This window comes from Manis pentadactyla, chromosome 2 (assembly GCF_030020395.1).
Source record: "Manis pentadactyla isolate mManPen7 chromosome 2, mManPen7.hap1, whole genome shotgun sequence".
In the NCBI taxonomy this organism is placed as follows: Eukaryota; Metazoa; Chordata; class Mammalia; order Pholidota; family Manidae; genus Manis; species Manis pentadactyla.
Window position 1 is genome coordinate 136,663,962 of NC_080020.1, and position 144,179 is coordinate 136,808,140.

The window sequence follows — 144,179 nt, forward strand, 5'->3', positions numbered from 1 at the left end:
AAAAAGTTGTATGTATATGCAAGTAAGTACTTCCTCTTTTTGGGGGGAGAAGAGATTGTGTAAAATTAGTGCTGTTTCTTCCTTAAACATTGGGTAGAATTTACTGGTAATGCCATCTGGGCTTAGAATTGTCTTTGTTAGCTTTGGTAATCTGTATCTTCTATGAATGTGTCTATTATGACCAAATTTTACATTTATTAGAGCTCTTCATCATATCCTCCTGTGATCTTTTAAGTATGTGTAAATCTGTTGTGAAATGCCTTTTTTCATTTCTGATGCTGGTCTAGAGTAGCCTCTGCCTTCTCTCTTTTCTCATTTTTTTCCTTGTTTTGCCATGAATTTACCAATTTTAGCAGTCTTTTCAAAGAAGCCATTTTGTCTTCACCAACCATGTCGTTAGACATGTCTTCTAGCTCATTAACCTCTGCTTTTCTCTCTACTAGTTCTTAACTTCTAATATATTCTGGTTAATTTTGCAGTTCTTTCTGCAACACTTTGAGGAAAATAATATAGATACAGAAAATGTGTTAAGTAATAATGAACACAATGTGGTGCACATATGCAATGGAATATTATTCAGCCAAAAAGAAGAATGAAGTCTTGCCATTTGCAACAATGTTGATGCACCTGGAGGGTACTGTGCTCAGTGAGACATGTCAGACAGAGCAAGACAAATACTACATGATTTCACTTATATGTGGAATCTAAAAAGAACAAAAATTAACAAATAAATAGACTCAGAAGTACAAAGAACAGACTGGTGGTTGCCGCAGGGGATGCCATGGGGTGGGAGAATGGTCAAAATAGATGAAAGAGATAAAGAGGTAATTTGCAATTATAAATTAAATAAGTCACAGGAATGAAAAGTACAGCATAAGGAATATAGTCAACAATATTGTAATATTCGTAGGGTGACAGATGGTAACTGCACTTACCGAAGTGAACATTTGGTGGTGTATAAAATTGTTGAATCACTATGTTGTACACTTGAAACCAATATAATACTGTATATCAAGTATACTTCAATTAAAAAATGGGTGTTAAGATAATGATGTTCAGTCTTTCTTCATCTATAAATACACTGAGAAGCCACTCAAGCCACTGAGAAGCTAAACAGGAGTGATATGACCTCAATGACATTTTTGAAAGTACTGTTCTGGATAAGTTCAAAAAACATACTACATAATTAACATCATATTTCACAGGCATTTTAAATTTATTTCCAAAAGTTTAAGTAAATACTCAGAAATACATATAGTGGAACCTTGCCATAATAAAGTTGTTTTGATGATAAATACAAAAAGAAAATAATTGTAAAGGAAAGAATTTTATAGGCAGTCAGGCCTGAATAGCAAAATACAAGAGGAAACATTGCACAGCACAATGTGTTAAACAAGATAGAAAAATGAGACTTCAACAAGTCAAACAAGCAAGCCTTGGGTTTTAAGGAAAAAGACGTGTACATACATGTCTCTGGACATAGGATATTGGTTTCACCATTCAGGTTCACTTCTGTAAGTCCTCCTAATGAACATCAAGTCACCTTGCTGATGGAATTACAGGTCTGTCTCTTAAATGAGCAGTACCTGGCTGATTACTTTGTTCTCTGGCACCTGGTATAAAGCAAAGAATACTGTAATGTTTTTCACAGGTACAGATGGATCTTTTTGTATTGATTTGATCTTATCTGAAGACAAAAAAACAAAAGAGCCTAACAAGTTGATCTTGTTTACAGAAAAGATCATCTCTTTGAACATGTTTAAATGGTAACTCTAAGAAGACTTCAGACTGTGCAAATCAAGTGCCAACGTAGGGAAAAGGCAAGTAATCTATATTAAATCCATCAAAGCTTTTTGCTCTACAAAGTGTAACTGTGGCAAGTATATGGCAAGTGGTTTCTTTAGCAATAAGAGATATTTTTAATTGCTAACCCTCAAAATAGAACTGCCATAATGAAGTTGAGAACACGCATGACAAAATTCTTAACCAAAAGTTCTGATGCAATGGCCAAAGGAAATAAGGGATTAAAGAGGTTAACCCTGAGAAATATCTGGAAGTAGTGAATACAGAAGCACCCCAAGAAGAGGATGATATTCCTTGAACTGACTGCAATCCAAGCCTTCTAGTAAAGGGTTTAGAAAGCAATGGTTTACAATGTGATGTAAATTACTTCAAGCTAAGGATACAGGCAGCATGAGGAAGACTGACACCATCTCCTGTGCTGCTGACCTGCTGTTTCAGGAGCTTACGAGGAGCCTGCACAGCACACTGTCATGACATGACGTACACTGCCACCTCAGAGGGTAAAATGTTGAATCTCCATACATTTCATGTATCTGCATTGTCTATGTGTGCTGGATAAACCAGCTAACGAAAGAGTCAGATATTCAGAGGTGCTCCCATGTTGAAGGAAAATACATCCTCCCCATCACACAGGTCACAATATCAAAACAATAAAAACGAAAGGGGGTGACTCATCCCAGGCAGGAGCAACACCATGTGTGGAGAGACTTGTGAAGAGGAACATGATGTTACAGGAATGACAATGATTCTGATGAGAACAGGGGTGACGTTGAGGAAGGGAAAGAATGCACACAAATATATGAGCTCAGGTTGAGGAGAATGGAGAAAAAAATGAGCATGACCATGAGGATTAAGATGGAGAAAATAGCCAGGACAGCTTGGGTGTGTGAAAGAGAATTAACAGACACACTGCTTCAGATTCCTAAGTAAAAGTGGAGAATGGAGACTGAAAAACTGTCCAGTTGAAATAAGAAATTCTGGCTCTCTGAGCTCAGAGTTGCTTAGTTTTCTTGAAGAACATTTCCCTGTAAAAGCTTCTCAAGAGGCAACCCACTTTCCAAAAATCATAATGGTAGCCACACCCCAGCTGAGACTTAACTGTGTAAATAAAAGTTTTATTCAACTGTTAGTAAACTTTATGCTATAAATAGAAAACATATATGTGAAAGAGACTAACCCCAAATAATAAAATTTCAAATTAAATCAGAAAGTATATCTTATCAACCAGCTCATTTATAGTAAAGTACGCCACATTGGCAAAAGTATGATGAAATGGGCAATACACCAGGAATGAGGGGAGAACAATTAAACATCATTTACCACAATTCTTCATTTTTTTTGTTCCCTCATCAGTGCCAATGGTCTGATGGAGCTGTGCAGAAATACTCTGTTCAAAGATGTCCATTAAGTTATTTCAGACATTAAGAGAAGAGTAGAAACAACTGAAATGTTCAAAATAGTTGACTAGTAAGTCAGTTTTCTATGAGCTATATCAGTTTTTCTGCATGACAAACCATTCCAGCACTTAGAAACTTAAAGCAAAAATCGTTTGTTCTGCAGGTGGACCATCTGGTCTGGCGGCTGCTTGGCAGCTCTAGGTGCTTCTGGAGTTGGCTCTCACAGCTGTTTTTGATGTCGTCTCTGGTGCCTGAGTTGGGAAGACTAGGGTAGCTGAGGCTTCTCTCCCCGTGGCCTTCGTCCTCCAGCAGGTTAGTGTAGGAACAGAAAGCACGTGGGGAGACGTGCAATGGTTCCTGAAGCCCAGCCTCAGAAATCACCACATGTCATTTCAACCTCCTTCGACTGGCCAGAGCAAGTTGCGTGCCAGCCCAGATCCAGGGGCCAAGGAACAGGCCACAGCTCCTCAGAGGCCTGCCCGTTGGGGGCTTCCCTTTTGGGCTTCATGGGCTCTGCCTTCATTTTGGGAGGTTCTCCTGGATGGTTTCTGGATCCCAGTTGCTAGAATTCTCTGCAGGCATGAAAACAGCACCTTTGCAGTCACACTGTGGGAAAACATGCAATACTCAGTGAAAAAAGCAGGAAGCGGATCTGAATACACAGCATGATAGAATACACAGGAGATAATACAACTGAAAGTTAACAGTGATTGCATTTGAGTGACAAAACCAGATCATGTTCCTGTTCCTCCTGACATTTTTGTGTTTTGAACGTCCTAGTATGATGTGAGCATGTGTATGTGCACACAGAAACTGAGAGAGGCAGAATATTTCAGCACGCACTCTCTCTAAATGGATACACATTTTATGGTAGAGTTAGAAGTGGGCTGAGAACATTCTTAAAACACATTTTGGCTGCCGCACTATTTACAAAGCAGTCATTTGCTCCTGACTGGGAAGGAAAAACACTACATCTACATAACTGCTTTCATATAACGTGTCACGAAACCTTTTTAAAAGTTACGAGCGTCAGTAAAAGAGCACATCTAATTAAAACATGAGGAGGAAACCAGAGACCAGAGATTCCATGCAAATAGTGTCAATGCTTCTCCAATGAATTTACTGTTCAAAACGTGTGGTTGGATTCTTCCTCAGGGAGCACAAAGCAAAGGCTGAGGGCCCACCCCACCCGGGAATGCTGGAGTGAGCAAAGTGCGTGGCTTACTGTCTGGGGAGGCTGAAGACCGCAAAGAACACAGGGAAGCAGGCTTATTCAAGTTATAAAAGCCCACATCACAGGGAGAGTCCAGGGTTCAGAAAATGTATTGTTTGTGGAAGAAGAGGGCCCCAATCAACCTTGAATTTATGATGAAATGTTCAAAATAAAATGTATTATAGACAGAAAAAAAGTGCCAGAAGCCTGGCAATAAGTACTTACAAATTAATCAATTAATTGAAAATTGTAGCAGGCAAACAAGCATGAACTTCATGTTGGATGAAGTATTTGTGTCAAAAGAGCAAATGGGTCCACATGCACTTGGGTCAGAAAGCACCCACTCTTCAGTGCAATGAGAATTTCTCCTCATTGTTTCCTTTTCAATTCTTGGGTAAATTTTTCCTTTAACTGAAAACTATCATATTTTATTCTAATAAAATATCATTAGCAACTAGCATTTACATGACAGACACTACAAGTGTTTGTGGGAGAACATTCTTTAGTTCATTCCGCTCTTGTCCCATGCTCTGGGCTCCACAGCCCATGCTGGGCTGGCTAAAGAACAGCCATGGCTTTGGTGTGTTGGGAGAGCGAGGTGAAGGCCAGTATCTTTGAGTCAGTGAGGAACACAGACCCCAAACAGGAGCCTGAGATCATGGAGAAGGGCACAGATCTTGAGGGATCCTTAAGTCCAAAGAAGGGACTTTAGGTTTTATTTCCAATGTGATGGAAATTCTCCTTGGAAGATTGATTTTCCATGGAATGACATTATCTGACTTAAAAGGATCATTCTGAATTTTGAGTGGGACAAGAGTAGAGAAATGGGTTCAAGTAGCAGAAAAGAAGGTGGTAAAACATGGTCTTACTTGGAATATATCATGGACAAACTTGGCCGACAGATTGAAGGTTGGTTGTGAAAATATGAGCCTAAGCAACTGGGTGGAGCTAACATTCATTAAGATAAGCTTCTTGAGAGGAAATCAAAAGATTTTTACAAGTCCTCGTTACATATGAAGTGCCTATAAGATATCCAAGCCGAGATTATAAATCACCTATCGGATTGAGAAGTCCAAAAATGAGATGAGATGGGGGCTGGTGATAAAAACTGGGGAAGCGTCCGTATACAAATGGGACTGAATGAGGTCACCCAAACAACAGGTTTACTTACATAGAAAGTAAATAATGTACACATGGAGATAAAACTTGTTCAAGGATGGAAAACATTTTCTGTATTGATAGGAACTATTAAAACATATTATTGATAACATGTAACTTCTCTCCAAGCTTATCTATAAATTTGATGTCATTTTAGCCAAAATCCCAAAGGGAATCTCCATAGAATCTAAGTCTCTAACTCTGAAATGTCCATGTATTTATATTAAGATGTTTTTGCATCTGAGTAACAGACAATCCAAGGTCATTTTAGGGAAAAGGACTGTTTCTGAAATCCAGTGATAAAGCTGCTTGAGATTGGTGTATTTCAGGGGCTCAGGGGTTTTCTGGGCCTGACTTTCTGGGCTGCGTTGTTGTCTAGACAGTATCTTCATCTTCATGTTACCTCCTCAGTGCAAACCTGATGGTGCTGTCCTGACTTGAGAGCAGAATGCAAACACGGTCTAGCTGAGGACTGCACAGCACAACCATCTGGGAGTAGCTTTCTTTCCCCTAAAGACAAGAAAAAGGCAAGCCCTTTCCCCAGAGCTCCCAGGAAACCTCCTCTCACCCGGCCTCCACCTGAGCAGGGTGATGTGACCGTGCCAATGTCCAGCACCTGAAAAGCATCATCAGTTAATTCCTTGGTCTTAGGGGCTCTGTCCTGAGGAGCTCAGGCTCCATGATGGAGGGGAGGGGACAGAATGAAAATCGACGTGTATTAGAGAGAATAAAGAGGGCAATGGACACTAAGAAAAAAACAGTCATTTATATTCCTATACCAGATAAATAATGCACAAAAAAAACACAAAGACATGTTTAAAAAGAATAGTGAGGAAGCATTTCCCATCCTAAATAACAAAGCCATCTGTGAAACTAGAGCGATAACGATGTGTGTCCCCGGCACCCGAATGGACAAAGGGACCAGTGAGAGAGAATAGAGAGGTAGGTCCATATACACTTACATAGACGTACTGTAGTACTGTACTGTGGTGGCGGCTCATGAAACGAGTGGGCAACCATGTGGATCAGTCAATACATGATATTCAATTAGCCATGCATTGGGGGAAAACAAAATTAGATCCCAACTTCATAAAAGACACAAAAATAAACTCCAGCTATGAATAAAGAACTTAAGATAAAATCATGCACAATTTATAAAAAACAAACAGGAAGTATTTCCAGAATCTTTCAGTGAGAGAAAGCATGTCTAAGCAAGTCACCAAGTCTAATAACCACCAGGGAAAACGCTACAGATGGTACAAGATGAAAACTAAACACATTTGGAGGGCAAAAGATGACAATCTGAAGCTAAACGATGGCCTGGGAGAAAATAACTGCATACAAAAGACAGATAATTTGTAATTTGTTATTTAACTAATGCCCATAAGAAGAGTGCCTACGTACTTCTAAGTTAAAGCCCTCCATGTGAAGGGCTGCCCCTCTTTCTGGAGGGCCTTTGAGATGCCCACAGTTGATAGGAGTCCCCCCAACTTTAGGACAGGCTAGGGTTCCTATTTCACATGTCAGGAAGCTGATGCTTCAATAAATATTTTGTGGCTGGTTGGTCAATATTTTTTCCCCTTGTGTCAATAATAAGGACAACAATAATTACAATTTGAGTGAAAGCCAACTACCAGTTATTAGGCTTGTTGCCAGCTACCTAGCATGTTTTATTCCACCCACTCCAAATTCTGAAGGTCATCATTACTGGTGCCATTTTCCAGATGTGAAAATTAGGCTCAGGGAAGATGTGTAAGTTGCCCAATGTGAGGAGCTCTCAAGCACTTTTCACACAGTGTGTAGTGAACACACACCTGCTAACAAGGACCATGGTGACTGCACCTACATGACTGGGGTTTCCATCCACCAGAGTCGCCACAGTGACTGGGTAGAGAATCTTATGCACTGACAGGCTTATCAGGAGGCTCCCTCCAAGCAGTGGACTGACGGTGCCCAGTGGATGGCCCAAGTGCCTTTGCCTGTGTGCCTGCCTCCTCAGTGCAAACCTGATGGTGCTGTCCTGGCTTGAGAACAGAATGCAAACTATACTGTGATAGTGGCTCATAAAACCAGTGGACAACCATGTGGATCAGTCAATACATGGTATTTGTTTAGCCATGCATTGGGAGAAAATAAAATTAGATCCCAATTTCATAAAAGACACAAAAACAAACTCCAGCTATGAATAAAGAACTTAAGATAAAATTTGCCATTTTTTGCTTCATCACATCCAGTTCGCTATTCCAGACACAAGACAAGGGTTGTGCGTTGGTGGAACAGACTCCTCCTCCCATCTTTATCATCGCAGGCAGTAGTATATGCTCCTGGCGCTGATCGATTCTGGGACCATGGGGTTGAAATTATCCTACAAAACCAGTGTTTTCCTGACTGGGTGTGTTAGTTTCCTAGAGACACTGTAGCAAATGACCTTAGCCCAGGTGTGGGGACATTTCTTCCCTCACAATGCTGGAGGCTGTGAGTCTGACACCAACGTGTTGGCAGGGTCATGCTCCTCCTGGAGGCTTTAGGGGGCAATCCTTCCTTGCCCCTTCCAGCTTCTGGGGGCATGCTGGCCTCTGTGGTTTCATTGCTCCAGTCCCTGCCTCTGTCTTGATGTGACTTTCTCCTCTTCCCTCCTAGATGGAGATACTAGCTTTGGGTGTAGGCCCCACCCAGGTGATCCAGGGTAATCTCATTTCCCAATCCTTAACTGACTATGTTGGCAAGGATACTTTTTCTAAATAAAGTCACACTCACAGGATCGGGATTAGGACATGGACGTATGCTTTTGGGGAAGGGCACCAGCCAGCCCATCTCCATATGGGCTCCCCACAGGCAGAACCTAAGTCAGGACCATGTAGCCCAGTAGCTTCTTCAGAGGTCTCCTTTGGGAACAGGTGTGTGCATACATGTGTGTGTTAGGGCATGCAGTAGACGAAGGATAGACAGACGGTACAAAGGATAACCTACAGGGTGCGTCATGGAGGCCACCACTGAGAGCACGCAGTACTCTCCAAACCTGCAGGTTTGGAGAGACCCAGGCAGAAAGCAAACAGCATCCCAGGCAAGACACTTGGGCACAGGGCGAGTAGCCCAGCAAAATCGCCCTCCACCCCTGTGGCTCCAATCCAGGCAGGGCTGGGAGGTCAGGAGTCAAGGCTCACAAGGCATATGGTGGACAAATGAGGTCCTTTAAACTATCTTTGCAATTCAGACTCTCCAAAACAATTTGATTCAGAAATAATTCACTGACTTAAAATATGCTTAATTGTTGCTGATTTATTTCAGTTAAAATGTTGCTTCGCTTAGACAGACCAATATTTTAGGAGGCCTTGGCTTAATTGTTAAGTGTGCTTCAGTGAAAAAAGAAATGCACGTTAAGGCCTACAAGAAAAACTCAGAAATTATCTTTTTGAACCCTTATTTCATAGATAAAAGGTGAAGCCTGGTAGAGTTTTCAAATTAAATTTAAATTTCACTTAGTCCTGGAACTCAAGCCTACTGTCGCCAGGATAGAAAGCCTGGACTTGTGAGCCTGGACCCTGGGATCTGCCAAGAGGTGGCTGAGGCTAGGTTAACCCCTCTACTGAAGCATTGAGAAAAGGGCATCCGTTCAGAAGTCTGTCCTTACCGGCAATAATTGAGCCCTTGTAAGTCAATGACTTACATAGACCTCAAAAGTCCTTTTAAAATAAACTTCAGCTTTACTTTAAGGATATGTATTGTATGCATATTATAATATAATGTATGTATTATTGGTGTATTCATATGCATATATTTACATATATAATATAATGTATGTGATATATGTGCATATTAAAGTATATTATCATATATTATATAATTATATGTGTATGTGTTGTATATGCATATACAACACATACATTATATATTTATATATGTTATATATGCTATATGTAATACACGTATTATGTCTTTCACACATGGTAGATAGATCTATTACATTGAACAAATTTTAAATTTCCCTCCTGTCCTCCCTGCTTTCTTTCTATCTCGCTTTCTGTCTTTCAACAAACATACATTAAGCATCTACTGTACTGCTCTCTGCCCTGTTCTCTGCACAAGGAATGCAGCAGCCATCAAAGCACACAACGATCTCTGCTCACGAGTCTCACCGGCAAACAGTGGGTGCCAAAGCTGTGGACAGAATGGGGCGGAGCGTTAGCATGATCAGGTGGTCATGGAAGGGTTACAAGTGGAGGGTTCAACGTGCAAGTGAAACCCAAATATTTAACTTGAAATACCGTCAGAATTGAGACGGTATATCTTGTCATCTTAATTCACCTCTGAAGGGGAAGAAAATGAAGCCACTGGTGATAGATCCCTTAGTAATGCTTCCTCTTGGTAATATCTCACTCGAAATGATACAAGGCTAAGAAATATGCTCATAGAGTTGGGAGAAAACAGCAGAAAGACTGAGAAGGATTGCCACCCAGAAAAGCAAAAAAACCCCTTGTTCATCACTTAAGAGTGCACCAAACTGAAACTCAGCCTAAGGGTGAAGAAACTGTTAGAATGATAAATCAAATTAAAAAATAAAATAAAAAGGCAAATGGAGAAATGAAAGAAACTGGGATGGTTTGGAGAGGAGGAGTGAAACATTTTCAGAACACTGAAGTGACTTGGCGATTTGGAGAAAAGGCAGAGGAACAGAGAAGAAATACCAACAGTCCTATCGATCTAGCAGCAAAGAGCTATTCATCACCCACTGTGGGAAGTCACTCCCTCACTCTTCTGGAAGTTTCTCTGGGCACATGACTGGCCCAATAGGTCTTAGTGACAGAAAAACGCAATTGGAATGAGCAAGAAGAACCCAAATTTAGGGGCAGCTGATGACTACAATGGACCAGATCATCTCCCCTCCCCTAAAGAAATGTCTTGAAATACGAAGGCTGGGATTTTATTTGTTCATTAACTTTTTTACTGCAGTTGGTAAATTCGCCCTCTCCACATTTTAATTAACCTTGCTTGTCTTACACAGATGGAAGGATGCTGCCATTGACTTGAATCACTCAATTATCACAAACATGAGAGCGATTTTTAAAACATACTGTTTGAATCAAAGAAAATTCTCTTGAACTTAATGTCTCTTAAAATATTTGTGACATTTCTCACAAAGTGTATCTCCAAATCTCCAAAACAGAAGGAAACTAGCAGATGAAAAACCACAGGCAGAAGGGAGATGAACTGTTCAACAAATGTTTTAAAAACATATTGTAAGCATATTGCTGTGGAATTGTAAAATCCTTTTTAGATTACCAAAGACAAACAGAGACCCATTTTACATATTACCTTGCTGTCCATTGTAAAGTGTGTGGCTATTCAAACAAAACTGCAACAATGATTAAGATGCATTTTAGAGACAAACATTTCCGTGTAGTTCCCAATATTCCTTAGATAATTTCTTATAGACTTTAGAGCAGTTTTAGGCTCACAGCAAAATTGAACTGAAGGTACAGAGGTTTCCCATATACCCCTTTCACCCCCACATGCACAGCCTTCCCAGTTATCAAGAACCCCATTAGAGTCATATGTTCGTTGCAATAATGAACCTGCCTTCACACCTTGTCATCACCCAGAATCCATGGTTCATATTAAGGTTCACTCTTGTACTTCTGTGGGTTTGGACAAATGTTCAATGACAGGCACCCACCATTAAGTATTGTACAGAGTCGTTCCACTGCCCTAAAAATCCTCTGTTCTCTGCTGTCCATCCCTCCCACTTCCCAACCCCTGACAACCACTGATCTTTTTCCTGTCTCCATAGTTTTTCTTTTCCAGAATATCATAATATGGAATCATACAGTATGTAACCTTTTCTGATCAGCTTCATTCACTTACTGACATGCATTTAAGTTTCCTCCATGTCTTTTCACGGCTTAGTAGCTCACTTCTTTTTTTAGTGTTGAAAAATATTCCATTGTCTGGATGCACCAGTCTATTTACTCACTCATCTGCTGAAGGACACCTTGCTTGTTTCTAAGTTTTGGCAATTATGAATGAAGTTGCTATAAACATCCATGCACAGGTTTTTAGGCAGACATACGTTTACTACTTTTTTGGGTAAGACAATGTTTTAATAATGAAAGTAATAGGGACTAACCTTCTTCACCAGGCTGTTGAGAATATTACACGGATTGTGCAAGTTTATGTGCTAAGCTCAGAGCCTGGTTTCTAGCAGGTGGTGGGGAAATGTCAGTTTAAGATGAATGTTCATTATTCCTCCTCTTGATAAGAAATGCCCAGAGGTTTCAGCATCTCTTAGGTCAGTATTTCTGTGAAGCAGAATTTCTCTTCTCTGGAGGTCATCAGCAATGGGGTTTCAGAGATGCAAAGGGACAGAAACACATCCGTGAGGTGTGGTAGGTGGGATGGGGGTTGGGCCTGCATTTGCAGAGGGTACACCGTCTTGCAGAGAGGCTTTGCTTGGTCTTGGTAAAGGAGAGATCAGAGGGGACCTGGTGTTGGAAAGAAAGCTAGCACCGTCTCCTCAGGTGTTGGAAAGTAGAATTTTATAGTGCAGGCATGTTTTGCTCAAATTGCAGACCAAGAGTAAAGATTAAAGAACCATATTAGCTACTTTTACCATTAAAAGATATCTTCTCTCCATTTCTCCTCTGTAATTAACATTTAAAGACCCTCAGATTAAACAGTTCTCCCTGTTGCTGCACAGAGGGACTGAGCAGCAATGCCTGGAGTCGGTGGAAACCAGACCTACTTGCAGGCTTCTCAAGTCAGAGTGTCAGGCGGCGGCTGCCAACGGTCAGGAACACAGATGCCCCCCAAGGGGCCTGGTACCAGGAAATAGAGGGCACAAGGGATCTGACTGTGCATTGATCTAGGCATGAAATTTTTTAGTCTGATTTTCAAGAACATTTATAATCTAGCTCAGACCTTCCCTCACCTTCATTTAACATTTTGTTACAATGTCCACTCTGCTGATCTCGGACTGCTCCTTCGATGGCCTGCAGACTTTCTGTAATCTCACTTACTCTGGTGCCTTCCCTGGTAATGGTCCCTCTCCTGGAATGCCAGACCTCTGATTATTCCAAGCCTACCCATGGTGTGAAGCCACCTTATCTAGACAGCATCTGGTGTCTGCAGCACATTCTCATTCTCCCCAGTCTCTGAGGTGCCACCCTTCTAGTGTGTGATAACACGGCTGGTGGTCAACAGATAAGTCAGATTTTCTAAGATTCTCTACCTGACTCTCGCTGACAAAGACAGAGTGATGCACATAGATTTGTGCTCAAGGAACAATATAAAGGAGAAAGATTAAATCAGCCATGAAAATAACAAAAGTGATTTTTATCATAGAAATAACGGGCATGCAGAACATTCACAATGGGCATTTTAGAGTCTAAACCTGTATACACATTTTAAAACAAGGCTAGATAATGTTTAAGCTGCCCACAGTCTTCAGCTTGGATTTTTGCCTGTATCTGTCATGAGGGAAGATGTTTGCTTCTGTTGATAAGGGTTTCTCAACTTCAGTCCTATTGACATTTGGGGCCAGATAAATCCTCATAGTGTAGGATGTTCAGCAGAACCCACAGCTTCAGTGTACTAGATGCTAGCAGCATTCCCTCTCACCAGTCATGATGACCAAAAACGTCTCCAAACATTAACAAACGTTGCCTGGTGGAGCAGAATTGACCCAGGTAGAGAATCACTGCTGTAAAATGCTGCCAATTTATTTTATATTGCATGCCATGTAGTGCAAAGGAGTGGTTATCATCACAAGTTTTGAGTCAGGCATACCTGGATTCAAACACACCACACATTTATATATGTAGCTTATCATTTACTTAACAAGCCCCTTAACATCACTTAGCCTGTTTGCACATACAGAAAATGAACAGAGGATACCTATCTAATAGGGTCACTTTGAGGAATGATTTGAACTATCCATATGAAGTGCTTAGCATAATTCTTGGGTCATAATAAGCAGGCACTAGACAGTAACTATCACTGTTCTTAACAGCAAGCAGCAGACTATTGCACCCAAAGAAATTATTCAGTACCACTATGCATGCTATGTCTACAATTCTGCATGACGAGGAATCCTATCTTACACAGATTTAGGTGAGCTTTAGTCTTCCTGCCTAAAATAATGAGCTATGAGACAAGCCACTAAAACATGGTGCAGGGAGGGGGGCTGCTATCCTCAGGGCAGAGGACAGAGCGGAGGGAAGGCAAGCATGCCATTTATTTACGCATTCACTCAGTCATTCAACGAGCTTACAGTGTCATACCCCACTCCAGAGTGTGCAGAGGGCTAAGATATAGTCCCTGGCCCTGATGTGCTCAAAGTTCAGAAAAGCCTCAGAGATTAAGAAAACATCAAGACTGCCGAGACAAGTCACCTGGTTGCAGGAATGTTGGTGGGCACTTTGGAAGAAAGCAAAGCCTCCCTAGACTGGATGCAGTAAAGACTGGTTCCAAATCTGAATCGTGAGTAGGTACAGCTGGGACCAGACTTGCAGGTCCTGAGCAGCAGCCAACTGCAGTGAACACAGTCCGCACGCTCCTCGTCAGGTGCCCACAGTTGCCCGTGCTTCCTCTCATGCCCTTCGGCCTTGGATAAGGTAACACACCATGGACCGTGGTGTCTGGCTGGGAGTGTCCACTAAGAGCCAGGATGACTCAATCCAGAAATGCAAGCAACTGGTCTCCCCATGGGGTGAACTTTAACTGATGGGAAACAGGAGACATGGAGCTGGACACTCAAACCCCCTCCTTCTGTGGCCCTTGCTGTCGGAGCAGTCAGGTGCCGGGTGGGAGTCGTGTCCTTCTGGAGCTCGCTGTGGCTGTGTCCGATCCAGAGTGCAGCCAGCACAGGCTCCACATCGTCCCTGCTCTCCCACCTCCCCAGTGGAATGTTAGCACTTTGTTCTTTGTTTCAGGTTCTGTCCTTGTAAAAGAGCGTGGCTAAAACAGCATGTGTCCCAAAGTAACATAGGGCAAGAGTAGCTGAGGTCCCAGAGAAGAGGTCTAGTGGAATCTGACTGTTGAAAGACAAAGTCAGTAAGTTTACCGTAGCCATTTCTGGCTTAGATTTTTTTTTAAACTAACTCATGGGCAAGAGGAAACTGCATGTTAACATCAAGGCATTATTATATATTATTTATGGGTTATTTACAATATCACAATTATATAGCTATTGATATAAACAGAGAAGTGGAGCAACTGTTAAAGATCCTGGTGCCCAGGTTGGGCACATAGTCTCAGGATGACTGCCCAATCAGGAACTGTCCTTCCCTGGGCAAGCTACGAGTCACAGTAGAAAGCTCTAGGAAATGCAGAATCTGGCAAGACAAATCATTCCCCCTCCTAAATTCAATTTACTGAGCCTGACGGCACTAGATTGACATAGTAAATCAACTGGATTTGTGATACAAAACTGCTAGACGTTTAGTAGTTAGTTGGAAAATGGCTATATGGAGTTTCCATCTTCTCTACTGAAAGAGAAATATGATTCTATTGCCTTGAGTATAATAGCCTGATGTTATACTTCCACAGTGAAAACTCTTTTAGAGAAGAGAAAAGCTGTCACGTAGGCCAAAGCTGTTCTCAGGAGATTATGCGCTGGAGTGGGACATGTTCTTGGAGGGAACTCATCCAGGCCTTTCAGGGGAAATAGAAGTGATATTAGATTTGTAGAGGCTGCATTCATAATATACTGATTTTTAATTTAGATACGGCCTGGATCAGTGGAGTTCATTATTATTAATGGGAGGTAGGGAGTGTTGCCCCTGATCTAATTCCTCAAATACTTGGAAAAGAAGAGGAAGATTTTCAAGAGAAACTGCAAAACACTAATATATCTTAAAGACTTAAAAACTTCCCTTGGATCATCAAAAAACTTCAACAAAGATCCTGGCACTGTTGCAGTTGTAGCTGCATTCATCCCACCAGTTCCTGGACTTGCCATTGGAATGAAGAAGGAGATATCTAAGCTGGCCTGTGCATACAGTAAAACAACAAATTTGACTGGATCTATACTGTTGGAACTCAACCAAGAATTAGGAGAAGTGCAAGTTGCAGTGCTCCAAAATCGTGCCACTATAGACTATCTACTGTTAAAAGAACATATGGGATGTGAACAGTTCCCAGGAATGTGTTGTTTTAAATTGTCTGATTTTTCTCAAACTATTCAAATTCAGTTAGACAATATCCATCATATCATTGATAAGTTTTCACAAATGCCTAGGGTGCCTAACTGGTTTTTTTGGATTCACTGGATAAGGCTGGTAATTGTAGGTCTGCTTTGGTTATGTAGCTGTATTCCTATTATGTTAATGTGTGCATGCAATTTAATTAGTAGTTTAAAACCTATACATGCTGAAGTTACTCTACAAGAAGATATGTCAAAGAAATAATCAATCTTTCCATGTTTTCTTCCGCCTGCTACTTCTATAGCTTTTCTTCTTCCTTCCTAATTACAACCCTTAAGTAGAATTCGTGCTTCATATTGAAGTTACCGAGTATCATAATTCTTCCAAGTGGTAAAGATACCTCAAGACAAATGCTGGGCATAGAAGCCACAGGGCATAAATATGCAAAGAAATAAAAAGCTAACCTTTTCAAAAAATAAGGCTTCTCTCTCACTTACCAACTTTACATTTCCCTGTATGGCCCCGGAAGATGACTGGTTAGCCAGAGACGGGTAAGATTCCTCAAGGGAGGAACAACCTAAGACAGGCACAGTCGCAGAGGGGCCATCAGGTGAGAAATTGGGGATCAACAGAGGTGAGGCTTAGAACCTAACCCCCCCCTGTTTTGAGAGTAATCTTCTGCATCCGTGGATGTTTTGTTGCCCTTGTCTAGCTCGGATTAATACTTAGTCTATAGGCACAGACCTGATCATCTACATTTGCCCTCTTACAGCACTAAACTATGTTTTCTACCTTTATCTTGCATCTATCTACCACTTTAGCATTTTATTAAAAATAATAATAATAATAATAACAATAAGGGAGAAATGTGGGATTCACATATAAATCAAGTATAAAAATCAAATGAATAATCATATTTGACCTGATTGTTTATAGTTCATGATGCATGATCAAAACTGAAAGTTTCTGTGATGACTGCCCTTGCACTGTTCACCATGTAAGAACTTGTTTGTTATGCTTTAGAAGATTGGAGACTGTTGAGAATTAGGCTGGGGGTTGATTAATGATTGTGCATTGAGTCCCCTATACAGAATTTTATTGTTATTAACAACCATCTGATCAATAAATGTGAGAGATGCCCTCTCAAAAAAAAATAATAAAGACTCAACAGGCATTCAAAAAAAAAAAAGTTTAATTCAATGAACAGTCAAAACAATTGTGGGTTGTGGGTGAGGAAAAGAAAGAATATTTTCCTCAATAAACTTTTCCTTAGGAAAAAACAAAAAACAAAAAACAAACTTCCCTTGTCATAATTATGAAACATGTATTATCAGTTATAATGATTGTGGATCTTAGTTGATATGAAAAATAACTTTTAGAACATGTATTTACAATAGAGATGATATTACCCCAAGGGGAAGAAATTATTTTATTGGCAGGGGAGCAAAAAAACATTTACTCTTATTATATATAAAACAGACATACATAGAATACATACACATATATAAAGTATATTTGTGGTATTAAAATTTCGTAAGAGGGGCAATTAGAGGAAAGTACATCTAAAAAGGGTGCTTAAGAGGGATTACAGTGAAAATGAGAGGTTGAAAAACTTTTAAGGGATGAAATTTGTAATAAAAATTCAATTCAAAATATATTTATTAAAATATGTTAATACCTTACATATTAAATATATATTGTGTATTCAATAATAATTCTATATTATGTGTATAATATATGTTAAAATATATATTAAAAATATACTGCTGGGTGTGACATTGTGCTATGCACAGGGAAAAAGAAAACAGGACCTCTTTTAGGAACTTGGAAACTAAATAGGGAAATAAGACATATGTATGATGGGAGGTATGCGACTGATATTTTTAAGTCACAAAAGAAAAGTCACTTTACTTTTAAGTGGAAATGTCGACATGCATGAGCAGATGTTGGCACAAGCATGAAAGCCCAGGATACAATGAGATCCATGGGAAACGAGAGGGTGCCTGATAGATATGCAGATAGAGGGAGATAAATCATAGATACATATGGAAAGATAGATAGATGATTGATAAGTAGGTAGGTAGGTAGGTAGGTAGATAGATGATAGATAGATAGATAGATATAGATGATAGAGAGATAGATGATAGATAGATAGATAGATGATAGATAGATAGATAAACAGAGATAGATAGATAGGTGAGGGGGAGAGGGAGAGGTGATCGGTAGAGGAAAAGCAGGAAGAAGGAGCCATAGACAGACAAGCAGACAGAATAAACACTGAGTAAGTGCTTGCTCAGGAAAGCTTTCTAGAAGAGGGTAGCCATCCTGAGCCTTGAAAGGGAGACAGGATTCAAAATTCTGTGTAGGCAGGGAATGTCCCATCATGAGGTGAGGGACAAATGTGTGACCTGAGGACTGAGCCTGCGCGAAGGGCATGCCTGGTGTGGTGGGGGCCGTGAGGCCAGCGGGTTTGAGGTGAACCAGGGCGTGAAGGGAGCTGAAGGTGGGGACAAGTTCCGGCGGGTTGTACAGATGGGCCACGGGGGCCTTGGCCAGCTGGGGGCACAGGAGGCTGTGGGAACTGGGATGGGAAGAGGGATCTGGCAGCCAGGGTGCTCAGGATGGGATGCAGGAAGGGTTCTTCCCAGGAAACCACTTCAGAAGTGGCTGAGCAGACGTCTGGAAGGTTGCCTGACATTCTGGCCTGAAATGGGCTGAACTGCTACTTCCAGAACCAAGTCAAGGACACAGGCAGCACGTTTGTGTTGGGTTTATGGAAATGACAGTGAAGTCAAGCCACTCGGGAGGCTGATGGAGTCAGGTCTCCACAAGAGCCAGAAACCAACAGCAAAAATAGATTTTAAATGCTTCTTCATTAAAACTTCAATTTTTGTCTACCATTACCCGCTCCCATTCTGAGAAAAATAGGAGTAAAACTAGACATCACCTCTCCTGACCAAAATAATGGGAACTGCCATGCAGTTTAAACATATGGTCTGCAAAGACACTCATGCATACGTGCACACATCACATGCACACACGCTCACATGTGCACACACACATGCACTTCACACACAATTCCAGTCATATTTCCTGATGAAATGCAGATCAATCCTAATGATCTATTGCCTACATTCGTCTGTTCTAAAAAAGGGACATTCTGTATAACAACTGTCGGAAGAGAACGTTTGCCATCTGGATGTGCTCCCAAAGAAGTGTCAGGAAATTTATGCTAAATTAACTAAACAAGAAAGCAGGAACCCAGAAACCAAAGGACCTTACACTGAGCCTACAATAGCCCCTTGGCTGAGTCACGCTCTGAAACACCTCATGCTATTTCCCAAGTTCTCTCACAGTTGCTGTGTCACCAAAATTGAAGAATGTGGAGGTAAATGTCAAGAGCCTGCTGCTACTGGAAATAAAGAAGCATCCTTAGACTGATAAGAGTCTTTTCTCACTCTGTTTGCTTCCAGAGCTGATAGAATGGAAGGTGGGAATTAGAGTCTTAGATCAACCACAGAGATTTATAAAATAGGCATAGAGCCAGACAAGATGGGAAGCCAGAGACTGCCTATATGTTGAGACTTTAAAATCAAGTTATATAAAGCTGGAAATAGGATAGATTATCCTTCTGTCCTTTTGCATATTGAAGATAGGGTAGGAGAAAAAGTGGTGGGATCACAGGAGGCAGGAGGCTGGGCGAAGGCAAGCACAAAGTCTAAAGACCTCTTGAAGACCCTATCCAAGCTGCTTCCCCCAGAAGGAAGTGACATCATTTAGGGGCTGATGTAGAAAAACATGGGGCTTTTGGAGAGATTCTTCAGATATGGAAATTTTCTGTAACATTATTTCACTTCAATTAAGATCTCTCCAGAGTAAGAAATGTCCAGATGATAGCCAGACATCCCAATTCTTCCTTCTTTGCAACCCAATTCTGCTCTCTCTCTGGAATTGAAAATGTATCAGCTCCTGTTAGGAATCTTCACCCGGCATGCATAAAACAGAATGTATTAAAATCCTTATAAAAAGAAACTCAGATATCTCTGGCAATAAGAATGATGCATTGACATCATAATCTTCTTAAAAGCTAACCTGGAAGGGTCAGAGAAGAGGGGAGATGGAAAAAGCTTTTATTCCTGGAAAAAAATCTAAAATAGACAGGTGAAAAAAATGTGTAATGACAAATTTTGAACAAACTGTTTTCATATTTGCCTTAGAGGAGAAACTTTTTTTAAAGGCACAGCAGTGTTGAAGGAAAAATTGTGTTTACAGGACTCTTCCCTACAAGCAGTCAAGAGAATAAATACTGGTGTATTTGGGAGGCAGGTAAAAATGTTGTGACTCTAATGAGGATATTCAGCAACCTGGAGCGGGGGAGGGGGGTGGGGGGATCATGGACCAGAAGCCTGAAGCTGCATGAGTCCAGTCCAATAGGACACATTTTCTAAGCTTCTGTTGCCTAACCTGTAGTGTTAGTAGTGTTCATTTTAAAATATATCCACAAAACTTTCAATATTTCTGCCTTCCAAAGGTGGAGCCTATTTCCCTGTGCCTGGAGGGAGGGCTGGACTTAGGGACTTGTCTCTAACAAGTCAAATGAGACATGGGTGATGGTGTGTGACTTCTGAGTCATGAGAAACAATGTTTTCTTTGTTCTCTCTCTTGAATGACTTGCTCTGGGGAAAAAAAATGTATAAATGTTGCTTATTTTTATTTACAAATAAACATATATATATGTTTATTTATTTTACATAAATAAAAATAAATAGGTCTTATATTTGAGGCATTCTATTTAGTGCTCTCAACAACCCTACGAGGTTAGTAATATTACTGGCCTGATTTTTAAAATAAGGAATCTCTGGCACAGAGAAGTGACACAACTTTCCTAATGTCACCCAGATGATAAATATGAACCTGGATTTGAACTACAGAGACTGACCATTATAAGCCAAAGATGAGCTTGCTTTAAGACTTTACTTTGTAGTACGGTCAACTGATCTATCTTCGTGCTAGAGTCTACACTTCTCTGGACAAGAGCAATTGTTTATGAATATTCATATCCCAATATTTAACATAGAGCAAATTCTAAAAAAATACTCATTTAATGAATGAATGAATGGACAAACACACATTGTGGTGTGGAAATACCTTTAAACTCACACTAAACATGGTTGTAAAAATTATGGAAAAGTTAAACATTTGGGATTTTCTCAGCTGCTCACATATTGCTGTTAGTTACTAGTCCAACTGAGGGTTACAGAGAAAGCCCACCTCCTAGCTTTCTCCCTAAGGATATCTAAGCATCAGAGTGCTATTATACACTCTATTAAAACTCCACTGTTTCAATGTTTAAGCCTCTGTGAAGCTAAAATTCAGAGAAATGTCATAACTCAATTTCACTATAAGGAGTGGGGTAGGTACTCTTCATTAAATTGCAGGGAATTCCAACTGGTCCCTCTCAGAAGTGAAGGGAGCTCATGGACTTTGCCCTTGATAAGGTTTTGTTAGCTTGGGCATGAATTGGAACAATTAAGAATTGGTGAGAACTTCTATGTAAGAATTTGGAAGTTTTGAACTGGCTGTGACTTGAATACTATAATTCTCTTTGAATCACTGACTCCTCTCTTTATGAGGTAGGCCACTTAAATGCTTAGAAAGGGTAGCTTCCAAATAATAGCCATCCTTTGGTAGTGGAACAAATCCTACAAAGATTTTTTCTTTCAAAAATATGAAGGAAGATACACAGAAGCTTTAGGTGAATAATGTTGGGGTGGGAGAAACATCAGAAATCAGACAAGATTGACAAGCTGGCATCGTGTATCAGCCAAGGCTGTGAGGGCCAGACGCAGAAGCCGGTTCCAGGAAGAGGGCACGGTTCTGAAGTGGAAGAGAGCCCCACCTCGGAACACAGGGAGAGATGCTCGTGAACGTGAAGTCCTGGTCTCCACAGGGTCAGCTGGACTTCCTTGTCTTCTGCGAGACAGATAATTATATATATATATATATATATGTATATAGTTTATATATACACGAAATATAATTTTCGTATTGTAAGTGTTTTATATCATGGAAATGAACACACCTCACCCTAGCCCTGACCCTGTAAGTCATTTTTGCTGTTACATGGATTCCATTTTTTTCTTTTCCTGGGGCCGCTCCTTACCTGAATTACTTACTTTGGCTCTTCATTATTTAGGTAATTTCATCACTTAGTTTTGGCTCAAGAAGGCCTTGTCGGGATTGTATATCCTCAAGCATTTTCATGCTTAAATTGACTTTCATTCTTCAACACTGACTCAGCAGATGCCAAGGTTCTTTGCTTCTCGAGCGCTTTGTAGCCACCAAATCTTGCTCTGCAGCAGGCAGGGTACACTCTGACATCCCCCCTTGAGGCTGACCTGTGCCCTTGAAAGCCTGCACAGCACTGCATCAGTGTTGAAGGTTGCATATCAAATGCCGTGAACCCAGCGTGATCTGGTTCTTTCAGCAACGGAGGCCCTTTTCAGACAGCTTTGCCATCCATTGTGGTTACATCCTCAAGGCCAGCAGTTGTATCGGACCACCCAGTCTGTTTTCCGTACTACTAGCTTCTCTGATTCCAATAAAGTATTTGTTCTAATCACCTGCCCATTGATCATCTCTGATCATCTCAAATCTTCTTGGTGAATGATTTGATATTAGTGTGGGTGTCATTCTCTTCCTTCCTCACTGTTTCTGTTTTGTTTATTAACTCAGTGAGAATATTTTGTTCTTCAAATGTGTTTCCTTGGGCATGTCCTGTCCGTTTCTATCTCATTCTCTGGTTTATTCACATTGTCTTTGGGTCATTATTTCTTTGAATTCATGCCTCATTAACTTGTCATATGGTGTGACACGATGATGACAAATACCCTGGCGTCCTTGAATATTGTTTTCCTTTTGACTTCTCCGTCTGTTGTTTACACACTGTGCTCCTTTCTTGATGTTTTGTGATGTGGTGTGACTCTAGACTCCCACAGAATTCTATCTAACCTGCTGAGGATTGAGCAGCTGTGCCAACACATCTCCTTGCTCTGACGTGATGTGGGTGATTCGACCTACTTTTTACCAGATCCAGGACAGATTTGCTCAAATTTCTATCTGAGCTTCAGCTTGTGGTCTGGATATCAGGGGTGCCATTTGGTCCTCTGTGGCCTAAAGGTATGGCAGGGAGGGAGAGAGGCTCTAGCCGAGGTGGTGTCTCTGCCCTCATGTTGCTCTATGCGTTATGTGCCCTGTACCCAGGTGGGGAGATGCCCCAGAGCCTCAGACCTGGACCCCAAACAGTGAACCAGGGACTGCTTACTCCCCTTGCTTGCTTATGCCTCTTGCCAATTTCTCCCCAGTAGCTCTTTCCAAGTCCTTCAGTTAAGAAAGATAAGGATACTTCTGTCAGTTTGAATCCCCACAGATTTGGGGGAGATAGACAAAAAGAAATCTCATGATATTGCTAAATTATCACTGTGGTTTCTGGGGAATGGAACAGAGTTAGGAGTGAACTCTGCTGTACTTACTCAAAATCACATCTCTCTCTTTGATCTCAAATTGGGGTGATCATGGAGTCAGGTACTGTGGGTCTTTTGGGGCTGAGTTTCTGTTTTCTACTAAGTTTTCCTCTTCCGGTATAAAAGGAGGGATTCTATATTGCAATTTCAATTCTCTACCTTAAGTTGCAAGTCTATCTTTACAGCAAACCTCCAGTATCTTTATTTTAAAAAAAAAAAAAACTTTTTACTTTATCCCAGGCATCTTTTTGAAGGTTTAGATTCTTTTTTAAAATAAAGTGATTTTTTTTGAGACAATGGTTAATAATATAGTTGCCTTAGCTGATTTAAGTAAACAGCTCTTTTTTTATATTTCTTTTGTTACTAGTATAAATAATAAATGCACTTTGTAGAGATGGGAAGGAAATGCAAATTATTTAGATGCAAAAGTTTGTTCTATATATGTCTTTAGAAACATAGTTGAGAGAAAACGTTATCTAAATGCTCCCTCACCACCACTGTCTTTGTTGAAGCTCTGACATGACAGTGTGGGGCTGGATGGGACTAGCCAGGCAGGTGAGAAGGTAATATTCTGCCGTCAGGGCTGTAGGTGCACAAGGCCAGCCCTGCCCAGTTCTCATTGCTCTAGCAAGTCAGAGAACTGCAGGAGCTCAGGGTGAGCCAGTGGTGCTGTCCTAAGGCTTGTGTGTGGTGTTAACTGTGTCACAGCTGACCTCTGACCTCCACGCACAAAGGTGTCCTCTCTGCTCCTCAAAACTGCCACAGCCTTTCCCACCTCCCATCTGTGCCTGGGCCCTTCTCCCTTCCTGCCCGTTCCTCTCCTGCCCCCCCCCCCACAGCAGAGAAAAATGTGCCCCCTGTCCATCCCTCCACAGGAGCCTCCCCACCACTCTGGCTGAAGTCACTCCCCTTGAGGCAATCTGCCCCACTCACATTTGCCTTCTTGGTCACCAGGGAGCACAAGATGGAAGTGGTCAGGCTCTTCCAGGTGCATTTTTACCGCGATGCACCATTTCCTCAACAGATGAATCAAATACATCTCTGCACTGCCACTCAAGTCTGTGGACTGGTCCCCATCCAGCATCCTGGTTGGCTGTCAAGTTCTCTTCCACCCCCCACTCTCTGCCCCTCATCCCACCTCTGGCTTGGGTCCCTTTCAGTTTCCCTGCCACCTAGCCAGCCAGCTGTCCCATTAAGGCAGGGCTGGTCACAGTGGCCCATTGTTCTGACTTTAGCTGCTTCTGAAGCTTTTTATTCCTCTCTGCTCTGGACTTGTGTGAATGGTGTAAGTCTGAATCCTGGGAGGTTCCATGGCCAGAAAATGTCCCCATCTGCAGCTCAACACCATCTATTGCCCCATTTTCCACTTCACTCAGAACCCCACAGGACCTGGGGCAGGCGAGTTAGCCACTCCCATAGAGTATATTTCCATATATATTTAATATAAGAGAGCATTAGGAACAAATACAGATTCTGCTTTTGTGGTAATCTGCAGCATTTCCTTGCACGGGCATCTTGTTGCTATCTGGGAAAGAAACATTGAGACGGCTGCTTTATAGCTGTTTAGTGTATCTTTAATTGTTCCTTTTGAGGCCAAGCCCAGGACAGGCCCTCTTCGGCTCAGAGCCAACCCTTAAACATGGTAAGACAGCTTTAGGCTCTAAGAGTCATTCTTGTTCCAAGGAGGAATCCGTTTGTCAGTCTTGTTAGAGAGAGTGACCTACCGCAGAGACAAGATCTGAGAATCTTGCGGGATGGAAATCCTCGCAGGAAAATCCCTTTTGGTTCTTCTCTTCCAGTGGGCAGGCAATTTCCTCTTGTAGAGTTGAATCTCTGTAACGATTTCCAGACGCGCTCACCTTGACTTCACAGGACTCAAACAGGGAGGGAAGAAGGGCCGCCTTCACTTCTCTGCTGTCACCAAGAGATCAGATGAAATTATCTTAAGTTCACATGTTTAAATGTAAGTCACATGTTTAAAATTTGCCAGCAGGAAATAAGCTTCAGGAGGAAGATTCAGGTGGAAAATATAGGATCAGGCACAGAAATAACAGGCTCTCTGTGCCTGGAAAGCCAGGTCACCTTTGCTGTTCTATTTATAAAACTCACTCCCAGCAGAAGTCACCTCTAGTGCCTGCTATAAACTGGGAGTGGATAATTTTCTAACACTGTTACCTCTCTGAGCAATCAAGAAAGTCTCTTTTCTATAGCTCTAATATGAGAAAGGATGGGCTCCCAGCTCGACAAGAAGTTAAGCCTGCTGTTATCTTGAGGGTTTATAGTCAGCAAACATGACACAGAGAGGCTGCTTTCTGTGCTGATTCTATGCCAGAGGCTGGAAACCAGTGGAAAAATGCAGCTTGCATGTCTTTTCCCCAAGGAGGTGCACCATCTAGCAGGTAAAGGTTGTTCAAGGTAACTGAATGATGAAGGACAATGAGAAGTTTTGTGTGCATTAAAGGAGAACTGGATGCTGAAATCCTAGCCTTCAAATATTTTTTACTGAAAAATCTCTCTATCCCTTACTAATCTGAATATTATCTTACTATTCTAAGCATCCATAATCCATGAAGATTCTACCTGAGCTATTGAAACGGTCACCTCTCTGCTTTAAAATAGAATATTTAGTTACTGGGTCATAAATAAATAACTTTGTAGTTACTAGTAACCAGAGTAATAAACAAAAAACTTAAATAAATAAATAATAATAAATAATAGCTAAAAACCAAAGAAGAAAATAAAAGAGCTTCAGCATTTATTTAAAAACACTTCACCTATTCACTATTTTCACCAGACAGCAGTTCCCATGGTCAGATTTTTTTTAATTGGTTGGAAGGCTGACATTCTCTCATTAAAAGTAATATTTGATAGAGTTCAATTCCATTGCCTTCTTTGAATATTAACTTTTAAATGTTTCTTTCGAAATAAGTATAGACTCACAGGCAATTAAAAAACAGTACATAGAGTCCCATGAACTGTTTATCCACCTGCATCCATCATCTTATATCAATGAAGGCAACATCAAAAGCAGGAAAAAACTGACCTTGGAATAATCCTATTAAATAGACTCCAGAGGGTATTAATTTCCCACCAGTTTCCATATGCACTTGTGTGTGTGTGAGTGTGTGTGTGTGTGCATGTGTTGGTTGTGTGGGTCTGTGCGACCCCTCCGCCCCACCCCGGGCAAGGTGCAGAAGCATTCTGCCATGGTGAAGGTACTCTCTGGTGCTACCCTGCAGAGTTGCAGCCCCCGCCCCCACCCCGTCCCAGTCCCCTGGCAACCACTGAATGTTCTCCTACTCAGATTTAATTTTAACCATCCTGTTTGGCCCACCACACAGGCTTGGATCTTGCTGATGGAGAGTTTCAGCCAGATTGTGCTTGGCATCCAGACGAATTAAACATTAAGGGAATATCAAAGCGGGACACAGTGACCTTCTAGCAAACTGAAGAAAGTAACTCATTTACTTTGTTGCTCTTGTCTGTTTTTCTAATAGAATAATTTTTGGTCACTCCTTTCTGTAAATTCAGAAGGCGGGAACTCCCTCAAAGACGATGTAAAGGGAAAAGGTCCATTTACATATATACCAAATAACAATACAACTTCATTTAAATTAAAAACAAATGTATCCCCAGTAACTTAGGAAAACACCAGTCTCAAGGATGGCAAAGAGAAAAATTTGGTTCCAGTAACTTACCAAGAATTTTATAACCTCTTAACTTTCTAAGTTGTTAACAATAACTTTAAATCCTGGTAGGACCTTCAAGTTTCTTTTTCATCCAGATCCCCTCATATCATTTTCAAATCATTACATGAGATGTTCCAAAGGCAACTTTCAGCACTCATAGACAAAGCAAAAAATGACATGAAACATCTTCAAATTTGTGATTAAATGAATGGTTTTTAAAATGTTTATACTTAACTATTTGGCAAGCTTTCATTTCAAAAATACAGTTATTTTCTAATTTATGATACATACAACAATAATGTCATCATAATATATTACATATTACTAACTATACTGATACAGTTATACTAACATATAATATGGCTATTACATTATTGAATGTTATCATTGTATATGCCTTATTATATATAATTCAAGTATATAATACAAGTTATTATATATGTCATACAAGATTAAATGATATTCATAGTACAGTTATATATTCTTATGTTTGGGATATATTATAAATTATTACTATTATTAATATATAATACAATTTATTCAGCAACACATGAATATGAGCACCTCACCCTATACATTTTGCATTTCACATGTGGAGGCATGTCCAGGCAATTAGCTTTGCAAAGTGTTGTACTTCACAGTAAGACAAAACCTCCCACCTCCCACAGGGTCTTGAGACCCTGAGTATTTGGTTAATATGCATTCATTCTTTTTGATTGTAAGCTCCTTTAAGACAAAGCCTTTTGTTCTTTGTATCCAAATAATGTCCAATTACAGTCCTATTTGATGCATAACAAATGGTCAAGTTCAACAAAGTGCTGTTAGAATATTTCTACTAGAATTGAAAATAAAATCCAATCTAAAGATTTTGTGTTTTCTTCTGTAAAGGCAGCAGTTTCCAGCACTACCCTAACGGCTAAAGGCAAACTCACCTTTGGACTCGGTCACTGTCCTTGGTGCTGAGCGCAGCTTACTCTTCTGGTCCAGAGCCTACTGCCTTGCAAAAATATTTTAGTCACACATTTTCAAATAAAGACTGTTGTTTTTTGCAACTGTCCTGGATTTGAAAGCAGGAGATACCTATCTCACTGGAGTTAAACATTTGATTCAGCACAAGCATAATATAAATTGCCCTTTTAGTATTTTCTCAAAAATATTCAGATATGAAGACATTTCAAAGCTAGAGATTAGTAAATTTTCAGCACTAAACCCTTCAGCATGTATACCCCTAACTAGAGTTAAACATTTCTTATGGCTCATTTTTCTTTTATTTGAATTTGCACACTAGAATGCAAAAATATTAAGTATACTATCTGAATTGATCTAACAAATGTGCACATATTAATTTGGAGTGGGTTATTTTTTAAATTCTTTAAAATACATTTAAATTTAGTAATAGTTACTTTCCATCTGCAAAGTGGGGATAATAATAGTACATGCCTGGCAGGATTGTCTCAAGAGTCAAATGGGATAACAAATATAAAGGTCTAGGAATAGTGCTACAGAAATCTTGGATAGCATCATTATTATAAAACCAATCTGTCTAGTTTTCTAAAATGCCAAATTCTCTTAAACATTTCCTGTATTTTAAATAGCTGATATACATAAATTATTTCTAAATTTATACACAATATTGATATAGGATAATTTTTTTTTCATCATCCTTACATTTAACTGGAAACCCTTCTGAGAAGGGAAATACACTTACCAGTAAGGGAACAGTTTTGCTATTGTAAGAGATCTGAGACCCTAGGAGGAGAATCCTACCTGGAGGGCCAAGGGTGCTCACAGGCCTTGGTTTTGAGGTTGGGCAGTGGAACACTGACCCCACACTTGCTAGGTCATGCTTCCACACCACTGATGTGCACTCTGAGCCCATTTTATATGATCTTCATGACAACAGTAGTTCTTGTACGGGAATCTGATGGGGTTTAATTTGTCTTGAGTTTAAAGTTACTCTCTGATTAGCTCTTCTGTAGCATCTTTTAATTGTGTCATCTAAGTTGGATAGTTGAAATTCAGCAATATCATCACCCTTGATTAAAGATAACTTCCTTCAATGATTCTCTCTACTGTGAAATCCTATACACATCCCCCAATCTTATGGATGGTCTAACAACCTAGTTAGGTTCTGAGTGTTTCTAGGTCCTGAATGTTCTAGACTTCTCCCACTGGCCTGTCCTAACCGTCTTGTGCCAGTGGTTCTCCTCACCTTTTCCAGCTGCAATTCCTGTAACCAGCTTGTTCCTATCACCAGCCCCCACCACTTCATGCCCCTGGTTCTGCCTGGAATGCTCTTCTTCTACAGCTGTATTTCCACGCCTGGTTCCTTCTCAGCATTCAAGTCTTGGCTTTAATGTAATCCTTCTGAAAAGACCAACCTGACCTACAGTAGAAAGTAGCCCCTCAGCCATGCTGCATTGCAACCCATGATCCTTTTTCCTTGTCGATTCTGCGTTTGGTTCCCATTTCCCTCTCTTCTTTGCCCCATGTCTGTGACGGCCAAGTCTCTATCATTCCCTGCCCCACCCCCAGAATCTACAACAAAGCCCGGAACAGAATGTGTGCACAGAACATACTGGATGAATAAATAAATGAATGAGCCATTGATGATTTCCTTCACTTTGCTTTTATCTGATGGAAGAATGGTCCAACATTTACTATAGCTCACATGTCTCAGGAAAGCAAAAGGATAATCCCTCCACACTTCAGATCTCTCTGAACCATGTCTTTTTAATGTCCTTGAGATTTGGGGAAAGGATCCATGTTGGTATGGGATTGTCTTCTTGTCCAAACTGTTCTTGGACTCTAAGATAGCTGGCATAGCCTAGGTGGCCAGAGTGACCTCACCGGGCTCCACTTCCTTGTTGGAATACAGAAGATACCTCTTATCCATGTGGGTGAAAGGCTTTGCAATGCAATGGAAGGAGGACCTGGTAACACTAGCCACAGGACATTTTGTGCAGCCCTGACACTTGAATGATGAGCAATGCCAATTAAAATCCCATCAGGCCCTGCCAAAGAAATATTAATAAGACAACACAGCAGAGATGTGCACATGCCATATGTCCACAGTCTCAGAACCTGTTAGCTTTCCTGGGAAAGACAAGTCAAAATTTTGAAAATGCAAACAGTAGTTTATAAATATAACTGAAAACAAACAGGAAAGAGTAGACAAGCAACAACCAGAAGAGAGGTAGCTGCACGCAGATACTCAGCATCGGTCTGGCAGGCATGTGTTCACAGAGAACTTTGAAGTCCCAGTCCATGAGCACATTTCAGATCTTAGGACGAGTAGCATCTGAAACCCTGGCTGCACTCCTCATTCCTCATTTCCACTCGGTTACAAGACATTATCAAGGAAGTAATGACCAGCTGGGTCTAGCACTCATGTTGGTGAGATAATGCTTCTGTGATTCCAAACAATGTTGATTAAGCATTATTTGAAGGTGGATTGTCACCAGCTGCCTACAAAGAATAATGCACAGTGCAGCTGAACATGTGAGCAAATTTAGTGCCAAGATTCCAAGGGTACCATGTTGGGGAGGGAAGGACAGGCAGCCGCCACTATTTGAATTTAAGACTCATTAGGACCCCACCACCACCACCCCTCACCATTCCAGAAAAATGCTATACCCGAAGTCTTGACACCATCTTCCACTCCACAGAACCACAGGGGCTGAGGAAAGAAATCTAACACGCCAGGAGGAAGGTGGGCATCAAAGGCAGGAAGAACCCTGGCTGTGGTCTCAGTGGGTCATAGAACTAAATCAGGGTGTAGAAGAATTTTGTTTTATAAACTAGAGGAAAATCCATAATAAAATTACCTTAGGCCTTATGCCTATTTCCCATAGGCCTATTACCAAACCAATATTTGGAAAATCTTCTGAGTAAAATGGAAAGTTATAGGCTTGTGTTAAAAATCTCAGTGTCTCACAGAAGAATTTACTGTAATGGTAAACTTTGTAAGTCTATTTTAATTTCTTTTATCTATGTATAAATCATCTCTAAATTTAAGCATGAACCCCAAACATATATGCTTGGGCAGTGGAATGGAAAGCTGGTGATTTGCAGTTGAAAATGAGTACTTGGGATAAGATCAAGGTGCTGAACTTGGTGAACTTGAACTACCTTCAGTATGAAGGGGTAGATCTCTGTGCCCCCACTAATAGGTGTCCCTCTGCTCACCAATATCTTGAGTGTGCAACAGCAAGGAAGGAGAGCAAAGATTTTTTGTGTGTGAAACCACAAGTATTAGAATAGCAGATAGGGGTTTGTGTGGTAATCACATAGCCCCAGCATTAGCACATTAGGCTGAATTGTTCATTCCTCTAAATTCATGACCCCGCAGACCCAGTTGCAATCATGAGATACAAATAGGGGTGATCACAATTTTATTTGAGAATTTAGGGCTTAGAATTCACCGGGCCTGCCTCTTCTGTAGCACCTGGGAAGTTTGCTCACAGCCTTTCCAGAGTAGCTGCCATGCCAGGTGTCGTGAGTGGGGTCTGTGTTGCCCTCCTTCTCTGTTCCCTGGGCTCTGCAGAGACAGGTGGGGGGCTTCCTGCCCCTGCTACCTCCAGCATGGGGCTCAGCACACAAGAGGTTCTTTGTTGAACCGATGCATGTGAACGAGATTCTTACTTTGTTTGCAGTAAAATGCTTGTAAGCTGCACGGATGAAGAATTTTAAAATTTCACTCACAGCCACAGGAGGATCGAAATTTGGAAGATACTGGAACGACATGATTGTCTGGCTACATGTGGAGGTCCCCTAAAGCTGGTATTGCATGCTCTGTGGATGGTGAAGGAATTGCAAGCACAGCATGATTGACAATCATGATTTCTTCAGGGCTTTGAGGCCAGATTCTGGCTGCCCTTGGCACCCACCTTACCTGCCTGGACACGTCTCATAGTGGATCGGGATATAGCAGGAGAAGGTAAGGGAATGGGCTGCCCCAGGTGTTCCTCCTAAGTGTGATTCTGAGTCTCAAGGAAAACAGTGTGTTGCCTGGCCCTAGGATCAGTAATTGTAATACGGCATTGGATTTCCCAAAAAGGCCAGGAGGCAGTGTTTCAGAGGCTGTCTTCCTGGCTGCCATGCCCAAGCGCTTGCCAATGACAAGACAGCAAGGTCAACAATCAATCCTTGGAGAGGACAGGGATTGGGGTTCAGTGGGAGGGAGGGAAAGTGGGGAGACAACAGCTGCTTTCTGCCAGAGCCCAGCAGTTGTAAGAGAATCCATCTAGTACGCTAATGCCCCACTCTGTCGCAATCAAAATACTTAAGACTTGCAGCGTTCATATCCACATAATTCTAAAAGAGCCATTGCTGTCACAGTCATCTGGGAGAGCCTTCATAGCACCTGCCCTGTGCTAGCGAGGGTCCACTGACTCCCTGCACGCGGTTCTTCTTAGGTCACATGTCTGTTTTCATGGAAAACTGCAAACTGCTGCAGTACGGTTGCATGTACTGGTAAATGGGTCAGATGAAATTCAAGTGACAAACCCCCCCTTACATCTCTGCTGAGAGAAAGCAGTTAGAGTTCATACATTAAGGAGGGTGACATTTACAAATGCGATTTGAAATGCTACAAAGTTTAGTGGATCTTACTAGTGAGTGCACATCTGACCAATTGTCCTTGAATCCACGGGTCAGTGTTTATTGTTTCAATCTGGAAATTTATTGATTCTTAGAAAGAATCATTTCCCCTCCTTCAGCTCCATGTAATAAACAGAATTTCTGAGAACTGTAAATCAAGGCCTTTCGCAGCATCCACACACAAATGTCCTGCCCGTTAATGTGTGTTTCCAGCTTCGGAGATGAATTCCCCGATCTCTGTATCATTGCTTTTTCCCAGAATTGAGGGCTCATTGCTGATGTCATCTACTTGGAGATACCCTTCTCTGTCTCTCTGAATAAAACAGCCTCACCCCATCCCACCATCCAATCAGTCTGTTGGATTTTCTTTGGAGCGTATGTTCATTACTGAGAATGTTTGCTCCTCTGTGTTCTACCTTCCCTGACAGAAAGCTGGCCCTGGGGTGCCTGGGGGGCCCAGCTGCTGTCTGCTGAGTCCTTGAAAGGGCACAGAGGGGATGTTCCTGCTGTTTAGGGAGGATGAGGGGAGGGATGCTCCCCCTCCTCATGTCCCTGGAAAGACTTGCAGGAAGAAGCGCAGTGACTGCTGCCCTGTGACCACCCCGTCTGCTCACAGGTATTGCCACCTATGCCCCATGTTTCTGGGAAAAGTCTAGTTTCAGGGGCATTAATGACATAAGGAAGGTTGATTTGATTGCAAAAAAAGCCAACTTTGAGGTCCTCAGAATAGTTTATGATTGAATTTTGAACCCCCCCCCCGCCACACCCACCCCTGGACACGGCAGACCTAACACATATAAAAGGGCCTAGAGTTTAATTGAAATGAGGGCTGGTCAGATTCACCTCTCACTTTGTTGTGCTCTTCTAACATCTCTAAACAAAACCCAAGTTATGCTGACCACAAAATAACTGCTCCTGGAGCAAGGAGGCCACAGGAGAATCTCTACAGGTGGCTCTTTGCTAAGATCGGCTTTAGTTCCCAGGAGCCACCACCAGGAAAGGGAACCAGCAGGACCTGTGAAGATGGAGTCTGCTGTTCTGTTAGTCCTCCAAGAGGCAGACCTCAGCATCATTAGCAGCCTTGAACAGCACGATGTCGCCAAGAGTGTTCTTCAGTTCCATTCCCCAAGAGGTAGTGGGTTTGGTTCCAGCAACTCCAGAATAGGAGGCAGCTTCAACGAGAACCCGCAGACACCCCACTGTCGTGTCAGTAAATGCTTCTAGTCGGCACTTCCACTAGCATTCACTAGTGTTCCACTCTTCGCAATCTTGTGAAGGAGCATATACAGGTGTTAGAAAACCTCCAGCAGCAAGGGAAGATGATTTTACTTCTCTGCTCTGAGTTGACCTGGTGCCCAGCTGGGAAGAGATCAGCCCTCTCTGTGACCAGGGAGGTGGTGGCTTCTCCTCTCAGATGAATAACCCACAGGCCAGGACTTACTTCTGCCACTGACTTGCTTTGTTTTTTTCTAAATTATTTTTTGTTTGAACTTCTTCATATCTGCCCCCAAAGAGCCATAAATTATTCCTTCCCCTTTTCCCCATTCTATTCTCCTTGCTCTATTTTCCCTTACTGGGATTACCTTTAGCTTCAGATGGATATATTGCTTTCCAAAAAGAAAGTTAAAGAAGAAACACTTGGAGAGAAAAGCAACATGAGTTTTTAAGAGAGGACTGCCAAGGAGAAGAGAAAAAATTAAAACAAACTCGTCAGCACAGTTTATACAAGAGATTACATCATATTTTAATGAATATCCTTTTCTATAAATGAAATCACTTGGCAGGACCAGCTTCCCAAATATGCAGAGAATGTATCCAACGGAACTGCCAACATAATATTGTGATGGGTGATTCTGGTACGTAGTCTAGCGTTGTTACAAAAATAGGACCCGGTGTTTAAAACAAGGCTGTTTAATTGGGGGCACAGACTAAAAACATCTCCCAAAACAATATGAAGAGGAAAGAAAGACTGGATTTCCCCACTTCTGGGAAGTGGAAGGATCTGCTGAATTCATCCTGCTAAAATCCCCATGGATTTGCAGACTCTCCAATGTAACAACCAGAGGCCACTTCAGGAACATGCAGGAAAGTGGACGTGTATGGCAGGATGTATATTGCCTAGCATGAGAATGTGTGGACAGGGCAAGAGAGTTTTACTGATTTCAATAATGAGAAATGCAGCAGATGAGAGAGCTAACATTTTGCTGGCAAGCACATTACCTTCATCTTAGGTGGTGAGACCTACCTGCCCTTTGAGGCTAGTCAAGCTGGTACACACAAGATGCAATGGCTATAAGATTTTGGGGGGGGTCTCCTTTAGGGAAGACCGCAGCCTTTAGGCCACACACACACCTTTGGGAACCCAAGCAAAATGTAAATAATGAATACATTGACATGGCAGCATTGATGTAAAATTGTTATAGAGCTATAAGCAATTTGGAAGAACACTCTGTGCGCCGAAAAAGAACCCAAGAGTGACAGCAAGAGTGTAATGAAGGTAGACGCAGGAGAAAGACTGAATGGAAACCCACCAGGCATGAGGGACATTAATCACTGCTACCTCTGGATTACCAATTATAATCAGTGTCTGCTATTTTAGTCTTAATTGTCTACAATGAACATGCATTAATTCATCACAATGAGAAAACAAAAATCAAGCTACAGATGTTAGTTTTCGAACATTATGAGGATTTTTTCCTGTCTTTTCTGGATCAGCCACAGAATCCATTTCAATTTTAAAGAGTTAGGAGGCAGCCAGGTGGGCTGAGTCTCAGGATGGTTAAGGAGGTAGGTGCAAAATCGCCAAGGGCAGAGGTTTATGTGGCTCTGCGGTGCCCTCTGTTAATAACTCTGGTGCTGTTGGGTTAGTCAGCAGATTTTCATTCATTCCCTCCCTCATTCATTGAGTGAACATTCAACAAAGGCTGTTGACTACTGTGTGTAGAACTGAGTCAGGCAGGCAGGCTCCCTCCCCCTCTCCACAGAGCTGATGCAGTGGGAGCCTCAACACCCTCGAATGGGAGTCTCCACTGTGAGCAAATGCATTGGGGGAAATCAGAACATACGTGATGCAACCTGCGGCACCATGGAGCTTTCATCTGGGAGGAAGGATATGCCTAGTCTGAAAGAAACTGCTAGGAAGTATGTATTCAGAGGGTGGGGCACGAGAAATGTATACAGACGAATAAAGAATAAAATAAAATTAAAAGGGAAGACGTGGCCAGTGTAGGCAGAAGTCAGTCAGGAAAACTTGGAGATAGAACACTGCTTCCTCAGAGGGATATGGGAGTTAGGCTAGGATTCAGGAGGGTAATCATGGGAGGGATAAACACTGGCCTGCTCCCTGGAAGCGTGTGCCAGATTACAAGGTGACATTTCGCTCACAACAGTGTGTGTGCAGACACTTGTTGCCCTCATCAGCCTGTCTGGATCTGCCTGCCGCCTCTGCCGGGTGATGACATCACGTTCAAGCACCATCTCCAGGACCAGTGACTTGTAAAGTTCAGAAATATCTCCAGGGAATTCCTAGTTCTATGACTTCTCCTCTTCTGTCCTCTGGTCAGATCTCCTCAGCTCCTACCAGATAGGTTACCCAAAAAGAAAAAAAAAATGGTTTTGATTCTTTTCCCAAACAGTGCAGGGTCCCTGGGGCAAGACCAGTCACCATTGCTACACCTGCACTCTAAGCAGGAAGCCAAAAAACATACCAGGGCTTAACATATTCTGGCAGCAAGTCCACACCCAAGAATCTTGAAAATACTTAGCAAAGCTTGTTAGACTTGCTGAGTGGCCATAAGCTTATCCAAGAGGAAATCAAACTGGAGAAAACTCTAAGGGCGCTGGAAAAGAGGACTGAGCCAGGCTCTAAGGTCAGGCAGGAGGAGGAGCCTGGCTCTCAAGGGGAGGCCCTTCAGCAAAGGGGAGCCTGCAGGTGCCTAGGCTCTGAAGCACACAGCACTGGGGCCACCTCCTTCCCCTGCACAACAATGGGTGCTACCTGAAAGCCACAGGTTTGCCTTGGTAGAAACACTTATGTCTCGGTAACTAATCTGTTAAAAGCACACATTACTGCACTATCATGGCATCTACCCTAATAACTGCTGCTAGATTTGACAGGTGATGTGTTCTCATATTATGAATCAGGAGGAAGAACATTTTCCCAAACCATGTCAAAATTTAATATTTAAATTTGTGTCTCTATGTGTATCAGGTTTATCTCAAAAGACTCTTCACCATAGCCCTGAGCTACACTAGGGGCTAACGATGAACACATCCGCAAGATTGTCCGGGCAACCAGAGGCAACTGAACTGGCCCCTGTGATGCTTTAAATGGGCCCAGTGTCCTAATGGCTAGGGCGCCCTGCAGGTCTCTGAAGCAGGTAAGTCCTGACACAGAAAGAGATCATTAAGTTGAGTTTTATGCCTAAAACCCCTTCTAAGCCAGGGCCACTCTGTTATCTGGAAACTGACTGGCCATCACCAATCTCCAAGGAAGGTGGGAACCAAGACAAACTAATGAGAGGGCAGGTCTGGCTCCTCCTGGCTTCTGCCCCCCTCAGCAACTTTGGTCTTTCTAGAATTCAATTTCCTCCTCCTCCATATAGGACAGAGCTAAGCTAGATAACCCAGCTGTAGCGTTCTTCAGGGGTCAGGGTTCTTATGTGTTGCACCCCTTACAGCATTTCTTACCCAGCAGAATTCACTGTGACACCATCAGCATCCTGGAAACGGACACTGAGAACATGAGCAGGCAAAAAACTTAATTTTCTCGATTTACCTGAATTTTGCTCTGTACATGCGTCTCTTGAAGCTTTTTTTTTTTCTCCTGGATGATGTAATTCTGAACGAATAATATAGATCATGTAGTTTTCTTCTACCTAACAAATTTCTCTGTGATCCTCATAAAGTTTATCTAAAAACTGATCCTGGGCAGTTTGAGCATGGCAAGCTGAAGTGACGCTCCCCTCAGACTGAAAGTCTTAACCAAAACAGAAATCAGACCCCCTGGGAGAAGGACTGAAAATGGGCCACTTGCAGGTGCTTAACAAAAAACACTGAGTTGATTGTTTTTTGTTTGTTTGTTTTTGTTTTTTGTTTTTTTGCTAACCGGTTCCGAAAAATATATTGGCACCTTATCAAAACAAATGGTTTCCAGTTAGTGACAAAGCACAAGGGTAGTAAATATGTGGTATATAAACTGTAATATGTCATATTTTCTGCAATATTCCTCTACAAAACAAAAGGAGAAATGATGTAACATATTTTTTTTTTTTTATAATAATTATTTTTTATTGAAGGGTAGTTGACACACAGTATTACATTACATGAGTTTCAAGTGTACAACACAGTGGTAGAACATTTATATACATAATTCTAGGTTCCAGCTATCACCCTACCAGGCTGTTACAATATCTTGACTATATTCCTTATGCTATACATTACATCCCGGTTACTAATTTATTTTACCATTGGAAGTCTGTCCTTTTTTTTTTTTTTTTTTTTTTTTTTTTTTTGTGAGGGCATCTCTCATATTTATTGATCAAATGGTTGTTAACGACAATAAAATTCTGTATAGGGGAGTCAATGCTCAATGCACAATCATTATTGCACCCCAAGCCTAATTTTTGTCAGTCTCCAATCTTCTGAGGCATAACAAACAAGTTTTTACATGTAGAACAAATTCTTACATAATGAATAAGTTACATAGTGAACAGTACAAGGGCAGTCATCACAGAAACTTTCGGTTTTGCTCATGCATTATGAACTATAAACAGTCAGTTCAAATATGAATACTGATTTGGTTTTTATACTTGATTTATATGTGGATACCACATTTCTCTCTTTATTATTATTATTTTTAATAAAATGCTGAAGTGGTAGGTAGATAAAAGATAAAGGTAGAAAACATAGTTTAGTGTTGTATGAGAGCACACGTAGATGATCAGGTGTGTGCCTGTAGACTATGTGTTAATCCAAGCTAGACCAGGGCAATAAAACATCCACATATGCAGAAGATTTCTCTCAGAACGGGGGGGTGAGGTTCTAAGCCTCACCTCTGTTGATCCCCAATTTCTCACCTGATGGCCCCCCTGCGACTGTGCCTGTCTTAGGTTGTTCCTCCCTTGAGGAATCTTACCCGTCTCTGGCTAACCAGTCATCTTCCGGGGCCATACAGGGAAATGTGAAGTTGGTAAGTGAGAGAGAAGCCTTATTGTTTGAAAAAGTTAGCTTTTTACTTCTTTGCATATTTATGCCCTGTGGCTTCTATGCCCAGCATTTGTCTTGAGGTATCTTTACCACTTGGAAGAATTATGATACTCGGTAAATTTGATATGAGGCACAAATTCTATTTAAGGGTTGTAATTAGGAAGGAAGAAGAAAAGCTATAGAAGTAGCAGGCGGAAGAAAACATGGGAAGATTGATTATTTCTTTGATATATCTTCTTGTAGAGTAACTTCAGCATGTATAGGTTTTAAGCTACTACTTAAATTGCACACACACATTAACATAATAGGAGTATAGTTACATAACCAAAGCATATCTGTAATTACCAGCCCTCTGCAGTGAAACCAAGAAAACCAGTTAGGCACCTTAGGCATTTGTGAAAACTTATCTATGATATGGTGGATATTGTCCAAATGAACTTGAACAGTCTGAGAGAAATCAGACAAATTAAAACAACCCATTCCTGGGGACTGTTCACATGCCATATGTTCTTTTAACAATAAATAGTTTGTAGTTGTAAGACTTTGGAGCGCTACAATTTGCACTTCTCCAAATTCTTGGTTGAAGTATAGATCCAGTCCAATTTTGTTGTTTTACTGTATGCACAGGCCAGCTTAGATATCTCCTTCCTCATTCCCATGGCAGGTCCAGGAACTGGTGGGATGAGTGCATCTACAGCTGTAGCAGTGCGTGGATCTTTGTTGGGGTTTTTTGATGATCATCTTCTGGCATGAGTCTTCCAGAGGGTGCAGATGTTGGAAGTTCTTTTTCATATCGTATCTTAGTTCATTTTCGGGGTAGCCCAATTAGGCTTTGATCCTCTGTATAAACACAAACAGACCCTTTGCCTACACTTTTATATGCCCTTTATACCCTTGTGTAGAACTCGTTGGAGGTTACCACACAGGAACTGCCCTTTTTTTTTTTGTTTTTGGTATCACTAATCTACACTTACATGACGAATATTATGTTTACTAGGCTCTCCCCTATACCAGGTCTCCCCTATAAACCCCTTTACAGTCACTGTCCATCAGCATAGCAAAATGTTGTAGAATCACTACTTGCCTTCTCTGTGTTGTACAGCCCTCCCTTTTCTCCTACCCCCCCATGCATGTTAATCTGAATACCCCCCTACTTCTCCCCCCCTTATCCCTCCCTACCCACCCATCCTCCCCAGTCCCTTTCCCTTTGGTACCTGTTAGTCCATTCTTGAGTTCTGTGATTCTGCTGCTGTTTTGTTCCTTCAGGTTTTCCTTTGTTCTTATATTCCACAGATAAGTGAAATCATTTGGTATTTCTCTTTCTCCGCTTGGCTTGTTTCACTGAGCATAATACCCTCCAGCTCCATCCATGTTGCTGCAAATGATTGGATTTGCCCTTTTCTTATAGCTGAGTAGTATTCCATTGTGTATATGTACCACATCTTCTTTATCCATTCATCTATTGATGGACATTTAGGTTGCTTCCAATTCTTGGCTATTGTAAATAGTGCTGCAATAAACATAGGGGTGCATCTGTCTTTCTCAAACTTGATTGCTGCATTCTTAGGGTAAATTCCTAGGAGTGGAATTCCTGGGTCAAATGGTAAGTCTGTTTTGAGCATTTTGATGTACCTCCATACTGCTTTCCACAATGGTTGAACTAACTTACATTCCCACCAGCAGTGTAGGAGGGTTCCCCTTTCTCCACAGCCTCGCCAACATTTGTTGTTGTTTGTCTTTTGGATGGCAGCCATCCTTACTGGTGTGAGGTGATACCTCATTGTAGTTTTAATTTGCATTTCTCTGATAATGAGCGATGTGGAGCATCTTTTCATGTGTCTGTTGGCCATCTGTATTTCTTTTTTGGAGAACTGTCTGTTCAGTTCCTCTGCCCATTTTTTAATTGGGTTATTTGTTTTTTGTTTGTTGAGGCGTGAGAGCTCCTTATATATTCTGGACGTCAAGCCTTTATCGGATGTGTCATTTTCAAATATATTCTCCCATACTGTAGGGATCCTTCTTGTTCTATTGATGGTGTCTTTTGCTGTACAGAAGCTTTTCAGCTTAATATAGTCCCACTTACTCATTTTTGCTGTTGTTTTCCTTGCCCGGGGAGATATGTTCAAGAAGAGGTCACTCATGTTTATGTCTAAGAGGTTTTCGCCTATGTTTTCTTCCAGGAGTTTAATGGTTTCATGGCTTACATTCAGGTCTTTGATCCATTTTGAGTTTACTTTTGTATATGGGGTTAGACAATGGTCCAGTTTCATTCTCCTACATGTAGCTGTCCAGTTTTGCCAGCACCACCTGTTGAAGAGACTGTCATTTCGCCATTGTATGTCCATGGCTCCTTTATCAAATATTAATTGACCATATATGTCTGGGTTAATGTCTGGATTCTCTAGTCTGTTCCGTTGGTCTGTGGCTCTGCTCTTGTGCCAGTACCAAATTGTCTTGATTACTATGGCTTTATAGTAGAGCTTGAAGTTGGGGAGTGAGATCCCCCCTACTTTATTCTTCTTTCTCAGGATTGCTTTGGCTATTCGGGGTCTTTGGTGTTTCCATATGAATTTTTGAATTATTTGTTCCAGTTCATTGAAGAATGTTGCTGGTAGTTTCATAGGGATTGCATCAAATCTGTATATTGCTTTGGGCAGGATGGCCATTTTAACGATATTAATTCTTCCTAGCCACGAGCATGGGATGAGTTTCCATCTGTTAGTGTCCCCTTTAATTTCTCTTAAGAGTGACTTGTAGTTTTCAGAGTATAAGTCTTTCACTTCTTTGGTTAGGTTTATTCCTAGGTATTTTATTTTTTTTGATGCAATTGTGAATGGAGTTGTTTTCCTGATTTCTCTCTCTGTTGGTTCATTGTTAGTATATAGGAAAGCCACAGATTTCTGTGTGTTGATTTTGTATCCTGCAAATTTGCTGTATTCCGATATCAGTTCTAGTAGTTTTTGGGTGGAGTCTTTAGGGTTTTTTATGTACAGTATCATGTCATCTGCAAATAGTGACAGTTTAACTTCTTCTTTACCAATCTGGATTCCTTGTATTTCTTTATTTTGTCTGATTGCCGTGGCTAGGACCTCCAGTACTATGTTAAATAACAGTGGAGAGAGTGGGCATCCCTGTCTAGTTCCCGATCTCAGAGGAAATGCTTTCAGCTTCTCGCTGTTCAATATAATGTTGGCTGTGGGTTTATCATAGATGGCCTTTATTATGTTGAGGTACTTGCCCTCTATTCCCATTTTGCTGAGAGTTTTTAACATGAATGGATGTTGAACTTTGTCAAATGCTTTTTCAGCATCTATGGAGATGATCATGTGGTTTTTGCCTTTCTTTTTGTTGATGTGGTGGATGATGTTGATGGACTTTCGAATGTTGTACCATCCTTGCATCCCTGGGATGAATCCCACTTGGTCATGGTGTATGATCCTTTTGATGTATTTTTGAATTCGGTTTGCTAATATTTTGTTGAGTATTTTTGCATCTACGTTCATCAGGGATATTGGTCTGTAGTTTTCCTTTTTGGTGGGGTCTTTGCCTGGTTTTGGTATTAGGGTGATGTTAGCTTCATAGAATGAGTTTGGGAGTATCCCCTCCTCCTCTATTTTTTGGAAAACTTTAAGGAGAATGGGTATTATGTCTTCCCTGTATGTCTGATAAAATTCCGAGGTAAATCCATCTGGCCCGGGGGTTTTGTTCTTTGGTAGTTTTTTGATTACCTCTTCAGTTTCGTTGCTGGTAATTGGTCTGTTTAGATTTTCTGTTTCTTCCTGGGTCAATCTTGGAAGGTTATATTTTTCTAGGAAGTTGTCCATTTCTCCTAGGTTTCCCAGCTTGTTAGCATATAGGTTTTCATAGTATTCTCCAATAATTCTTTGCATTTCCGTGGGGTCCGTCGTGATTTTTCCTTTCTCGTTTCTGATACTGTTGATTTGTGTTGACTCTCTTTTCTTCTTAATAAGTCTGGCTAGAGGCTTATCTATTTTGTTTATTTTCTCGAAGAACCAGCTCTTGGTTTCATTGATTTTTGCTATTGTTTTATTCTTCTCAATTTTATTTATTTCTTCTCTGATCTTTATTATGTCCCTCCTTCTGCTGACCTTAGGCCTCATCTGTTCTTCTTTTTCCAATTTCGATAATTGTTACATTAGACCATTCATTTGGGATTGCTCTTCCTTTTTTAAATATGCTTGGATTGCTATATACTTTCCTCTTAAGACTGCTTTTGCTGTGTCCCACAGAAGTTGGGGCTTAGTGTTGTTGTTGTCATTTGTTTCCATATATTGCTGGATCTCCATTTTGATTTGGTCATTGATCCATTGATTATTTAGGAGCATGTTGTTAAGCCTCCATGTGTTCGTGAGCCTCTTTGCTTTCTTTGTACAGTTTATTTCTAGTTTTATGCCTTTGTGGTCTGAAAAGTTGGTTGGTAGGATTTCAATCTTTTGGAATTTTCTGAGGCTCTTTTTGTGGCCTAGTATGTGGTCTATTCTGGAGAATGTTCCATGTGCACTTGAGAAGAATGTATATCCCGCTGCTTTTGGATGTAGAGTTCTATAGATGTCTATTAGGTCCATCTGCTCTACTGTGTTGTTCAGTGCTTCGGTGTCCTTACTTATTTTCTGCCCAGTGGATCTATCCTTTGGGGTGAGTGGTGTGTTGAAGTCTCCTAGAATGAATGCATTGCAGTCTATATCCCCCTTTAGTTCTGTTAGTATTTGTTTCACATATGCTGGTGCTCCTGTGTTGGGTGCATATATATTTAGAATGGTTATATCCTCTTGTTGGACTGAGCCCTTTATCATTATGTAGTGTCCTTCTTTATCTCTTGTTACTTTCTTTGTTTTGAAGTCTATTTTGTCTGATATTAGTACTGCAACCCCTGCTTTCTTCTCACTGTTGTTTGCTTGAAATATGTTTTTCCATCCCTTGACTTTTAGTCTGTGCATGTCTTTGGGTTTGACGTGAGTTTCTTGTAAGCAGCATATAGATGGGTCTTGCTTTTTTATCCATTCTGTTACTCTGTGTCTTTTGATTGGTGCATTCAACCCATTAACATTTAGGGTGACTATTGAAAGATATGTACTTATTGCCATTGCAGGCTTTAAATTCGTGGTTACCAAAGGTTCAATGTTAGCCTCTTTAGTATCTTACTGCCTAACTTAGCTCGCTTATTGAGCTGTTATATACACTGTCTGGAGATTCTTTTCTTCTCTTCCTTCTTGTTCCTCCTCCTCGATTCTTCATATGTTGGATGTTTTGTGCTGTGCTCTTTCTAGGAGTGCTCCCATCTAGAGCAGTCCCTGTAAGATGTTCTGTAGAGGTGGTTTGTGGAAAGCAAATTCCCTCAGCTTTTGTTTGTCTGGAAATTGTTTAATCCCACCGTCATATTTGAATGATAGTCGTGCTGGATACAGTATCCTTGGTTCAAGGCCCTTCTGTTTCATTATATTAAATATATCATGCCATTCTCTTCTGGCCTGTAGGTTTTCTGTTGAGAAATCTGACGTTAGCCTTATGGGTTTCCCTTTATAGGTGACCTTCTTCTCTCTAGCTGCCTTTAACACTCTTTCCTTGTCCTTGATCTTTGCCATTTTAATTATTATGTGTCTTGGTGTTGCCCTTCTTGGATCCTTTCTGTTGGGGGTTCTGTGTATTTCCGTGGTCTGTTTGATTACTTCCTCCCCCAGTGTGGGGAAGTTTTCAGCAATTATTTCTTCTAAGATACTTTCCATCTCTTTGCCTCTCTCTTCTTCTTCTGGGACCCCTATAATACGGATATTGCTCCTTTTAGATTGGTCACACAGTTCTCTTAATATTGTTTCATTCCTGTAGATCCTTTTGTCTCTCTCTATGTCAGCTTCCATGCGTTCCTGTTCTCTGATTTCAATTCCATCAATGGCCTCTTGCATTCTATCCATTCTGCTTATAAACCCTTCCAGAGTTTGTTTCATTTCTGCGATCTCCTTTCTGGCATCTGTGATCTCTTTCCGGACTTCATCCCATTTTTCTTGCGTATTTCTCTGCATCTCTGTCAGCATGTTTATGATTCTTATTTTGAATTCTTTTTCAGGAAGACTGGTTAGGTCTGTCTCCTTCTCTGGTGTTGTCTCTGTGATCTTTGTCTGCCTGTAGCTTTGCCTTTTCATGGTGATAGGAATAGTCTGCAGAACTGGGACGAGTGACGGCTGGAAGGACTTCCTTTCTTGTTGGTTTGTGGCCCTCCTCTCCTGGGAGAACAGCGGCCTCTAGTGGCTTGTGCTGCGCAGCTGCGCGCAGACAGGGTTTCTGCTTCCTGCCCGGCTGCTATGGAGTTAATCTCCGCTGTTGCTGTGGGCGTGGCCTGGCTCGGGCAGCTACTCCAAAATGGTGGAGTCGCGTTGGAGCAGGAGCTGCTGGGAGGCTATTTATCTCCGTAAGGGGCCTCCCTGCTCCCTGCAGCCCAGGGGTTAGGGTGCCCAGAGATCCCGGATTCCCTACCTCTGGATTAAGTGGCCCGCCCTGCCCCTTTAAGACTTCCAAAAAGCACCCGCCAAAACAAAACAAAAAAATTTTTAATTAAAAAAAAAGGTGGTCGTTCGTTTTTCTTTATTCTCCGGTGCCAGCCTCAGGCCTCTGCTCACCGGTCTTTCTGCCCTGTTTCCCTAATATTGGGGTCCCTGTCCCTTTAAGACTTACAAAAAGCGCTCGCCAAAACAAAGCAGCAAAAAAGCAAAAAATAAAAATAAAAAAAATGGTCGTGCGCTTTCCTTATGTCCTCTGTCGCCCAGCCTCCAGTGCCTGCTCACTGTTCTTGCTGCCCTGTTTTCCCAGTATCAAGGGCCCTGCACTCTGGCCCGGATGGCTGGGGCTGGGTGTTCGGCAGCCCTGGGCTCCGTCTCCCTCCCGCTCTGCCTGCTCTTCTCCCGCCGGGAGCTGGGGGGAGGGGCGCTCGGCTCCCGCGGGGCCGGGGCTTGTATCTTACCCCCTTCGCGAGGCGCTGGGTTCTCTCAGGTGCAGATGTGGTCTGGATATTGTCCTGTGTCCTCTGGTCTTTATTCTAGGAAGGGTTGTCTTTGTTATATTTTCATAGATATATGTTGTTTTGGGAGGAGATTTCCGCTGCTCTACTCACGCCGCCATCTTCCGCCCCACCCCGATGTAACATATTTTATAGCCGTCTTAGAAGGTGGGCTCTTGCTGTTGGCATGTAGATAGAGAAATCCTTACTGATGACCCAAGGCCACACTCTGAAAACCTGCACAGCACTTGTGAAATAAACTCCAACTGTCAATCTGTGCTTCCCATTTTTAATTCACAGGATTCAGTGCTGCTCATGGGCACGGTTACTTCACCATCACTGTTTTCTTCTTTTGAAATGACGTGTGCAAATGCCCAACTTCTGCCACGTCCTGATGGGTAAACCTCAGCCATTCAACAAGCTATCCATTGAGCACCTACTCTGGGAGGGGCAGCGTGCTATGTGCAGGATACAAAATAAAGAAGCACCCACTCCTGGCTGTACTGGTGCAAAGTAGTGGGCAGAGGCATTTTAATAAGCAACACGATTTCTACATGGGCAGCCTAAAGAATAGTCTCCTGGTTTCTCATGTGGGGAATCTCAGGGGAGCATCAGTTTGGGTGTGAGGGGCAGAGTTCAGGCTTACAAACACCAGATTTGAGGGGCTTGTAAATCACACAGATGGAAGATGCATGGGCAAAGCAGGTCTGGATTTGGGGAGGAAGTGAAGCACTGGAGAGAGACGGTCCAATGCAGCCAATGTGGAGTCGGACCCTGACACCCCAGAATGAGGACCAGGAGGAGGGGGAACCCACTCCCCTCCTGTCCAGGTAGCTCGGTGGTTCTACACTACCCAACACCTGCCGGGACATCCTGAACCACATCCACAGGTTGCACAATAGTCTTAACTCCCACTGGAAAGTAAACGTGTGTGCCTGCATGTGCACCTGTGTGGGAGTGAGCAGGAGACTGACAGGAGGAAGGCAGAAGCAGTTCACCTCGTTTTAGTTCAAAGTCCAAATGGACAATTATTACAGCTGCCATTCTTCACATAACAGATGAGTGAAGAATTTAAGCAAGTCATCAACTTTCTTTTTTCCACAGTAGCTCAGCCACTGATACACAGCCAGGGATAGGCAACCACTGACTGAAGAGTTTTTCTCAGCTTTAGATATTTGCACTCAAAATCAATTTAGTTATTTGTGAAAATTCTTTGTTTTCTGTTTTTCCCACTATTAACTGCCATGCTTTTATAAGGTTGAAGTAAACTTTGTGAAAACTCAATTAAAATTTCTCCCAAATTGAAATTTTAAAAAATGAGGGAGAGAAAATGTTGTTCTCAAATTAGTACTTTAAAAGATATGTATTTTATATTCAAATCCACTCAGAATAATAAAAATAACAAAATACCATAATGGATAAAATAGAGTAGGGAGGTAAAATGAATTCTTTAACATAACATTTTCCTTGATATTATTAATTATTCAATTCCATAAAGTTTTAGAAGTAAAGTTTGGTATACATATTGTAGTTTAAAAAATCTACCTGATCTCCACCCAAAATCTTATGTTTTAATCCCTTCATTCATTTCTATGTTCATTCCTTTATTCATTTGTTTACTTGAGGAATGATTTGGGGAGCCCTATCAAGACAGCAAAGGGCTAAGAATATGAAGTTGGGGAAAAAGAAGAATAGAAACCAAGGTAAAAAAGACGTGGGGCTGAAATCAAGGTGCAAGTGCCTGCTGGACACCAGAAAAGGCAGACCTCCCATCACAATGGGTAATAGCTCAGGAATTTTAAAGAAAGGCAATAAGTTTATAAATAAACAATACAAACTTCAAAGCCTAAAACTCCTAGACGAAAACATGGATGGCTAACTCCTTGTCAACACTCTTGGAGATTTCCTTTTTTGATCTGGCACCAAAAGCGAAAGCAACAAAAGTAGAAATAAGTAAGTGGGATGACATCAAACATAAAAGCTTCTTCACAGCAAAGGACACCAACAATGAAGCGGAAAAGCAGCCTACTGACTGGGGGAAAATGTTTGCAAATCATATGTGTGATAAGGGGCTAATATCCAGAATATATCCCAAATGAGCAAACTGTCTTAAAAATGGACAGAAGATCTGAATATACGTTTTTCCAAAGAGGACATACAGATGGCCAGCAGGTCCATGGAGAGATGCTCAACATCACTAATCATCAGGGAAATGCAAATCAAAACCACAATGAGATATCACCTCACACCAGTCAGAATGGTTAGTATCAACAGGACAAGAAATAACAAGTGTTGGTGAGGTTGTAGAGAAAAGAGAACTCTGTGCACTGTTGGTGGGAATGTAAATTGTTACAGCCTTGTGGAAAGCAACATGGAGGATCCTCAAAAAATTAAAAATGGAATTACCATATGACCCAGCAATTCCACTTCTGGGTATTTACGCAAAGGAAAAAAACCCACTAATTTGAGAAGATATTTACACCACTATGTTCATTGCAGCATAATTTACAATAGCCAAGAAACAAATAATCTAAGTGTTCATTGATAGGTGAATGTATAAAGAAATTGTGGACTGTGTACATGCAATGGAATATTATTCAGCCATGAAAAGAATGAAATGTTGCCATTTGTGACAACATGGATGGACCCTGAGGGCCTCATGCTAAGTGAAGTCAGTCAGAGGAGGACAAATACCACGCGATCTGTCTTATGTATGGAACCTAAACAACAACCAAACCAAGCTGACAGATACAGAGAGGAGACTGGTGGTTGCCAGAGGGGAGGGGTAGTGGGTGGGAGAAATGGGTGAAGGGGGCCAAAAGTCAAAAAGAAGAAGTAAATATTGCAAACCCAGACCAAGAGCCCTGAGGATTGAGAGCTGTTCTTGGCACGGAGCTCAGAAACTGATTACCTGCGTGGTCTTGGCACATAATCAATGCCCTACTCAGCCGCCCCAGGCTGCCCCTTTATGGGCACAGAGGTGGTCAGGCTGGTTCTCCCTCAAGTTGGGCAGATGGCCCCAGCAAAGTGCCATTTACAGGGAGCAATGCTGAGTGAGTGTGCATGTGAGTGGGTGCACATATGTGTGTATGTGTGTGAGTGCACGCATGAGTGTATACATGTGTGGAGTACATATGGATGGATGTGAGGTTGTGTGGATTGGTGTGTGTATGTATGCTTTGTTGGACGTGTGTGTGAGTGTGCATATGTGTATGAGTACATGTATGCATGTAAATGTGCATATGAATGTGGATGGCATGTGTGTGGGGAGGTGAGTGTGAGCGTGTATGCTTAGAAGGAGTGTGAAGCCTGGCTGAGCTCTGTGCAGGCCTGCCTTGGTCTCAGGATATAGTTTTGAGGTGTGGATCTACATATCATTTAACTCATTTTCTTGGAATGCTGTTTTTCCCAGGTGAGGCTTGGATAAAGACTTAATGGAGAGAACTGAAATATTCTTCCATACATGTGCAGACAGTATGTGTCTGATGATTGCAGCTGAGCCCAGCCCTGAATGGAGTTTCTCCCCACACAAAGCGGACAGGGGGCCATGGCCAGCAAGGCCAGGGTTGTCTGTAGAATTTCATTTTGAGTCCACTCCACTGCACAGGTTGGAGAATGACCGAGCCTCACACTGTAACTGGAGCCCAGCATTGCCAAAACAGTTTGGGTGGGGAAAGGGCAGAATAGGGCAGGTTCCCTAAGAAACATCCCCATGCCAGTGAAAAGACAACCTCAGGACCAGCCTGAGGCACTGCTGATTCCCTAGGAAGCCTGCAAGGTTAACTTCCTGGGGGAATGCACCACAGATAAGCAGGTGAAGTGCTTTGCACCATTACTACGCACATAGGAGTTCAAAGATGGAAGAGGAAACACCAGATCGCAGACATTCACTCTGAAAGGGTTGCTCTGCAGTCCTGCCCGGCAATGGTGAGATACAGGCAGTTTACCAGCAATCGTGCTTTCTAGTAACAATCTACTGAACATTCCAGAAGGACCTTGCTAAACTCCTCTGTTTTTACCTTTATTTGTTGTCAGACGCAGAACAATCTAAGCAGAGTTTATAGTGAGGTGCGGTGATCCAAGAGGGGAAAACACTGGGTGTGAGGACTTTCCGGTTCAGTTTTTTATCATTTATTAATCTTGCCCTCGCCTGAGTAGTCCGTCTGTTCTATGCTTACATTCCTCAAGGGCACAGAAGGCCTGAAACTGTTCCACTTGCTCCATCCACATGCGTGTGGTAGAGATAACATGGGATTTGCATGGAACATTAATAAGAAGCATGATGCAGGTGAAACTATCGGTACTTCAAGGGTCTCTGGATGTTGTGTTTGTCACTTTCCTGTACGGTTTGTAGTGAGGCAGTGATGCGCTTGCAATCCCTTTAGAGACTTGGGAGAAATCTGCACCAAGGGACCCTCTTGCGAAGATGCTAGCACTTTGTTCAGCCTTCATTGCCTGAGGCCCCCACATGTCTCTGCAATGGCCTTTGGTGATTCTAGTGATTTACAGGAAAGGGAAGTTAATGGCGGGCAATTTTCTTTGACCACAGGGTATCATAAATGTAATTTCTGTGAATTCAGACTGACCATGGGAGGTGACATGTATTTGCGCTGACTTGTTTGAAGGCATATTTTGAGGGCCTTGAAATTTCAGCTCTGGGTTGTGCTGTGTAATTGAAGAGTGTGTGTGTTTGCACTTTCGTCTTTAACAGCAGTCCAAAAGGAATTTTCAGAGAACTGAGAGTACGGAACTACTTCCGTCTCACATCATTCGGGGCGTCTGTTCCTCCACAGGAAGCAAGGTCGTCCCCAGTTTCCATTTGCCCTCCATCTCCTCCAAGCAGCAGGACAAAGGGTTCGAGTGTTGACAGGTGGGCTAATGCTTGGTAAGGACTAGTTCCGGGGAAGTGTACCTTTGAGAGCGTCCTGGAGTCGGCCTCCGGCGAGAGGAAGTGCAGTTGTTTGCATTTCTTTGCAGGTGAAGAGTTCCATCAAATCGAACTGATTTTTAAGCAAATCATGTGACCCTTTTGTTAATTGAAATGGTTGTGCGGTAATGTTGAGAGGTCAACACTAGCCCAGAAGGGCAGAAATAGGACGCAGGTGGCAGCAGAGAAAGGAAAACCCGACCTTCATGGCCAGTGCTGTGCCCCCTCGCTCCCCCTCAGTATGTGACACAGACGTGAAAAGGGAACACTTCCCGTCATGGGTGCATGACTGTTTTGTCATTCTCTTTGCTTTTTGTGTTTATTAATTTAAAAAGCGAGAAAGAAGACAGAAATTTAGAAGACCAAGACGAAGAAGACACGAAAGGAGAGAACTGGGACAGCCATGGCCCAAGGGCCCCGGGGCGGTCACAGCGTCAGGCCAGCGCCCGGAGGTTTCCTGCTGCCCGAGAACGGCGCCAGGACGCTCTCAAAGGTGCAGATGCCTGGGTCACCACGCGACCTCTCGAACCAAAGTCTCCTGGGGCGCAGAGTGAAGGAATCTCTATTTTTGAAAAAAGAGATTCTGAGGATAAGCAGAATTTTTCACGTGGCCTTGTGAGCCCCTCCTGGGCGGCCTCAGCCACGCCGGGGCCCCTCTCCCAGGGCACATCTACACCTGCACACTAACCTGGCCCCATCAGCCTGGCGGCCTGGTCTCTCAAGGGCCACCTTCCAATAAAGGGGGTGCCCCAGAGGCCGACCCCACCACCCACCACCAGCAGGCCTGGCCCCACACGCCCCTCGCCCCTCTGCACTCGCTTAGCTGCTGTGTCTATGCAAAGTGGGGCCACGAGACTGGCTCCCAGGGACTCGGGGAGGAGCTGATGAGCGACCCGGACGTGCGATTGTTCCCCATGGCACAGAACACGGAAGAGGAGAGCGGCCACCGGCAGAGGCACCAAGTCATACCATATAGGCGCAGGCTATTTATCTCTGCCGTTTTAGTTCTATGAGCTTTCTATGAAAAAAAACTTTGTTTTCCTTTGTTTCAGCAGAAAGACCATTACCTCTTTCTCCGTCCAGCTTTGCCTTCTGTACCAATAGGCCAAAGGTAACTTTTTGTTTTACAAAACATCTTCCTGTATAAGAAGAATGAAATGGTCCTTCTGGACATTTAAGACCACTGATAAGACAAAACATATTCTGACCTAAGCTAATCAAGTCTCTTTACATTGCTAGCCCCGCTGTCATGTTGCTTCTTCTGTTTGTGGTGCCCCGTTGACTTGCTAATAGCCTGCAGTCAGATGCCTTAAAGTAAGGGCATTTTTAAATGCTGGGTCAGGAAAATCCCCCAGTGAGGCTTGCAGCCCTTGCTACTGCGTTTCAGCTGACATTCCTCTATCCATGCCAGTATGGAAAGTCTCCTGTGTTCTAGGCTTGCTTTCTTCCTATCTCATTAGCATTCCACAATGCTGCCAATAAACCACCGCCAGGATAATCGGAAATGCAGCCAGTGGAAAACTCTAAAACCCCACATTATTCTGATTTATTTGCTTTCTTCCCATCCAGTCACCAAACCAATCACCAAACTATCAAATTTATTGTACATGGCAATAGACATGACAGTTAGATGCCCAAGACGTCTCATAATCCTTCTGGGAGAAAACTTGAAAATCTGTCAGTTTTAGATTTCTGTAAGTATTACTGCAAATTATACTTTTGTTTTTGCCAGATTTTTCAGCTTGATGTGATGGAAGCTTCTAGATTTCTCCAGTTTTCTCTAAAACCAACATGGCCATCCAAGTTTGAAGGTTTCACTGCAGAGCATACCACAATTTATAGTTTTCCTGTGATGGTGTCAACAAATGAAGTTCTAATTTACAGCTAACAAAAAGGTTCCAAAGTGTCTTTGTCTTACTGATTGTAATGTAATTTTGTCCTTTTATAAAACCACCTGACCTCAGATAGTGTTACAGATGAGGCATTGCCACATGACAGGCAAAAGGAAAGGGGTTTGCATATAGGGTCCTGCTTAGAATTTGGCCTCCAAAACATTTCCTGCTGGTATTTTCTGGATCACCAAGACAGCAGGACATCACAGAAAAGCCTCTATCATTTTTGCCACCCTGGGTGTTAATGCCCTCCATGCTCCTGAGAGAGTAGCAGAAAGCCTCAAGTCTGCAGAGTGGGCACAAACATCAACATCTCTGTTGGGTGACTGAGCTGCTGTCCAGGGAAGTGTCCCTAATTCAAAATAAATAAAACAAATAGCCTTTTCTCCTTATCCCCTGTTGTTAACTGAGTTTTTAAAAATTGAAGTATAGTTGATATATAGTATTATATTAGTTTCAGGTATACAATACAGTGATTCAACATTTATATACATTATTAAATGCCCATCACTATAAGTGTAGTTACCATGTGTCACCATACAGTTACTGCAATATTATTGACTATATTCCCTTTGCTTTACATCCTTTTATATTTCTTTTATAGTTAGAAGTTTATAACTCCTAATCCCCTTCCCCAAGATCATCCATGCCTCCACATCAGCCCCTATGGCAACAACAGTTTGTTCTCTATACTTATGAGTCTGTTTCTGTTTTGTTCTGCTTTATTTAGAATCCACATATCTGTGAAATCATATGGTATTTGCTTTCACTATTTCACTTAGAATAATGCCCTCTAGGTCCATCCATGTTGTCACCAAAGGTAAGCTCTCATTCCTTTTTTATGGCTGAGTAGTATTCCATCATATATCCATACCACATCTTCTTCATCCATTCATCCGTCATGGAACACAGCTGTTGTTTGAGTTTGACTCTGTCTCCCTCTTTCCTTCATTATAAATATCAGCAGATGAGGTTCCCTTCCCTCACTCCCATCAATGGCTCAGCACCTGAAAGCCTGACTGTGCCCCGACCAGACCACAGTGGCCACAAGCTTGTAGAGTGCCTGCTATGCATGGGGTACTGCTCAGGGCACTTTGGGTGCATTTAACCTCAGCCACCCACTGAAGCAAGGATCAGAAATGTGAAAATATTCTGCTACAGGAAGCTCAAGGGCCATTCCTTGTCTCATGTCTCATGTTTCATTACAAAACAATGACATTTACAGGGAAGATGAGCACGGCTCTGTTTACTGAATTTCTGAAGACAAGCATTCAGAAACTCCCTGTCAAACTTGGGAGATAAAGAAAATATGTCTTAGCCCCACAGAGATCATAGAGGCAGAAAATGTGATTTTTGCTTTGACATTTCTATTTTTTAAAGACTTCATTTTTTTTTTTCCTTTAGAGCAGTGTTAGCTTCACAGCAAAATTGAGTGGCAGGTGCAGAAAGTTCCCACAGATTCTCTGCTTCCTCACGTGCACTGCCTCCCCGACTACCAGCATCTCCACCACAGTGGGACATTTGTACAACTGATGGACCAGCATCGGTGCATCATAGTCACCCAATGTCCACAATTTACATTATAGTTAATTCTTGATATTGCACATTCCGTGGGTGTAGACAAATGTACAGTGCCACATACCCATCATTATAGTAACATACAGAATGTTTTCACTTCCTTAAAAATCCTCTGTGTTCCACCTACTCAAGCCTCCAGCCTCTCAACACCTGAAAACCACTAATCTTTTTACTGCCTCCATAGTTTTGCCTTTTCCAGAATGTCATATAATTGGAATCATATAGAATGTAGCCTTTTCAGAGTGCTTTCTTTTACTTATAATTTGTATTTAAGGTTCGTTCATGTCTTTCTATAGGTGGGCAGTCCATCTCCTTTTAGCGCTGATCAATAGTCCATTGTTTGGATGCATTGCAGTTTATCCATTCACCTAGTGAAATATATCCTGGTTGTTTCCAAGTGTTCAATTATAAGTAAAGGTGCCATAAACATCTGCTTAGAGGTTTTTGTATTGACAAAAGTTGTCAGTTCACTTGGGTAAATGACAAAGAGCACAACTGCTAGATGTTATGGTAAGAACATGTTTAGTCTTGTAAGAAACTGCTAAATTGTCTTCCAAAGTGGCTGTACCATTTTGCATTGCCACCAGCAATGAATGGGAGTTCGTGGTGCTCCACATCCTCACCAGCATTTGGTGTTGTGTCTGAATTTGGGCATTCTAATTGAATAGTGATATCTCATGGTTGTTTTCATTGGCATTTTCGTGATGACATATGATATGGCGCATCATTTCATATGCTTATTTTCCATCTGTATACCTTCTTGGTGAGGTGTGTCTTGTCTTGGCCCAGTTTTTAATTGGGTTGTTAGTTTTCCTATTGATGAGTTTAAGAGTTCTTTGTATATTTTGGACAACAGTCCTTTATCAGATGTGCCTCTGCAAATATTTTCTCCCAGTCTATGGCTTGTCTTCCTCTCATTCTCTTGAAATTGTCTTTCTCAGAGTCCAGCTCTGATAATAAAGTCCAGCTTATCAATTCTTTCTTTCATGGATCATGTCTTTGGTGTTGTATCTAGAAGTCATTACCACACCCAAGGCCATCTGAGTTATCTTCTAGGCGTTTTATTGTTTTGCATTTTATATTTATGTCTATGACCCATTTTGAGTTAGTTATTGTGAAAGGTGCAGTATCTGTGTCTAGATTCATTTTTTGGCATGTGGACATCCAGTTGTTCTGGCACCATTTCTTGAAAAGACAATTTTTGCTCCATTGTATTGCCTTTGCTCTTTTGTCAAAGATCAGTTGACTGTATTTATGTGGGTCTACTCTGGACTCTCTCTCTCTCTTCTATCCCATTGATCTAGTTGTTTAGTCTTATGCTAGTGTCTTTATTATTGTAACTTTATAGTAAGTCTTAAAGTCAGTGTCAATTCTCCAACTTTGTTTTTCTCCTTCAATATTGTGTTTTGCTTCTCCATATGTTTTGTCTCTCCATATAGAATTTAGGATTTATATGTTGATATCCATGAAATAACTTACTAGTATTTTGGTTGAGATCATTGAATCTATAGATCAAGTTGGGAAAAACTGACATCCTGACAATATTGCATCTTCCTACCCAGGGTCATGGTATATTTCTCTATTTATTTATTTATTTATTCTTTGATTTCTTTCGTAAGAATTTTGTAGTTTTCCTCATAGAGGTCTTGTACATTTTGTTAGATTTGTACCTAAATATTTCATTTTTGGGGTGCTAATGAAAGTAGTATTGTGTTTTAAATTTCAAATTCCACTTGTTTATTGCTAATGTATAAGAAACTGATTGACTTTGAATATTAATCTTGTATTGCCTGTTACCATCCACTGGCTTCTCACTGGGGTGATAAGACATAGATGCATTCCCCAAACTTGTAATATTCTACCAGTGGTCCTCAAACAGATTTTGTCCCACAAAATATCCTACAGTGCACAGGACATCCTTTCTATAATAGCTTATTCGTCTCAGCAGGGCTTTTTTGTTTTGTTTCTGTTTTGTCTTCTTTTTGTTAAAAATATTTCCTTTTAGCTAAAACAAACACATTAAACAAAACAAATGGAGTAGATCCTGGTGTAGCCCAGAGAGAAAATAGTACAGCCATTATAACACTGGTAAAGTATATTGTTGGCTTGGGGAGATATGTGCCTGAGTCAGTTAGGACAGTGTGTGCTGTGAGACAAAGAGCCCCTGCATCTCAGTGGCTCAGATTTCTTTCATCTTCGTACAAAACCAGATACAAATAGACGACTTTCCATTTTGGCTCTCCTACAAGAAATTAGGGACTTTCTAATTTGGAAATGAGCTCAACAAACTCTACAGGTGGAAAAATTGCAGAAAATGCCTATAATGGTAAGACCAAAGTTGGTAGAAGAGCAGAGTTGTATAGAGCAGGACTTTGCACTGTTGGCACTAATGGCATTGAGGGCAGATAATTCTTTGTGGTGGGGGCTGTCCTATTCTTGTGGGATGTTCAGTAACATCCCTGGACTCGGCCCCCTAAATGCCTATTGTACCCCTTCTACCAATTGTGACAACCAAAAATGTTTCCAGATATTTCCCAATGTCCCCTGGAGACCAACATAACCCCCTTTTGGAGAACTGCTGTTGTAAAGCATAACAAGGCTGAGAAATATTGTTGTATTTCATTGTCACCATAGTGGGACCCAGTGGATGGTACTAGTCAGTGTGGTGGTGATCTCCATATGTACTTTATCAATATGCCTTCAAGCAGTAGCAAAGCCACAGGAAGCTGTTTCTGTTGTCAGTCAATAGATGACAGTTACTTTTCCAAAGATGGCAGCAAGGTGGGTAAGTGGTATTACTGGTCAGATTTGAGGTATAAGGTTGGGAGAAGCTTCAGACCTTCCTGGGCTGAATATTGCATGTGAGGGGAAGAGAAATCAACAATAAGGAATCAATAATCATGATATATATACCAGTGGCTAAACACCTATATTTAGAATTGGACTGAGTTGACTTTATAAGAAATGTCTAGGGAGCTTGTCAAAATTATAAATTCTTGAGACTCACACCTGGAAATTCTGATGTATTAAGCCTGGCTAGTGTCCCAGGAATCTATTTTTAACACATTTCTTCAGTGATTCTAACAGAAATTAGTTTTGCAACTCCCAGCATGCATTGTGTGGGTTTATGGGGCACTGCACCATTGACAGGTCAATACTGTTTGTTACTCTGTTTATACAGTAAGACCTCAGAATGGTGACTGGTTATTTCTGAGATGTGGAACTAGGAGTGCTTTTTTTACATTGTTTTTCAAATTGTCTTTATTTCAGGTTAATAATGAGCACTGGCTATTTCATAATCAGAAACAAATATGTTCCACAATAATATGGCTAGGGCCTATGAAGGAACTAATAAGGTCTACAATATAGTAAATAAAATGCTGTTTGGCATACTACCAAATGTATGCTCCATGCAGACTGCCCAGAATGGCTGTTGGGTGTGTGGTGGGGAGGTCATATTTTTAAAAATCATGTTAATCAGCATGTTTACTAGAACTTATATGCTGAGAACATTTTATTTTTAAATGTATGACAGAAAATCTGTAATTGAAGTTTATATATTCTTGTGGAAAAGTATTTGCTACTGAAAAATATCCTCAAAGGGAGATTTGCTTAGCTACTGAAGGCACAGTACGGGAGCACCGGGGCGTGGGGGGGCCACTGCTGCATGTCGTGCAGAGAAGCATTATACATCTCTGAGTAGAAGAGATTTCTAAATCAACTCACATTCCTTCCTTTTCTACTTCTTGGTTCACAGAGGAGTCACCTCCCTACCCTCTGAACTTAATCTTGGCCATGTGAATACTTTTGGCTTGTGAAGAGCAAAGAGAAGGAGCATGTGTCTCCTTCCAGCCTGGGGCTTATAACTGCTGATGCTGTCTCTCCATTTTCCTCTCCTTCTGTGATGGCTGTGGGAAAACATGGCACAGCAGAGATGCCACAGGATCTAAGCAAAGCTCCTGAAAGCCCGAGGCTCATCATGGAGGTAAAGCGCCCTGGATCGACACTGAGACCCCTGGTAATAAAGCAACTCATTATACTGTGCTGAGAGCTGAGAGCTTGCTATCATTTGTCACCTTAGTGTAATCTAATCTGTCCTGAATGACGTGCTCAGTTTTGAAAATTAGGGTCTTTGTGACGAACTGCTGCAGAACTGCCTTAGAGGTTCAGCGATGATTATGAAATTCACTGATGTCTCTTCAAGGTTTTTAGATTGGCGTGAATTGTGGCTCAAGAGAAGCCACTGCCAGAGAAATGGTGAATGCATGCCATAGAAATTAAAGTACAGCCTCTAATGAAATGCCTTTGGTATTACTGAAAGAACATGAAGGAGCTTATAGAACAACTGAACTTAAATCTGAAATATTTGAAAATCACTTATAATTTCCCAAACCCTGTTTGTCTATTGAATTGTGTGCTCCAGGCTCTTGACTCCAAAATTCAAAGTATTTTCAGGAAGAATACTTTGAGAAACCAATTGCTATCGGATTCACCAGGGTGAAGCCCAGAGCCATGACCTTCGTATCACTCTGCAGCCCCACATGATCTTCACTATTCTTGGGAAACTGAAGTGTAGAATTCTATTTCCTTACAAAGATCAAAGGTTGAAGATCCTCAGGATAAAAAGGAATGTCATACTTAAAAAACTAGTAGGAAAAGTTGGAAGTCAACCATGGGAGTGATCTACCCAGAATTTGGTAAAGATGCCTTCCATAATATTTTTCCACAAAGGCTTCTTTCCAACTCTATTGATATGAAAATATACTCGAGAAAATTATGATTGTCATGCAGTTGTTGCGATGGGATGCTGAGTTGTGAAATGCATCTGAAAATGTGCTTGTTAGTGAGAGGCATGCTACTAAATCCCCTTTCAAGGACCTGTTTCACCCTATGGTGGCCAGTCATCCCAGCCAGGTACCCATCCATGGAGACTAGTCCCCAAATTGCTCAAAATTTACAAATGTGTCTTAATATATATATATAACTCCTGTTCATCCAGCCATCTCTACATATGTTATGGATGTTGGCTGTCACAATACCAAAGCCCCTAAAATACTTGATACTTTAGGGGATTATCAATTATCATGGCCTTTATAATATAAGAGTGATATACCCTTATACTATGCCTTTCCTGGGCATTTTTGCTGGGGCAAGAGTCTTTCCAAATCTGGCCCTGACTGCAGTTACAGCTTACCAAAGATGTGCTCTGAAGACACTCAAAATTGGCTCTCAGTATGTCAGAGGACTTTTCTAGGTCTCATGGCAAACGTGTAGAGAGTTTTCATTCTAGAGTTCTGGTGTGGCACAATAATTCCATTTATTCAGTCATGGAATCACTAGGAAATAAAATTCTAGCTTTAAGGAGGGATGGGGTTGTGGTTGGAACGCAGGTGGCCTCTCTATGCTGGAAAAAACAAGCAAATAAAATTCTTCCTCAGAGAAAGTATTCAGAAGGGAACATAGCCCGGCCTGTTGTACCATGATTTTAGTCCAGTGAGGTCCTTATAAGATGTCTAACTTAAAGAATTGAAAGATAATAAGTGTGTATTGTTTAGGGCACTAAGTTTGAGATAACTTGTTACAATAAAATACAAAACTAATAACACTGATTTATAAAAGAAAAAGCAGTAACCAGCTGCTGAGAGCATTTTACTATCAAGGCTTTGTGTCAAGAGTTTCTCAATATTTCTCAATATTTCAAGATATGTCTACTAATGTGTGTTCTTTCTGTTAAAAATTCTTTTAGCTGAATTTTAAAACATGGGATTATCACTCTTAATTCCTTAACATGAAGAGGTTTTGGCCCACTGTGCTCTGAAATTTAGGAATCCAAGATTGTAACCAATTAGAAAAATATTTAGTTGCCCTTTTTCATCTTGGTTGTTAGTTCTAGAAACAGCTGAGGTCTGATTTCCACCATGGCCATCACACCCACCTGGGGGTGAAAACACTCCAGAGACAGTCATGCAGCCAGTGGAGCAAAGGAAATAGGAGGTAGCACACTACATCTTAGGGGCTTCATCTCCACTGTGTAGGTGGGGACCAGAGCAGAAAGAATCCTGGTGGCAGTGGATGCTGGAGATTATAGCAGGCTTCACCTATCTCCAGGACTTATGAAGAAGAAAGACTGCAAAAAAAAGAAATAGGACATATAAAAATAAGCAATGCAAGAAAGAAACGAAGTGGGAGTGTCATCATGAAAATTCACAGAAAGAGCATGTATCTGAAAAACAATTGGCACCATGATAAGGTGATAATTTAGAAATGAAGAGCATATACTCACTAATAGCCAAATCTATCTGTCCTCTGTCCAAAAGAGCAGAAAGGCTTTAGGAGCAAACAGGCTGAGATGAAAGGGCAGCCCAAGGAGTGACAGGAAAGGGCTTCAGGTGAGCTGAAATCTCAGCAATGTAGACAGACAGGGACACAAAGCAAAGTTTGCCACAGGACATGAAATCAGGAGAGGGGTCAGATTTGGTAAGCTATCCTATATGCATAGGAAGAGGAAAAGAAAATTTATGTAATGATGGAAAAAATGGCAGAGATGGAAGACACACAAGGCTTACCCAGGCTGAGGGTTGTAAATTCTTTTCATGGAAAGAACCAGAACAATTACAACAGACACAAGGAGCTAGACACAACTGACAAATAGTTTACTGGGTTGAATAAATGTTTTTACAGAGATTAAAAAGAGTGTCATCTGACACAAACCTCCCCTTCATAGCTCTTCTCATTAGCAATCTGTGTTTCATTCTGTGCTAACCTTTCTTATAATCAGTATATTGATTACAACCTCTAAAATTTTTTAAAGCATGGGAAAACTAAAACCCTCTACCACTTAAACATAGGCCTATCTCAGAGTATGTTTCTAGACCATTGCAATAAAGTGAAAACCACAATAAAGCAAGTCAACTGTATTTGTTAGTTTCCCAGTGCATATTAAAGTTATGTGTACACCGTCCTGTAGTCTAAGTGTGTGATAGCATTATGTTTTAAAAAAACAATGTATACACATTAATTTAAATATGCTTTCTTGCTAATCAATGCTAACCGTCATCTGAGCTTTCAGCAAGTCATCAGCATCAATCGCACACAGATCACCAAAATGAATATTATAATGATGAAAAAGCTTGAAATATTTGGAGATCAACCAAAATGTAAAGCAGAGACATTAAGTGAGCAAATGCTCTTGGAAAAACTTGCTTAATGCAGGGTTGCCACAAACCTCCAATTTGTAAAAAGGCAGTATCTGAGAAGTGCAATAAAGCAATGTGTGACTAAAAAAAGGATACCTGTACTAATGATCAGAAAAATTGATATGATGTTTAAATTAAAGTACTTGAGTCTGGAAACATCATATGGTTAGGTTTAGAAAGAGGGTACAGAAGATGACTGAAATTTTTAAATATTTCTACCTTCAAATTTTTCTGCATTTACTAAATTTTCATGCATTTTTCTATCATAGGCCTGTATAATTTTCATAGAATAAGAAAGGAAACTTCATTGCAAAGCATATTTGGCATCTTGGAATGGAAAAGAGCATAGACTAGAACATGCCAGGATCCAGCATAAACTGTGAGGCTTCTTGCTTACTTCTCCACTGAGTGGACAGTGATGTGTGAGTAAACTAGGGTCATTTTGATGTGGTGGAAAATTTCAAGAGAACAACTTTTAAAATCATGGCCAACTTCCTTCCAAAATAGTACTGAGCATCTTGCACCCGTCTTAAAAACTCTGCTGCCGTCGTTCCACGCCTGCACAGGTATTCAAGGACGTAGGATTTTCAGAACCTAAAATTTTTCACTGTAGATTAAGGAAACGTGGATCAGCACCTCAGAGGAACTCTTCTGCAAATGGTCAAGTCTTAGAGGGTCCAGAGCCCAGTAAGGATTCCTTATGCAGGTTGCTGGAGGAGATCTATCTTATTCCACAGAATCTGCAACAGCATGTATTATTCCTGCAGAATTATTAACAGGCAAATGGCATTTACCAACACGAAATAGGTATCTAACAGATATTGAATGGTTAGGCTCACAACTGTTCTGAACACTTTAAGTGCATAAACTTATTTAATCCTCACAAAAGATTATGTAGATGCTAATACTATATATTAGATGGGAAAGCTATTGCAGAGAGAAGTTGGGCAACTTGCTTATGTTTTCTGCAGCTCTGTAATGGAGCCAATATAACCAATTTGGCTTGTGTGTCAATGTCGTTGATGCTGCTTGTATCAGTCAGGGCTCTCCAGAGAAACAGAACCAATACGGTATCTATATATCTATATCTCTACCTATAGCTTTCTCTATCATTTATCAATCTATCATCTCCCGTCTATCTCTGTCTATCATCTGTCTATCTCTGTACTTCAGTCTCCATTTTTTGTCACACACACTCTATATTCTTCATTCAGCTACAGTAAATAAATACTTAGATTTTTAGAGTAAGTTATTACTCTACTCACACATGTTGTTTTAATAAAAGAGTTTTTGCAAGAAAAAAAGAATCTGTCACCCAGGTCCTGTGTCCCAAGCCTTTCTGGCATCCTGCAGTATTTCAAAGTCAGCCAGTCCACCTAAGTCTCTGGGCTCCAAGATACCTCTAGAGTCTTAAAATAGAGGGTGCTACGCCTGGCCATCACAGATGACCTGCCATTTCTACATCCACCTGGCTCACACCAAAGTCTTTGCAAAGATTTGTTAAGGACGTTAGCTAGAAGGAAATTAGATGTGTCTTATAAATTACTATGGACCACCGTTCCTGCACAGGACAGCATCTCGGGCGTCCTGCCATCTTGCCCTGACATAACTGGCCTTCACAGCAGTGAAAACTTGTCCTACCAAGACCAACTCATCCTGGTTTGTGTTGCTTCATTTTCAGTGCTGCCCAACACAATGATAATATATTTACTAATTTCCCCACTCTTGAGTTTTGAACAGGGCATGAAACTTTTCTCTTATCAGTTCCAAAACCTGGAACATTTTGGGATGCAGTTCAGGGCTCATTCATGTTCTAAATCTTCAGGAAAGTGGTCCCTTTGCTCTCTGCTACCAATTTCAGTGGCAGCATCTACTGGAGAAGCTCCAGAAGCCCTTTGAGGAAGACTCCAGTGAACCTCCAGTTTCTCTCCAGGGAGACCATCTGTATCTTCTGTCACTAAAACCTGAAATATTAACAACCAGAGAGACTGATTTCTGCAACTTATAAACCCAGAAATAAGGGCAGCCTTGAATCTTCCCTCCTTTACCTTTAAATTTTTTTTTTTCTGCCTTAAGGCAGTTGGGGTTGAGCCATCAATTTGGAATGGCAAGATACAGAAAGTTACTGTCAGTGCTTAAGGGAGATTTGTTCTTCATGTTAAAACCTCATTTTCCTCTTTGGTTTAAAAATAGAATTGAACCTCTAAGCCTAGCCTCATTTCAGGAGCCCATGGAGCCTACTAAATTTTCAGCAACAGTGGGCTGGTTTGCATACTGCAAAGATGGTATAAGTTATGTTGGCTTTTATTTGTTTCAGAATTGCTTATTCTGGTTTTGCAAGTCCCACTTTGATTACAGGATATTCCAACTGTATATGAATTTTGTTTTGAAGATTAAAATGAATGGAGGGCTATTTTTTGAGGCACTGTTAGTTAAATCTACACTGTAATTCCAAAAGAAATAGCCCAGGGACACTTCAGGTAATGTTCTGATAACCCCAAGATTAGCCTTCACATTCAGATCTCTAGAGATAATTATTTGAGTTGTCAGTCATAGAAAATATTTGTAGTGGAAAGATTGTCAAACTGACCTGTATGAACAGTGGGCACTTGGGGGGACTGAGATATGCAAATATGAAAGCATTGTCAAGCCTCTTTTTCAGGCAGAAACTTATTAGAAATAAATCAGTTACTATTAGATAGTCACGGCAGCTCAGTGATGTCTTTATGGCAATGACAGCAATGTCAGAAGCCTTTAGCAATGTGCACATTCATTTCTTTTAGAGAGATATTAATATGGTGTGGAGGAAAGTGAACATCTTTGGGCAGTCACATTTCTATGCCCCTTCTGCCATGTTTCTAGAGAGGAATTTTGTTCACTGGAGGAACACCCTGGAGAATAGTCTGTCTGCAAGTGTGCACCAATTGGCCTCAAGTAGCAGAGAGGACTGTAGCTGCCCCTGGCAGGCTGTCTGCTGGCAACAGGTCCTTATTGTCCAGAGAAGAGAATGACACAGAACACATTTCTAAGCCATGTTATTTCTAAAAGGTGTTGCTCAGCAACTTGAATTCCAAAGCTGATACAACAAAAACACTGAACTCATTAAGGTTGTTTGTTCTTTCATTGAACAGAGAAGCAAGTTGATGCTGCTTTCCCCCTCACTTGGCCCCTCAGTTACCTTGGTTATTTAAGGAATGGCTTTACAGGTCAGCATTCCAAAAGCTAAGCTGTCAGCAGCAGTGCTAAAGTGAGGCGCGAATGTCTGTGACTAGTGGGTCATTGGATAAAAGAACCAAACTTTCCCATGCTTTGTGTGTGCTTAAACATTTATATCTAATTACTTGGTAGCTGATTCAAATACTTAACATATAATTTGTGTATTTTAAAATTATTTGTCACAGTATACTTTTTCTTAGAAAGCTGAGCTATACATACTTGTGTGGTGGGTGTATGTGTATTGTTATGGTTCTCTACCAGAACAAAGAAGTATTATGATTTTCATGGTTTTTACAATGGATTTTTATGATTACATCATCCAGTTCATCCCCCCAACACCGCCCCAGAGGCCCATCCCTGGCTGATCATGTAGCTCTTGACTGTCATCCTTCAAGTATGGGTTTTGATGACCACATACTTCCTATGGTCTTTTGCTCTTCACATACCCACCAGGCACCACCAATTGATTCATTCATTCATTCATTCACCCATTCATCCAGTAAGTCTTTACCTAGTACCCACTGGGTCCCTGCAGTACGCTGGATAGAAAAATGTTGATACAGTGTAAACAAAAGAGCTTCCATCCTCATGGCGCTCAAGCTTTCTATGATTTTCATGCCATCCGAGTCCTTTGGCCATCTCAAAGTGTCATCAGTACCAATAATGTTAATATAACCTTTTATTTTTCTTCCTTCTGGTTACTTTTCATTTTATAGGTATCAACGAAAGCCAAATTCATGCTTGGCATTATTATCACAACTTTTAACTACCAGTTTTATTGTTCAGTGGGTTTGTGTCTGAACTCAAGTTTAATAGCAACCATATTTCAACTGTTCAGTCCTTAAAACTGCCTCATGTAAATAACCATTATAGTGCAGTGCTTGTTAGCACCTAAATATTCTTTTTGAAAAAGGTCAGTTTTTTTTCTACTATTGTAGCACTTCTTTTTTTCTTACAGACTTGGGAAGAATAATCCAACACAAGTTGACACTCGTATAACATTTCCTATGCAACACATTTTGGTGCAGATTCTGTAACACCCCTTGAAGACAGAGCAGCCAGGGCAAATGGGTGACAGAATAAGGAGAAACGGGCATTCAATTCTCCTGAATTATGTTGTTATTTTTCATTTAAACTTATTTAAATGAAGTGCTCGGCCCTCCTTCAAAGCATGTATTTCTCCTGTTGACTTTTATTAGCAGTAAAGTAGATCCCAGAGGCTGAAGAGTTGCAGATTCAGAAGGCTTCTGAGAGCCTTGTTTGTTTTTCCACACCCCGTTTTGACATTGTCAAATGTTAGCCTTGGCAGGATGGCAGAGGCTGTCAGCAGCAGCTCAATGGCTCAATGGCTGTCCCGTCATACACTGTCCAGAGATGGAAGAGTTGTGGATGGAGCCCTCATCACTAAGGAAGAGCAAATCGATGAAGCTGACTTCTACAATTACACCAGACATGAGCAAGCGATGCACCGCATTTTGGCTGATATGTGCTTGGTGACCATGGCTGAGGTGGCTACAGGAAGGCAGCATGGGAAAGCTCTGCAGAGTTTGCATTATCAAAGTGTCAAACATGTGCATGATGTCCCTGGGGCTTTTTCCCTAGCCAACTTATAATGTGAAGTTGTTGTATAGGATTTGTTTTTCCTGCCATCACTTCACCAGTCTTCATATCTTGAAGGTTGGAAGCCAACTTTCAAAATGGCCTTGGCCAAATCTCATCAGGGAGTGAAAACTGCAGAGAGAAGCCACTACCCAGTGTCTTTCAAGGTCAAATAGAACTTAGTTTCAAATAAAATGTGTTTCTGTTTCTATCAGCCCAGATAGAACATTTTCAGAAATTATGAAGCATTGTTTTGCCAGAAGTACAGGTGTTTAAAAGATTTTCTTTTTAAAGCATGGTGCAATGAAATGGAAACTCACACTCACTAATGATAGAAAGGTAAGTTGACATTATGATTCTAGAAGATAATTTGGCCTTTGGAGACAAAAGCCTTTAAACAGATTCCATACCCTTTGATCCCGAAATTTTATTTTCAAGAAGGTATTACAGCTGCAAGTGTTTTTCTTTTCTTTTATATATTGTTAAGTGTTAAGTAGCTCAGGTTTTTTTCCTCTCGCTCTCAAGGATAAATAATAGAATGCCAATCAGTGCATGTTCTTGAAAACCAAAGGCCTCCCTAACTGCTGATGAAAGAACTTTCCGAAGAGTAAAAGGGCAAAAATATGCCCTTTATAGATGGAAAAAACTAACACTGTTCTGTACATACACTAACACATATTATGTATTTTATAAAGCAGGAAAAACTGAGAGCCTAGAGAATTTACAGTTCTTATCTTCTTGCCCCACATGAGGCCTTATGCTAAAATGTGTAGTCCTTCCGTTTCTGTTAGGAGAACTGCCCTTGAAAAAAAAACTATGTATGTGTTGTGGTTGATACTGGGTGGCAGAATTATGGCTGGTTTATGTCTTTTTCTCTGTTCTTCTCAATTTTCTTTTTTGACACCGAACATGATTTTTCTTATAATTAAAAAAAATACTAAAATATCATGACAAAACCCAAAAGATTTATGAGCATCATCATACTTCTACATAGTGTACCAAAATTCTACATGATTTTAGCCCTGTTTCCATATTCAAACAAACGTCAAAGTCCAGATGGAAAGTCAATTTATTTGTATTGACACTGTGATTTCTGTCTTTCTCTATAATTCTCTGCATGCTTCGGAAGTAAACCAGTCATGAGAGACTGGATTTTTCTCTGTCAGTATTTTTTTTTCTTGTCAATATTTAAGAAACCTACAGTGCCTAAAAATAGATGTTATCTTTCAAAATGTCATTCACTTCCTTTATTGTCAAAGTAGAGAAATGAACGTACTACTGAAGACTGGAAGATTATATAGAGAGAGTTTATGGACCATAATGTGGACCCTGTAAAATTTAAAATCAATGTTAATGTCCTGATTTTTTAGAGAATTAATCAAATCACAGAAGCCACACCTAGTATCTGGAGGAATTTATCAGCGTTACACAGAACTCTCTGCAGCAAGCTATCTTCTTTGGGAGCTGATGAAGCTGTGTGCATCCGGGATCATAGCACAGCACCAGGAATCTATTTACTTGCTTCTGCTTGGTACCCTTTCCTTTATCCTTCATTCTGGTGCAGAGACATATCCCTAGGGTTTAGACTAATTTCCAAAAGCAATAACCCTGTAGACCTCTCCCAATGACCTGCCACAGCTTTCAGGACAGGTGATATCATTGTTCCCTCTAGAAGGGAGTCCCCAGGCTTCTTGGCAGCATTTTTACAAACATGATTTTCTTTCTGAATGTCTTGGGTCAATGTGCCATAACCACATCCCAGGTCCAATTAAGGCAGCCCTTAATTTGTCAGAGATGCTAGCTTTGATGTCACCCATGGTAAAAGGTGCACCCTCTGACCAGTGCCCCTTCCCCAGACTTATCCCTGAAAGAGGAGGTTGACGGTGGAGGGTCCCAGATGCAGCAGGACTCAAGTAAGAAGACTTAACAGGAAAGGCATATGTGGGCATCAAGTCATAAAAAATTGGCATAGGAAATGCAGACTAGGGCTCATAACAGTTCCCAGACTTGGGGTGAAGGATACTGGACTCAACACAGACTTTCTCTTAAATAACAAAATATTCACAAATCTGAGACTGCCATTATGAGTAAAGCTCACACTCTCATTTGCAAATGGTTATAAAATATAGAGTAGAATGCAGATTTTCAGCAGTTTAGTGCTTCTTGCTTGTGGTAAGAGGAATCTCAAAACAGAAATATTGTACCAATAATTTTTGTAAATACATAATTAAACACGAACAAGTTTATCATTCAACACTCTATGCTGAGACCAATTCTTCTAAAAAATAATTTTTGTGGGGAAGTTCACTTTGCCTAAGGACTGTAAAAGAATCTATCATTTTATCTCAGAAAAAAAGAGGCAAGAGAGGTGCCTATTGATTTTTTTGTACAGTTTTTGTAACTTATGCGTTCTTTTCCTTCATATCCCTGATTTGCTAAAAATTAATGGTGAGAACACACAATGACAAACCAGACTTGTTCCGGCAGAGTCATATCAGTCTAGACATTGTGGTGTGTGTGTCTCCCATTGACTCAGTCATAACTTACCAGCATTTGTGAGGACTTGGCTGGACCCAGGTGGGCCACCAGGAATGGGCATGGACCATGCAGGGGGACTTCAGAAGGGCACAAAGGAAGAAGCAATTGCAGGGTTTGTGCAATTACAGGGCAGGGGGGGAAATCAGAGCGGAGAGATGCTGCTGAAATCTTCACTTATAGCCTGAATGTCAGCCATTGCATCTGCCCCCAGTTCTCTGTAGGTTATTTCACAGCTCTGACCCAAAGAATGAGAAGAGCACACAGAATAGGGTCATCAGGAAACACAGAACTGGGTCACTGTGAGGAGAGGTCTGGTCAGACAAGAGCTACGTGTGTGGGCCTCATAGGCAATGCAACTAGAGGCCACATGGCAGGCTGGAAAATGCCCCCCAAATATCTCTGATCTCTGGCCCCTGTGATTGCTACCTTATATGGCAATATGGGACTTTGTAGATGTGATTAAGAATCTTGGGATGGAGAGATTATCTGGATTATCCACATAGGCCCTAAATGCAATCACATGTATCCTTGGAAGAATGAAATGTCACACATGTATAGAAGAAGAAGAGACAATGTAGCCATGCAGGTGAGACTGCAGCCATATGGTCACAAGCCCAGAACACTGGCAGCCACCAGATACTGGAAGAAGCAAGGAACAGATTCTCCCCTAAAGCCTCTGGGGGCAGCACAGTCCCTAATTTTGACCCAGCAATAATAGCTTCAGATTTCTTCTCCAGAACTGTGAGAGAATAAATCTCTGTTATTTTCTGTTACCAAATTAGTGGCCATTTGTTACAGCAGCTACAGGAAACAAATGCTATCTTTGCAGCTACACACCTAAATGTTTGCAGTTGGTCATAACTGCCTGCTTAAGTATGGGTTCGATAATCTTCTAGTAATCCTTCTGTTGTTATCATAAACATGCAAGTTTTTAAAACTCTTTTTACAAGATCACAGTGGAATATGTGGACCAGCTGAAAAGTAGTGACAGCATGAAGAATCCAGGCCCTGAGCCAGGACCCAATGCCAGCAGGGCTCCCTGTGTGGAGGAGAATAAACAAACAAGAAACCGTGATTCAGTGGGTACTTTGTAAACCGCCATTTGGGTTCTTGGGGTCACATGCAGGCAGAAGTCACTGAGGGTTGCAGGGGTGGGGTGAGATGATTCTGGCATTGAACGTAGGGATGAGAGCAAGGGGAAATATCACACGGGTTCTGCGGGTGCCTGGCTGCAGAAAAGCGACAGTAGAATGCAGGTGCCGACTTTATACCAGGCACTCCATGGGCTATTTTCCATGTAGCATCTTACACAATATTACTACTAACCCCACTTCGTATATGGGAAAACCGAGTACCAAAGAAGTAACACACTGAGATCAATACTAGAGGTGGAATACAAATCAAGGTTTGTCGGACTCCAAAACCAGTGCTCTCTCTTGCTTTGATCACGCAGCGCTCCAGACTCAACTCACCCAACCCCCTCCCCAGATCCCGGGTTGTTATAAGACACAGATGAGCCCCTGCTGGCTCACTGTTACCCTTGGGAGAGCCATGAAATAGGATCATTACAACAGAATATTAAAAATAGCAGCACAGACACTTCCCAGAGACTCATTTTCTGAAACTGTAATTACAGCTGACCCTTGAACAACATGGGTCGGAACTTCCCTTATTCAGATTTTTCTTTTTCAATGAATATGTTGGAAGAGTTTGGAGATTTGCAACAATTTGAAAAAATATTTTCTTTTCTCCACCTTGATAGTGAGAATATAGTATGTAAGACATTTAACATATAAAATATGTGTTAATCTACCATTTCTTATCAGTAAGGTCAGCAGTAGGCTATTATCAGTCAAGCTGGTGGGGCATCAAAAGGCATTCCCAGATTTTCAGTGGATGGTGGGTGCAGGTGTGAGGGGGTCAGACCTCTTCCCCCTGCGTTGTTCAAGGTCAACTGCAGTTCAAACGAAAGGGAAGAGCAAACGACAGAGAGCAGGTGTCTGCAGTGCCTCGGGGGCCCGAGGGGCTTCGCTGGTGGGAACCTGGCTGGGGAGGTCCTCCTCCTCAGGCCAGCGCGGGACCGTGTCTCCCACCGCATTCTCCCAGCACTCAACCACTGGGGCACTGTGTGTGCCAGCACACGCCCATTGTGTTCAGTGCTTCAGTTCTGAATGCTTTCTCTCTTTAACCCAACCTTTACATCTCTACATAGAAACGCTACTTCAGAGCCCTTCAGAAGTGAGGGCCCCCATGGGTGGCTCAGAATAAATATCCTCACACACGAAGCTCCCGGTGCCCCCAGGCTTTTTTTTGCTACCTGGAAGTTACCTTAAGTAGTCACACCTTTTAAAATTTTTAGTCATGTCAAATCTCTGTAATCAAACAGAATATGCCCTTCTCCTCACCATCCTCCTGGAAGGAATTCTCTTGGCACAAATCAGGTTTCCCAGCCACCAGCCACTATGAGAGCCCTGCATGGACCCTGGCTCTGTCATCACAGCTCAGCCAGCTCTGCCGTGTGAACCTCCCCCTGCACGCCATGGGCTTCCTTCTGCCCTGATGACCCCACCGTGGTACAGGATGGACTTGTCTTCTGTGCAGTGCTAGGTCATCTTGATGTCCCCTGATGTCCTGTCTAGTCTCCACTCCCCCGTCCACTTTAGTTCATCTTCTGCAATTTCACCCAAACAAATATCGGTGTACAGCCCCTCCGTGAGACCCCATGGTTCCTATACAAACAGTGGGCTCTGGGTCTTCCCGCTTCCCTCCTCTGTGGGGGCTGCTCTGCTTCAGCCACAGCTCCCCGAGTGAGGCGTGCCCTCTCTTGCCTTCCTGTCTTAACCCAAGACATTCCTTGGCCTGAAATATATTCTTCCCCAGCTACTCTGCCCACTGAATCCCAGTTTCTTCCAATTCTCCACTAAAACAGCCCCTCAGGAAAGCTTTTCTGACCTCCTCATGCTGTGGGGGCGGCCCCTTCTCTTGACTCAAATGTACTGACCCTGACCTTCAGTGCAGCACCACCACCCCGCACTGAGACGGCTGGTTTCATTTCTGTTTCCACCACTAAGACCTTGACTGGGAGGCTCAGCTGTCCCTCGTCATCACCATTCCTGGCCTATAAAGGCATTCCAAAAAGTTTTGTAGAATAAACAAATAATTATATGGTTCAAATAAGTACAGCTTCACAGTTAAACTTAAACAGATTACATCCCACTTGTGTTTGCAAAAGATGAGAGAATAGACCGAGTTAAACACCATAACATGATAAAGCACATGGTGTAAAAGAAACAGGGGCAGGAATAGAAAAGCATGTTGCCAAAGAAGGAAAAAACTGGATTCATTAAGAAGGAATTCTTAAGAAGTAAAGTTAACTTTGATCTAAGGTAGTTTTTCTACTCAATGACCAAAACAGCATGTTCAATTGCTTTGTGGTAAATGAAGTGCACGGGTACTTTAAAATCGGCAGGCGGCCAGGGAAGAAGCAATTACCGCCCCTGAGTAGCAAAGATGACATATCCTTGGCTGCAGTGTTCTCACATGAAGGGCTTTCTGCTTTTCCTCTAATTAAAAAGGACCCAATTTCCTTTCTTTAGTATGCCAAATATACAGCATCCTTGTAATTGAAATGAATAAAAATGTACTTCTTCACCGCACTGCAGAGCTGATGTAGAAATGCTGACAGTACCCCTTAAGTGTGCCCAGAATGCTTTAGAGAAAGTACGGTTGGCAAGGGGTCAGGAATGAGGCCACATTCAGTGTCTTTACACTGCGTTGGCTGGACCCACAGCTGCCCCCATGTCCAGGGAAGGTGTCGAGGGGCACGGTGTCTGGTCAGTCTGTTTGAACCCCTGCTCCATCTTTAATGGAGCTCTGCTTTGCTGTGTCTCACCCATGCCATTACTTGGGGACCTAGACTTTTACCACAAACTGCTTCCATTCCCCTATAAGAACCAGCTGCTTATCCTCACAACCTTTAGGGGAGTGGGACCCCAAGGAAAGTACAGGATACAGGTCTGCACCGCAGATCTTACCTTATCCCAGAGCCACCCCTTCTGTCTCCAGGGGCAGGTCCTGGGTGAATTACATCACTTCCTGGGCAGGCAGCCAAGGTGGCCTTTCCTTCTAAGGCAGGATTAGAAAGAAGGAAGCCCCTGGGCAGAAAGCCAGCCCGAGGGCCTGTCTGTGGCCACTCCCCAGTGAGCGTCTCTGCAGTGTAAGATCAATATTCTCGTCATGGTTTTGACTTCCAGTTGGTCCTACCTGCCCAAAGGCACAGCAGCATCCCTTGTCATCCTGGTGTTGCCACACGACCTCTAACCCAGTTTTTGAGATGTCTCCTTCATCGAAGAGCAGAAGCCTTTCTTCGAAACATTATTACTGGCAAATCGATAAACAGTTAACCCAATTTCTGAAATGGCCTGCGTAGAAGGAAACATTTATGTTTCTATCAATTTCTATTTCAGTCGAATGTAAACAATAATTAAAGGAATATGAGCTTTCTCTCTTGCAGCAACTGACTCACAGAATGTGTAAGTGCTGATAAAAATCCACGTATTGAAGCTTTCTCTGCCTGCTTGCCAGAAAGAGGAAAACCAGCCCCATTCAGATGACACCCCTATGTGTGGCCTTTGCAGCAATTTTGACCATCCAGTTCTAAGTCACCACAGACTGTATTCCTTGTGTTAAGCAGTGGTGGTCCTTTGTGGTTATTTAAATGAGTTTTCCCACATAAAGGGCTCAGCACCATACTTAGCACCTGGTAAGCATTTGTGAGAGCTGGAGGATTTAGGAAGGGTGGAGGCATTTATGTTGGAAAACTATAGAAAGACTTTGCAACCTGGTGCAGCCCCAAACACAGGGGCCCAGTAAGACCAGGTGCAAATCATGTTCAAAGAGAGATTCTCCCAAATATTTGGTAAGTCAAAATAATGCAATACCTCTGCCCTCCTCCTAGATCGACACCCTCTTAGGATTGTGTAACTGTAAGTGCAGTCACAGGCGTTCCAGATGTCTCCCCTTGCACGGGGATAATTCAGATTCATGCCATCATCTGCAGGATTGGATGTATCAGTAGAGTTGGCTGCCATCTGGGCACCTGGGGAAGGATTATGGATATTCTAACGTAATGGACTGTATAACAGCCAAGAGCAGAAGGGGCTGGTAAGAAAGTCACTTTGCACAATCCTTTCCATCAAAGCTGTTCTGCCATGAGGAGCCTGGCAGGAAAAGGAGGCAGCTGAAAATTTCCAAAATATTCTACCCAAATTTTAAAATCTCCTTACATCTTAATATTAGCATGTTTTTTTATGTGAAAGGGAGGTTGTTCTGCATAGAAATGCATTTTGTTTCATTTTGCTTTATTAGGTGATGTTTAAAAAAATGTCTTGGAACAGTTCTGAAAGACTCTCAGAGATCTGAGCCAACAACCCTTCTTCTGTTACACCTTTTGCCCAGAACAGCCTTCTACTTGGGCACACGTGAAGATGGGGCCGTGGGAAGCTCTGGATTTCACTGCGTAAGCTTTAGGGACAGACCTGTAGCCCAGGCCACTGAGTCATCAAGACATCTCTCAGACTCTGTAGGGTGTGCTTTCACTGACACTTTCACAGACATTGAGACGTCTACTCTGTCATGGAGATGGCATAGATTCCTCTGCTAAAACAGACATTAATTGCTTAGGAGGGAAGCCATGAGGGAAAGCCATGCCCATTACAGCCAAGTTCCTTGCTCCTGGACACAGTGAATGGTCAGTTCCCTTATAAGTTTTGGGGGCACTGCAACACGCACACTCACACACACACACACATGCGTGCGCACCATCCCTCTCCACTCCCACCTCCCTCCCCTGCCCCCAGCTTACCTATGGGTCCAAAATCTCCACTCAGAGAGCCTCTCTCTGGGATCAAGGTCCAGTTTTCAGAAAGCACCTCCTAACCAAAACCATTTAGGTTAATTATACTTGGCAACACGTTAGCACAGATGTGGCTAAGTGCCTCCTGGGTGCCAGGATTCTAGACGCTGGGGATACAACAAGTCAGACAAAATCCCTGCTCCTGAGGAAAAGGGAAATATACAGCAGGACGCGGGGAGTCAGGAGGGTGGGGGCAGGGCAGGAGAGCAAGAGGCACAGGAAACAGGGTGTGGCGAGAAGGCCTCATCGGGAGCCGCAGGCGAGCACTGCCCGCAGGTGTGCTGAGCCAGGGCGAGGGGCCAGGCTGGAGGACACGGAGCTGATAGTGACAGAGATGCAGGGAAGACCAGGAGATCCACGCACCTGCTCCCTGGGGAGATGCAGAATAAGCCTGGGGTGGGAGGCCAAACAAGCTAGGACATCAGTATCTGCAGGAACAACACGAAGGGGCATCCAAAGTCCATGCATGCACACACATGGTCATCTGAAAACCCGGGGGCATGGAGGTTACGAGGCCACGCAGTGAGAACTGAGGGCCAGCCAGGAGGAGCCACAGCCCTGAGGACTCTGGGACTCCAATCTCAGCAGCCACGTTTCCTCTTTCATAAACATCAGCTTCTAGAACAGGAGGCAGGGCAGCCTCAGGCCTCAATGCACTGGCGTGGCATTGAGTGCCTGCCTTCAAATCACAGCCACTGCTTATTAGCTGTGTGGCCCAGAGCAAGTGACTGACCTCATCTAGAAAATGCAGATGAAACTGTCTATCCCATAGGTTTGTCGAAAGTGGTAAATGAGTCAATCATAGGAAGAACTCAGAAACGTCTGGCACAGAGTAAGCAAGCCCTGCACTCAGTGAGTATCAATAGTACTGTTTTTATTCTGGGAGCCTAACCCAGGGACCCACCTATGCTGGAGGCTAGAAGTAGCTGCCTACAGTGTACACAGGGCAGGGGCCAGGGGGTCCTCAGCGAGGAGGCTAGAAGTGGGGGTGGGACGGTAGCAGAGGATCCAGAGCATGGAAGGGGAAGCCATGCTGGGATCCTGCTGTGGATCTGCCCCGAAGAGGCAGCCTGAGAGGTCTCACCATGCAGAGTAAAGCAGCCACCCCAAGAGGGGGAGATCCTCAGGGATTAACTGCTGCCCAGTGTTGACTGAGGATGGCCCTCGAGAATGGCCACTCTCCAGGAAGTGGGCAGCCTCCAAATTCATAGAACCATATCCACTGAAATGGGAGACGTACCTTTACTGTAAAAACATATTCTCATGATTATTTCAAATTCCATTTTTGTAGTGATTGAATGTCAGACCCAATAAGATACGTCCATGTCCTAAGCTCCAGCTCCTATGAATGGGACCTTAATCAGAATAAAGGGTCTATACATGTGTGATTAAGTTCCAGATCTTGAGAGGAGCCATCCTGGATTATCAGGGTGGGGCTGGAGCCAGTGAAAAATGTCTTAGAGAGACTGAGAAGGAGGAAACACACAGAGAAGGCCAAGTGAAGACAGACGAATAGGCTGGAGGGATGTAACCACAAGCCCAGGAACATCTGCGGCCTCCAGAAAATGGGAGAGGCAAGGAGGGATGCTCCCCAGGGCCTGGGAGGGAACATGCCCCTGCTGACACCTTGAGTTTGGACTTCTGGTCTGCAAACTGAGAGAACGCAGTTGTGGTGATTTATTACTACACCTCCAGGAAATGAGGACAGTCCTCAACTGGACCCTTCAACTATGTGGCCCAGGGTTTCAGCTGGAAGGCCGCCAGGGCCACAGTGGGTGGGATCCTGTAGCGGACAGGTGGTTGACTGAGTTGTTGCCAAAGAAAGGAGCATTCTTCACTCCTGAGGGTCCCGAAGTAGAGACCTGTGAGCCTGAAGCACAAAGAATTGGGTGAGGTCGAGGGGAAGAGGAGGGGACAGAGAAAGAAGCAGAGAAGAAGGGGCAGAGGAGGCAAGAGGCTGCAGCAGCCTGAAAGGGGCCACGGGCAGGAGCAGGCAGGCAGGAAGGTGGGGAGGGAGCCTCAGAGCAACAGGCAAAGGTGGAGCTCCTGAAAAGGCCGAACAAGAATCACAAAGCACTGAGGAGCCCTGGCTGGGCCTCTGGGGCTGGCTTGTAAAAGGGAGCAGGGAATACACCGCTGTCCAGGTGGACTCATCCAGTATCTAAGAGGGCATGGCTCTGGGGATGCCAAACCTTCCTTAGATTCTGGGTAAAATAAGCCAGTGCCACTGCTTTGCCCCAGACACGCCCCGAGGGCACCCAGGGTGCTGAGGCAGGCACTCCTGTGCCCCGTTCTCTTCTTTTACTTCACAATTTAAAAGCAGAGTTTGTGGAATGTTTAGCAAATCGATTCAACTGAGTTGTATTACTTTTAAAAAGATGACATAGGAGATTCAAACGGGGACATGGCTTAGGTGATGATGATGATCTCAATTTTTAAATTCTAAGATTTAAAAGTCATTCTGAGTGCCTTGTCTCTATGCAGGGACTATTTGTCGGAATGTCGAGTTTACCAGTAAAACTCGCCCAAATTCCCCCAAAACTAGCTGTGTATACGGGTTTAAGCAGCTAGGAATATACTGCATGTGCTCTCTTCTGATAAGAGCCCATCAACCGAGCCTGGGGACTGCGACATGTGTCATCCTGAAGCCTGGATGCTGGTGCCTCACATTTACCTGCTGTTTTCAGAAACACCAGTTTTACCACTTCTATCTACAGCAAAAGAGCTTTTCAGTGCCAGAGAGGGGGGAGGCTTGCTATGGTCCCAAGGAACAGGGCTCATGTCTGGGAATATTTGTATCTTCTTCCTGCTTCTCACTGATCTCATTGTGCTGGAGCAGACCAGCCCTGAGCTGAAACATCGACTTCTCAATTATGCACAATTCCTTGGTGAAAATTCTGACTCACTGTCACCTTAAAAAGGATTTTTATCACCACTTGGGTTTCAAATTCTGTTAAATGTAAACCATATGAGAAGATTTTAGAAGAAACTACAGACTCTTCTCTCTGTAAAGCTATATTTACATAGGAACGATGACTTTAAAGTATAATAAAAGGTACATACCATCGATAGTGTCACATTGCTGAGGAATGCCCTTGATTATTACACTCTGCCAGCCAACAGCCTAATAGGATGTGAGAAAGAAATGAAGCCTTCAGACTGAAGAGAAACAGTGCTACGGCAAAAACAACAGCATGCCATGCTTCTGAGCTATCAATCATGCACGAGCACTCTCTGATTATATAAAAAAGAACTGGGTTCTGATTTTGTCCTTTAACTGTGGCAGATCACCAGGACAGATGGTCCAGAGGACTCTGCCCATACCAATGTCTTCATGCAAACTTTCTGAAAAACTACCAATAACAAGAAAGTAAGGTGCTGTCAATAAATTACCTTGTGGGGGTATGACCCAGGCTCAGTAAAGGTTCAGCCAATGTCCTAGCTTTCTCTTTTGATAGAACCACCCAGCAATCGATGCTCATAATGATATCACAGAAGGAAAAGGAAATCCATTTATTAAATACACAGTAATTTGCTTAAGAAGTCAGGAAGATACCTAATATATTTCACAAAGATTTCCAAACAACATGCAAAAACAGGGGAGGACTGCATTTAAAGGGACTGTCAGCTGTTCAGAAAACACTACTATCTGCTGTGCTCTTTTGCCCAATTCACCGTGTAACTAAGGAGTCCTCATTTTCACAGACAAGAAAATGTTATTCATGGACATTGGAGCAATAGGTAGGTGGTATCTGAAACATAACGTGGTGCCCATTCAAAGGTTGTTTTTAAGCGCCCGCTTGAAGATACTTCCTCTTGCTTAGCGAGTACTGGGCTCCTGGAGTGTGACGCTCTGCGGACTGTGATAGCCAGAATCTGAAAATATGAGGTTTATAGAATGCCAGTGCTGGTCCACTCATGTGTCCTTGTGGCATCTTTGAAACTTCTTTTATTTCCAGAGAGCTAGTACCCCACAGGACAGCAGTGCACATCCCTGAGACAACTCAACTTTGCAGCCCTGGCCACCAAACAGAGGAGAACGTGCTTCCTTAGGGCTGCTGGGCACACTGCCCATAGGAAATTTCTAACCTCATCTGGGTTTTTAGAAGGCCTGAAATGACAGAGCAGGGGTGCTGTGTTCTGGCTGAGTAAGGAGCAGCCAGGCAATCCCAAAGCAGAATTGTTCCCCTGTGCTTGCTAAGTTCCTTCCCCTCAGTGGGCGTCTGACTGTTCAGATGAGTCCTCATCCAATTGATGACTCCAGCGCTTTTAATTGAGCAAAGATTCTGGTCCCTACATCTGAATAATTTAATGTAGCCATACCCTTGAGGGAAACGCTTACTTAAATCAATGAGGCTATGGGAATTCAAATGCCCATTTCCAAATATGATGCAACAGAGCAGTTCATAATTAAAAGAATGCCAGCTTTACATAACCTAAACGAATGCTTGGATGTCTGTCATGGATGCTTAACCCAAAGCAAATGGGGCACAACAAATATTCAAATGTGGTGAACTCATGAAACTGAAAATCGCATTCTAGGAGGAAAATTATGGGTTGTCATAGCAAATAGCTCAGTGTTTCTGTGATGATTAACAACTGTACAGGGCTGGCAGGTAGTAGACTGGGATTTGGTCATTTAGCTCATGGATTCTATCCTTATTATGGGGATTTTTTCCAGCCTTGTACCCAAAACTACCTCTTCTGTCATTTATAAAACCAAATTACATCCAATATCTTCCACTCATCCGTACAACTTTGGGCAAGTCACTTTACCTCCTTGAACCTCGGTTTCCTCAACCATCCACTGGAACCACTAACTGCCCCTAGAACGTGGGGATGGGAATAAAATGGACAGAGTGCTTGCCAGTAGTCTATAGTATTAGCATCATTGTGAAAGTCCATCAAAACCAGTCTTTAAAATCATGTATATGCCTCAGAAAATCCTCAAGAACTTGATTTTTATGGCTATTTCTACATCTGTCAAGAACACTTAGAAAAGTTAGAGTTTCGTAGAACCATTAGGCACAGATCAGGCTGTAAGGTCCATTGAAAAGAAGTCACTTTTGAGGAATCTGATGATACTTAGCCCCATCTCTTATAAAGCTGTCCACACACTCAAATGCACATTCCATGTGTTTATGCATCATTTCTCCACCTGTGCTCCTGTTCATGTAACGCTGATTTTCTACACTGTACCAAGGTCTGTGCACTTGATCCCACATTCATTACTTCTCTACCCCCACAGTTCTTAGGGTATTATCAATCACTATTTTAAAATGAGAAAACAGCTGCTCAAACCATTTGAGGGGCGTCTTCAGGGACACATCCATTGAGAGAAGAAAAGCCAGTGCGCAGCCTCAGTCTTCTAGCTTCTAGACTGTCCAAATATTCCACACTGCCAAAGCCCCAGGCATGAACCGGGTGCTGGGTTTCCATAAACAGCCCCAGACACGTGGGTGTGTCTCCTCTCTCCTCTGAAAACCACAGGTCCGGCCATTTCTCATCCACAGACCCCCATCAAGGGCTGGCCACAGCCCTGGAGCTGAAATCCCAGAGTGCAGCCCTTCACCGCGGCCACAGCCACTCTTGGCCACACCTCTGGCTGCTGCCCCCTCCTCACCCTGTCCAGCCGCTGGGCCCTCATTCCAGCTCCTCCCTGCTTCCGCCTGGGCCCTCGCATGGACCATTGGCTGGACTCTCCCCTGTCCTTTTCAGATCTGAATTGAAGTTCCCATCCTTGGCAAAGTGCCTTCTGATTCATCCTGATCACATCGGGTCCTGCTATTCTGCCCTCTCACAATATCTCTCAGGTTTTTCTCAGTCACATTTGTCACAATCTTTACTTACATAAATGTGTGTATTAAGTATTACACTTAAATACACTTAATACATAAGTGTATTAAGTAACATAAATTACTTAATAAGTCCCTTCATTAGACTGTAAATTCTAGAAGGGCAGGGCCCATTTCCTTTTACCCAGCTGTCCTGCCCTCTGGCCCAGCATGTACCTGGCACCCAGTAGGTACACCATATTGTGCTGGATGCTGGAGTGAATGAATGAATGAATGACTTATCATCACGTGTACATTGATTGCAAAAGTCCTGAGACAAGTTTAAGTTTTTAGAAACATCTCTTTTCTGCTATAATGTTGACAGTTCCATACAAGCAATCACAAAAACCCACAGGAAAAGTGAGAGCAGTTCAGGTGGGATCTCCACAGAAGCCCAAGCGATTGATGGGCTACTCTTTTTTTATTTTTTTTATTTTTTTTTGTTGACTTGTTTATTTTCTCTGGGACACAAACATTTACCCCTCAGCCTCCATCCATTTGAACAGCCATCAACAATAGCTCACATTAATGGGAATTTCATCTCTGAAGTCTTCTCACAGTAGCGTAGGACCAAAGGCCAGCTCTGATGAGAGCTGACATGCATTCCACTGTGTTGAGAATTACACAGCAAGCCTGAAATGAAGTGCCTATTCTTTCTCCCTTTTTACATGAAAGGAAAGTAAGGCTAAGATGTTGATTAAAAGCTCAAGATTATAGTGGGCGAGAGGCAGTGAGAACAGTAGGGCAGGATGAGAGACGATCTCCCTGCAGGGGAACCATCCTCTGCGAGGCTGGGAGCTGCAGCGGAAAGCAGCCATGGATGCTCAGTGGGACTTGGGGTGTAAGGTGGTGAGACCCCCTCCAGGAACAGCACCCTTACTGCGACCAACAGGGCAGCTCGTGCCTGAGGAGCTAATGCCCTCAGCCGCAGCTCCCCATCCGTGTGGTCTCACCTGGATTTAAGAAGGCAGGGAAATATCATTTCCCAACAGTTCACTTTGGGCTGATGACTTCTGATGACTTGATCCCTGGAACATCTGCATCATGCCACACCAGGAGGAAGGTAATGAGGACAGAATCTGAGCTCTCTGCCAGCAGTCCCAACCCCTGCTCGGCCATATGCCCCGAATCTTTGGTGTACATGCTGTTGCATCAGCGGCCCTGCAAATTCACACCCACAAAAGAGTGAATTAATTTCACATTTTATAACCACATGATTTAGCATGTCTGAAAATCTCTGTTCTAAGCAAAATTGGTATAATCCAAAAATCAACTCAACAAATGAAAATGCTTACTTAGTGTCATTATTTAATCAACGTGATGGCTAATTTCATGTACCAGCTTGGCTAGGCCATGGTGCCCAGTTGTTTGGCTGAACACTGGTCTAGATGTTCTGCAAAGGTATTTCTTTGATGTAATTAACATTTAAATCAGTGGGCTTTGAGTAAAGTGGATTAACTCCACAGTGTGGGTGGACTTCATCCAAACAGTGAAAGCCTTAAGAGCCAAGACTCAGGTTTCCCAACGGAGAAGAAATTCTGCTTCAGGATTGGAACATGGAAACCCGATCTGAATTCCCAGCCTGCTGCCCTGCTTATGGATTTCAGACTTGCCAGCCCTCATAAAATAATCCCATGAGTCAATCCTTTAAAATAAAACTAGGTAGATAGATGGATACGGATGTCACAGATAGATGGATCCTATTGGTTCTTTTCTCTAAAGCCCTAATACAATCGGCAACGTACATATATTAACTTCTTCATACACTGTCATAGCCCAATAAATGAATTCTCTTTAGTCAGAAAAATGCCCATATGCTCTAAATCCAACCTTCTACTCCAGTTTTCTTGGGTCCTGTTATCTTTGTTTATATGACCGTATGTGAATTTCGTTCTTGCTAAGACTGCCCTTGTCTCCACTGTGGACACAGAATACAAGCCTGAGGCTTATTGTCAGGAAGTGAAAACACGTATCTCATCCATCAAATAGTTTTGGAGTGAGTGTCCCCACTCCTGCTCACTGTGCTTGGTGATGGGAGAGGAACAAGGTAAAATTAGACCCTGATGTAGAAATTTTAGGGTCTCATCCAGGACCCCAGCAAGTGAGATACCAAAGCCCTTATCTGCCAACTGCTGCACTGAAGGTTTCACTAAAACTGCCTTTGCTTTGGTTCATACAAAAAAACAGAAATATGTCTTAAGAAGTGTGTATTTTTCTCTGCCATCCAAAATTCTGCCTGAAGAGCAAATGGATTCTGTGAATTATTTGACTTTTCATCATTTGAACACTTCTTGGTAAAATAAATAGGCACCAGGAAGGCCCAGTGTGAAACTCAAAAGAAGGAATTACTTAGAAATTAGTTGCAAAAAACAATTTAACTTAATAGTTTAATTAAAAACTCATAAAAGTTGAAATTGAGAACTAATGAGAGTTGAAAAACAAAATTAGGATGGAGACATTGCCAGGCATTGTTAAGGGCTGTCATGGCATTAACAATATTTGCATGTCTTCATTTACAAGTTCAACAACAATTCACTAGAGTGTACGGAGAACAACAAGACATATAATGTCACCTTTCTTCTCCACAGACGATCACTCACAAAGTAAGTGCTCCCGCCTCCTTCACACCGTTTAGACTGGGGGTGCTGTCACTCTCAGGGACGTCTCCTTCTTGCATCTTTATTCTGCCTCTGACAAAATGAGCTTTTATAATTCTAAGTCAACCTTGTCACTAAAAAATGATTAGATTGATTTATTTCTTCTTTTCACTTACTATCTACAAACATTCAAAGTAATCATGGTCCTTCTAGACCATGTTGGCCACAGAAAGAAAATAGGCTTTTGAAAACATGTGCACAGAAGACACAGGAAATTCAGCCCAGACAGACTCTTCTGGATGTCTCTGCAGTTCAGCTAAGGGGACTTGCCCTACCACGGGACACAGAACTTGGGACACGTGAGAAGCGGATGCTCTGCTGACCACCCACACATCCCCCTGCCACTGGGAGTGTTGGCAGGTGACTCTCAGCTGAGTTGAGACCTTCTCTGAGAGTTGCCTTTACTCAGAGAGCCACAGACTCATTCGCATGGGGTACAGAGTTCCACCACTTTCCTTGAGGTATGGCAGTTCCGAAGGGCCCCGGCTGCGGACCCGGCTGCCCTGGGTCTCAGTCCGGCCCCTCCCTCAGCCTCAGCCCTATGATCCTGCCAGCGCTCCCCTACCCCAAGCCCCTGCAGGCAAGCCTCAAAGTCTCAGGGCCTGTGCCCAGGCAACCAACCTGTGACAACGTCCACCTCTTCCCTTCACCCACACCCTTTCTCCAATCGTTAGCGAATCACAGGAGCTCTAAGTTGGTAACATATCCCAAATCCTATCAATTCCCCCTTCCTCTGGGAGCCTGAGCCCCAAACCCGCACTGTGTCTCCTGAGGTTCGTTTTCACTGCTGCCTTTCTGAGCTCTCCACACAGAAATCAACTTGGTCCAGTGGAGGTGAAGTCAGGGAAGGCCTCTCCTCTCTGAAGACCCTCCCGCGCAGTACCATTTCACCCAGGGCAAAGCGTTCCTTAGCTTTGACGGACGCTTCCTGCTTTGTGTCTGTACTCTTTGGATGGGGGTCCCGGAGGGAAGGAAACTCGTTTCCATTCCACCTGCAGCGCCGGACCTAGGATGGTGCTGCACGTACACTGTATGCATTTGTTGAAACAAACGTTACCCGAAACAAAGAACTCTGAGGAATGCAGCCATAGGATATTCCATCTATAACCCAGCCACTACCAACCCCCTTCCTCAGAGGCCCCGTGCAGATGGCTCGTTCTGGCAACACCTTCCTGTCTCACCTGATGATCTGTCTCACTTGACAATCTCCACCATTGCCAAAACTCCTAAACTCCTTTCCCTGCCTTGGCTTTGGTCTCCAGAATGGGCTGATTTTAGGAACTAAAAGAACAATTTGGGCTAACATCAAAAAGACTGAGAATTTTTTTTTCTTAATTATTTTATCATTGTCTAATGAGCCTCTTCGAATCCCAAGAAAGCTTTTTGCCTTAGATTCTAAGCTGACTGATGTCAGTTAGGCACGTCAGCGCTGTGATGGACAGCACTGGCCTGGACCACCTCCTGCATCCCTGTGCTACGCCATCCATGTGTCTTCTGTGAAAAGTTGGATTTAATAAATTTAATCTAACTGGACCATCTCAGCCTTTTAACTGGAGATTACGATCATGTATATTTACTTATTTTTAATGAAGAATATATTTGGACTTATTTCTACTATTTTGGGCTTTCAGTGTCCCTGATTTTCTGTTTCCTCCCTTCTCCTCTTTGCATTTTTTTTCATTTCATTTTTTTATGTGTGTAGAATACTTTTCAGACTTATCATTTTCACGGTAACTTAACCAAAAGCTAAAATTAATCCATATCTTTACCTTCCTAGTGGCTAATTCAACAACTTTGGCATCTGTAATTTAAATCATATTCCTTAGGACTTATGTGAAGTTGTTGACATGTATTCCATGACTGTTGCATGGAGGGTCCATGTGAAGTGGCCTGTAATTATCCTTTGCTACAAGAACCTTGTTGGATTTCACTAACAAGGTAATGCCAATTTCACAGAATTGGTTGATGAGTGTTCTGGGGTTTTTTGTATCCTGTGGAAGCATTTGTATAAAATTGAATTAATCTCTTCTTAATCATTTGTTATAACTTCCTGGCGAGGTCATCCGAGTCTTCTGTTTTATTAAGAATAGATTTAAGTAAATTCAAGATAAGACCTATTCATATATTTGACTTTTTCATATACAGTTTTCTGAACTGCATTTTTCTAGGAAATTATCTGCTTCATTTAAGTTTTCAAATGTCTTACTACAATTTTTACAAACTTACCATCTGCAGGTAATGTACTAGTCTCCCTTTGGTGTTCATTCTTGATATTGGTTATTTCATCATTCTCAAAAGGGTTTTATCAATTTTATAAACGGTTTCAAATAAATAACTTTTAGGTTTGTTGATTCTCGCAAAAGAGTATCTTTGTTTGCTTATGACTTTATCTTTATAGTTCTATTCTATTCCTTTCTTTAGGCTTATTTTGATATTCTTTTTATAAATTCTTACTTTGTAATTAATTCATTAATTGTCAGCCTCTTTTTCCAATAAATACACTTTAAGTGATGAATTTATGAGTTTCATGTTTTGAATGTGCTAGTATTATTTTTATTCAATGCAAAATATCTTTTAATTCTATTGTGGTTACTTCTTTATATCAGGTTATTTAGAAGTATATTTCTTAGTGAAAATATAAGGGAAATTTCTAGTTATATATTTTTATTGATCTCTAGTTTACTTGATTTGTGGTCAAGACTATTTGCTATGTAATTTCAATCCCTTTAAGACTTCCTTTATGAATCAGATTTGGGCCAGTTTTTGTAAATGATCAATGTAGACTTGAAATACAAAATATGCCTCTGCCTCTGTCGTGAGATATTTAGTATTTGGCTGTTAGGCCACTTCTGTTGGTTATGTTACTCAGATTTTTTTACATCTTTAATGATCTTTTTCATCTGCTTTTCTATCAGTTAATGAAAAATTTGTATTAAAATACTCCAGTGAATTGGTAGGTTTGTCAATTTTTTCCTGTAATTATGTCAACATTTTCTCTTTGTTTTATCATGGTGTTAGGTGCATAAGTATTTATCTGTTTAAATTTTCTTGAAATCAATCCATTATTGTTATGAGGAATCCCTCTTCATCTCTATTAATGCTCTTGCCTCAAAACCTACCTTTTCTGATACTGGCTGTATCCACCATGCTTTGTTCTTTTACCTGTCACTTTTTCTGTGTCCTTATATTTCAGATGCTCTTTCCTAAATGGCAAATAGTTGGGTTCTGTTTTCTTATTTGGTCTTTCTCTTTATTGTGAACACTTAACCCATTAATGTACAATGTAATGCCTGATGTTCAGTGGACCATATTAACTGTGAACTTTCTATTTGTCTAACTTTTCTCTCTTCTTATTCTCCTCCCCCTTTTTTAAGTTAGTTTCTTTTTCCAGCTTTGTTGAGGTATGATTGACATAAGCCCAGAATACATTTATTGTGTGCAGTACAGTGACCTGACTCACACATATCATGAAGTGATGTGCAATGGTACATTTACTTGACATCCATCCCCTCATGTGGATACCAAAACAAAAATTGTTTTCCTCATGATTAGAATTTTTAGGATGTACTCTCTTTGCAACTCTTAAATACACCAGGCAGAGTGTTAACTATAGTTACCATGCTGTACATTACATCCCCAGGACTTATCTTACAACCGGAAGTTTGGACCGTTTGACCACCTTCTCCGATTCCCCTCTCCCTCACCCCCACCTCTGGTAACCACAAATCTGATCTTTTTCCATGAGTTTGACCCATTGATAATTACTTTTGTTATTCCACTTTGTGTTGTGTTGGGTGCTATACACTCTTTTGCTCTTAGGGGCAGATTACATTTTTGGAGCCCAATTCTTCAATCCTCCCTCTGTGAACCCCCATTGTCTTTAACTCTGAAGCTGCTGCCATGAAGGGGATGAGACATACTTCCCAGACTCTTGACACTGGTTTCAGCCAAGTTGCTTGCTTGAAATGAAAAGCATGAAATGGAAATGATCATGTGCCAGTTGCAATACAAGGCCTTAGGAGGCATCCCATATTTCTGTGTGCCCTTCTGTGAGACAGGCATGCCCAGGCCAGCCTTCTGGACCAAGAAGGACAAGAGGCACATGGAAGGGAACTGCCTCACAATCCCCATACCTGAAATGGGAAGCAGAGGCCCTGAGCCACTGCTATAACCTAAGGCAGAGCTGCCCTTGAACCTGCCTACATCAGCCAAACTGACACTCAGCAACAATAAACAGTGCATTTAAGCCACAGGGTTGTGGGGCTGTTTGTTATGCAGCAATTTTTAACTGATACACTGATTTCAGGATTTATCCTAGAGATTGCAGCATGCCCTTTTTTTTGTTAAACTCAAACACTAAGGGATACTTTCCAGACAATGCAAAGAACTTTGAACACTTTAGCTCCATTTGCCCCTTCATATTTATATGTTATTTTTGTGTATATTAAACATTTATTTATTTAAACTATACAAGACACTATTATTAGTGGTATTGTTCTATAAGGTCACAATTTATTTAGATTTACTCCTATATTCACCCTATCCATTGAATTTCATTTCTTCCCGCTTCTCTAATTTTTCAAATTGGAATTAATTTCATCCTACCTAAAGAGAGCCTTCTAAAACTTCTAAATACTGTTAGAGTGATTCTGCTGGTTATAATGCTCTCTGGTTTGTTTGCCTCAAAATGTTTTTATTTCACCTTCATTTTAGAGATTTATTTTTGCAAAAAATTAAAAACTAATTGACAGTTATTCCATGTCAACATAATGAAAATAACCATTGTTTCTGGTTTTAATTTTTGCTTTTGTTCTCAGGATTCAGTCCAGATGCAGGTTCTTTTAAGTTAGTATTTATTATTTCTCTAACTTCTTTTAAGTCTTTTATCTTTGGTTTTCATCAATTTTACTATTTTATTTTCAGCCTTTTCTCTCTGTTGTCTGTTGGGGCTCCAGTTTAGTGAATATTATTTCTTCTCATTGTATACTATCTTTTCCTTTTTTCTCTGTATTTCTTAATCCCTTCAGCTTTCTGTGCTTAACTTTGGATTTTTTCTTACCCATCTTCCAGGTCACTAACTCCTCAGCTGTCATTAATCTGGTGTTAAATCCATTCACTGAGTTATTAATTAAACTTACTACATTTTGCAGCTCTCATATTTCTATTGGTTCTTTTTCAGAATTGCAATGTTCCTTGTTTGTTTCCAGATATGTTGTTTTTTTATCCTTTTTTCCTTTTCTTTACTGATAATAGTATATATTGTTATTTAAAAGCTTGTGCTTTTAAAAAATCCCAATACCTTTTCCAATAGATTTTCATGTTCTCTTTCTTTTCATTCATGTGGTTTCTCCTTGTGTGCCAGTTATCTTTGATTTTGTGCCAGGTATTTTACCTACAATCATTACTCATAGAGCCAATAGGAAGCCTAGGACTATGTCATCTTCCTCCAGAGAGGATTTTTATTCACTTTTTCTAGGCACCTGGGGTAGTAGCAATCTAGGGTCAACTCCACCCATTTTCAGAAAGGGATGGCTTTCTGAGCACCCAGATGACTCAGTGCGGGGGTGCGGCCTGTGCAAACACTGGTTCCCTACAGTGCATTTTCCTGTTCCAACCAAAGGCATGGAGGTTTACCAAGACCCCACTTCTGTGAACCTCCAACTCCAACCTTTGTTCTTCTGGACTGAGGCTGGCAAGCGGACTATGTAAACTTTGAACCATGAGTTCTATATTGGCAAGTGCTCCGGGGCAAAGGCAGTCCCAAGGCCAAGCTTACCTTTCTGGATTTCTCCTAGTCTTGGCCAATAACTCAATACCTTGTTAAGTCTGCTTTGCATTCAAGTACATTTTTTAACTTTTAATTTGCCTTATATTGTTCCAATATTCCTTAGAGGGAGGGTTGAACTGAATACCTAGTCCACTGGTATACAAGTGGAAGTCCCCATTATGCTCTTAAATACACAAAACTGGGCTTCTGCATGCACAATGCCACTGAAATTTAAAACAGTTATTAGTTGTCAAATCCAATCCTTCCCAATATGCCAAACTAATCCTAACCCTAAGACGTGTCTATCACTAAGCAACAGGGTAGCCCTCCCCAATATTTTCCTATTCACATATAGAAGCACACATGTGCACACACACACACACCAAGAAGAAAGAAGACACATATATTGACATGGAACTCCCACTTTTCACTGAAGTTTAAATGGTTGTACACTTTAAGCCTTTTATACGGCTGTGTCTATATGTCATTCTTTTCAAAAGTTATAAATTACCCAGGCACATGTTTACTAAAAATGCATTAAATAATTACCTTTCTGTCAAACATTTAATTATTTTCTTTCTGTCTTTCTTTTCTATTTTAAATAATGCTGCAATTTGTCCACTGAATATAAATATATAGATACTTGTGCAATTTTCTTTTAGGATATATTCCTTGAAATATTAATGCTGAGTCAAAAATGTAGAGAGATTTAACATTTTAAATTTAAAATCCTATTAAGATGCTGCCAGTTATCTTCACTATATTTGGGAATCTTGGTTTCTCACTTTGTGACAAAGTGACATGAGATTCCAGTTCTAATTTCAGTTATGTTGATTTTTGGCATAGTGGCTGCCTAGTTGAAAAAAGAAACCTCATAAGACTATACAATCTCCAATAAACTAATACTGAATTTACTAAATCATAATTCTTATTTGTCAATTCCATCAATCAATTATGCAAGAGTTTTATTAAAATTCCTATTAAACATCCATATTGTGTAATGTCAATCAATTGCTCTTGGAAAATAATTAGAACTTGCAGTCTTTTTAATGTTTTAAACACACAGATTTTGAAACTCACTGAAAGGCATCATTTGAAACATTATCAAACAGGCCAGAAATATTTCCAATTTTTAAAGTATGTGGACATAAATGGTTGTAAAGTGACATAACTTCATCAACACCACTGCCTTGGTTCTGATTACAGGGAATGAAAGCATTTCCAAATATCTATTGCCTGATGCTTTGGTCAGAGTGTATGCTTCTTTAATAGTGCAACTGCTTTCTCATGCTTTGTTAAAATGTCATCTCTACATGGGAGAATATATTAACTGTTTTTACACTTAAAAACTGGCAGTCATTTCTCAGGATGTGATCTTATGGGGGCTGAAGGAGATGGCTCCTTCCCACTCCACCTAGGGCCCTTCCCCCTAGCTCGGAGGAGAATCTGCTTTCCTGAGACATCCAGCTTTCTCCAAGTGTTAGGAAAATCTGGAGACGGGTCCTTGCACACAGGTCTTTCTTACATTATCAGAAATCAGGACATGGATAGCAGTAATATGTGAGTGTAAACCTAGAAAGAGAGTTCTGGTTTTTTACATCCTGGAGAGATTAATAAGCCCAAGGCCATATAAAATTGAAACTTTTTAGGAAGAGCTGTCAGAAACCATTTTCTCCCCAAATACAAATTATAACTTCAATACCATAGGTGTCAAGACACAGCAGTCCCTCTAATGATCACCCCAAATCCTTTCCCTGGGGCTGACTGCTGCGTGGAGCTTGGCAGGCAGAGACACGGCAAGAACAGAATCTCATGAGGACAGCCTGCTGACGGGTACCGGACACATGGGCTGAGGTGAGACGCAAGTGTCTTCTTCAAATAGTTAACCTCTTACCACAGAGAACTCAGAAATGTGACCGGTTTTTATTTAATCATGATACTCACATCAGCACATGTGTCTGAAGTTGAAATGCTGTTGGTTATATGTTTAATTGTCCTAGGACAATCACTAGTATTCATATTATTCATAAATAATAAAAATTACAAGCTTGCTTCCTGTTTTTGATAACCAACCTTTTGATAACACTATGAAAAAATTTCAATATCCATCTGGATTTGAAAATTTCCAATGTGGGAAAGACTAACAATATCAATGATCTTGTAACAGTTAAAAATAATGCATATTTATCATGTGCAAATGACAGAAAAATTTTCTTTGGAAATCCTGTTGAATTATAGTAACACAATTAGTTGAAGTTCTGTGAATTTAGCTTCTCCTTTGCAAAATAATGCATGTATGGTGTCAATATTCTTACATCCTTTATCAATACAGTAAATGCTCATTTTGTACCAGATGGAGGGGCAGGTGCTGGACAGAGAAAGATGAAAAGCAAATAGTGTCTGCTGCTCTATTTTGGTCCTGTGCTCATTGTCCTCCTTTTCTACTGGAAAACAAGTGCCTTGAGGATAGAGACTGCGAGATTCAATGCTCCATCGGCTGCAAATGAAGCAATGTCCAGCAGTCTCAAAAATCTACATGGAATTGACTAAGGAATCAATCCAATTACTATTCTCTCTTAAATTCCAAGTCTTGGCTCCAAATGGCCACTGGAGTCTGATTTTTGGTTGAACTCAGTATGTGATTTTTGACAAACCCAACTATTTACCCTTTAAAAGACAGGCCAAGCAGTAGAACATCCTTCTCCACGTGTTTGTGCTACAATCTCTGCCTTCGCGAGAGGAATGCAGGGCCAAGGTATTATATGCGGACTACACTCTCTTCCAGCCAGTACTAAGCAGACGGCCGCACTGAGAAGACACAAAGGCCCCGTCTAGACGGTGCCACATGGATGTTCCGAGCATCTCTCACGCTCATTCCTAGCGCCAAGGAGTTTATGGAGGAGAAGAGGGACCGGGACAGGTAAACAAATCCCCCTGAACAGGGCTGATGACCTGATAGCGGCGGATGCCTGGAGGGAAGCAGACGCTCTGAGAGCACAGAGCTGGGGCATCCGCTTCTGCTCCTCAGAAACACAGCCGTGGTCCCCGCGGCACTGGGCTCAGGTGAGGGAGCAGGTGCGGACCCAGGCCCCACTGTGTCACCCAGAGCTCAGTGCTTTACTCCGTGGCGTAGCCTCTCTGCACTTTGTTTACTCCTGTGTCAAATGGGAATGACAATACCCACCTTGCAGGTTTTAATAAAACACACCTGTGTGATTCAGCGCAAAGGTGCGTCCGCGTCGCTCCGGTCGCAGAGCTCATGCCTGGTTCGCTGCAGCGGAGACCAAGTCAGGCACTGCCCTGGAGAGCTGCTCCCGCTGCGGGATGGTCACCAAGCCAGGGCATGAATGAAGGCCGCTTCTGGAAGTGGCAAGGGAGATAATAAGGTTAAGCCAGCAGCGGGCAGAGACCAGTTTGTGGGGGGTAGAGGGGACTGGAAGGCGGAAGGAGGAGAAAATACAAGTTTACAGGCGAATCAAAGCCTGGCCCCTCTCTGCCATCTCAAGTGTGATTCCCGATTATGCCAAGAATCCAATCGTCGTGTTTCGTGTTCTGATTCACAGTCTGGGGGCTCCTCTAACAAACACTTTCACAACAGTCTCACTGGTGGCTGAGACCCATGTTGTTGTATTTGTCTATTTGGGGGGTCTAGCCATGGACCTCGAAATGGGGCATGATCATGACTGTGGTAACAAAAGGACATTGAGCACTAGTTTTGCTTTTGCAAAACTATGTGAGGAGATGTCATTAAATTTTTACAGAATTAAAGAAATAGACCTTAAGGATTTTTATTTAAAATAACGAGTTGTCCGTTGCAATTTGTATTTACCTTTTCATTTTAATAGATAACTTCAGATATTTACAATAATACGTTATATGGAATAAGTATGTAGTAATTTACAAATTGTATGTGTATGTTATTATTTTATTACTAATGCAATCTGCACTGCTCTATGAACTGAATATCCAGATATAAACAACGATCATAAACTTCAGTTGCCTTTCATTCTGGATGACTCTCAGTGATTTAAAAACCATATTTTTTATTTGCTCATTATAATGGTACGTTTGTCAGAAAGGATAGCAGAACATTTCATTTAACTTTTTGTTAGCTTGACTTATGGCTTTAAGATATTTACACATATGGGGTGTGGGCTGCCATATGCATCTTAATGTGAATCCACCAAATCTGAACTGAATACACAGCATGTCAATAACAGAGCTGTAGAAAAGGTCAGTCAGTGTGAGGGAAAGAGCAGGTGCCCAGGGGCACTGAGCAGATCGCTGAAGGAAGGGAAGGAGCAGGCAGTGTGCATGCCTGGGGAAAGGTGCTCCAGGAAGAAGGACTAATAAATGCAAAGGTGCAAAGCTGGAGCTACCCTGACATGTCCAAAGAACGAGGTGGGGAGAGATGGAATTTCAGGAGACATCTTGGCTTTAATCTGCTTTATAGTTTGGGGTTATTTGGAATCAATCATTGCAAAAAGAAAAACAGAAATTGCTGCCCAAAAATGCTTGAAAAAACTCCTTGTGAATGATCATGATTTGATCTTTGCCCTGGTGTCCAGGAAGCACAGAGCCCTCACTGGGAGCCTCTGCCGGGGACTAAACAGCACCTCAGAGAATTCACTCCTACAGCCTCCAGAAAGGCATGCAGCCTTGCTGGCAGCTTGATCTCAGCTCAGGGGGATGTGTTGGACTTCTGATCTCCAGAACTGTAAAATAATAAATTTGTGTTGGTTTAAGTCACTATATTTTGGTGAATTATTATGGCAGCTATAGAAAACTAATACATTAGCCAAGAAAAACAGATGAGCCCCACAAGGATGAACCAAAAAACCAGCAGCAGCTCTGGCTGCTCCCCCACACATGAGCTCAATCAGCAGGTAGGCAGCAACGTGTGTGTGCATGTGCTACAAAACCTGTGTGTGCCACCCAAGTGCCTGCCATGAACCTCTCAGCATGAAAAGCAAAAGACTGCTGCCTCGCTGCTACCCTCCAGATCTTGTCTCCCAAATGCCTCTTATGACCCATCACAACTAGAAATTTAGGAAAGGGAATTCTGGGAAATATTTTTCAGTCTGGTCAAAGGAACACCTTCAAATCTGCCACAGTCCACCCCTTTCCAACATGGTACTCATATGCAGCTCTGTGACCCATAGTTCATTTCCAGGCAAAGAAATTAGTAAAGTCATGCTTTAGACTAACATGTTACAACTATATCACGTACAGCCAAAAATACACCAACACTTTCCTCAAAAGAGCACAGACTCATCTCAAACCTATGGGCTTACGGAATATCCTGTATGACAAGCAGGAGAATGCAGAACCCTAGCTGGGTATATGGGTGGATTGACTCAGAACTCAGGTGCAAGCCAAGAGTAGGTGGCAGCTGACTACGGCCTCACTCAAGTGAAAGACGGAGAGGGAAATCCTTCGGATGGGTAATGCACTTGGCTATCCGTGTGAGTAGAGATTGGTGACATCAGGTAGAATACACACAAGACCAGTGGGACGGTGGTGAATGGCCTGACCACTGGTCAGCAACACAGAAAGAGGAAGATTGGATGATGGGCACAAAGAAATCTGGGTAGAGGCATGTGGAAGGGCATACAAGCATAAATGGGCACAAAGGAGGATAATCTTTGGATACCATAAACGCATGTCCCAGAGAAGATGGACAGAGCCCCCAAGAAGGCAGAAGAACTCAGCCAGTTGTCATCAACCAGTGTTTGTCCCTGGCGTAATCACTATCAATTCCTCTAGAGCCTCTAAAAGGTGGGGACTCATATACTGGTCGCTGATCTTTGTGTCACAGGAACTATGCACTGTATCCGGCACAAACAGGCACTCGTTGCATGTCCATGGAAAGAAGGAATATCTTCATTCATTCAACACCCTCATTTGCTTTGTTGTTTTGCTTTTCCATTTTCTTCCACCCTCTGCTCAGAAATAAAGGGAAACAAACATTTCATGAAATCACTGTGCAGTTCACAAATCACTTTTACATCCAAGATCAAAGGGATCTGTCTTCAAAAACAGTGTGACGACTGTCCTGGGTGGCACCTTTTATGGTCTCCATGCCTAGACCTTGAGTCCAGAGAAATGACAAGTGCCTGGCAGGCACGGAGACAGTAAGAGAATTAAATGTCTACTTTTCAACACACCACAATGTCCAGGGACTCCAGGATATTGAAAGTGTCTGATAATAAATTCAGATTTATGTTTTAGCAACAAGACAATCTCAGTCTTTATTTAGCTAATAATTATGTCAACCAGGTTTGGCAGCCTAAGGCTGTTTTTCTTCTCTCCAGACAAGGTCTTTCTTACAGTAAGATATAAATAATGACACAACATTTTCAGACCCAGTAAACCCACACATAGTGTAAATTTATGGTTGTCTCCCATCTGAAAGGACAATAAGTGCATTTTGATGAAGAAGAAAGAAAAACTGAATTTCTTCAATGCTAACCCCAGTCTTTTATTAAGAATAAAAAGATAAATCTTTCCAGACTAAGTATAGTTAGTTTTACCCTCCAAAACTGTATGAAAATACATTTGAAATTGAGTTTGCATTTTAATTAAACAGACAAAAAAAACCCACTTTAATCATAAAATAAGGCAGTAGTATGACAATAAAATTGGTTGTTCCCTATATGTCTAGGGCTTGGAAAACAGGAAATGTCAGGTATCAGGTCGGGTGAGTGATAAGTATGAGGTCTCCTGTGTAAGGACGATGTGCCTCTTGCCGCACCCTCTCACGCACATGCTGAATCCCCTTATTGAGACGCGGTCAGATCCAGACAGATGCTGCTGGCAATCCCCCTCAGTAACCAGCCCAGTGACTTGGGCAGGCAAGAGTATTTGTTAATTGAACAAATTAATGAGAAATGTCATCTGCAATATTTCCATTTCCATGTAAGTCTCAAGAATTGAATTTTCATACTTTTCAAATTCTTCAGAAACAAATTTTACTAAAGCAAAAATATCTAGAGCTACTGAGAAGAGCAGATGGTAAGTCCATTGGCTGTGTTTCCAGTTATATGAACCAGTGCAATGGTGGTCATGCCACCAGACATGTGGCTTAGCAGGTGTTGCCAGTTGTGGGGCATCGTTATCTCACACATCCCTGCAAGATGGGTATTACATCCCATGTTAGGCATTTTGAGTCAATGTTATTTAATCTTCACACATAAAAAAAATCTACAAGGCAGTTATTTTCATTCCTATTTAAAAAAAAAAAAAAAGAAACTGACACTTGGAGGGTAAACTAACTTAGCCAAAAACCAAATTAACCAAGACAGTTACTATGGATAACAGAATCACGATTTGAACCCAGCCCATCCTGTCTCTACAAATGGATACAGTGACAAGAAATAGAATTCCTACGTTAATGTCTATCATCTCAGAGTATAAACAAAATCGCATCGTTGCTACACAGAGAAAAAAAATGTTGTAAGTGCCGTTCCCATCAATAATTTACAACAGCAGCTGAACGCCAGGCAAATGAAGGATTATCAACTAAACCACTGTTTATTTAACAAAGGTGAGAAATGGGATGAGAAACAGTACTCAACTCATGGGAATAAAACTGGATAAAGGATTGTGGTTACCCAGTACCTCCAACAGAACAAGCACCTATGTATAGGTTAGCTATAAATATCATGAAGAGGAAGAAGAGGGAAAGAAGAAACAGAAACAGAGGAGGAGAAATGGAGAGAATGGGGGAAATTAATGATCAAGGAACTCCCTGAAAATACTTGTTTTTTAGTTGCTATCTTTAAAAAGGAACTTGACACAATATGGCCTTTATACTCACAACCCCTGCATGAACTAACTAGCACAGACAGTATTTCCATTTTAGAGTTGAATATAGATTTTCAAAGAAGTTAACCAGCCTGTTATATATGGTCTAAAACTTAGATCTTTGTTACACTGGCATCAGTAGCAATCTTTTTCTAGTCAGAAAGGGGTTATTTCCATTTCCCCTTGGTAGACCAACTGCCGACTATTGATCAAGTTCCTGATTAAGTTATACCCCAGGCTCCCCATTAGACTGCCTGCAGCCATTCATTCATCTATTCAATGGCTGTTTAATGAAACCATCTAAGGGCCAGGTCCTGGGCTTGACACAAGAGACATAGAGGCAAATGAGGCAGACACAGACTCTGCACTCCTGAATTTATAACACGGTAGGAGAAAAAGGCATAGACCAAGTAATGGTTGTGTAATGAATGAAGGTTTAATAGTTGCAACTGGCCCAGTCTATGGAAGAAGGAAACCCTTTCCTAAGGAAGCAATATTTGAACAACCATGTGAAGTAAGAGTTGGTTATGTCAATGTTGTGGGGAAGGAAGGATAAGGAGAGGAGGCAAAGAGAGAAAAGCTTACACTCTCATATTGCTCACCTAAAATGGGGGTGATTATAAATGTCTCTTTGTTAAAGTTAGCTGTGGTCATATGATTCAATTTATCCAAAAGACTGTGACTGGAAGTGACACGAGCCACTCTGGGGCATAAATTTCCAGAGCCAGTGTGAAGTTTGCCATGTTCTGAGGTCCTTGCTTCTATTGTCAGTCAAGCACATGTCCAGATGGCACCTGTCAGTCTGGTCACCTGAGTCACTGTGTGGTGGAGCCCCCCACTGTTCACCATGATGGACATAGACAGGGAATATGTTTGGAGCAGCAAGAACAAATGTTGGGTTAGGAAGGCTAGACATGATTGTAGTTTGGCCAAAGGTAGAGGCAATGGGGAAAGGAAAAAATTGAAATTTTTGAGAGATGTTTAGAAGAAAAAAATCAGAAGGTTAGAAACTGAATGACAATGTGAAACAAAGAACTGGGAAGAATTAAGGATGCTTGTGAAGTGTAGGGAAAGATGATGCCATTTGGTCACATTTAGATTGAGATGCCAGCAAGGTATCCAAGCAGTCATTTTATGTGTAGCTGTGTGGCATACTTCAGCTCACAGAAAGGTCTTCTCTGTAGACATAACTTTGAGGGTCATCAATATATAGTTGCTAACTTAAGCTGGTGGAATGGATGAGCTCACTCAGGGAAAGGGTGTATTTGTTAAGAAGAGGAGGTGACAATTAGCAAAGCAGAGTGAGAATGATCAGATGATAAAGAGGGAAATCAACAGGTAATTTTTTTAAGAAGGAGGAAGAAGACAACAGATGCTAATAGTTGTGAGTATTCAAGAAAGCCAAGGACTGAAAATGCCCACCAGAGCTTCTGACACAGTCTTTGATGACTTTATAGAGGTTTGGTGGAGGGATGGTGGGAAAATTCATAATAGTGTGGATTTAAGAATGAATAGAGGGTGGACTAGAAAATGTATACCAATACTTCTACTGAAGACAACCAGAAAACTTGGACATAATCTGAAAAGTCTGATGGAACATAGTAGAGAAGCTGATAAGATATATTTAGAAGTCAGATACAGGAGAAGAAATTTCTGGGTACAATTTCACTTGATGCCATCTTCCAAATTTTGCAAAGTGTAGAAAAAAAGTGTTAAAGATATGCATAGTACTTTGGACACCATTAGAAGACTATGGGAAAAAAAGGATATCAGGTCCTAAAAATAGTGGAGAAGGATTTTGCCAAGCTATCTAAAATTTAATTTGTGATATTTATGGGACACACCTCCAGGTAAAACTTTTTAGTGAGCCTTGGAAATTTACTTAGCAATCTATTTAGCCAAGCTTTGGATCATTTTAGACCCTGTGATTGGATTAGGGCAATGCCAGAATTTAATGCCAATATCTGCCAAAAGCAAATTTTAGTTAAAAAATCAAATACTCTCTGGAGGACAGAACCATTTTTCTAGGCCTCAAAGAACATTTGTACAATTCTGTATACAATGCCTTGTATGCAGTCAAAAATGCCCAGCACAGAATCAGACAAATAACATGAGTTATAATGAAGGAACAAATAAACAATAGAAACAGATCTACATTTTCAAGGATATAAAAGAAAAGAATGAGAACTAGAGACAATAAATAAAAAACCATAAAATGAAAAAAACTAAGATTTATAAGATATGAAAACTAATATGACTGAAGCATTCATTGGTTGGATTATCAGCAAATGAGACACAGCTACAGAGAAAATGATTGAACTGAAAAATGAGATGAAACAAAAACCTAACATGAAGCACATAAGGAAAAAAGAAGAGAGAGTAAGTGAAAATATCTAATATATAATTGTCCCAGAGAGAGATTTAACATAAGGTAGAAACAATACATGAGGAAAGAATGCATGAGCATTTTCAAAACTTAATGAAAGACATGGGACACAAATTGGAAAAGCCCTTAAATTCCAAAATGAGACAAATAAAAAGAGGAAAAGACACAAATTTCAGAGTAAAGCTGAAAAAATCAAACACAGAAAGAAAATATTAAAATGTTCCAGAGAAAAGAGATTATCTTCAAAGAGAAGCAATAAGGCTTGCAGCTCACTTCATAGCAGGAACAGAAATAAATAAATTAATTAATAACAGAAGGAAATGTAATGATATATTCACAACGTAAAAAGAAAATTAGAACAAACTAGAAGTCCATCTACAAAATATTTTGAAGAATATAGTTCAGAGAACAAATTTTTTAAAACATTCCTGACAGACCTGCAAGACAAGGAATATTCTTAAATGCTTTTGGGTAGAAGAAAAACTATTTCAGTTGAAAGTTAAAGATGCAGGAAAGAATAAAAATGAAAATCAATAAAAAGGATTAGTACATGGGCAAAACTAAAGAAATAGTGAATAACCAAAAAAATTAACAAATCTAGGAGCTTAAAAATGTGTAAAATTGAAATACAAAGTCAATGGAATTAAAGTAATAAGACCACAAAATAGAAATAAAGATTCCTCAGGTCCCTGCATTACCAGGCAAGAGGGTGAAGCACCAAGAAACAGTGGCATTGATGAGTCAGGGTTGAAAATTGCAACCTCTAAGTAAACAATTAAAAAATACTAAAACAATATGTAATTTCTAAGCTTCTAGAGGGACATATGAAATCCAAGTATCACCTGCTTAGTGGCAATAATCTGTCCCTGATAATCAGAAGCTCTTACAAAAATGCTAATGATGAGTCTACTTCCAATTACTTTTAATGGGAAAATTATAATGCATTACACTTCAAACAAAACCCCTAATTCATGCCCTGAAGTGTAGCTAAAATACAGTAAAACCAACACACATAAATTACAACTATCTCTGAATACACACATCGTTGAACAATTACTAGTGTGACTGGATTTACTAACAGCCTTCCTCATGGTCAGCTACCCAGCACATGCATGACATCTTTATTGACAAATGGCTTGCTCTTCAGAAAGTACACACACTATTCTTACAGTCTACCAATTTTATATAATAACTTTGAGATAAAATTTAAATTCTTTTCTGATTTTCCACATTTAACTATTACATTTAGGTCTGTGATTCAATATACATTAATGTTGATATGGGGTGCGAACTAACTGTCCAGCTTCATTCTTTTGCATGTGGATATACTTTCGTTCCAGGACCATTTGTTGAAAATACTCTTTCCGTATTGAAAAATCTTGACATCCTTGTAAAAAATCAATTGATCATGAATGTGAAGGTTTGTTCATTGAATTGACTGTCAATTCAATTCCATTGTTCTATATGTCAGTATGTCAGTATCATGCCACACTGTCTTGATTACTGTAGCTTTGCAGTAAATTCTGAAAACAAAAAGTGTCATCTTCAAAATCTATCCTTATTTTTTTAGATTGTTTAGGCTATCAAGGATTCCTTGAATTTTCCTATAAATTTTAGATCAGCCTCCGTCTTTGCAAAGAAGCAAGCTGAAATTCTGATAAAGATTGCACTGGATCTGTAGATCAACTTGAGGAGTACTGTCCTCTCAATATTGTCTTCCCACTGATATATATGGGATGTCTATTTTTTTATGTAGGACTTCTTTAATTTCTTCCAACAACGATTTACAGTTTTCAGAGTATAAATTTTCCACTTCCTTTGTTAAACTTTTTCTTAAGTATTTTATTATTATTGATCCTATTGTAAATGGGATCATTTTCTTAATTTCATCTTTAAATTGTTTTAGTTGCTACTATATATAAATACAATTGTCTTTTTCATATTGATTCATTCATTAGTCATAATGGTTTTTTCATGTATTCCTTAGGATTTTCCACATACAGAATTATGTAATCTGTAAAGAAAGATGCTTTACTTCATACTTTTCAGGATGGATGTTATTTGTTTGTTTGTTTGTTTATTGCCTGATTGCTCTGGCTTGAAACTCTACTACAATGTTAAATAGAAGTGATAAGAGCAGACATCCTTGTCTTGCTCCTGATCACAGGGGAAAGCACTCTGTCTTCCACCACCAAGTGTAATGTGATCTGTGAGATTCTCATAGGTGTCCTTTATTAGACTGAGGAAGTTTTCTTTTATTCCTAGCTTCTTGAGTGTTTTTATCATGGAGGCATATTAGGTTTTTTTTTAATGTTTTTTCTATGCCTATTGAAATAATCATGTAGGATTTATTATTAATTCTACTGATCTGATATATTCATTGATTTTTAGATATATTAATCCAACTTTGCATTCCTGAGATTAAATCCATTTGGCCATGATGTAATTATTTTTATATGTTACTGGATTCAGTTTCCTAGTATTTGTTGAAGATTTTTATATCTATATTCAGGAGAGATATTACAGTTTTCTTTTCTTATGATGTTCTGTCTTCATAAATCCAGGCCACAGTCTCAAAGAATTGGGAAGTGTTCCAGCCTCTTCTTCTTGTTAAAAGATTTTGTGAACAATTGATTTTAAATCTTCTTTATATATTTGGTTGAATTCACCAGTGAAGCCACCTGGGTCTGGAACTTTCTTTGTAGGAAGTTTTAAATTACTAATTCAATCTCTTTATTTACTATAGGACTATTTAGACTTTCTAATTCTTTCTCTAAACTAGCAATAAGCAGAACTGGATGTTTTATGTGTGTGTGTACCATTAACTACATGATAGAAATATCTAATATAATGCCTAGGAATAAATACAACAAACTTGTACATGACTTCTTCACAGAAAGCACTATTCAAAGAAATTACAGAACACATAATTATTTGAAAGAAATTTCCATGTTTATCAATTATAAAACTAACTATTTTAAGGTGAAAATTCTCCCCAATTAATCTATAGAATCAAAACAATCAAAATAAAAGTAACAATGAGGTTTTGTAGGCATGGGTGTAAATGAAAACACTGATATAAATTTTTTAATGAAAAAAACATAGGACTAAGAATATCAAAGAAAAAAAAAATACGAAGTGGGAGAATCAGTTTACTGTATAACCAGATAAAACAGTAATAAGAAATACTATGCCGCACTGGTGCAATTGCAGACAAATAGATAAATGGAAGCAAATGGAGTCCTGCAATAGCGTGCACATGCACTGCACGGACAACTAATTTTTGACAAAGGGGAAAAGACAATGAGGTGGAGAAGGGAGAGACTTTTCAACAAATGGCACTGGTGATTGGACAATCATCTGAAATGAAACTTGACTCCTACTTTGCATTGAATAAAACAGTCAATTCCAAGTGGGTAAACAAATACACTTTTAGAAATTATTAGAGAAGAATGTCTTTGGACTTCAGTATAGGGAAATACTTTAAAGTAGAATTCTAAATTCACTAACTATAAAGGTAAAGGTGGACAATTTCAACTAAGCAGAGCAGTTTCTAATGATAAACATGACACACTTTAGAAAGCCAAGATACAGAGTCAAGGTATTTGCAACATATATAATTGGAAAAGGCTCATATTTAGAATAAAAGACCTTCTACAAACTAATATGAGAAAAGATGATTATCCCAATAGAAAACAAGCAAGCTATTTGACCATTTTGCAAAAGAGAAAATCAAAATGGTCAATAAACACTTAAAAATGTGTTCAAGCTAAATTACAATGAGGAAGATGCAATCAAACCAACAATGAGCTGTTACCATACCTGTCAGAAGGGCTCAAATTCGAAATTCTAGGGTGTCATGTTTCAGTGAGAGTTTAAAGCAATTGAAACTCTCATAAAGTGCTTATAGAATTGTAAATTGACATTAGCACTTGCAATTCTCTGCAAAAGTTGAAAGCATATGTATCTATCACCCAGCAGTTCTACTCCTATGGAATGTAAATACATGCAAACAAAAGACAGGTCACAGCAAGCGAAGCAGGCAGTGCCAAACCGGAAATGACCCTAAAGCTCTTCAGTGATGTGTTGGATTAAATTAGGATATAGTCTTGCAATGATTCTATAAGAAACAAAAAGAAAAAATATCTCCTACTTGGCAGATGAAATTCACAAATATAATATTGAGAAAGTGAGCCAGACACAGAAGAATACATACTGTGTGATTCTATTTATATAAAAATCTAAAAACAGGTTAAGAGTAGGTTATGATAATTTAGAGGTCAGGATAGTAATTAACTTTAAAGGAGGGGATACTGGGAAGGGGTCCAAGTGGTTATCCAGGATGCTCAAAATTATGTCATAATCTGAGCAGTAATTCTACCGGTATTTGCTTTGACATTAGTTATTAGACACTATTTAACGCAATTTTATTCATATACACTGAATGGAGTATGGGAGAGTGGAGAGTAGCTCCTTCCTTCATTCATGTAGTGACGACTTCCTGAGCACACACTGGAGCTCTGCCAGGCACCGAAGAGGAGCAGGAAATGAGGCGACTCCGCGGTGCTTTCGTGTAGATTAGAGGTCCTTGTGTGAAGGGTTGGAGGAGGACAAGTAGGGTGGGGGTGGCTTTATTTAAAGAGGGAAAACTGGACAATATTCGCACAGCTTTGGGGAGGAGTTAGTCATCAGGAGAAGATACATTCACCCAAATTCTCATTTTCAAGTGGCCTACATCTTCCCAGGACAAATATTTTAATTTGTCATTTCAAAGAAGAAGGAGAAAGAGAAGAAAGGAGAAGGAAATACCAGACCTGGCACCACGGCATTTGGCATTTTGCTGGATGATGTAACCTCGTGTGGATGAGGCCAGACACTAAAAGCACTTTGCTGCTCATAAAAGTTCCCCCACTTACTGTCATTAAGCCGTGTTGGTTTTAATCGAGTGTGATGTGAAATCCAACAGCTCCGTGTTCTTCCTCTTGCATTTTGATTGCAAGTTAGGAGAAAATGTGTACATTGCAAATCCCAGAAGTCACATCTTTGTTTCTCTCGCATTCCAATGGGCAGCCCTAGACAGAGAGCTAGACCTTCGAGACAAACAGATGGTGTGGGCCCCTCAAAGTAATATTCCTCAAAGACACACACACGCGCGCGCATGTGCGCGCGCGTGAAGCTGCTGTGAATGTGGCTGTGGAGCTGAGCGCTGTGTGGGAAAGATGAGAAGGACAAACCAGGGCAGGGCTCTGCTTGCCACCCGAGATCGTCCCCCACCGGCCCCATGCAATGTCACTGCAGTCCCCAGGTGGCCCCTGTCCCCTTCTCAAGGAGCTGATTAAAGTGTTCCCTCTATTCCTCTCTGATAGGCTCTGAGCAGAGTTCTGGTGAAGCAAGGTCTTTGCACTGTTGTATTACGTGATACCTCACCACCCTGGAGGCAGTCCAGATTCCCCTATGTTGTCTCCATGGGCCTGGGCCTTCCTAGGCTCTCCGCTCAGCCAGGATCTGAGCCTGTGGATACGCCATGACCAGGGCCACCATAACTTCTCCAGGTAACCATGAGCCACACTGCTCCTGCCCACAGGTTTGATGTTCCACACATCCTTTGAGATTTCAAGTATTAAAGACCCTTATTAAAATGCACTTGTATAAATAGCAGCAGACTCACAGACTCCAAGAAGGGACTAGAAGTTACCAAAGGGGAGGGGTGGGCAAGGTGGATGGGGAGAGAGGGAGAAAGGGATTGAAGGGTATTATGATTAGTTCACATGGTGACAGGGAGGTCACGGGAAAGACAGTTACTTACTACACTGATGGACAGTGACTGCCATGGGGCATGGGGGGGACTCGATAATATGGGTGAATGCATTGTTTTTCTTGTGAAACCTTCATAAGAGTATATACCAATGACACCTTAATAAAAAAATTAGAAGTCATAAATAAATAAATACAATTCACTTGCATGATTTGGTATAAATCATACATAGAAGTGTGACCATAAAGACGGTATCTCAGTTAATATTTTGATTAGTCAGTCCATCAACAAACACTGGAACACCTCCCACCAGCCGTAGCTGAACTGAACATGAGACAGATGTGCTTTGGAAGGGACAAGGAGGAGTGGGAGGGACACCTTGTTAATGGTTCCAGGAGCCAGAAGTCCGCCTGGCAACACTAGAAATAGCTGCAGGAGATCAGGGGAAAGCTTGGGATGCAGGGGAAGTGGTAGGGAGAATCACAAACCGGATGTGCACAGGTGGAAATCTGGGAGGCCTGGGCTCACTGGAGGCTCACTAGAGGGATACGTTTATTGCCAGTACCTTCATAGATCCAAAATAGATCGAGTTTGGTTCATTTCATTTCAGAAAAACTTTGTATTTGTTTGTTACCTATCCCCCTTTTACAAGTCCTCCACTGGCTGCAATAACATAACAGGTCTTTATGTGAAAAGCAATTAGATTAATATAGCATCCATGGATTTTTGACAGGACTTATGAGGACACAGTGTAAGTTGTTTTTTTTTTTTAACGAGTGCTAGAGAGATAAGGAAAAGATAATTGTAAGACTCAACACTTCACAATTAGGTCACAGCTTGTATGTTTCAGGGAAAGATTTCAACTCTCCACACTGGTACTTTTCCACTTACACAAGGCAGGCAGCTTTGCTGGTTCATATTTAAAACGGAGCTGGCAGGTTAGAGTTTCCGTTTTGTATAATATTATTCACTGGGGATTTGAAACAGAAACAGGATTCCTCACCTGTAATGTTTTAAAACCACTATACATACACTCTCCTACTTTTCACAAAAATGTTCCTGGAAAAGGCAGAGGTAAGATGTCCTGTGGCAGATTCGGATTCACTTAGCCATGAATGTTTAAGTCCATGTTTGTGTTCATGTGTTATATTTTTCCAGTTAGAGGGATTCAGTGTTTATCTTTTCAGTCATGTCCTCTAGAAGGTGGCTGGGAGGAAGGTGGCTCCTGGTGGTTTGCACCTTCCCTTGACCAGGGGGATTGTTCCAGAGTTGTGTGAAGACCCAGCCTATGAAGGCCAGAAAACTAATCAGCCGCTCATGATTCGAATGGCCTGACCACAGGGAGGCGTTGACCATCTGGCCATCTCGCTTTGGAAACCCTCGCCGGACGGAGGGAGCAGCCAGATGGCTGGCAGCTCCCTGCACAGGCATCTCTATTAGTTCTGACTAGGAACAAGCTGGGTTCTTCTCCTGAATTTCAATTGCGTGTGAACACTACCTTTGCCAGCTTAGGTGGGAAAATGCAACTGTCCCTTAGCAGTGAATGGCAAATAGACTGGCTCCTGTCTACGGATACTCACAGCTGTACGATTCCTTGGGAAAAGTAGTAAGTATCTCAAGATTAGAGACTTTTATGAGAGGCATTCCACGGAGCTCTTTAGGCCCAGTGTGGTTTCCTTCTGCAGACCTGAGTGTCCTCCCAGGACAACTCCCAGTCCTAGCTGGAGGATACCAGGGATTCCTTTTTCCTACATTACCCCCTTAACCACTGCAAACTTTCCCAATTCTAAACAAATTCCCATTCCTTTTATCTTCCATTCTCTCAAAAGTGAGAGAAGTGTTGTTAAAGGTTAAGGGCAAAGGGCATGGAGCAGATCATCTCCCATCCTTCTCCTGCTGCTTCCCCCACGTCCTCTACCTAACCGGAGGTGCCTGCGTGCATGTGTGCACATGCACACACACACACGTGCACACACATGCACATGCACACACGCACATGCACACACACGCATATGTGCACATGTACCCATCGCTGAGGAGAAGAGGAAGAAGGAACCAAAGGAGAAGAAAGGAGGACCAGAATCTGCAGTGGACTGGCATTGCACAGGAAGGCTGTCAGCTGCAAGAAGCAGAGTGCTGGATGGCAGTGGGTACATGAGTCGGGTATATTTTTCTCCTTTAACAAAGAATCTGGATGTAGTTAATAGCTGGTGTGGGCTGAGGGGCCCCCTCATGCCAGGAACATCCTGCAAGTCAGGAAAGTTGCCACAGCTCCACTTGGAGTTGTAGAGTTGCACATTCAAGAGGCACAAACACATGGAGAGGAACAGCCTCAGCTGTGGCTTCTCTCTTCCAGAAGCTTCCCTTCTCTTTCCCTCTCATATCTCATCAGCAAGCTCTGCAGTACATGGTCCCTCCCAGGTACCAAACAGGGTGAAGAAGAGTTGTCTCACCTGGAGTAGGCACATGGCCAAGCCAAGCACATTCAGGGAATGCTACGAGGAGGCGGGACGGAGGCTGACTGGCAGGCGACCAGCCCTCCTGGGTGGGCATTTCTTCTATACCTCCTCTGCCTCCCCACCTCCCCAGCCCCTCCTCAGCTGCCCACCTGGCCCAAAGGCCGTCAAGTCCTAGGTTCCTGGTAAACAATATGGCGCATGGGATTGTTTATGTTGGACTCACAAGGAAACCATTATGCATAAGAGAAACTCCCATATGAACTTTTGAGTACCATCCATTTGAACATTTTGGAATGCCTGCGCATCAGTTATGGGGCAGGAGTCCAGATCAATTAGCAAAGCAACAAATGCGTTTGGCTAATACAGTTGTCCATAATTAAGAATCTATATATTTTGTGAATGCAGTAGCATTCATTTTCCTATGATTGTGCAAAACTTGGTAATTGTCATTGTAAAACCTAAATTAGCAATAAGGAAAAACACACAACCAAGAACATATAAAATTGAATCATTGGGAAAAAAGATAAGTTACTCAAATAGAAGTACTTTAAAAATATGAAGTATTTTTAGCCTTTAACTCCCTTGAATTTTTAATGAACAACATTTATGGATTCTTTCTGCTCTTAGTCAAGAAAGTATCAAATATTAAAACTGGCTTTTTAAAGTAGCAGAACTATGTTTAATGGCTCTGAATTATAAACCTATAGACAAGACTATCTTCATCAGCAAAGGAAAAATCACTGAACTAGAATAGAGTCCTGGTCATTTTCAGTTCTATTCATCATGAAACCAGAAATGCTAAAAAATAAATGCCATCTCCCTATACAGCTCTTTCTTCCAAAGATATAGTTCCCAAAAAAAGGACAACTCAACACTGCAAATAGTCAAGTACAGTATGTCTTCTCTTTGGGGAGGTTCATATATACCAAATGATGTTTTAAATGACAGCAGATGGCTTTTTTCTTCATGTCTTTTCTGTTTTGCAAGCCTTTATTTTATGCTATGGTTGGGTTGGCGGCCCCCGTAACACTGTATAGCTAATCAATAGTTAAATCATTGCCAAGAGATCATCAGATTTGGCAGTTACACAACTCACAAAGACATCTTTGATGTACTAGAGTTTAAAATGTTTATTTCCTATGGACTGACTTCCTTACCTCCTGGCCTTCTTTACCACATGATGTTTGGGACATGTGAGAAATGTGTTCATTGGAGAGCTCTCAAAACCTAAGTTACATTATTCATGCAGACTAAACTTAGAGTAGCATGTATCCTTCAGTTTCACTCTCTGATGAAATCTAATTATCAAAGCCAGGATTATATAAAAAGTCATTAAAAGACTTTGGAGTTTTTTAATCTCCCTATGGAGATATCAAGTGTGTACACATATCTATTTGCTCCTGGCAACCTAATAGTTCACACTGGTAAGTCATTACATTTAAATTTGGAATTATTTCAACGTAAGTGAAATTACACATGTAGCCTAACCATAATCATTTCCTCTAAGCTTGTCCAAAAGACATTATTCATGGCCAGAATAATGATAACCATTACAAAAATGAAAGAAACATGAAGGAATATAGTGGATTCTTCACTATGAAAGTTTATGTGATTAGCGCTTCATAGGACAATTCTTTAAGCTAGTAGCCTCCAAATCTTTAACCAATTAAAAATTTAAATACTTAATTATTTTCATAAAGTGTTACTTCTTCCCCATTTTTCCCTAACAATGAGGTAAAAAAATTTTTTGTGGAAATTGTTATTTTTCACGTGGAAAGAAAACATCATAACTATAAGGGTGGAATGTAAAAATATAGGCTGGTAAAAATTACCTCTATTCCAGCACTTATGATGAGTATAGGACAATTGAATCCATGAGCCTCAGTTTCCCACCCATAAAATGGGGACACCAATACTTTCTTCACATAGTTGTCAGATGATAGAATGAGATACTGCAGAAAATACATTATATGAACTTCTTCACAGTTCATAGTAGGCATCTCTTAGCAGAAGCAGACATTATTAATTGAATCAGGTGTGGAGTTATTGGGATTTTTATCAATTTTCTTCTTTATCAACTTTTTACAATTCATATGTACTACATTTAAATTATAAAAAGTTGACCTACTTCCATTTTGAAATATACACTCACACACAAACACACATAAGAATCGTGATTGTTGTTATTAGTATTAAAAGTTCCAGTTTAAAAATGGACATATAGACCACTGGGACAGAATAGAGATCCAAGAAATAAACACCTGCATTTACAGTCAAATGACCTTTGACAAGTGTCCCAAGAATACACAATAGGGAAAGGATAGTCTCTTCAATCTTCAACAAATGGTATTAGGAAAACTGGATATAACATTCAAAAGAGTGAAATTGGACAAACATGACACCATACACAAAAGTGAAAAGGCAACCTACAAAATGGGAGAAAATATTTGCAAACCATATATGTGGTAAGAGATTAATCTCCAAAATATATAAGGAACACTTACAACTCAATAGTGGAAAAAAGAAAAACACCCAATTTTTAAAAAATAGGCAAAGGCCTTAGAACAGAAATTTCTCCAATGAAGACATATAAATGGCCAACAGACATATGAAAAGATGTTCATCATCACTAATCATCACGGAAATATAAATCAATGTCACAAAGAGATATCACTTCATACCTGTTAGGGTGCCTACAATGACAAAAATAAAAAAGATAACATGTTGACAAGGATTTGGAGACATCACAATCTTGCACCCTGCTGGTGGGGATGAGGAGCTTAAGTCTGACCGTGCATGAGTCCCAGGACACATCCTCTCCTTCCCCTGTGTGACCTTGGCCTTCAGGCCAAGGTTGACCTCTTGAGCCCTCTGTGTTCTTGTGGTGATCATTAATGTTCAACAGCACTTACCTTTTCCTCCTTCCCAGTTAAAGAGAATTGGATTGTTCTTGTCACACATCTCAAATTTGAAACACTCTCTGGGGTGACTTTAATAATTTTCTGCCACTTATTTGAAAGCAATAATTCTTAACTTTCAAAGGAGAGAGAAAATGAATGTAACTGTTCCACAGTACAGGCAAAACGAAGTCCTGATATAGCTTAATTCTGATAAAAATTAATTAGGAAAATGACCAAGGGGTTTTTTCCATGGCCTTTTAAGTGTCTCAGCAAAATTGACTGAAGAAGACACAATTAACAGTATATAAATAATGACAAAAATCCATGAGGACTGATGATATTTTCAAAGTCATCAACATAGGTTTGAAAAAAAATGTAGGAACCAATTCTTTGCCAGTCTGTAGGCCTAGATCCCTGCCATTCCCTCCACGCTCTTCTTTTACCTTCTTCCCTCTGGCTGTTCCCCTTCCTCCCTTCTATTATTCAAGGAAGCTCAGCTTTTCCCATCTCAGAACATTTGTATGTGTTGCACCCTCTGCTCCTATCTTCCTATCCTGTGGACTTCATCTTTCATCCTGCTTCTACAGAGATTTTCCCTGTCTACTCCACCCAAGCAGCTATAAGCCAGCCTCATTACTCTCTGTCATCTCTCCTTGGGTATTTTCTTCACATCTTTGGTGACAAAAGGTGACTGTGCTATATATTTGCTTTCAATTCTGTAATTATAGTTATACACTGCTTCTCTCCTGTCCTGGAGTCAGTGTTCCATTAGGAATCCTTATTTCCTCCCCATGTTTCAGCACCTAGAACAGTGCCTGAACCACAGATAGTGCTAATAAATACTTCCAGAATGAAAAAATGATGAGAAAACTAAATGAACTTGATTCACTGCCTACTGAGGATTCAGAATCAGCAGTTCCAGGGAACTTCTAGACAAACGTGATGACACGTCTGGTAGCACTCTTTTGGTGTAATATTTTACACAAAACAACATGAAGGCTGACCCCATCATTGGATAATTATTTTCTTCATGTAACTAATTCCTGTTTGTTTCTGAACTACATGTAGTAGCTGGAGAGTTACTCACTGTCCAACCTCCCTTCAAGGGGAGTAATCTTGTTGGTATCATGGGGACATGAAGAGGGCTTATAATCTGAAATCTGAAGTCTATCTTCTGCACAGAAACCATGTTGGGGTGTCATGGGCTGTCAGCAGCATCTTTATCCAGCTTTAAATCTAGAGAGATTTGGGGGCTAGAACATCTGAGCTTCTTAAGAACCTTTTCCAACAAAAATAGGACCACGAAGATCACATTCCATGTGCTGGCATCTTCCCCAGGCAAATCAAAGTTGGAACATGTCTTACACCTAGACCTGGGTCATCTCCAGCAGGCATCCACCCAAGGGTCTTATCTCCAATGCTGACAGGCCTCAGGGGATAGCATTCCACTCCACGACTTTGCACATACTGAGCATCTCTTCTGCACTTTTAGAGTTAAATTACCTTGTGCATATCCTGCATTTGCAGCCAACTGCTTGAGCCAAAGTACTCTGGTGAGATGGTATTTACATTTAGAAGTAATATTACATATTGGGAGTGAAAAATCATCATTACTAATAAAGTCAAATCATTTAAGTTATAATGTATTTATTTATACACACATACCACACATGTACATGCATATGTAAGTATGTACAGTTTTAGGAAAAATATTCTTTGCATACCAGAGACAAATTTAGACTCACTAGACATGCTCTAATCAAGTTATATGGCTCATTATAATTTCCAAAATAAAGTTCAAAGTTCTCTATAATTTCAGTAGAGGCTTTCTAGTTGGTGGTCAGAGCACAGCCCTAGAGTTCTGGTGCCCAGATTTGAATCTCAGGCCTTCTCCTTCTAGATGTATGATCCTGGGCCAGCCCTTCATCATCTCACAGCCTCAGATTCCTTCCTTTAAAATGGGAATCACAATACCTCATATGTTTGCTTTGAGGTTTAAATGAGTTAATATTTGTAAAGTTAGTAGGTTGTAACACTTACTGATCTTTACAGATGAATTTGGTAGGTAAGTATAGTATCATGTTTCTTAAAGTGGGGGACCTTACCCATGTGTACATCAGCACCACAGGATGCAACCCAGAATCTTCCTGTTGTACCGATTTTAGTCAATGATAAGTAATAGAAAATCGTTTTTTTATTATTAAATAAAGACATCTATGCATTATGGAATAGACATTTTAAGATAAAATATGAGATTTTGAGAGATTTATTTCCTGCAATGGCTGCTCCATCTATGCTGCAGGACACTCCTTTCATGCCCTCTGTGTCTTTGTGCCTTCCCTGTGGTAATCCGAGTTTGAATCAGACTCAGTTTTTTAGCACCTTTCCTATATCTGTGATTTTTGTCATCTCTCCCATGATGACCACCTCTTCCCCAAGAGGTCAGCCATGGAGATACAGCCCACTTCAAGAATCACAAAACATTTGGTTTTCTGTGAGGACTCTCTTGAACTTGCCACTCTATTCTGTACTTTCCCCTGCCATGAATTTCCAGAACGCCATGAATATTTCATGGTCGCTACCACATACTGTATAATAATGCCTGTATGCACACTAACAATCCCTGCTTTCCAAGTTAAGCTGTAAACAACTGGAGTTCAAATATGATTCCCACCAGTTTACATCTTCCCTTTCCCCTGAAAAGTGCCTAGCACAGTGCCTCTCACTTTCCCGGATACTTGTTGAGATCAATACACCCGATGCCTCCTTCAAGAACAGCCTGCCACCAGGCAGTCAGCAACCATCCATCTGCTCTCACAATGATACCACATCAAATGGGGAATGACTATAGTTCCATGAAAGTGCCAGAAACAAGTGCTCTAGTTAATTGCCGGACCCCAAACTCCTAAGGTTCAGGTGAGCCCAATCTGCTACCCCTCAGGGAGCCGGTTTGCTTGGCTCTGCATCCACAGAGGAATAATTCAATAAGGTGAGCAACACCTTTAATGAGCAACCTATTTGCAACAAAGTCTAATTCATATATCAGCATGAAGTGGAAGACTGAACAGTCTTCCTGGGATGTAAATCGACAGGTAATTTCACATCTAGCTGTGTCCTTGGAGAGTCTACTAACCTCATTTTTGTTTTGCTGACTTTCTTTGGAGATAGTCAATGTCAGGGTTTATGGGAAGCAACCTAAGAGCCTTAACTAATTTTTTCAATATAGTCCCTCAGTACCCACAATACACCAGGCACCAAGGCAGAAAATGAGGGGGCAGAAATGATAGAGATGGAACTCATTCACAGTCAATGGTGAAATTCACACAACTAGACAGGAAATTAAATACAGGGTGATGTATGTTATAATAGTGGAAATACAGTTTGCCAGAGGAATACATAGGAACTAGATTCAATAGGATTTGGCTATTGCTTGTAGGGTGCAAGAGAAATCAAGGAAAAGGTCCAGCCTTTTGTCTTGTTACTCAAGGGACACTAGAAGGAGTCAGGTCCACCAGGGATAAGGTTAAGGATGAAGATGGGCAGGTCTGAAGATGTGACATTGGACAGGCTGAGAATGAGAGGTCACTGGGACACCCATGCAGAAACACGCAACAAAGGGTTAAATGCCAGATCAGGAATTCAGGAGAGAAATCCCAATGAAGGTACAAATTTCTTAGGTACAAAGCAACAAATGGTGACTGAAATGCTTGAGAGGCCTTTAGATCAAGCCGAGCAAAAGACAAGCCCCAGGGGTAGATCAGTAGTGACAGCATGGAGGTCAGGGAAGGAGATTCAAGGAGGGATGGATATGCACATCTAATGTTACTAAGCGAGGAAGAAAGACGGGGCCTATAAAAAGGAGTTGGATTTAGCCAAAAGAAGGCTATGGTGACTTTAAGAGCATCATGCCAGTGAAGTGACAGGGACAAAAGCCAGTAAGGAGTGGATGGGGACAAAACACAGCAAACAGAGATGCAAGTGTAGCTGCTCTTCTCAGAAGCCTGGCTGCAGAAGAGGCCATGCCATCCCAGAGATACATTCGCACAAAGGATTTTTAAATGATATTTGGACCTTATATATATACTAATATATTTAGGGAAAATATCCAGTACTAAGGAGTAGTTTGAAAATACAAGAGAAAGAGCGTAGTGCATGTAAGAGAAGGGGTTAGTTTCAGAGCATGGAGAGAGTCATATTAGGACATTGAATCAATAGGACTTAACATCCAAATAGAGTGGCTTACAGAGAAATCAAACACCAGATCCGGGAAGTCTCTTCATCTGAAATATCACAGGCTGACCAGCTGCTCCATCTACAGAGTTCCCCCAGCATGGCTCCTCTGCATATGAAGTACAATCTCAGGGGCTCCAGGCAACCCCCTCTGGGTTCCTTCCTTCACTCTTACTGAGCAGATGTGGGCTGCTGGCTGCAGGGCTGGAAACACCTAAATCCTGAAAGTGTGGATTCTCTTTTTCTGCATTTGCTTCTTTGATATAGGTGGGACTTCTGGCCTGTTTAGGTTTCAGAATGTTGGGCCCTTTCACCCTAAAGCTGATCCACTGAGTGAAAAAGTTACTACCCTCTCATCACCCAAATTTTTTCCCAACTTAAACCATTTCACTTCAACTATGCAAGAAGCGTCTCCATTCCTCCATATTTATTACTTTCCCAGGGTCCTGGCCGCAGCTACTTTAGTGCCTGAATCCTGAGCGCCTGAGGCCTCCGTGAATTGATGAGAATCATTTGCCTTCCGTGTCACCCACCTGCTATTTCTAAGCGCCCAGCCCCTGCCCAGCAGCAAGGCGGCAGGCTTCCTCCTGTAACTGCCTCAGTGGGCCACTGCGGCTGACCTTCAGGACACCCTTGCTCTGCTCCCACTGTCTCATAAGACTGAGGGGACCCTGGGGGAGAGAGGGGACAAAAGTTACCGACCAGGACTTACCACTGCCACTAGCAGAGGCCAGTCTGGGACACCTGGAAGCACCTGACCTCAGATTCAATTCTAGTCTCTTTCCGGGACACATTCTCATGGGAAGGGGGCATTCACCACATGCTCGCGTCACTGCCCTCTGGAATCTTCCAGAGTTCCCCAGGCCTTAGATTCCAGGAGCGAGAGACCTGATCCTGGACAACGACCTTTCTCTCTCCTAGTCTAAGTGCTGCCTTCTTGAATTTCCATTTCCTGCTCCAGGATTAACCACTATCTGCACTGACTGCCAATAAAATCCCAATATCCCACCAGACATTGTACTCTGGGTACCACGGCCCCCAAGAGACTATGCCAACAGCAGATAGCCAGTGCACTCCTGAGTCTGACTGACACCTGTCAATTCTGGGTGGTATTTCTTTTCCAGGTGCAACTATTTCCTTCATGTGCTTCCTAGTCAGGTGGATGGGTCTCACCCTGGACTATGCAAGGTATCAGCCATGGGTCTCTGAGAGGCAAATGCCCCACCCTGGGCATACCCACTGCTGTGGACTAAAAGTTGCCTTCCCAAATCCATACACTGAAGCCCTGACTCCCAGAGTGGCTGTGCCTGGAGACAGGGCTTTTAGGAGGTAATTCAGGTTAATTGAGGTCATAGGGCCCTGATCCCAGAGGGCTATTGAAGACTAAGAAGAGAAACAGAGATCTCACCCTCTGCCTCTCCCCCAATCCCTGCCATGTGAGGACACAGTGAGAAGGTACCATTTCCAAGTCAAGAAGGGGCCTCAGTAGAGCCCAATCCTGCTGGCACCCTGATCTGGGACTTCCAGCCTCCAGAGCTGAGAAAATAAATGTCTGCTGTTCAAGTCACCCCGACTATGGTGTTTTGTTTCGGCAGCCCGAGAAGACTAACACCTCCCCACCACCAGTACCTCCAGGGAGCAGCCTAGGATAGGCCCGGGTCAGGTCTGCTCTGCAGCCAGGCCTACCCACCAACCACTGGTTTACCAGCTCAGTCCGTTTCATGAGCCGCGAGCTTCTGACAGGAAAGGCAGTTGTTTCTTCTCTGATTCTGTTTCACCTTCAGGCCTTCCAATAGCTAGCTGAAGGCAGATGTACTGTCCCCTTCCAAACTTTAGCCACTAAACCTGTGTTTTCTACCCTATCAACATGTCACGAGTCTCCTCTCCTCGTGACGTGTAAGCAATTATCAGGTGTGACCAGAGATCAGCTCACCTCTCCTCTGCGTTTCTGCTGTCACAGGAGCTCTTGACGCCTGGGGTAGTGGACCCTCTGAAAGAGTGTGAGGAAAGCCAGCTACATTCCTGAGAAATGTACGGACACCTGTGCCTATGAGCTGCCTATGGCTTGGGGGTCAGAGAGGCCATAGAGCTCCAAGGGCCAAGAAGTCAGGATCTCCAGCCCTGCTAGTCACGACCTGGTCTTCAGATCATCAGTGTCACCTGAGAACAGAGCCTCAGGCCGCATGCATGACCAACTGCATTAAAATTTGCATTTTAGCAAGAACTCCGTGGGATTGTATTCACACAAAAGTGTGAGAGGCATTGTACAACAAGTTTTTCTGTAACAAAATTAATTTGTACAAGTAGTATGAGCATGTGAGTTATTCCAATTGTCTTGTCTATTTGAGAGCAACAATAATTCAACAACTCCCACTGTGAGGGTCTTTCCAGAAGGAAAGGAGAAGTAAGAGGAGACTATACAGCCAGTCATCTGCCATGAGGCAGGGGAGGTCGGGACCCTTATCTGGTACCCTTTCCTGCCTGTCTACCACTACACCCACATTTCCATCTTTGCATAATGGGAATCCCAACCGAGCAACCTTTTCTGATAAAATATCCCTAATGCTGTAATTAAAGGGGCAACACTAAAGTCACCAAAATAGCTCCTTTTACTGCTCCTTCAATTTCAAGTACCAAATCAGATGGGGAAAAAAATGATTTTTTGTGGGGGGGGGACACATTTCCATGTGTCCTGACATATGATTCCATTGTGTCATTTACAAACTTCACATACCAAGTCAAGCATTTTATCCACTTCATCTTCTTGGGAGGCAGTGACCCCTAGAGTCTGACCTTCTAGGAATGTGGCCCCAGCTGACAAATCAATCTTGTTGCAGCCCCACGGCAAGGGAGATGCTTCTCTGCACCCTGAGCAACTGAAACATACAGCTGTCGCTTGTACAAATTTTAATTAGAGATTTTTATTTTTCTGTGCACTGAGGCTTTTGGTGAAGGGTACATTTTGTAAGCCTCATGATAAAAATAATGATGTTTCTTGGTGCAAATTTATGCAAAGGAACACAGGTGCTGGGTTTTTCCTGCTTGGGTTTCTGAGTCGCTGCCAAAGGATGTTGGACATAGTTGTCGGGGCTGAAAGTTGGGAGGAGAGAGTGGACGAAAGAAAGGGAAGATAACGTGACATGCACGTATAACTTGAGGAACGTCACAGCCCCAACGCCCAGCCACTCTCCTTTCTTCTACACAAGGCGCTGAAAGGCAGCATGAAAGAGGAGAAACCAGTCCATGCAGAGTTGGCTACCAACTCTCTGTTCCACGGATTTATGTTGGTGATTTCCTGATTTTGATGTGAATTCCCCCAGACAGGATGCTCAATCCACCTTCCTTCCTCTGCTCCATCTTTCCTTCTCCAAAAGGACCTTCCATCAAGACTCCCATCCCAGACCACCACCCTCCCTTTGCCCACAACTGGAAGTCTTCACCTGCTCATTCTGAGCGCCATCCTCTCCAGCACCAGCCCCGAGTCCTTCACATGCAAACCACACACACACACACACACACACACACACACACACACACACACACACACACACACTTTCAAACCCTCACAAACACGTTTGAATGCTAGAAATGCTTGATGCTCGTAGGAAGCTTCAGAATTGAGTAAAAAGTATAGACGGAGCCAAAAGTATTATCTTTTTGCACAGGAGCCTTTGGGGGATGAAGGGGGAAGAGACGTTAAGGGTCAGAATGTGTTCCGATTTAAAACGGTGCTTCTAACCTAGAGAGATAATGAGTCACGCTTAGCCTTTGACTCCTGGTCCAAATCTTCGCTCCTGACAGAGAACTGGCCCTAAATCGTGGCCTTTGCACACCCCCTCAAAGCTGGGCGGTTATGGGCAGATCGTTAGCATTCAGCTGCTAAAGCTCATGCATGACATTTGAGGAGCTAGCTCTGCCCTGAAATATCTATTTAAAACGCGTGACTTTTTCAAAGGCCGTGTTGGGTCGCATTAGTCAGGATGATGGATGCCGGCCCCGGAAATGAATGTCCTTCGGATCTGGGGAGGTGGACGTGGTGCATGCATACTTCTCTCTTCACATGCACATGCAGGGGCAGCTGGGGCTTCCTCTCGGGAACCCCGACCCTGACTCCTCTGGAACCGCCTCAACCTGGAGCATGAGCCTGCCCTGCGTGGTGAGGAGGCCACGGAGAGCCGTGTGCGTGGCTCCACGGTCAGGCCGAGGCGGGGTCCACACCACTACCACCCTTACCCCACTGGTGGGACTCAGCACACTGCCCAACCCGGCCACAGGGAAGCCCTCTCATGGGGCACAGAAAACGAAGGGAACCGGGAAAGTCAGCAGATCCCATCCCAGCGCCCATGCGTTCCCCCAATCGCAGTCCCCTCTCCATCTGCACTGCGGCTTTCTGTCCAGTGGCTTCTGGGGCTCCCCTCTGCTGGACCTCGTTCCTCAACTCGACTTCTCAGAGAGCCGGGTGTGGATTACATGGGAAGCAAACACACGAACGATCCCCCAGCACGTGTGCTTTGGCCTCACATTTTCCTTGCAACTATGTATAGGACTCTGTTGTGCTAAAGCAAAAGCAAGTGTGTATAATATGTGTGAGTGTGTGTGTGTTAACAGAATGCAGTTCTTCTCTGAAGAATGTTTTGTAAGAATACTTTAAAATATATCTTTCTTGATAATCCCTAGAAATCCAAAACAACAAATTGCATTTCATCTTTTGCTTGAATCTTACTTTTAGCCATATTCTACTCACCCACCCCTCTTCCCCCCATTCTCCCTGTTTGCTTCCTGACAAGCACATAGGCCTCCACCAACCAGTCCCTTCCTTTGAGCTAAAATTAAATGAAAGCAATTTAATGCTGAAAAAAATTGAATTAGTAAAAAGATTAAAAAGAGTACAGAATTGACCACGCATTCTACCACATGAAAATTCACTTGATAATAGAATCATTTTAAATCAAGGTGAAGAGGAATTCTTTAATAAATGGTATTAGTACAGTTAGTTATCTATTCAAGTAACTGTTCAACAACCTCTCACTCCATCAATGTAAATTTCAAGTAAAAAATGTAAACAATTAAAAAACCGACATCACAAAAAAATCTAGGAAAAAAATTTACAGATTAAGTTTATATGAGAGTAATAAAGGCTTTTGAAAGTAGCACACAAAATCCACAAGCCTTATTAATAAACTTGACATCACTAAAATCGTAAACTCTATTTTAAATATGTGCAAAATTGTTTATCATTCACTATTCTTTTCTGTGAGTTAATATCTCACAATTTGAAAGACTACAGGCTGTAAGTAAAGCATAAGATAAACAGTGAGCAATTTTGAATACACAGGTTTAATTTTCTTAAATTTCAAAAGGCTTATACAAATGAATAAGGCAAAGCAAATGAAAGTCCAGTGGGAAAAAATGGCAAAGGGCTTTGATGGGCACTTACAGTAAAAGAGCTGACCAATAACCAAGAACCATCAAAAAACTCTTAATTCAAACTTAAAGAAATGCGAATCTAAAATAACAATGACATGTCATCTTTTTCAACCTGTTGGATTGTCAAAAGGGGAACATACTGATGGTTCCTGCTGCGGATGTGGGTTTGAGGAAGTAGACACCCTCCTCATGTGCAAATGGGACTTCACAGCTGTACAAAATTTCTGGAGCTCGATTTGCAAATAAGTCACAATTTCAAATATATTCAACCTTTGTCCAGCAATCAAATTTGGTTTTATGTACATCTTGCTTTTAAATTTTTTGCTGAGGTATGTATGCTCCAGGACATCCCTTATAGCATTGTTCATAATAGCAAAAGGCAGATAGAACCTCAAAATCTGTAATACATGGTGATAAAACAGAGATCAGACTCCTCAGAGCAGGGAAAGTGAGAAAGCTTTATTTGTACTGACAGAAAATGACGAATAGATACATGAAGGGCAAACAGCCAGTGCAAAAGAGCAAGATCTCTGTTTTTGTCTTTGTTTTCTGGGAAAAAGACTCTCACACTTTTAAGGGTGGTTACACTAAGAGGAACTTGTGGAAAGAGAGAGACATTCACTTTTCATTTCAAACTTTTCCTATGTTCTGTGATGTCAACTTTATCTGAATATTTCTTATTTATTTGAATTGTGATTATGGAAAACAATTGTTAACCATGGTTGTCCAGATGAGATCTGGAGTTAACTGCTTTTTTTATTAGAGTAATTCTTCACCTGACTGAGGTGTGTTAACAGAGAAAAATTAAACAGCCTACCAAATTCTTTCCAGTTACATTTGATAGCAAATCCATTAAAATACTATACAAACATCACTCAGTCACTGGCACAAACTCTAATTTATAACAGCACATAATCTCGGTGGTAATTGCAAACCCAATACATCCTCACCACTCCCAATCCGTGCCCTTTGCAATCAGACACTGCAATTGTTCCCACTACTTGGCGAGTCCGTTTCTCCGTCCTTGAGGCCTGTCTGGCCCTGGAGTGGGGCAGTGGGCAGAACGCCAGTTCCAAGCCTAGGCTTCAGTTCCCACTCTTGGTGCTGCCAAGTGAAGAGCCTGGAGAGATTTTGATTGAACAGCTTGTCCTCACCCATCTTCTCTGTCAGGTAGTGTTTAAAGGGCCAGTGGGCATCAATGGTGGAGGAGCAGTCATGAAAACTCCAGCCACATTTCACGCTGGAGGCCCCTCCTTTATAGGACAACCGTCCTGGACCTCTGGTGTGTTAACTCTCCGGGCCTGTTATGGGTGTAATTGTGTCCCCTCAAAACTCACATATTGAGGTCCTAACCCAGGGCCTCGGAATGTGGCTGCACTTGGAAAGAGGACGTCGTGAGATAATTAAATTAAAATCAGGTCACTGGCGACTGTGAACGGGTATGTGGGGAGGACTTGGTGAAGGGGGGAGCATAGTAAACATAATGTCCTTCGTGTAATTGTAGATTAATGATACCAAAATAAAATTTAAAGAAAAATCAGGTCACTGGCGCAGGCCCTAATGCAGTCTGATTGGTGTCCTTGTAGGAAGAGGAGATTGGACACAGGTGGGCACAGAGGGAGGACCATGTGAGGACACAGGCAGAGGACAGCCCTCCACCAGCCAATGGAGAGGCCTGAGAGGAGACCAGCCCTGCCGGGCCCTCTATCTTGGTCCTAGCCTGCAGAACTGCGAAGACTAAGTGTCTGCTCCTTAAGCCCCCAGTCTGTGGAAACTAAGGCCAGGGTTCCAGCTGTGCTTCTGGCTCAGTCTCTCCTCGCTGGGTTGCAAGCACGCGTGGACTCTTGACTCTCTCCACCAGGAAGGAGGTTTTAAGGGGAGAGACTTCACCCATCCACCTTCGCTGCCGAGGACACAGCAGACAGGCCACCTCCGAAACTGCAACCTCGGCCTCCACTGCAGCGAGCACTCATCTGGCGCCGACATCCACATATTCCTTTTACACGAAACTCTTTGTGTTGTTCTTTACAGTTTTCAGCCCCCTGGTATCCAGAGTCTGTTATTCGGGCCCCTATATTGGTTCTCTGGAGGCACCCACAGCCCAGGTCAGCAGTCACTGCCTGGGGGACACACAGTGACACTGATGGCAGGCTGGATGGGAGAACTGAGCTGAGAAAGCAGCTCTGCGGGGAACCCCACAGCAGCCAGGTGCTGAGGCAGGGCCCTAGCTTTCTTTTACAACTAGGCTAGGACGTGAATTCTGGGTGTCACAGGTTTGGTTCAAATAATGGGGAGAGCACACACAGCTAGAAGGCACCTTGTCTGTTTGTGTCCAGACCTGGGGCAGTTCCAGAAAATGTATAAAATAGGCTAATGAGGGACCTAGAGCACGTCCTGATGATCAGGGTGACACCCCATGAGCCCTAGACCCACTCCTGCCTCCCAGTGGGCTGACCCTGCACGTCATTGGTCCATGTCTGTCTGCCAGTCAAGCACAGAAAGGGACAATGACAATGACAACATTCAATGCCACCAATCCACCTAGCAATGTGTCAGAGGGCTGGTCCTGTTGGGGAGCAGAGGAGGGCGAGAGCCTACTGGCGGCATGAGATGTAGAGTATGGTCCCTGCTCTTTTGGCTGATGAGTATGTTCTGGAAAAGGCAAACATACACATGTCGAAACATGAAGCCATGAACAGTTACGTATCTGAGTAAACGTTCTCCAAGATTTGGTGAGGACGGGAACTCGTATGTCTCGGTGAACGTGTGATGTTTTTTCAGTCTGAACCAGTCCTGTGAGAGGGAATTTTGAAGACCATTTCAGCAGGCAGGCCGGCACCCTGGCAAATGTTCTCAGAGCTCGTGCCTGCTATCACCCCCGTGCGTTTATGTGAGCCTGGGCTTCCTCCCTCTTGCTTTAAGCATTTCCTTCCCACGTTGACTATTGCTTTTCCTCTATTACTTGCAGTTTCCGTACAAATTCATTGCATGCACCCAGTACCGGTCTTCCCTGGGGAGTCCCCTGTCATCTCTGAAGTGTTGTTATTGTCATTTCCTGTTTTCATGGAGCCCAGTAGAAGGTGTTTTATGTAATATGCAGCACATTGTTATTCAACAGTGAACCATCAGTAGAGATGGAAGCTAGGCCCTGGATGACTATTTAAGAGCAGGAAAACACTGATTATACCCTGGGAAAGTAAGAACGATCATCTATTGTATGGTGCTGTTCACGAATGCATGGCAGATCAGTAGCTGAAGATAAATGTCGGGAAATTAGCATAAACTGAGGTTTCTTACACTGTCTGTGGTTTGAAAGTGGCCCTCGTTGGAGGAAAAAGCCATAAAGCACTATTACCAGATGTTCATTTCGGCAGACTTTAATTAATCTCCTAACAGCCTCCTGTCTTTCTAACAACATCCATCAGAGACAGCTGCTGATTCATGGGATCGGCGAGGGACAGGCCCCTGAGATGGGAGCTCCTCCCGTGTGTCTGCTGCTCCCCACAGACCTGCACTGTCAGCCAGTCACAGAATGGCATCAGCGCAGAGCAGAACACGGCTGCTACGCACAGGACCGAGGAGGCGCTTTCTTCCAACACCAGGACAACTTGGTGGGACTTAGGAAACACTGAGGATTAAAAACATGTCTTCTCTCAGACTTTACTCGCCAACCAAAAATATTGGTTTTATTGACCATCTGACCACAAAGATGGCTTCTACTGGAAATAGCTAGGAAAACAAGAACATCATCTTCACAGATTATTACCAGTAAGAAAACACTAATGATGGGTGGGAAAACAAATCATCTTATTTTGGTTATGACTTTTCTTCCAGTGCAATAAGTAAAATTGGGTTGAAAATGGTGTAAGATGATCAGAAAATTTCCCTAAATGCTGGCAAAGTTCCCAAATTTAAAGTTTCTTCATTTTCTTTATTTTTAAAAAAATTTTTTATTGGAAAATGGTTGACATACAACGTTATATTGGTTTCAGATGTACAACACGGCAACTCAGTAATTATACACATTACCAAATTCTCACCATGGTTAGGGTAGTTAGCTTGTTACCATATCAAAATATCAGAATATTATTGGTTATTTTCTCTGTGTTGTACATAGATTCGTTTGGCTAATTTATAATTTGGAGTTTGTACCTCTTTATCCCCTTCACCGAAATCACCTATCCCCTCATTTTCAAATCTTTCCTAAATGTTGGCTCTATATCAGGGTATTTCCAAATTCATGGTTTTCTGCCAGCCCTTCTCAAATATTATTTTTAGAGATTCAGGCTTTTCTGTACTTCATGTAATGTTTCAAAGCAGAGCCAAACTATCAGGAATACAGGGATGGATAATGTCACTAATGTTTCCTTTCAGGATTGTACTGGAAGTTTTACTGAGTTTCAAAATAGAGTAGAAAAACTGTCTGAATTGACTCTTGCAAAAATGTTTCAAAAGAAAATTGTGTAACTGTGACTCTGATCTGGAATACATAATTAATGTCTCTCCAGAATGTGAGGAGAGTTTATTTTGTTAAGCACATTTCCAAAGTATTGTTTCAATCATTAACCTATACAGTCCACTTTTTCATTCTTAGTAGTATAGGCATCAATACAATCCTTTCCTATAAATGCCCAAAATTCAGTTTAAGAGGATCTTAACTAGTGAGGATTTGCTGCATGTATTCACTTTTTATCTTTAAAAAAAATACAATGATTTATTAAAAACAAGATACTCGAAAGCCAAATGTGCTTTAGAAAACTGAGCAAACATCATGTACATGTTCTTTTATTCTTAAAGAGATGAGGATTGGCAAGGATATAAAATTTTCAATCAGAGGCTCCCATATGACCACAGACAGAAATAAAATATTTCTAAAGGGGGTTGTTAAGGGATAAATCCCTTTTATGAGGTCATATCAGGATGTACCCATGCAAAGTCAGTTCACCTAGCGTCTCTATGGCTTGTCAGTCACCTCATTATGCCATCTGGACTTCCCTCTTATAGGACCCCACAGCCATAGTCAGTCTGCCAAGAAAGGTGGCATACCTGGGCAGAACTGTCACAGTCTCAGTTCATTCTAAGTAGGGGGCAGCCCCCATGACTTACAAACAGAGTTTCTGGTTTAAGCCATCATGCAGTTAGGACATCACTTTCCATCTGTCTGAACAGGATTGTTTAGAATGCATGTCACCAAATTACAAATATCCTGGACTCATCTAAATATCTAACTTTATTTCTCATAGAATAAATACTCTACAATATGCATCTTATACAGTAAGTGAAATAATATAATATGCATGATACCAATAAGGGGTGGTTTTTTTGCAATTTTTACTGCACAATTTCTATTAGAACAATCATAGAAGTAAAATGATTCAAAACCACTTACAGTAGTGACACCAAGGAACCAATTCACTGCCACCATTTGGAATTTTTGTCTTCAGTTAAAATAGTTGGTCATGCTTACCACTTATGGAGGGAAAGAGCCTTCAAATATAGTCAAGGACTAAGTCCATATATAATTAAAGGAGCAGCTGGGCCTCTACTCAGAGAGATGAGAGGAGTTTATGCAAGATCAGCATTCCAGACAGGAACTACTAAAAGCCTGAGAAAACTAAAAGTCCATTACCCAGAAATGTTTTTCTTCATTGGGTTTCTTAAAGCAATGAACAATCTGTGCAGGATGATTGGAAACTGAAGAAGCAAAGAGCGGCTGTAGCCTGAACCAGTGATTTCCCTGCAGGAAGATGCTGTGAGTCTAAAATCCCATGACCGTCAGTGAGGCTTTGCTTCCCAGGGACCCCCCCACCCGATTCATGGCTAAAACCTGGGCGGAGAATCAGCACATTTGGGTTTCAGACTGACATTTAAATTCCAGGGATATCAACTTTCCCTACACTCTAAATTGAGGAAAATAAAATCTGCTGCTCTTTTACTTTCTAACACATCAGAGTAAGACTCTGAACTCTTAACCAAAGATCAAGCCCTATAGGCCAGAAGTCTATGAAGGTAGCAACATCACCACACAAAGTGATCATTGTAGGTTATTCCAAGAGAAATCAAACTAAATAAATAACAAAATTGCCTGTTGAAGTACTTTAGGAACCAAGCAAATTTTGTAGAAGCATCCATGTCTGCACCCACACTGATGTAAATAAACTCCATGTGATCTGTTAATCAGTCAATGTAACTATTATTTCCTTACCTAATGCCCAGTCCTGACCATGGTGTATGAAGCAGTAAAAACAATATCCAATTCATAAACTTCCAACTGGGCCATTTTATAATTAGCAAATTATAAGCCCAGAAAATTACTGTCAGTAACATCAAGTGTAGGACAAAGATGCTGGCTGACTATAAGGAGAGGTCTTTTTTTTTCTCCTGAAGGAAAAAAACTTCTTATAGTTTTTTGAAAAAATCACTGAAGTAAAAATAATAAAATTGCACATTCCTTTTCTAAGTAGATCTATGACTAAGTTAACTAAATATAGAATCTTTTGAAAAGAGAAAGATTTTACAAATGTTAAAATTAGCCTTTGCGTCTTAAGAGTACTTGGTTCACTGTTTGACCAAAATTATCAAGGCATTTATTCATTTTAAGGGTCTTGGAAAGAACTGAAAATGTAGATTAATGGAAGAGCATCATGTACCCGATGGTAAACCTCATCTGCTACCAGAAATGCCATCTGTGGAGGAAGCCCTGCCTGGGCAATCCAGGCAGTGGGGAAAGAAGTCATGACTTCTTTCTGTTCTTCAATCTTTCTTTCCTAAGCTTTCTTTTCTAAGATCCATCCCCTGGGTCTCCAAAGTTCTGTTCTCTTACCTGATTCCCATCCTTTTGATCAATGTGATTTATCCAGACTAGAAGTGTCCAAACAGGGTCTGACTCCTTTTACTCATCAGAAAATAAAACCCTTCAACTTCCTGTGATCCAGTCTGTCAGAGAAGCACTTACTAATAGAAGTAAATTCCAATAAATAACCAAACTGCTCTATGTTAAACTGGTTTTGCCCAAGAGATTGCACCTTCTCCACAGTGTTTGAGGGCCCCCTAGCCCCCCAAGGACCTTAAGGGCCAGACTCCACCCTCCAGACTGTCTAACCACATTGGAAACTGCCCAGGCCATCGTCGGTTCTCTCACTCACTGCTACCCCTTCCCAGTCACCTCCCTGTCTTTCTAACTCACCCTAAGCTCAATGGAGACTACACATTGGACTCATGCTCATTTCTTCCTCCCTCAGTCAACACCCTGAGTCGCCTCTGTGCCACTTGGAAAGCCCATCCACTAGGCTTGCCTTGAAGTTTGCTCACTTCTCTAGCTCCAGTGATCTTCTTTCCCATTTTACCAAGGTGGTCAGCTCCCATGGACACATCCTGGATCTTGCTATCACTTGGAAATTCTTCACATTTGAAAACAGGAAGGAACCTCAAGACATCACAAACCCAACCCCTTCCTCGACCGTCTCGGCTGTCCCCCACCACGGTGCTCTGACCTCAGCTCATCACTTCGCTCCACTTGCATTTACTTTCTTATCCAGCCCTCACCCCAGCGTCAGCACCCTCAGTTGATTCTTTCACGTTCTTTGCTGAATTTACCTCGTTGCAGCTGAACCTACCCTTGCATTCTGCTCACGGTGCTGGTCCCTGTTGGGAAGAACGGCTGAGCCCTACATGCCACGACCAGTGTAAACGCAGTGCACGTCGCATGCTGTGTCTCAGAGCAGCCCTGCCTCCTGGGGACAGCTCCCTCCCCATTTCCTCTGCTGACTCATAACCCTTACCTTGAATTTTCTCCAAATTAGTCAATTCACAAATGAATTCAGTTATCTAATAGCCTTGTTTTCCATCTTTTCTCCCATTTATTCAAAAGTGTTTATTAAGTGCCTACCATATGCTAAATAGTATATTAGGCAATGAGGTAAAACAAATACATAACAGGGAACACTCATACTTGGAAGCTTAAGGTATAACTAAACAAACAAATGTAAAAAATGGCAACTTCATGTTTTGTGGGCTATTTATTATGTTAATGGAAAAGGCACAGCAGAATGTAAAGGATGGTTCTCTCTGCATAAGGATTACAGTTGATTTTTAGCTTTTACTTTGTACTTATTCATATTTTTAATAAAAATTTATTAACTGAATATGTATTACTTTTAAAATAAGAGAAGTGGTGTGTATCAGTTAGGGTTCTTCAGAGAAACCAACTGATGGAATAGATAGATATTCTTTAAGGAATTGACTCATGTGACTGTGGAGGCTGGCATGTCTGGTTTGCAGGGCAGGCAGACAGGCTGGAGACTCAGGCAAGGTTTGTATGTTACAGTTTTGATACAGAATTCCTTCTTCTCCAGGACACCTCAGTTTTTCTTTTTTAAGGCCTTCAACTGATTGGATAAGGCCCAACCACATTATCAAGTGTAACTTCCTTTCCTGAAAGTCAATTGACTGTGGATGCGAATTGCATCAGCAAAACACCTTCCCAGTCATACTTAGACAACAGTTGACCAAACAATTGGGGGCTACAGCCTAGCCAAGCTGACACATAAAATTTAACTATTTAACTATAGACTGAACTGTGTTCCCCAAAAGTCATATGTTGAAGCCATTGTAATCCCCAGTATGATTATTTAGATATGGGGCCTATAAGAGGTAGTCAAGGTTCAATGAGGTAGTAAGGGTGGGACCTGAACCCAGAAGGACTAGTGCCCATACAAGAGGAGGAAGGGACACCAGAGGTCTCCGTCCGCGTGCACACACAAAGGGACCATGTGAAGACACAGCAAGACGTGGCCATTTGCAAACCAGGAAGCAGCATCTCAGTAGGAATCATCGTGACACACCTTGATCTTGCACTTTCAGCCTCCAAAAGTGTGAAAAAATAAATTTCTGTTGTTCAAGCCACCCAGCCTGTGGCATTTTTATGTCAGCCCTAGCTGACTACACAGGGTACAATTAAAAAAGAAAGAGAGAGAGAGAAGTAACTTATTAAAGACCATGATTGGTAAAATACTAATTTTCACATCTGACTATATATCAGATTACTAAGGGAACTTGCACATTGTAGTTCCCAAGCCCAAACCCTGTAGATCCCTTTCAGTGCTGCAGGGTGAGGCCAAGCAGCGGAGTCCAGGACAATGGGCAGTCCCACACCCAGCTGTTCAGAGCAGGCTATGCAAAGCAGGTGCACAGCAAAGAGGGTTTGAGAGAGAGGACACAGGCATAAAGAAGAAATCTTATCATTTCTATTCATAAATTATATGTTTGTATCCAAAAAAGAAAAGAATTTTGGCCTGAATAGATTGACAGCAATGCCCCCTCTCAGCCCAGGATCAGTCACATGTGACATGTGCATAGACACAGGGCACTGTGCAAATAGAATGGGCCCCTCTTGATGTGCTAATAGGTCATCTTCATGCCTTTTCTTCCTCTCAAGAAATGTTGTCCTTGTGTCAGATGTGTGCACAGCCTGCACATGGCAGTAAATAGATTTATGGGTATAATTGAGTCTCAGTAAGTAAACCCCCACAAAATGGACAGCTGGCTTTAAAAGATTCCAGGAAAGAAACTAGTTACTGAAAACTGAAGTATAGGGTAAGGGCAAAGGGTAATGATCTAACTGGGTTTGACACAAGTCAGTCCCCAAAACTCAAAGTTATTGGGAGAATATTGGCAGGTTTATATTCACCCACATCAACAACCATACTGTGCTTTGAGATATTAATGAGAGTTTGAAACTCCGGTGATTTATAAGAAATTTTGAAATGATGTCTATTTTATCTTTAATGAAAGATTTTTCATTTCTCCTGTGGAATGTATTTCATGATAACTTATAAAATCTAGCCCATTAGAGAACATATGGCCCAGCAATGCTGCCGAGAACACAGGATTTGGGAAAGTGGACGTTGTCGGGATCCTGGACAATGACAGTTTCAGTGGGATTGTTGGGTCAAAGTCTTTGAAACACTCAAATGAGAATGAACGGTGACAAAGAGAAGACAAACAGAGACAGACTTCTCATAGGAAGTTAGCCCCAGGGGTCACAGTGCGGTGGGGCAGTAGCTGGAGAGATGGTTATGCATGGGAAGGGTGTTTTAAAGGGAGAAAAGACAACATTTGAATATGCTGATGCAAATGACCCTGTAAAAATTACAAGTTGATTGTATAGTATGTGAAGGGAGTAATTTAAGGAGGAAAATTCCAGAAGAGAGAATGGGGAGTCCAGCACACAGGAGGAGAGCTTGGCTCTGCCAGGATGGGGAGAATCCAACCCTGGTCACGGCAGAGGCAGCAGATGGTTCGCATATCAGGCCGGGCCGTCGGCAGACTTGGTGGTGGGAGGAGGGTGAAGCGCTCTGACTGCCCCTCCGTCAGGTCTGGTGCACGGCTGTCAGGGCAGAAAAATCTATACACACCAACATCTACACAACCTCTTCAACTGGGGGCCACAGAGGTTCCACGGCTCACGGCAATCCACATTATAAACAGGTGAAGTCTGGGGCTCACCCTAATTACCTTGGATATCATAAGCACAGCAAACTATAAATAAGTGTGCTGACTTCCAACATCTCTCTGTTATGGAACTAGAGTAGAGTCCTGCTTGTCTCTTTCTTGGCCCAATCTGTGGTATCTTCTCCACAGCTGGTCCTGTCCCCTGGTCCACATTTGCACCTCTCATAGCTCTGGTCCCACTCTGGGCTGCCCAGTGCCAGGCCCTCCGACCTGGACTTTCATTACCATTTTCAGAAAAATCCAGTCTTCCTCAAAGTTCACTTAAAATAGACTCAGCCCCAACTCTACTGCTGCACAAAACTGCATTTTTTTCCCCAAAGCACTGGGACATGCCTGTCCCAGCTAAGGCCACTCTATTTGCACAAAACTTCAGTATCCTTCAGTTCTCATTTCTGTGCCCTTCAACAGTTGCCTACTTCCTCTGGACAAGAGAAGGAAAAGCCCCTCTAGATTGGGTAATATCTGAAAAGCAAGTGTTTCATTATGCAAAACCTACGCCCCAGATGCTTCTTGCTTTCTGCACTAGAGGAGCCCTCTGGCGGCGGGTCCAGGAGCTGACCACTTTCCTACCCAGCCCCTCGTGTCTGGTTGGCACTGGCCAACAGAGGCAGTTCGATGTGAGAAGGAAGCATAGAGAAAGGACTCTCTGAAACAGATTTGAAATATCAACTTCTTCAGAATCCCTCACTCCTTTGATGCTGGGGGGTCACCTTGTGCCCTCTGCCCTACTTCCTTGTGACATTTTCAAGTCTGTCTGAGTTGCTGGCACCACTCTGAATGCAGACACAGGGCTCATAGTACAGTCCTTTGAAAGCTTAAAGCCTGCCCAGTCTGCTTCATTTACTGAACTAAATAAACCCATTCTCATTCAAACGCCCCTCATGACTATTCTCTCTGTTTCTTTTACTTTCTGCACAAATCCATGGGATCCTGATACTTAAAGCACAGGAAAGGCCAGAGCCCTCCAAGTTGAACCTTCATCTTGAACAGCACTCTCCAGCAGGGTTAGAGCTATTAATTGTGGCCAATAAAAGCACAAGTCCTATGATCCACCTGCCATCCCACATTATTCTTATTGCCACCTGAGGAACACTACCAGAAGGTGAGCTAAATTTCCAAAGAGTCCTTTCTGTTTCAGGGAAAAGACGTGGTGAATTTTGGGGAAAGGAGCATGGTACAGCATAGCTCTGCAGAAACTCACAAAAAGGAACATGCATTTGAAGGCTGAACTTGAGGGGCTTCATTCTGCCCAAGTGTCCCTGGCTTGTGGGGAAGACGTGGCACACAGCAGCATGACGTCACAGTGGAAGGACGGAGGGCCTGTCCTCCCTCGGCTTGGGGCTTGCCCCCTGGGAGGCGAGGCCATCATGCTCCATTGCACTGTTCTCGGCCTGCTCACTCCAGTTCCATTCTCAGGGAACAGACCTCAACTCACGGGCTTGTCATGCCTTGTTGATCAAGCATCTGAGGGCCAACTGGTTTCAGGTGAGGAGGAAAGTTATAGAAAGGCTATAAATACACTTAAGTCCTCTCCTGACAATTTTCTCCTTCACCCTTAAGTTTTGAGGAAGAAATTTATATCATGCCTGCAAGGAGGCTGTCTTCATTCTGCAGCCCACAGGAATTGCTGGTTAAATGAAGCATCAACTCAGAGAAACATGAAAATTTCACAAGGAAGAAGGGCAGGAGGCACAAGGTGACCCTGACATGAAAGGAGTTAGGAATTCTGAAGAAGTAAATATTTCAATCTTCCATGAAGAAAAGGGTTTTGCATTATGCACATGAACACTGCTAATTATTTCATTTTACATTCAAATCAGTGAGGCCTAACATGGCTAGAAATGGAAGCTAATAGCAAATTCCATAGGCATCTATTTAGTTGGTACCTATAAAGAACAAAACACTTCAAACAGAATAATAAAACTAGGACATTAGTCATCTTGCCACAACATTTGTTCATCATAAGTCAGAAAACTCCAGACAAACCAAACTTTACAGGCTTGTTCCTTGGGGAAAATAATTCTACTCTATTAAAATGCCATCTCAATTTATGGAGTTAGGCCAGCCTTCAAGATTCATATCAATTTTATTGATCTTAAACGTCATCTGATCTTGACGTCATTTTATATTTAATCGCATACCAAAGAGATGTATGTTTTAAGATATGAGTAAAATTTAGAAGCCGGAAGCACTAAAGCTTCACTGTTCCCATTAACATTTTTCTAGCTATATTTCAGATAAAGTGAAAGAATTTATTGGCTGTTTTATTGTTTGGTGTACTTGATTCATTTGGTCCTGCCCAGACTGGCCAGTAAATACTCGCCTGTCCAACGTATTTTATTTGCCTGAGGACAAGCACAGACACATAAATCGCCACTCGGAGTCCAAGCTAAAATCTAGTCCAAGGCCCCTTGGGAAACAGGAACTCAGAATCAAAGAGTGCGAGACGATAGAAAGGAGAGCAGAAGTGAAAAGCATCAAAGTTATCTGCAGGAGTGTGAGGAATACCTATTCTGGGCATAGAGAAGGTCACCACAGGGGAAGGACTCCAAGTTGAAGAACAGTTGGTGTGAGCCTTAAAAGATGTTTGGACTTGGAGAGGCGGGGAGGAAGATTTGGAAGGAAATTCCTAGTAGGCAGAGTGAAGAGGATTCGCTAACTCAGAGCCTTAGGGGAACACAGAACAGCTCCAGAGGGCGGCTTACAAGAGCCGTTTTATGGGCGGGGAGTAGAGGAGGTAAGGAGAGTTTGGTACAGGAAGCCTGGAACACTCAGCTGAGGGAGTCTGACATTCATGCTCTAGAGAACAGGGAAATAGTAAACGTTCTAGGGTTGAGTGGTGGCATAATAAACCATCAAGTTCGGGAGGACACACGTGTCAGTGTGTCGTGGGGGGAAGGACACTGCACATTGAAAGCTGCTGCCCCGGTGCAAGTGAGGAGCAGTGATAACCTGCAGTGAAGTAATGTCAGTTGGAATAAAAGGGTGAAGAAGATGGTAAGACAGAATAGCAGGATACGTGGAGTGAGACAGAAGAGTTCAAATACAACCAAGTTTTAACCTGAAGGGACTTGGGAAATTGTGACAGTAAAGGAATTAGTGAAATCCAGGTGAGAAGTGTCTTTGAAAAGAATATGCCCTCAAGCTCAAATGTGCTGGGGTTGGGATAAAAGTAGAATAATTTCAGATGCCCAGGATGAAGTTAGAGATGTGAGACAAGGGCCGGGAATGGAAGCTGCGGCGCGCATCGCCTTGGGCGTCATCTGTGAGGGTGAGTGGGTAGCGCTAGGTCCTTGCAGGTAGAGATCATGGAGGGAGAGTGAGGGGATAAAATCTCAGAGAAGAGCAGGAATAGAAGTGATAGAAGCAGATATGAAAGTTAGGGGAGGAAAAACTGGAATCATGTAATATAGAAGATAATCAGTGTCAAAGAAAGTAGTTAGCAATGGTGAAGACTGCTGACAGATCTAAAAGGAGGCTTATAGATCAGCCATTGGATTAGCTGATGGGTGGGTTATCAGGGATCATTTCAGCACAAGATCTAGTAGGGTGAGGGAAACAAGAGCACGTTCACAGAGGGAAAGAGTGGAAAATACAGGATATGACTGTGCTGCAGGTTGGACAGCAGAAGGAAGGCACTCGTTGGGACACTGGAGATGGAGGGGAGTGAGGTGAGCTGCTGTCAGTGAACAGAGTAGGGAGTTAGACAGTTGATGGACTGACAGTGGGAGAAACAGTCTGGCCTCTTCACCTCTGATATTTGTCAGCATGTACCTTATCTATAGACCCAGGTCTCATCCATATAGAGATGGGAATACTTGTAGAATGAGGCCTCTGGAGTCAATATTCAGCTTTTACAAGTCAAAGACAAGGTTGCTGTCGACATAACCAACCAGCTTGCAGAAGCTTGGCAATGTGGAGAAAGGGGTGAGGTGAGGGGTCGGTGGGGTGTACGGCAAGAGGGAGAGAGAATGAGCCCTGAAGAGACATCATGCTGGAAGGCAGATGTAGTCATCAGCTGCAGGCAGGAACTAGTAGAGAGCAAGGATTTAGAAACAGCCTAAAAGTACTAAAGGAAAAACACTGACTCAGATCCCAGTGGTTTTGGAACTTGGATTAATCTAAATTTTAGATATAAGCCCTACATTAATAGTATTAGTGAATTTTATAAAAGACCATTGAGAACTGGTGAAAATACATGAGAAAATGGATTATTTCTAAGAATGTTTACATTATCAGACATTTAAAAATAACTCTTATATTATTATTAGTGCTTTTGTTATTTTGTGGAGTCTGTATCAGGTACCCAAGCCACTGAACAAATATTTATTGAATAGACAGATGGATGGTTGGGTGGATAGAATGATATCAGGGCAGTGTTAGTTCTTGTGGTGTACTACTAAAACCAGAATTTGACTGTCAGTAATTGCTTATATCTAAAAAAATTCATCATTAATGAAAGAGGAAATTTTAACAAGCCTGAGATGGTGCACAGCAGGGGAACCCTTCTATCTAAACATTTGGAATTAGGATCAACCTCATAACTATAGAAGAGTTCCATCCAAACTAGGAGGCAGAAAACCAGGGTTTGGGGCTCATTTCTGTTCTACTCACCAGCTGTGGTACTTATTCCAAGTCCTGGACCATCAGCGGCTTCAGCTATGAGTCATGAGAATTAGACCTTCTTATGCCAGAGGCAAATATTCCTTAGAATTCGTTTCCTTGCCGGAGGCCTCATAATGAGAAGCGGCAGGCCTTCCGGTTCATACACGGTGGGCAGAACCCGCACAACACGCTCTGGCTCCTCCCAAGCCCTGCTGCAGGAGAATAACGGGATGCAAAGCTCACAGACCACAGGACAAAGCAAAAAGAGGGAGAGACAATGGTAAATAAAAGATGTCACCAAAATTTGGGAATCTGGACAGCAAAAGCGCTAGTGAGTGGTAACTGATGCAGCGGAATGGAGGAAGGCCTGAGACCACTACTAAGAACAGACGCTGCACAGAAAGAAGCCAGCCCAGGAGGACAGGGAACTCTGGGCCTGGCAGGTTTCCTTGAAATTCATAGAAATTTCATAGGCAGCTTGGCCTGCTACGAGCTATCCCGTTGCTCAGGTGCTGTGGGGCAGACCAGGAGATTCTAGGAAATTCTTTCACCCTGTGGAGCTGAGAAGCTGTAGTCGGATTTCACTTGGATGCAGAATGACTTTGTCTAGGAGCCCAGGTTCCACAGAGGGTCTGGGAAAGGGTTCCCATTGCAGTGAGGGGGGACCATCCCTGTGGCCTGACAGCCTCCACAGCCTGGTGGCTTGGGTTTCATGAACTGCTTTAGGCATATGACAATAAAAATCACTGAACTTAGAGAAACTTTGAACAAACCTTTATTTAGAACAAGAAGGTAATCAGCAATTATTTTAATTTCTAGAACATCTCATATGTTGTTCATTAGGGTATGTCAGTCAGAAACCATTCTTTCATGTCTACAGGCTCATTTTCAAGAATTCCCAGGGATACATTTAAGCAAAACTGAAGGACTTGATAATGCAGTTCCTCAATCTAAGGAAGCCACCGAGGGGAAAATGTAGAGGCGGGACTGTGAGCCCCACATTGGACACTTCCATTAACTGTGGGCTCAATAAACACAGCCTTTTCATTTAAGTTCTTTCTGATCAACAGGACAATTTTCTATCTGATTTTTGTCCGGTTTGCTTTTTGTAAAATATGATCAAGTCATGTAAAACAGCTTACACATTTTGAAACCAAAAAATATGACATGATTTGCATTCTGGAATACAGGCTTGTAGCTAGCATCCCCTACATGATTGCTACAGCTAAGTATTTAGAGAAGTAGCAGATGTGGTTCAATTCCCACCCCTAACATTTGCTAGCTCTGTGACCTTGAGTGAACCCCCTAACCTGTCTCTGCTTCAGTTTCCTCGTCTGATTCATGTGGCATTGTGCTGAGAACTGAAAAGTGCCATAAAAGCGAAAATGCTAGTTATTAAAGAGAAGCCAGAGTTCAGAAAAATCAAATGTGTACCCTAGGAATGTGGATCTATGAATATTAATCAAAATTTAGTTACCCAAACTAAAGTATATTACAGTCCCTTGTTTAACACATATTTAACGCAATGTTGTTACTATCTTCTCCAAAAGACATTCAGCAATATTTGCATTCTATTTTCCTCCTTATTGAGGTTTCACAGAAAATCTGTGTGGGCATTTTACATAAAATTAGCAAAATCCCTCTTTCCAAAGCTATTTAATCATTATATATCTCTCTCAACATACATGCATATGCATATACTCACCCACATCTAGAATTTGCTTCATCACAAATGTTATTTATGTTATTGATTTTGCCTGCTGGTAGCAAGTTCAGAGATTTGTTGAAGTAGGGAAGTTATTACTCATTTTCCCCCACTGGTATTCCTCAGAAAATACACTGTGAAATTGTGGAAGTGATCACTGTCACAAAGACTGCATTTGTCATTTAATTCAATGCCCTCTACGATATTCTTAATAAGTGTCATAAAAGGCCCTACATGTGGTCAGCAACACTGCAGAACAAAGACGTAAGTTGGAGCAGGACTAGCAGGGGGAAGGGGTCCGAATTCAGAATCAGAGGCTTAACAACACAGTTGGAACACCCTGGAATTCAGATTTCTCAAGTAACAGTCTTTGGAAGTCACTTTCAGAAAGAAAATCCTGCAGGCTTTACAGTGAGCTTTTGTGGGCAAAGACAAATCCCTACACCTCTTGGGGTGACAGAAACCTCCAACACGATGCCCCAAAAAAGCATGTGTCAAGCTTCTGTTGACAAAGGTCACCCGGGACAGTGCTTCTTAAACCCTGATGTAAATTCAAATCTCCATGAGGAAGAGGGGTTCTGTTAAAATGAAGGTTCTTACGTAGTAGGTCTGGGTTGGGTCTATTTCTAAACAAGCTCCCAGGTGATAGCCATACTTCTGATCCAGGGACCATACCTAGAGTAGCCAAAGACAGGAGACTATAGAATCCTTAAGTGTTCTCATACTTCTTATTATCAAGGAAAAACAAGACTGGATACTAGCTTTGTACATAGCAATTACTTCTTGAATGATGGATGGATAGATGGATGGATGGACGGATGGATGATGGATGGGTAGATGGATGGATGATGTATGAATCAAGTGAATGAATAATCTAATAGATGAAATAATATAACCTGTCTGAGCTTTAATTCCTTTCCTGTAGGATAGGGCAACAATTGATTTACAGGTGCTGGTGAAACCTGGAAGAGAAGGAAAATAAGAGCTGTTGTCAGGGCCCACACACACCCAGCCGGAGTCCAGCTCTGCATCTCCATGTCCCCGCTCCCTGGCCGCTCCCCATTACAACCTCCAGGCTTGTCCCAGGCAATCCCACTGTGCCCATGCTTTGACTTAAGTGTTAGATACTCAGGATGAGGATGAATTTTAACAAAAGACGAGAATGAAGATACACATCAACTGAGCATTCTTAAAAATGTTTTTCACTTTCAGAATATAGGTCACTGTGAGAATAAAATACAAAAACGTAAAACTAATCTATTAACAAAAACTAGGTCTTACATTCAGAGCTCAAGCAGCCCCACTCGGAACCAGAAGGAGAGTTCAGCCTGGCATTCTATCAAGGCTGCCAAGCCAAGAGTCTTGGGAGTGTCTGCAAAAAGAAGCAAATAGACCAATGAAGTTGGAAAGTAGACCAGGATCTGCATATTTCACTGTTTTACCAGCTATATACTGAAGGCAAGTACCAGGACTCAGCTTCCTCAGCTGTGAAATAAATAATAGCATCTAACATTTACCTTGCAAGACTGCTGAGTGGGCAGAGAAGGACAGCTGTTGGAGGAGGTCACAGAGAGGATGGGACTGCAGCTGACCCGCAAGCTGGACCCTGGCAATCAGAGGCTCCTCACCCCTCCCCTGTCCTTGGAATGTACAGTGTGCCTACTGTTCCCACACTAGCAGCATTTTCAAGGACTCAGCCTTGAGAGAGCAATGTGGTGCTGGGACCATCTAGACAATAAGGGAATGAACCTGGTTATGGAGTCCGTATAAGCTCCTCACATTCTGGCAGGTGGGTGCACTGCTCTACTCATCTTTAGCTGCCCAAGACAAGCCCTTGCTTATTAAACCTGCCACCAACCCACCTGGAGTGTTCTGCTGCCTTCCTCAGTCCCTCTTGCCCTGCATGTTTGGGGGTCAGTTCGGAAGCCAGCAGCAAGATGGTGGGAGGGAAGAGGAGAGAGGAAGATGGCACCTGGGATAGGTTTGGGCTTGGAGGTCAGACACAACCACATTCAAATCCCATCTCTGTCAGAGTCTTCCTTTCTGTTCTTAATTTCTGAGCCTCGCTAAGCTTCTATTTCTTCTAGTATCAAATGTTAACTGTGATAGGAACGCATGGCAGGCTTGTTGACAGCTATATCACACGTAGGAGTTTATCGTGTAGTAAGTAATTCAGTAACTGCTGGCTATAAAGAAAGAAACCTCTAGAATAAGAAAGTTCCATAAAGAAAAGTGTTTTGAAAGGTAAAATCTTGCTCCTTTGCATTCTTCTTCTTCAGAGTGCAAGGCAAAGGGACCAGCTGAAAGTTAACTCTTCCTAATCAATATAATTTTGCTGAGACAATAGGGACCAAAGGCATTGCAGATAAAATGAAAATTGGTGTTTGTAGGAACCATTAGTATAGTATGATACCCACAGTTTCAGCCTTTAACCTCTGGGGCCATTTCTACAATGGTTGCTCTCATAATAAGCTAAGATTTGTATATATATATATATATATATATCAGACCTTAAAGCATATTTTAATAGTATCTACACTAGTAATTTTGAAAAATTCATAATCCAAGGGTGTATTTACCATTTTTCCAAAGCTAATAACTAAGCAATTCTAATTATTCAAAATAAAGATTAAATTATTGAAATACTAATATGAGAAGCTTTCTCACTACAGGATTTGACAAAAAATTATTTGTTTGATATATACAGTTCAATATTTAAAGCCATCTAGTTTTATAAAATCATCTTTTCCCATTTGATTATCAAGAAATAAAACCCGAAGTTCGGTATAGCCTGAAGGGGCTTTCACAGCTCTTCACAAATCACCTTTTTCTCTAACAAGTGTCTGATTCACCAAAGCCATAAAGCTGGGTGAGCATTCCATCATCAAATGGAAGTGGTGTGTATGAGACCAGGCTGAGTAGACCCTGAAGACATACAGAGAAGTGCCCAGATGCCCACGATCTCCATTCCTGCTACCCCATCTTCCCTCTCAGTACCTCCTTTTCACAGATAAGGACCCAGAGGGAAGTGAGTTCTCCAAGGTCACATGGCTGGGTCAGGTTTCCTAATTCCCAGCTGTGCTCCTCCATGGTTGCATCCCATTTGGAACCCAATGTGGAAAACAACATTTAATGAGCTGGCCTTGAACTCTGGTGACATCACTGAGTTCATGAGCATTAACGAGCTCAGTGCTGTACTGCAATTCTGCCACAGCAGAATTCTGAATTCTCTCTGATTTTATATTTTAAGGTTTGTCAGTTCTTCAGGTTATGAGTGGCCTTGAATTATTCAATTGCAAATAATAAATATTAAAGATAAATTTTTATGTATCACTCCATATGTTTTTGGAATAAATATGTCAGCAACTTGAGTCTACAGGGGCTGTTGTGGGATGACAGGAACATGTGTTAACTGCCCAGCACCACTGTTTACCCTGGACAGTGATGGCAAGACCCACGCCCTTGGCAGTAGCAGGGAAGCAAGTGTCTGTGGTTAATCATTGGTATGTTGTGCATCATCCTTTATCATTTAAATGTTTCTAGATAGTCAATTAGAGGTTTGTTTGTAACCCATTCTCCTGAGCATCGATTATTTCTTAGCTACTCCAATGTTGAAATACTTAGTCTCAAAGTGAAGAAGGAAACAACTGATTGTGTTTATTTTTGGCACACATCAGAATATGTCTCTCAGAGAAATTGTTGTGAATAGGAGTATTTGCAAAGAAGTAGGTATGTATAGCTTCTAAAAAAAAGAATCAAAAGTGATTATGCTGTACAATCCCATTAAGTTCAAATCCATGTTAACCTTTGAGAAATATATAAGGAGATGCTTAAATAATACTGTCTTAGGACATATACCAAGATGGCGGTGTGAGTAGAGCAGCGGAAATCTCCTCCCCAAACCACATATATATATATATATTTTTTTGTGAGGGCATCTCTCATATTTATTGATCAAATGGTTGTTAACAACAATAAAATTCTGTATAGGGGAGTCAATGCTCAATGCACAATCATTAATCCACCCCAAGCCTAATTTTCGTCAGTCTCCAATCTTCTGAGGCATAACAAACAAGTTCTTACATGGAGAACAAATTCTTACATAGTGAATAAGTTACATAGTGAACAGTACAAGGGCAGTCATCACAGAAACCTTCGGTTTTGCTCATGCATTATGAACTATAAACAGTCAGTTCAAATATGAATACTCATTTGATTTTTATACTTGATTTATATGTGGATACCACATTTCTCTTTATTATTATTATTTTTAATAAAATGCTGAAGTGGTAGGTAGATATAAGATAAAGGTAGAAAACATAGTTTAGTGTTGTAAGAGAGCAAATGTAGATGATCAGGTGTGTGCCTGTAGACTAAGTGTTAATCCAAGCTAGACAAGGGCAATAAAACATCCACATATGCAGAAGATTTCTCTCAGAACAGGGGGAGTGAGGTTCTAAGCCTCACCTCTGTTGATCCCCAGTTTCTCACCTGATGATCCCCCTGCGACTGTGCCTGTCTTAGGTTGTTCCTCCCTTGAGGAATCTTACCCGTCTCTGGCTGACCAGTCATCTTCCGGGGCCATACAGGGAAATGTAAAGTTGGTAAGTGAGAGGGAAGCCTTATTGTTTGAAATGGTTAGCTTTTTATTTCTTTGCATATTTATGCCCTGTAGCTTCTATGCCCAGCATTTGTCTTGAGGTATCTTTACCACTTGGAAGAATTATGATGCTCGGTAAATTTGATATGAGGCACGAATTCTATTTAAGGGTTGTGATTAGGAAGGAAGAAGAAAAGCTATAGAAGTAGCAGGCGGCAGAGAACATGGGAAGATTGATTATTTCTTTGACATATCTTCTTGTAGAGTAACTTCAGCATGTATAGGTTTTAAACTACTACTTAAATTGTGCACACACATTAACATAATAGGAGTATAGTTACATAACCAAAGCATACCTGTAATTACCAGCCATCTCCAGTGAAACCAAGAAAACCAGTTAGGCACCTTAGGCATTTGTGAAAACTTATCTATGATATGGTGGATATTGTCCAACTGAACTTGAACAGTCTGAGAGAAATCAGACAAATTAAAACAACCCATTCCTGGGGAATGTTCACATCCCTTATGTTCTTTTAACAGTAAATAGTCTGTAGTTGTAAGATTTTGGAGCGCTACAATTTGCACTTCTCCTAATTCTTGATTGAGTTCCAACAGTATAGATCCAGTCAAATTTGTTGTTTTACTGTATGCACAGGCCAGGTTAGATATCTCCTTCCTCATTCCCATGGCAAGTCCAGGAACTGGTGGGATGAGTGCATCTACAGCTGTAGCAGTGCGTGGATCTTTGTTGGGGTTTTTTGATGATCATCTTCTGGCATGAGTCTTCCAGAGAGTGCTGATGTTAGAAGTTCTTTTACATATCGTATCTTAGTTCATTTTCGGGATAGCCCAATTAGGCTTTGATCCTCTGTATAAACACTATATTTTTGAAAATACAAAAAATTCAACTAATCCTAAAAGAGAGACCAGAAGATACAGGACAACAGCCAGACCACATCCACACCCACGAGAACCCAGAGCCTCGTGAAGGGGGTACAATTCCAAAGAGTACTACATGATAAAACTCCTGCTTGAAACCTCTGTCTTAGGGTTTGTTTGTATCCTCAACAACCCAACCCATAACAAGACCTGCTGCAAGGCTGTTACATTGAAAGTAATGTAACAAGTTGATTTTTGTACAGTTACAAATATGTTTATTAGTGGAGGAGACTAAAATATTCAACTAGGAAAAACAAAAAATATGAGAACCTGACAGGAAAATGGGCAAAAGACATGAACATATCAAGAGAAAGAAAGGCAAATGGCCCTCAAACAGAAGATACTCAACTTCATTCGTAATAAAATAAAATGAAAATGGAAATTAAAAAAAAATAATAATAATAATAATAATACTGTCTTAGCCCATTTGGGCTACTATGGCAAAAATACCATAAACTGAGTGGTTTATAATAAAACATTTATTTCTCACAGTTCTAGAGTCTGGGAAGCCCAAGAGGCTGGTAGATACAGCATCTGGTGAGAGCCCACTCCCTGGCTTATAGATGGCATCATTTCACCATGTCCTCTCACGCTGGAGGGAGTATGGGAGCTCTCTGGAGCCTCCCGTATCAGGGCACTAATCCCATTCACGACGGCTCCATCCAAAGGCCCCTCATCCTAGATTTCAACATATGAATTTTGGGTTGGGGGGGACATAAACATTCAGTCCATTGCAAATACTTCTAGTTAAAAATGAGTACACAAAGGATATTTATACCATGTAAAAAAAAAGCTGACCTCTTTTATATCACCGCTAAGTTCAGTCTTATTGCAAATAATATGATACATTGAGTCAACAATCAGCATGATGATACTGATTTCATTTTATTTTTAAACCACTTTATTCAGGTACGATTGACATTAAAAAGCTGTATGTATTAATTAGTACAACTTGGTGAGTTTGGAGATAAATATACACCCATGAAATCATCACAATCAGTCCTGTAAACATATCCACCATCTCCAAAAGTTTCCTCTGGCTTTACTGATTTATTTATTTATTTAAACATAAGGCACAAAAAGTTGTTCAATGTAACTAACCATCAAGGAAATGCAAATTAAAACCACAATGAGATATTACCTTACACCTGTTAGGATGGCTATTATTTAGAAATAGAAAAAGAACAAAAAGACATCTTGGTGAGGATGTTAGGAAAAGGAAACCCTTGTGCACTGCTGGTGGGAATTTAAATTGGAGCAGCCACTGTGGAGAACAGTATTTTAATTTTAAAAAATTAAAAACAGAACCATCATACAATCTAGCAATCTCTCTTCTGAGTATGTATCCAAAGAAATTGAAATCAGAATCTCAAAGAGATATCTGCTCTCCCACGTTCACTGCAGCTTACCCACAATAGCAGTGGCATGGAAGCAACTGTCCATCAGTGTGTCTGTCAGTGGATGAATGGATAAAGAAAATGTGGTGCATAGACACAACAGATTATTACTCAGCTTTATAATAAAAGGGAAATCCTAACATTTGTGACAACATGGATGAACCTGGAGGACACCATGCTAAGTGAAATAAGCCAGAGTTGGAAGGACAAATACTCATGGCCTCACTTACATGAGGAATCTAGAAGAGCTGACCTCAGAAACAGAGAGTGAAATGGCGGTTTCCCGCGGCTGGGGGAAGAAGGAAATGAAGAGGTACTTGTGGAGAGTACAAGGTTTCAATTAAGCAAAAGGAGCAATTTCTGGAGATCTTAGAGCACAGAGCCTTTAGTTAACAATGCTGTATTATAGACTCTAAAGCTCACTGAAAGGATAAACTTTGCTTTAGATCAAGGTCAGAAGAATTATGCAAATAAAGGCTACTTAATTGTTCTTTTGGCTATAGTGATATGGACCCATACTCTCAAAAGAAAACTCTTTAAAATTCCTGAGCTACTGTCAGTGACAAATTACTATTTTGTGACAATTAGCAAAATGAAAACA